This window comes from Rhamphochromis longiceps, linkage group LG18, assembly GCF_057381845.1.
Source record: "Rhamphochromis longiceps isolate RC_006_pf linkage group LG18, R_longiceps_female_GT1.1, whole genome shotgun sequence".
NCBI lineage: Eukaryota > Metazoa > Chordata > Actinopteri > Cichliformes > Cichlidae > Rhamphochromis > Rhamphochromis longiceps.
In genome coordinates, this window is record NC_140574.1 from 1,444,110 (window position 1) to 1,588,288 (window position 144,179).

General features: G+C 40.0%; 4 protein-coding genes across 4 annotated transcripts in view; 2 read left to right on the forward strand and 2 right to left on the reverse strand.

Annotated features, from left to right (window-relative positions):
* The window catches only part of LOC146647359 (uncharacterized), a 10,041-nt gene extending 8,802 nt beyond the window's left edge, over positions 1-1,239 (reverse strand). Inside the window, exon 1 of the mRNA XM_085388898.1 lies at positions 1,041-1,239. Coding sequence (XP_085245024.1) covers positions 1,041-1,212 — 172 coding nt within the window. The 5' untranslated portion in view covers positions 1,213-1,239. The remainder of the gene's footprint in view (positions 1-1,040) is intronic.
* Positions 1,240-10,561: 9,322 nt separating this feature from the next.
* On the reverse strand, positions 10,562-14,681 carry LOC146647360 (uncharacterized). Its single transcript, XM_085388929.1, has 2 exons — positions 14,218-14,681; positions 10,562-12,384 (listed from the first exon to the last, which is right to left on the reverse strand). The coding sequence occupies exons 1-2, from the start codon at positions 14,387-14,389 to the stop codon at positions 11,351-11,353; spliced, it is 1,206 nt and encodes a 401-aa protein (XP_085245055.1). The 5' UTR covers positions 14,390-14,681; the 3' UTR covers positions 10,562-11,350.
* Positions 14,682-35,365: 20,684 nt separating this feature from the next.
* LOC146647361 (T cell receptor alpha chain MC.7.G5) lies at positions 35,366-107,329 on the forward strand. Its single transcript, XM_085388982.1, has 8 exons — positions 35,366-35,530; positions 38,207-38,508; positions 47,552-47,560; positions 63,129-63,183; positions 105,047-105,253; positions 105,628-105,669; positions 105,757-105,864; positions 107,023-107,329. Coding segments are annotated over exons 1-8 (780 nt in total). The 5' UTR covers positions 35,366-35,475; the 3' UTR covers positions 107,025-107,329.
* Positions 54,123-58,592, forward strand: trdc (T-cell receptor delta constant). The gene is made up of 5 exons (XM_085389013.1): positions 54,123-54,299; positions 54,460-54,607; positions 56,541-56,822; positions 57,099-57,125; positions 57,741-58,592. Exons 3-5 carry the CDS (start codon positions 56,672-56,674, stop codon positions 57,848-57,850), a joined length of 288 nt encoding a protein of 95 aa, XP_085245139.1. The 5' UTR covers positions 54,123-54,299; positions 54,460-54,607; positions 56,541-56,671; the 3' UTR covers positions 57,851-58,592.
* Positions 107,330-144,179: the final 36,850 nt, after the last annotated feature.

The following is a 144,179-nucleotide window of genomic DNA, read 5'->3' on the forward strand; positions in this document are numbered from 1 at the left end:
ATCTTCTGTTTTTTCATACTTTTTCCATCTCTGTTTCAGCCAGCTTGTCAACCAATCAGGATTCAGCGTGACCACAGTCAGGCATTAACTGTTGGGTTTTAAAGGGTACAGTAAAGGACTGAAACATGCTGGGTGCTCTGTATGCAGTGCACAAATCCAAGCAACAGTCGGGACCTGTTCCCCGACCCAGAGGCACAGGAAAGTAGTCCTGTGTGGAAACACCCACAGAGGGGATACGAGGGCCACAGAAGGCAAATCCAGGCCAGAGTGCAGCCGTCTCCAGCAGCTTCGTTTTATAACACGAGCTGTGCGTTTTGGCAAGCCCGACTACATCCTGCTGGTATCGCTCGTCCACCAGAGAAGTGGCTTTCCTCACCTCTGTGGCCAGACTGGTCAGAGAGGAAACTGCTCGAGGCACAAAGAACTGAACCCCTAAAGCCCCTCGTGCAGCTTTTTATGGGCTGTGGCCCCCAGACACTCACTCCAGGCCCGGCTCCAGGATAGGGCCTGGTACAGCTACACAAACCCCTCCAGCACCACAAACAGCTGCTGATTCACACACAGACAGAACAGGTGTGTTTAGATGAAGATAAAGTGGAACTGGTTTCAAACAGTCCTCAGCACAGCAGCAGATCACAGCGCTGAGGACGAGCAACAGCCTGCAGATCAGTCACATTAGATATTTTATTATTGCACAGCGACTTCATGTTTCCAACATTTGTTTGCAACTTTCACAAGTGCAACAGGAAACATACATTTATATAAACGTTATATTTATATGTATAAACTCCATCTGGAATAAATAATGTGCTCTGAAGCTCGATTTTTGATGTTTTCCAACTTTGACAGCAAACATAAAGGAACTGATTGAGTGATCCAGGTCAGAGAAAAGCTCAAATCCACCAGCTGCTGTTTGCATGGAGCGCAGCGCAGTCCTGTCCTCTGTTTGCTCTTTGTTAGCTCACATCTCCAAAAAGTCCTCACAATCAGAAACGTCCCGCAGAGCTGTGATCAGGATCCTCCCTCAGAGGGACACTCACCTGTCCTGTGCAGCTTGATTTGGGGTTTCCAGGTGATATCCAGCAGTCTGCGCTGACGGTCGATCTCTTCCTCGTACTGGACGATCGTTTTTTCAAACTCCAAGAATATTTGTTCAGCAGCAGCAGTTAGTCGCTCGTTGATGAACTCTCTCAGATACTGAACTGAAGGCATCGTTGCTGCCGCAGCTCACACACTCAGCTCACACACTCAGCTCACACAACAACACAACAACACTCGGCTCGGTCACATAGGAACAAAGCTAATGCTACTTCCGCATTTGTGCAGTTCACTTCCGTCTACTGTTGCACAAGGGAAGTTCCGCCAAAACAGGACATTTTACTCGTTCCGCCTTGAAAAAAGTTCTTATCATTGAGGTTTTAGTTGGGATATTTTTTCTGGATTTCTTAATAACAAAAATACATCCGAACAGATTCTAAACATGAAACAGTGACGAAAAAGATCGTTCATGAATAAAACACTGTGAATTTCATCTTGCAAACTGTCTCATGATATTCAACTCATGTCTCATCTAATCGTGGATGGAAATCAGTTTTTGTGTTAGTGTGGGCGTACATGAGCAGCGTAAAATAGAAAAAGGGTTTATTCATGTATTTGCTAACAGAAAGAGTGATCAATCCTACTGAATCCAGCCTGTCAGTAATGTTTAATACTTAACATCACTGTATATTTTACTGTTTCACTCACTTCGATGTTGGAGGTTCAAAATCATCCACAGGCCCCGCCCACATACGTCCAGCTCAACCAATGAGATGATTTCTGTCTGGAGAGCAAAAAGTTTGAGGAAATAAAAGCACAACCTGGTGAATCTGCTGCAGTGGAAGAACGTTGTTCATGTGCTGTCTGTCTGTCTTCAGCAGCTCCAAAGACATGTTGCTGCACCTCTTTTTGTTTTCATCTCACTTCATAGGTGAACTTTTGTCTCTTTCTCAGAACGCAACATTTCTTTCTCTGCTCTGAACTCTGCTAGAAATGAATCATTGGTCTGGAGGATTGTAGATTTTTACTTCTGTCCTACTTTTCCTCATTTCCACTGTCTTCTCCTCTCAGCCTCATGGACAATGTTAGTCTGATGGCTTCATTTTCTCTACTTTTTCCAGGACTAACAGCTGGAGACTCAATCACTCCTCAACGAGATAAAGTCACTGCAACAGAAGGAGAATCTGTCAAACTCACATGTAGCTATGAGACAACTTCAAGTTATCCTCTACTTCACTGGTACCGACATCATTCTGACCTTCAGGCTCCTCAGTTTATACTCTGGAAAGGAAGGAGACAGCAGACAGGTGAATATATTCCTGATAAACGTTATAAATCAGAAACATCACCTACAACAACTAATCTGACCATAGCAGCCCTAACCCTGGCAGACACAGCTCTCTACTACTGTGCTCTACAAACACAGTGATACAAAGTGTAGAAGAGGCTGTACAAAAACCTGAACACAGATATCTGACTACTCTTCAAAGAGGAGGGAAGTGGTATTCAAAGCACAGCTTCATATCAGATGGATTCTGCTAATTCCTGTTTTATCAGAGTCACTGTGGTTACAGTTTGACAATTAGTCAGTGATTCAGCAGCCTGATGGATAGAAACTCTTTTTGAGATTGTTCTTCCTTGCTTTCACACTCCTGTAGCGACTGCCAGATAGCAGGAGTGTGAACAGTGTGTGCTGTGGGTGGGGCCTATCCTTGATGATGTTGTGAGTCCTTTGCCGGACCCGAGTGTTGTAAATGTCCTGCAGTGGTGGGAGGGGTACTCCATAGATGAGTCGATTACACGCTGGAGAGCCTTCCTGTCCTGAGTGGTGCTGTTCCCGTACCACACTGTGATGGAGTTTGTCAGGATACTCTCCACTGTGCATTTGTGAAAGTTGCTGAGCAGTTTAGAGGTTAATCCAGATTTTCTCAGCTTCCTTAGGAAGAAGAGTTGTTGTTGAGCCTTGTTGATGATCTACTGTGTGTCATGGGTCCAGGTGAGATGTTCACTGATGTGAGTGCTGAGGAATTTGAAGATCTTCACCCTCTCCACCCGAGTCCTGTTGATGTATAGTGGGGCGTGCTGCTCTCTCCTGATTCTTGGGTCAATAATCATCTCCTTAGTCTTAGCATTTAAGGAGAGATAATTTTCCAGGCACCATGACAGCAGCTGAGCCACCTCTTCCCTGTAAGCAGCCTCCTTTTTACTAGTGATCAGCCCCATGATGGCTGTGTCGCCAATGAACTTAATGATGGAGGTGTTGCTCTGGAAGGGGACACAGTCGTAGCTGAAGAGGACGTACAGGAGTGGACTGAGCACTGGTTCCAAGTGTCTGTCTCCTGTTTCATAATCAGGAGACAGACACTATCTCTACTTTCAAGATTAGGCTTCAAACTTTCCATTTTGCTAAAGCATATAGTTAGGGCTGGACCAGGTGACCCTGAATCCAGGTTTCTCTCTGGCTCCACCCACTGATGCTGAACTCAGCCAATGAGATGGTTTCAGCCAGCCTGATGTTGAGGAGAAGGCTGTGCAGCAGAGAGGCTGCTTAGTCTTTTCATTCTGCTGAACTTTGTTCATCTGCTGTGTGACTTCAGCACCTGAAACATGTTCCTTTACCTGTTTGTACTTTTCTCTCACTGCATAGGTGAGTGTTAGAACACAGAAAAGTCTCATTGTGACAAGATTTGATCAGAGTTATTATTAGCAGAGTTCTTCATCTCATTATGCTCACAAAGGAAGAAAAAGACTGACTGACATGAATCATTCATTTGCAGCTTTGGGCTCCATGAACAGCATAAAGCAGGAACGTGCTGAAGAAGCTGTTGCAGAGCGAGGAAACATCAACCTGACCTGTACATATGATGGTTCTATCTACAATATCCAGTGGTACCGACAATACCAGAGATCCAGACCAGAGTTCCTGCTCTACATCACAGAGGGAGGATCAGTTCATCGAGCTGTGTCGGGATTCAAATTCAAATTCAAATTCAAATTTTATTTGTCACGTACACAGTCATACACAGTACGATATGCAGTGAAATGCTTAGACAACTGCTCGTGACCTAAAGAAAAAAAAGGAAAAGGCTATGAATAAGATAGGAAATAAATATGAAAAATTAAGGTTAAAAATGAAATAACTGTACAACAAAATACACAATATAGAACTATATAAGAATGTATGAAGAAATATAAATAAATAAATAAATATATATATATATACACACACACAATAACAGCACCTGTACAAGTATTAACTGGAAATGAAGAATATAGTGACCAGTGTTGTGCAATCCACATTATGTCTTGTGCAGTGCAAATATGCTTAAAGTGATTTAAGTGATAACAATGTCCAGAAAGTCCAGTGTGTGTGTAAGAACCATATGTGTGGGTCAGTACTGTGTGGTGGTGTGATTGAGAGACCGTATCGGCTGCGGGAAGAAGCTCCTCCTCAGTCTCTTTCACCTGCGACCTTGACAGAACTCCGTCCCATTGATTTGTCTTTATGTCATTTCATATGTAAAATTCAAGCTAAAACAGTCTAAGTAGCTGTATCCATGGTTGCAATCTCCTTCCTAACCCACACAACACATGAACACAACTTCTTGCCTGTGTGACTCCATATGCGACCTTTCAAATGTGAGGATTCTTTGAGTGCCCTCTTGTGGTGAGTCAAATGACAGCTTTGAACCTGTTCCCACATGTTTTACATGGATAAGGCTTCTCACCCACGTGGACTCTGTGATGTTTCTTCATTCTAGACTTTTTCTTACAGGCTTTTCCAAAAATATCAATTTTTAGAGACGTTTTAGTAATATGATGATTGGGACACACATCTGGACATCTATATTCCCACCTTGATAATTCATAATTTCCAGGACTCTTTTGTGCTTTGTTGCCTTCACAGTGGACATTTATGTTCAGGAGTTTCTCAAAGACTCCCTCCACCACCGGACACACCCCAGTCTACATCAACTTCCTGGCTGAATGCAGACAGCTTTCCTGAACTGCTTTAAACAGACCAAAAGGTCTCTCCAAACTATTCTCACACCTCAGCTTTCAAGCCACAGCCCTTCAGTTCCCACCTGCTACCTCAGGAGATCCCTAAGAAAACCCCCCTTCAGTCCTTACCATGACCACCAGCGGGTCTTTAGATTGCTCCCATGACAGGCACCAATACCCTTGTGAACACTGGCCTTAGATTCTCTACTACCAAGTACACTTATGATCCACTTTGAGGTATCTGTTATAGCCAACACATGCCTAATTTAGCAGTGCTTCCCATCAGTGACGTGATGCTGCACATCCTAGAAACCAGTCTGCAGTGCTGAGGATCCACACACTTGAACACGCCTCATGAAGGCTACTTTCCAGACCATACAGCTCCCAGGATCACAGTGATGCATGAGCCTCTCCAGCTAGATATGTAGTGATTCATCGGGGGCAGAATCAATAGCCAACATAATTATGGTTTCGGACAGGAGGAAATCATGATCTAAGTGAAGTTGAAATGACCTGTTACAACATGTTAGCAAAGTAAAAAGAAAGTAAAACGCTGTCAGAAAAATAAATACTTGAGTAAAATACAGATTTCTACAGTAACAAAGTATTTGTACTTCATTACTTCTCACCTCTGCAAATAGATCACATGGACAGCGTGAACACACTCTTTAAGTTTTAGTTTGTCATCTTCCTCTCGCAGTGATGACTACAGTCTCTTCAACTAACACTGGTCTCAGATCAGTACTCGACATATTTACGATGGAGTACCAGGGCCACATTAAGGAAAATATATATTACTGATCATTTTGAGAAAAAGCTGAGATGTGGAGATTGCAGTTGTTGTTTGAAGGCGAACTTCCTGTTTCCTCTGAGTCAGAGAGCTCGTACTTCAGAATCAGCTTTAGTTAAAGGAAGGAAATGATTTGTCTTAAGCTCATAAACACAGAGAGGCGATCAGCACGAGGATGCTGAAGAGATGCTGCAGAAGCTGCGTCTGCTCAACAGGAAGAGTAGGCCCGATTTGTCGAAAATGAAACAGCTGGTCATGGACAGATGTGTCGTCGTCATGGTTACAGCCAGTAAAAAGGATGGATGTTATGTCACAGGACAGCTGATCAGTTTGTTTCACTGACTCGTCGACCGGGCGGGTGGCGGGAGCCCGGAGGGCGGGCACCATGGGGACATGAAAGACATTATGTACCTTCATGCTGCGAGGAAGGGCCAGCCGGACCGTTACAGGATTCAGGACGTCTTGAATGGAAAAGGGTCCCAGGAACCAGGGGGCCAGTTTCTTAGGCATTTTATAGAGAGAACCGCAGCAGGAGCAACAACTGAAACCGGCACATTTAGACTTCATCCTCTAAATGATCAATAATATTTTTCTTAATGTGGTCCTGACACTTCGTCATATTTCGTTCGGTCTCTGCTAACAGGTTATTAATATTTCAGTGAATATTCTCTGTGTCTAAAATATTCTCTAGTTTTACATGAGCCCCATCCCCCCCTCAGAGGGACACTTGTCACACAGTGGAAATTTGTGTTTTTGTGTTTTTATGTTTTATCGATCTGTGTATTGGTACATAGTGTTGATTATATTTGCATGATTTTATTGTGATATTTATATTGCATGTTTGTTTATTGATATTTATACTGCATGGTTTTATCCTCATATTTATATTATGTGTGTTAATGTTGTACCATGTTCCTTTAATCCACTGTGGACTAAACAGACAATTGTAGGCACCTGTGAGGTGGGGGCGTTCCCCAAGGTGGCCTATCAGCCGCCAGGTTGACCTGTTAAAGGGGATAGTGAGCGCAGAGACAAGAAGAAGGAGCGACGCACGAAGGGTGAGCAGGAGAAAAAGGAACGCGTGCAAGCCCGCACGTGTGTGTGGAAGGAACTGCTGCCTGACTGTGGGGTGCCGCGAGTCGTTCGGCGATCCAGTCCCAATGGCGGGAACGGCAACAGTGGGTGGCGATGGCCGCAATTCACAACAGGGCAGGGATGCCCCTCTGCCTGCATCTGACGGTGAGACAAGGGAGGCCGTGTTCAGGTGTGGAGTGGGGCGGGACTGTGCGGCGACGCGCTGTCAGGAGGAGACAGGTCTGCGATAGGAGCCTCCTCCCTGGTCTGCTGCTGGCGAGTTTTACCATACCGGAAGAGAAGTTCCTCTCCTGTCTCTTTCAGATAAGGACCATTCGCCCATGTGTGGCTGGACTGTGGGATTATGGGACTGTGGGAAGGTAATTTTAGCATGTGGAAAATATTTTTTAAGCCTTGTTTTAATAGTGTATAGTTATTTCTGCCGGCAGGGTTTTTAGCGGGTTGCAACACTATTTTTATTGTATACGGGGAATTTTATCTTGTATTTGTGACTCTGGCAGTGTTTTTTTTTTTTTTTTTTTTTTTTTTATCCTGGAAATAAATGGTGTTTGAAGCCAGCTAAGTTTCTGTGCCCTAAGCGCTGACCCGCTCACTCCCCTTCCTCTTGTATGTGAACAGACGTGGTGGTGAAGATTTAGGTCCACCAGTCTTACGGCTACACACTCACCTGTCCTGTGCAGCTTGATTTGGGGTTTACAGGTGATATCCAGCAGTCTGCGCTGACGGTCGATCTCTTCCTCGTACTGGACGATCGTTTTTTCAAACTCCAAGAATATTTGTTCAGCAGCAGCAGTTAGTCGCTCGTTGATGAACTCTCTCAGATACTGAACTGAAGGCATCGTTGCTGCCGCAGCTCACACACTCAGCTCACACACAATAACACTCTCTGCTCTGTCGTCTGGTGTAACATGGTGAAGTTCCAGCACAATTTTGTTTGTGTAAATACGAGATTATCATGAATGAAAAGGTTTGATTTCAGCAGATCTGGGGGATGTAAACTGGATGGCATGACAGACTTCCTCCAAGACACTCATTTTTGGATTTAAATGTTATATTTCTTTTCGTAAGGAAGTAAATTTTCTGTTTTGATCCCATAAAGCATGTAGCTAGTGTGTGTGTGTGTGTGTGTGTGTGTGTGTGTGTGTGTGTGTGTGTGTGTTGCTTTATTTCATGGATGCGTGCCTCCCCTGAGTGAAAACTCTTGCTAAAATATAGTTCCTCAGTTTGTTATACTGAAACACATGAGTGATGAGTAATCGTGTCTTATTAAACCTCCTGTTATTGTTATCGTTAGACACAAACCACAAATAATCTGCAGAAATATCTGACCCTGAATCTCACTTTAAGCATGAGAAGCATTAAGCAGCTCAGTAGGGATGGGTATTGATAAGATTTTCACGATTCCGATTCCATTTTCGATTCTGTTTATCGATTCTTTTTAAAAAAGGAGAACACTAAGGTCGAATAGCTCAGAACTTTGTTTTATATCTTCTCTTTGAACAAGATAGAAATTTAGGAGTAACATGGCCTTACAAACCCAACAGTGAGATCTTAAGAGATCCAGCCTACGGCTCTTCAATGGGGTGTCACAGGGTCCCCAGGAAAAAAATTGTAAATGTAAAATAATAAAATAAATATTCTTCTGTAGCAATAACAAAGTATAACATAAATTATTCTGTAGCAATTACACAAGAATATCCAGTAATGTCCCTGCGTACAATTAAACACATTCACTTACCGAAAATCATCTGCTGTGGCAAATGGGTGCAAGCCTTTGACCACAAACTGAGTCACTGCTCGGTGACGTTCGTCTATCCTGCCTAAAAGGAGACGCTGCCGGCAGACTGCAGCGAGAACTGCCAGCATCTGAGCCAGACTCTGTCTCATCATGGTCACTAAATGCACAGTAATGGCAGGTTTGTAATAAGGCAGATCGCGCTAACATAATATGCACTGTTAGTTGATTATTTACCTGCCGCATTAACGGGAGAGGACGTGCAAACGTTACCGCTGCTGCTGGGTTGAAATTCACGAGTCCAGAATTAAAAACACGACATTCATTTGAGGTCATCGTGTGTTTTGTGAGCAAATGCTTTTGCATATTCGTAGTGTTTCCTCCCTTAAATGAAATATCTACTTTGCAAGTATTGCAAGTTGCCCTGTTGTCATCCGTTCTCGTAAAGTATAACCAAACTTTTGAGCGTTTGAGCTGCTTAGGCGCCGTGTTTCCTGCCAGGTAAATGACGCTTTGCAACGTGGTGACGTCATTCAGGGCGACTGGAATCGATAAGGGAATCATTTGCAAAAATGGCAAACAACTCCAAGGAATTGAAACAGTGGGAACCGGTTCTCAGCAAGAACCGGGTTTCGATACCCATCCCTACAGCTCAGTGATGGAGAACATTTGGCTCGTTGTCCTTGCACACAGTGCAAAGTGCTCCATCCTCCCTCCTCACAGTGATTCAAATGCTGCTAACAGTCTGTGAACCAGGAGGAAGAGGAAGTGAGACTCAAAGAGGAGACAGAGGGCGACATCATCCAGTAGGCGGGGCTCTCCTTCTGCACTGTGTTCAACCATTGTGTCAATAATAAGTGCTGCTGTGAAGAGAACAATTCTCAGACTGAATGTTGAACATCAGCTAGTTTCTCCTGTTGATTTAAACCTTGTTGTACAGATGGAACATTGGCTGTGGATTATTCTTGCTGCTCTTTTCTTTGGTGAGATACAAACATCAACATGTTTCCTCTGTTTAAATAAATGTGTGAGTCTGATTAATGGTGACTTTTTGAGGGCGATCGTGATTCAAGAGTTGGGAGTTTGCCTTGTAATCGGAAGGTTGCCGGTTCGAGCCCCGGCTTGGACAGTCTCGGTCGATGTGTCCTTGGGCAAGACACTTCACCCGTTGCCTACTGGTGGTGGTCAGAGGGCCCGGTGGCACCAGTGTCCGGCAGACTCGCCTCTGTCAGTGCGCCCCAGGGTGGCTGTGGCTACAATGTAGCTGCCATCACCAGTGGAATGGCTGGATATGTAAAGGCCTTTGGGGTCCTTAGGGACTAGTAAAGTGCTATACAAATACAGGCCATTTACCATTTTAACCATGTTTATTGATCCATCTCTGCATGTTCTGTTCTTCCTCAGAGTGTAAAGGAGAAGACAAAGTAATCCAGGAACAAGGAGATGTCATTGCTGCTGAAGGAGACACAGTTACACTTGGATGTAGATATGAAACAACTTCTACATACGCATATTTGTTCTGGTACAAACAGGACGTGAACGACTATCTGAAATATGTTTTACGGCGAGATGCTTCTGGAACTGAAAACGCTCAAGAGTTCCCAAAACACAGATTTGATGCTGAACTCAACAAGACATCAGTTCCTCTGAAGATCCAGAAGCTTCAGCTGTCTGACTCTGCTGTGTACTACTGTGCTCTGCAGCCCACAGTGACAGGAAACAGCAAAACTCTGTACAAAAACCTTTGGAGCAAAGACAACAGAATACTCCACAACATCCACTAGAGGGAGCCACACACTGTTAAACCTCTGATTCTTGTGTCATTGGACTGATGACAAAGACAACAGAGAAATGAAGCAGTAAAGATCAGAGACAGAGACAGAGCTGCTGTGGAAGGAAACTTTATTTATAAAGATCCTTTCACATCGACACGTCAAACAGCTCGTACAGTTTGTTAGTGTCAGCTCTAAAGACGGAAACGTTTAAAAAGATGTGAACTGAAAACAAAGCATGCTTGAAACACAAAGTTCAACATCTGACTTCAATCCAAAAATCACTGAGGACACAAACCAAACATCTTCCACTAAACGTTCAGGTGCAAACAGAGTGATGGAGGTAAAGAAGAAAACCTCGATGCAGGCGGAAGATCAGAGCTGCATCTTTGTCATATTTACACTGTTGCCTCTGATTCTACTGAAGCAGAGACGTCATCGAACATGTTTTCTTCCAGAGTCTCAAAGAAATCCTACAAAACAGCTTTTATAGAAAACAGAACCCAGGAACTGATTTCCACTGATCAGACTTTTTATATCACTGCCAGATTGATACCCAGTAAAACACGTGATCTATGGCTGCAGTCCTGTTTAGCTCTGGTGCTTCTGCCAGTGATCCGTCTAGTTGCTGGTACACAGAGAACCAGACCCAGTTGACTATAGTACTTATGAGCAAAGCAGCGGTTCAGCCTGCAGTTCAGAAACTGCCTTTTTAGACACAAATTGTTGACCGGTGAAATAAGAGGATTCATAGTGTGATGAGTAACAGAGCTGCTAGCCAAGTGAGAGGTTGCTGTTTCAGTTCAGCTGGAGACACAAACCCAGGAAGTGCAAACATGAGCAGCAGCTGGAAGCAGCCATCTCATCCTGTGAAGTTACGCTACAAAGACGCAGACTCTCCAATGGACACTGGAAACATCACGTGTTACAAGGGTAAGGCTTACTATCAGAGTGGTTTCTCATGTGTACAGTCAAATGATACTGAGAGCGAAAATCTTTCCCACACATTTTGCAGGGATACGGCTTCTCACCAGTGTGGATCCTGGTGTGGGAGGACAGCCTGCTGCTCTGACTGAAACTCTTCCCACACGTTTTACAGAAATATGGTTTCTCCCCTGTGTGACTTCTCATGTGGGCCCACAAACTGCTATTCTGACTGAAACGTTTCCCACACGTGTTACACAGATACGGCTTCTCCCCTGTGTGGACCACCTTATGCTGCTTAACCGACGACGGGTCACTAAATCCCTTCCCACAGGTTTTACAAAGGTACGGCTTCTCACCAGTGTGGATCCTGGTGTGGATGGACAACCTGCTGCTCTGACTGAAACGTTTCCCACACGTGTTACACAGATACGGCTTCTCCCCCGTGTGGGTTCTCATGTGGCTCAACAAACTACCACTTTGAGTAAAACCTTTCCCACACGTGGTGCAAGAATACGGCTTCTCCCCTGTGTGGATTCTCTGATGGATCCTCATTTGGTACCCTTTCTTAAAGGCTTTTCCACAAACATCACATGATACATACTTGTTACCTGTGCCAGTGTTACACTGACTCATTGGCAGTGTAGGGTTCTCTGCATTTTCACTGTGATTTCTCTTCTTTGGCTTCACCTCTGCATTCTCAGTTACTCCTAAATCTCTATATTTACTTCCTTCATGATCCTCTGACTCAGCCACAGGAAAGCTGGGAGAGAGGAGCTGCTGCCCGAGGAGTTCTGATTCACTGTCGTCACTTTCCTCATACATACAAGGCACCGTAAAGCTATGAATCTCCTCCTTCAGTCCCAGCTGCTCTCCCTCCTGACTGCTGCACAGTTCCTCCTGTTCCTCTTTAATCTGTGGAGGTTCTGGTTCCTCCTGGTCCACACTGGAGCTCCTCTCCTGGTTCCAGAGCTGCTGCTCAGGGAGAACCTCCTCCTCCTCCTTACAGACAGGCTGCTGTGGGACGTCTGGAGAGACAGAAAATTAAAATTGATGTGATGAAAAAGAGAAAACTGAGTAAATATTCACTGCAGCCATAAGTATGTATAAGAGCAAAAACTAGAATAAAATGAAGCACTTTTCTGTTAAAGAGTGTAATGGGAAAATTCTAGTTTTCACATTTCCACATTTAGATTAGATGAACTGTATGTATGTGTCAGTGTGACCTGGTGAAAACTGTTTAGCTTTGCTTAACGATGTTTCACTAAGTTATCTGCTAACTGTTCGAGTGTACAAGGACAAACCCCCCAAGAAGACCAGTGCCAGGAGCTTCCTGGGAAAAGATAGTGGGAGTTGCTCTCTGCCCAGCAACAGGCTGTGTGACAAAAACCTGTTGTAACTGAAAGATACTGAGAGTTGTGTGTGAGGGTATAAAAGGATAAGAGCTCCCATGACTGTGAACTTTGATATTTGATGTGTGTTGGCTCTCCTGCATGCAGTAAGTAAAATAGCTTGACCACAGCTGACGGTGTTGCAGATTTCATTAACAGAAAATTCCACGACAGATAACCTGCATCACTTGTGCAAGCTCCCACACCCTCCACGCATCACACAAGTCACTGCTGTATGAGAAGACGATGCTACACTACATGCAACTGTCATACTCCAAACCTTTAATCACGGAGCCTGAATGATTCTGGGTTCAATATGGAAACAAAGGTCAGTGATCTGTGCAGAAATGATGAATCGATGTTTTACTCCGAGTGTCTGACGCCCTGCAGAAAATGATGAATTCACAAAAAGTAAATATGAGTGAAAATTCATCTGAAGCCGTGGAAGCTGAACGAGATGTCAAACCGTTCTCCAGCATGAAACGTTACAGCAGTACGAGGCCTGGATTCACTTTACAGATTAGGGCAGCAGAGCAGACAGGAAAAGGGGGAGGGAGCGGGAGCACCCCAGACAGCAAACGGCCCAGGGTGGAGTCCAACCCGTCCTCCTGCAGGAGCACCTCTGAATCCTCACTTTGTCCTGTGGAAACACCCACAGAGGGGATACGAGGGCCACAGAAGGCAAATCCAGGCCAGAGTGCAGCCGTCTCCAGCAGCTTCGTTTTATAACACGAGCTGTGCGTTTTGGCAAGCCCGACTACATCCTGCTGGTATCGCTCGTCCACCAGAGAAGTGGCTTTCCTCACCTCTGTGGCCAGACTGGTCAGAGATGAAACTGCTCGAGGCACAAAGAACTGAACCCCTAAAGCCCCTCGCGCAGCTTTTTATGGGCTGTGGCCCCCAGACACTCACTCCAGGCCCGGCTCCAGGATAGGGCCTGGTACAGCTACACAAACCCCTCCAGCACCACAAACAGCTGCTGATTCACACACAGACAGAACAGGTGTGTTTAGATGAAGATAAAGTGGAACTGGTTTCAAACAGTCCTCAGCACAGCAGCAGATCACAGCGCTGAGGACGAGCAACAGCCTGCAGATCAGTCACATTAGATATTTTATTATTGCACAGCGACTTCATGTTTCCAACATTTGTTTGCAACTTTCACAAGTGCAACAGGAAACATACATTTATATAAACGTTATATTTATATGTATAAACTCCATCTGGAATAAATAATGTGCTCTGAAGCTCGATTTTTGATGTTTTCCAACTTTGACAGCAAACATAAAGAAACTGATTGAGTGATCCAGGTCAGAGAAAAGCTCAAATCCACCAGCTGCTGTTTGAATGCAGCGCAGCGCAGTCCTGTCCTCTGTTTGCTCTTTGTTAGCTCACATCTCCAAAAAGTCCTCACAATCAGAAACGTCCCGCAGAGCTGTGATCAGGATCCTCCCTCAGAGGGACACTCACCTGTCCTGTGCAGCTTGATTTGGGGTTTCCAGGTGATATCCAGCAGTCTGCGCTGACGGTCGATCTCTTCCTCGTACTGGACGATCGTTTTTTCAAACTCCAAGAATATTTGTTCAGCAGCAGCAGTTAGTCGCTCGTTGATGAACTCTCTCAGATACTGAACTGAAGGCATCGTTGCTGCCGCAGCTCACACACTCAGCTCACACAACAACACAAAGCCTCCAAAAGTTCACGCTGGAACAACCATACTGCCGCCTTTTCATTGTTTACTTCCACCGGATGTCCCGCTCTGAAGTTCCGGCAGGAGGAGGATGTTCAAATACTTTGTTCCGCTTGGAATAAACGTCCTTCTTTCTTCCTAAAAACCTATTTAAATGTACCAAACAGAGCCATAAATACATAAACAGCGTGTTACTGCCACAGCTCACACACTCGGCTCACACACAGCACAACACACTTCTGGTTCAGTCCAAGTATTTCGCCGGTGCTTCCACCGGATATGACGCGGCGCTGCCCTCCGGAGACCGTTAACTGCGTCGACCTCTGAGCAGAAAATGAAAGATGAGATAAAAACAAAGAACAGACCAGTAAGAAACAATGATGACTGCTAAAAACAAGCGCGTCCATGCTCACAGGTGTACACACGGGTGATCACACCCACAAACTACACCCTTTTTGGCTCCTACCTCAAAGCACACTGTGTTCTGTTGATCTTATGTGCTGCACAATAATGTTTAACATTTAGTATTTACTGTCATATTCCCATATATCATTGTGATGTTGTTTATTCTATTACTCTTGTTCTCTTCTGCTTGTTTTCCTTTTTCTTTCTCAGCAGGTGATCCAGGTGATTGATATATGCATTTTTTTTCTCTGCCCGTTCTGTTGGTTTTTGTCTTTTGCCCTTCTCCCCCGTCCCTCTTCTCAGCTGTTTCTCTTTCCCTCTTTCTTTCTCCCCTTCTTTCCTCCAGTCAAGTCTGTCCCATATTCAGTAAGTGAAAATAAAATAAACAATAAAAGGTGAATCAAATGGACCATTACGGCAAGGCTGGGATGGTCAGTTTGGTAAAGTAAATCCGTTGGGCATCTTTCTTTGCCTTTAGACAACAATTCTGATGCAAAAGAGCCAAACGGGACAGGCCAAAAAAAAAAAAAGAAACAATGATGACGTCAGAGGGCGAGACAGCTGGAGAGGTTTTTTTAACTTATTTTCAAAATAAAGGTTTAAATATTCAAGACCTTAGTGAAGCTGTAAAGAGAATATAAATCCACGTTCATGTTCACTGTAAGAGAGGCCATTATGAACAAAGCAGTGACACCAGACACACGCAGGAAACAGTTTAATATACACATACACTACAAACATCTGGGCTGCATCACTGGAGACAGCTGCTGAACTGGTTTCTTTCAGTCTGGGAGGAAAACAGCTGGAGGTGAGAGAGGGAGGGTGACCTACTTCCCCTCTGCTGCATCAGCACTCAGGCAGGAGGGATCTACTCTTTGAGAGTGCTACGAGCTGGCTGTTCCAATATCAGAATGCTTTTTGTTTATTTATACCGGTGCTTTACACAGTTTCATTTACATGATGATTTCTCTAATGGTCAGAACAATTACCACCACTGTGTAGATAAGGACCTCTCCCCCACCTTCCATCCACCAAATTACAAGTTTTTGTGAAATAATTTGTGCAAAGTAAAGCAAGCATCCAAAATAAAACCAGGACGTTAAAACTCTTAACAGCACCTGGGACGTCCTTAAACAGCTCAGTTAGAAGGCAGCTGTAGTTTTAGGTTTAGTCACATTAAAAGACAAATATCATCTGATTTGGTTTATTACACAATTTGAAGCATAAAAGAAATAAAAAGGATGCAAAGACAGATAAAATCAGACTGTGTTTATGAACAATCTGCACAGAGTCGTGTGACTGCTGAACGCGCAGCTTTTCCTGTTTCACTGCTTTAAATGAAGCCTTTACTCCATTTCACAGAATAGCGCTCCCATCACTTAACTGTTCTTGAGTTTGAGAGTTTCTGCTGTACGAGCATCTTGTGCTAGGACAGACAGAAAGTTGCCATGGAAACAGTCCACCTTTCACATGGATTTCTCCTTTTTCCGTGTTTCACATGAATCCGGCTTCTCGCCTGTGTGGGCTCTCACGTGGACGCTCAGACAAAATTGAGAGCGAGACAAAATTCACCTGTGTGGATTCTGTCCTTCCCACAACCATCACAGTTTACAGGCTTTTCACCCGTGTCAGAGTTACACCGACTCTCTGATGGGGGGGAACCTCCTGCTGTCACTTCTGTTTCTAATTTTCCCGAGTCTGCACTCCTGCCTCCTTCCAGATGCTGACTCTCAGCTTCAGCAGAGCTGTGACAGAGGAGCTGCTCCTCGTCTCCTCCTGGTTCACTGTGCTCTCCTTCCTCAGCAGCAGTCACCATGAAGGTGTCCGTCTCCTCCTTCAGTCCCAGCTGCTCTCCCTCCTGACTGCTGCACAGTTCCTCCTGTTCCTCTTTAATCTGTGGAGCTTCTGATTCCTCCTGGTCCACACTGGAGCTCCTCTCCTGGTTAGTGAGGGCACACGCTGCTGTGGGACGTCTGGAGGAACAAAGAGAGAGGAGACAAAGGTTACTTATGTAAGCAAAAAATAGATCCAAAAACTCAGAGCAGAGTCCAGTTCTGACACTCAGCCAGTGTGTGTGATTCAGCAGGCTCTCAGTGTTGGGTTAAAGGGTCACTCTTATATATTTACAGTTAAAACCATTATCAGCATTATGAGTTTATAAGCACATTTAAAAACAACACAGGTTGAACAAAGTGCTGCACAAACTAAAGCGAACACACACAAAGAGAACAAAACAGAGTCCCAGTTAGAAGCTGCTGAGTAAAGATGTGTTTCAGACAGAGTTTAAAAATGTGGAGTGTTGGAGAGACGCTAACTGAAGAGGCAGACTGTTCCAAAGTTTAGGCACAGCAATCGTAAAGTCTCGTCTCCTCTGAGGTTCAGGCTGCTGCTAGGAACAATCAGAGGCAACTTATCAGCGGACCTGAGAGTTCTGTTTGGAGTATTTTCAGTTAGAAGATCAGAGAGGGACAAGGAGGCCAATCCATTTAAAAACAAGCAATAAAATCTTAAAATCAATTCTACAACTACAGGAAGCCAGTGTAAACGAGCCAAGACTGGGAAATATGGTCGTTGTTGAGTCTGTGTTTCCACAGGCCCCGCTAGTTTAGAGACTTATTCCTCATGAAGAACAAATCAAAACAGAACATCTTCAACTGGTCTTTAACTCGCTAACGAGGGAAGCCTTGGTCAGAACCAGGCGGTGGAGCATAATGCTCATCACCTGTCTCTAGCCCAAATCCTTCAAAGAGCAGCTCTCCTCGCAGCTATTTATTGACATGACAGTTACAATACACAATAGTTTACACAAGATCCTCTGTTATGGATTCAAATATTGGGGATGGAGACAGGAGGAAAAACCACAATAACAACACTGGTCCGGTCGGGTTCAGTCAAACAATGATTTTAATGATCACACGCGTGGGAGATGGACACTGTATGCAGACAGCCTCAGATCTCAAAATGGTGGAGCATTGCTCAAACTCTTATAGTCTCTAGTAGCCCCCACCTAATCATAAAAGCCTAAACATTCACATTCCTTCTCTCACGGCGCCTAAGCTACGACCTTGGCTCCCTCTTTATCTGCTCTTGCTGAGATGGAGCAGGAAACTCCAGCATGTTCTGTTCTCTGCTAATCAGACAAATAAGACGATGACTTTCTGCGAACAGTATTTCTTATAACTCAGCAGTATAATGCATCATAAAACAACATCATTCATTCACAATAAATCAGCAGTCTAATGTAATGCAAATCAGTCTAACAAATGCAATAGTTATCAGCTTCTTCTAATTCAGGAGAATAATGCAAACTAAAACTACATAATAATTCACAATCTTTAATTAGGCATAAAATAATATTATAATTCAACATTCCCTCTGTTGAGCTCTGGATTCTCCAGAGCTCACCTACACCCTGCAATCCAGTGTGGCCGGGTCCATTTCGACTCACTCCTGAGGCCCTTTGTCCCTCTGTTGGGCGAACCATATGTGAGATGACCTCTGTGTTTGCGCGGTTCAGATGCAAGAAAAACTATTTTTACAACAGTAGCAGGTACAGATGACACTCCCCAGGTCTCCCACAGCTTTATTTTGGTGCTACCTTATACCCTTCAGACGTACTCAGACTAGAACCTCTGTCCAAGGAGCTTTTAGCCTTTATTTTATTGCTGCAGCCACCAGTGTCGTCCAGTTGGGTGGCCCTTTGCTCTTCTTTCTTCAACCTCAGGGGTTAGACAACCCTTCAGTCGTTGCACAGATCAGGGGATTATTCTGCCCCGATTTCAAACAACAATCTGTGTATCCTCCGGTCCGGTGTATCCTCCAGAAAAAGCAACAGGAACGTGTCCCCCTTTTGCCCAAGAGCCTCTCGAACCTCGCTGGTCTGGTGTTCCTGGATTTCCGCCAACCCCTTCATGGTTATCGCTGTGTTTATGGGATCCATCCTTTCAGGTGACCAATCGGAGCCCAAACGCCATGACCCTTGGACCCAGTTGGTATCTCGGCCATCACTGTGTCTGTCTCTGCTGCAAAGGATCCTCGTACATCTGTGACCTCGTCTGGTGTCTGTTCCTTTCTCTGTAAGAGACAGAAAACCAAAACACCTCCCTGCCTAGCCCTAATAATCTAATGTTGTTATCTATTGACCTTCCAGTGATTCAGAATCGGTATAGAACACTGAGAATGTCCCAGGGACTTATTCTAATCATATCCTATGTGTGTGTAAGCGTGTTTGCATTTAGCCCTCTGCACTCAAGGCATTTCCTACACTTTATCAATCCGGACCATCACGCCGAACGAAGCTTATGACCTTCAAAAGACCGAGTGCCAACTCATTATAAGCACATTTGCAAGGTGTGTAAGAAAATTATTAGAACCACTCATTTTAACAAAAGGCATCAAAAACAAATTAGCCATTTTTAATCCCAACATTTGCCCCCCCAAAAAATCTAATTCATTTCAATGATTAACGCTTAACCCTGGAAAAATGATTTATGAAACCTTTAGGGTCACTATTAGCTTAAATTTACCAAACCTAAGTTAGTAAAACACAAATGAAGTCATAGAAATGTTCATATCACCCTTGTTTCATGTTAAAACTCAACTCCCCCCCTTTTTTGACACATTCCCATGTGTCAAATCCACGGAGCTAGAAAATTAAAAGGTTATTGACCTCATATCGTAGAAAGTATGAGACCTTCCCCTATCCAGTGTCATTGCTCCAGTGCTGTCATCCCGTGTTAGGGAATGAAATCAATCTAATTGACATGTTAGATCTGTTTAACTCCTGGCTCCACCCAGAGCCTGCGTCCGCAGAATTACCAAGAAACAAAACCTGCATTAATACGAACTTCACTTGAATATGAACTCATTGACTACTTTTTGACACAGCAAAGGAATATTCTCCTTTTCTCGAGGACAGGCACTGACTCCCCCTCATCTCCTGGAGCCACCTGTCCCTCATGGAGACACAATATTGCAGCTACAAGGCTTTGCAGCTTGTTAAGTTGATCTATGTGTAATGTTCTAAATCAGGTATATAAAAGTAAATGTATGTCATTTAATTAACTGCCACTACTCAACACTTAGCAAAAGATATAACTGAAAAAAGATCACAAAGAATAACATGATATCATTGTTATGTAAGCGCGTGCGGCCTTCTATGCTCGAAGTCTTTCCCCTCCATAGATCAGCCAGACATCGCGCTGACTGTAGCTTTTAACCCTTTGTTAACTTGAGCACAACTCTATAATGAGCAACAAACTGCAATATGTATAAAATGATCATAATTACACCTGCAATGAAAGATCACATTATTCTGACACCTGTAAATAGAAGATTAACCTCAGGTTATAACATTCACTGCAACACAAAAGTTAGTACAATGTCAAAAGCTTCAATAAATCATTAATGCAATGCTTGTTATATGATTGTGATGCAATAATAATGCTGATGCTGAAATCACAGTAGAACCACCCCCTTTATTACCCCTTTTACTTCACATATAACGTATATAAATGTATCTTTACCAGCCTCTTTTAAATTTTATTTCCCCCCCATTTTTCCCTCACTGATCACAGCAGGGGAAACTTAGTTTTGATCCAGCCATGAATACAGCTCACCTGATTCATCCCTGAGCTCCACCGTCACTGGCGCCTGACAGGGTGGCGCTGCATACTCTTCCTTTAATGTCACTATTTTCAATCTGTTAATTAGATTGCTTAAACATGAAGCAGACTGCGTCCACAACAAGTCAAGACAGCTGTAAATGTGGCTAATTATCAATCTATTACTAATCAATAATGAAAAATAGCTTTTATTTTATGCATGCTTTTAGTCAACCACTCACCCAGAGGATCTCCAATCCCAGAAGTTTCCTTCTCTTCATTTAATGAGTCTGTCCTCCTTCCATGCCCTGGTAACTGGTCCATCCAGAGCCATATGATCATGAAACATACTTACAACAAGCCAAACCACACCTTGGTCACACCAACCTTTTTCCGCCCTAAAGATGCTCAACGCCATCTTAGTCTGGACTGTCAAAGGTGACTGTGACGCTGACTGTTCTGACAATCCATTTCATAACATTATCTGGTCAGATTTGCCAACCTCTGCACCAGAGTTTTAATAGTATTGCAATTTTCATTAGTTTATCTTTTTATTTAGCTTCGACTTCAGATGTTCAATGTTATATCCATTTCTAATTAGTTTTTACCAACTATGTGCTAGTTTAGTGTAGTTTTTATTATTTGAAAATCCTCAGTTTCAGTTTAGTTTTAGTTGTGTTTGCAATAATTAAGTGTAACAAAATCCCAGTTTCATCATATCAGTCATGCTCCTCCGCTGCTTACCTTTAGGTATTGAGACTAGGGCTGCCACGATTAGTCGACTAGTCACGATTACGTCGACTATCAAAATCGTCGACGACTGATTTAATAGTCGACGCATCGTTTGAAGCTTTGTAAGATCCCAAAAGAATCAGGAATAAGTAGCAGGATTTAAGAGTGTAATAACGGACTGAAACAGAAGATGGCAGCACTGCATGTACAAGGATGCCAGCTGCCGTTAAACCCCGAAGAAGAAGCTGTGTCCCAGAATTCATAGCGCGGCCCTGCTCAGTTTCCAACAATGGCGGCAGCTAGTTAGTTTTAATGTTACTCTTATTATTCTTTCTGGGTCACAAAATACACGTTTCACATATTTTCAGGCGAGAATGTAGCTGTGTAAACCTCAAATATCTGCTCAGTTTATCAAGACACCACATATTTTCAAAAGCGCTCCGACGTTTTCGGAGACGTCTGTTACCCACTAGCTCGATAGCGAGCCGGGGCTAGGCTCACTAGAGCCGTGAGAACACCAGACTTCCGGCAAATCGTTTTCAAACCCACCGCCGTCTTTCGCTACTCAGGTTAAACATGATATATGAGTCACTTAGATAACTTAAAAATGTTATTGTTTGGCTTTTTTAGTATTTTATTTGTTCCTGAGTAAATCGGTTTGGCTGAGATTAAAGTTATAGTTTTAACACAGCTGAATAAACGTCAAGCAGACAGCTGATTATCAGAAGTGTGAGATGCTCCAGAATTTACTCCGGTGTCCTGTTATATTTTAGAAAGCAAGGAGTTTATTAAACTTCACCGAAACAATCTGCAAATTTCATTAAAATTTAATAAACTATCATCTTTTCTTTATTTTTAGTTAGCACAGACCTTAAACACTTAAAGCTGTAAGCTAATGCTAGTTATATAAGAGCAGATGCTGCTGGTGCAATAAGCTGTACGTTTTACGTCCAATGGATCTGATTAGTCGACTAATCGCAAAAATAATCGGTGACTAGTCGACTATCAAAATAATCGTTTGTGGCAGCCCTAATTGAGACTATTAACTCTTACAGCACCGGGTGTTCCTAATTTGGTTTAAGTGAATTGATAAACTTTGTGAAGGCAGTTGACTCACACCGTTGTGTAGATGTTCCCGTCCTGTTGTCTCGGGATGCATCACGCTGCCTTGTCTGGGGTTAGCTTCTGTTTCTGGGGATGAGGGTTGAGTGGAGGGGAGTGTACTCCCTTACCTATTCAAGGTAAGCTAGGTTAGCCTCCTTGTGTGAGCTTTTCAAGTGCACTTTAAGGTTTGTGGGATTTTTTCCCGTTTTATAAATGTCCCTCATAATTTGTCTCTTTCCACTACAAGACACTTGCTTTAACCAAATAGAATAGAATAGAATTCAACTTTATTGTCATTGCACATGCACAGGTACAGGGCAACGAAATGCAGTTTGCATCCATCCAGAAGTGCTTTAGTGATATAGATATATTACAATATATATTAGCAATAATATAGATATGTGAGTATATTACAGAAATGGGTCTATTATGGTATGTTATAATGTACACGGTATGAAGTATGTTGTGAATATTCTATAACTATAAGTATGTACAGGCTGTAGTGAGTACAAGCTATGTACAGGATATGAACAGGATATAAATATGAAAAACTATACAGAATATGAAATAAATAACTTTACAGAATCTGGGATATACAGCTATACAGAAATGGGAACTATGCAAGTTGTAAACAGTTGTAGGATTAAAGATTATTGAATGTACAGAATGATTATTTACACAGAGCTATACAGTAGTGCAGTTAAGATAAGTGAGGGTGTAGATAGTTTCTACAGAGGCTATATAAAGTGCTAGTGGTTGTGAGTGGTGGTTCAGTCCATGTTATTATTGTGTGTTTGAGGGTACAGTTGTCCATTGTGGGGGTGTGTATGTTCAGTCCATGTGTTAATGTGGGTCAGATGTCAGGAGGCAGAGTTCAGGAGTCTGACAGCTGTGGGGAAGAAGCTGTTCCGGTACCTGGTGGTCTTAGTCCGGAGGCTCCTGTAGCGCCTCCCAGAGGGCAGGAGGGTGAAGAGTCCATGTGATGGGTGACTGGGGTCTTTGATGATTTTCCCAGCCCTTTTCAGACACCGCTTCCTGTAGATGTCTTTTATGGCAGGAAGTGGTGCTCCGGCGATGCGCTGGGCAGTTTTCACGACCCTCTGCAACGCCTTCCGGTCCGAGGCAGAGCAGTTCCTGTACCAGACTGTTGTACAGTTGGTCAGGATGCTCTCGATGGTGCAGCGATAGAAGTTCACCAGGATGTCTGAGGACAGGTGGTTCTTCCTCAGAGTCCTCAAGAAGAAGAGGCGCTGGTGAGCCTTCTTGACCAGCTTGGAGCAGTTGGTCGTCCAGGTGAGATCCTCGGAGATGTGGACTCCCAGGAACTTGAAGCTGCTCACACGCTCCACAGCCGTCCCCTTAATGTGGATGGGTGGATGTGGGTCACAGTCATATTCAAAACACAGTCATATTCAAAATAATCCCAAATTCGATTCTGGTGCTTTCTCCCGACTTTTCCTGACATGATTCTGCACGAGGACGGAGCAGCAACCAGTGTCGCCAACTCCTCAGTAAGGAAAATCGCTATTGGTTGTCCTAAAAGTCGCTAGAAGTCGCCAAAAGTCGCTTAATGACGTCATCGCCTAATTTTGCATAATCTGGTTGTTCAGTCTGACGCCACTAGCCGTGTCTGGGCCTAAACTCCGCTGCAGGTCCATATATCAAACGATCACTATGGCATTACTGAGAGTTGAAAAACTGTCTAAAGTCTTTCATCTTTAATAAAATGATCAGCGTTCTGCTCTACCAGGTGTAACAATTGAGTTTAACATCCAGGCATCCATGAAAACGGAATTTATGACATTTAACGGAGTTAGAAGTTAGCAGGGAGTTAGCTCGCTAGCTTCTATCTAAATACAATATAGCATGTCCTGACTGCGGGGTTTTGGAAACAAATTCAAACGTACAGCTCTGTTATCACTTCCAACATAAATGAAGACAGAAAACTAAACAGCAGTGACATTTGTAGGGTTACTGAAGTTGGGCTAGCTGGTATATAATGATGTGCTACGTGACCGCTAGCGACACAGCTATGTTAGCATAATATAAACAAGATAACTTCTTTTCCACTCGATAAAAGTTAACGTGAGTGTTCTCGGTGGTCAGGAACAAATGTAATCGCATGGCAGGATGCTGTAAAAGGACCAAACTTCAGCCAGGAGAACAACTGAGATAATCCATCCACAATACGAGGTTAGTCATTCATATACAGCTGCATGGGCTGGGCTGTAGTTACATCCTAAGGTTTTAAAAACTGAGCTTAAATAAATGATTAGCGGTAATAAAAGCCGAGGGAGGTCAACAGTGATCGCTGACTGTTTTAGGAGCTTTTTGAGATTAAATAGAAGAAAATACAAAACATTAAACATGTTAACAACACAAAAGCCATATTAAACGCAGACTGCTTTAGGCCCGGAAGTAGGATTCGTCACGTCATCACTGAACAACCGGATTGGTCATGCTAACCTCATTGTAACCTAAGTTGTTCGAGAGAGAAATAACATCGTGGAAGAGACATAAAGTGGGTAAAAAATGTCCTAACTGCATCCACCCTTCTTCTACAGGCAGGGTGAATTGTTTGTGGACGTTTTTACTAACTCTAAAGTCAGTATCGTTTTTGTCTCAGTATCAAGTCAGTTGAAACTTTTAGTCGTCAGTCCATCACAGTCCAGTCACATGCATACTTTCACACACATTCATACCAGTTGTTGCTGATAATCGAGTCTCAACCTATTCGAGCCTCCATCACCAGCAAGATGACGTCATCATTTTAAAGGAAAACATTTCCTTGTTTTTGTACTGGATTGACTCGCTGCAATCCTCTTAGGCTCAGGACTTCTCATGTGATCAATGTCCCATCTAAGTGAACTTTCTCCCAAACCCATTATAATCATGGAGAAAACACTTTGCGACTGCTTTCAGAAAGAATATTTTAAAGCGCTTTAAAGTTCAATCTCTCAGGCCTGGATTAAAGAGCTGATATGTTAAATCAGGAGCTCACAAAATACCAAAATATCACCACCGGTGGACCACACCTCTCAGATGTTCTTATCTCAGTGCACTGTAACAAAAACAAAAACAAACGTAACCAATAAAATACTAATATAGTAACAAATACTGGGGCTCATTGCAAAACACGTCCAAGCATAAACCATCTTTCTCTCTCTTAGAGAAAGAAAACAATCCAAACCTCACTGATAAAATCAACCTAGTGTCAAGCAAAACCCAAAAATCAACCAAAACTTCACCAGAAAGTTTTTCTCCCTCGCGGGACAATACTGTGTAGGAGCACAGATACCGTAACTCCTTTTTTGCGCTGACAAAAACATGTCAGACTTACTCAATTCAATAGAGGACACGGGCTGCACACAAATGTTTTGCTTTGGTAGAAACTTAAACAACTGAGTTAAATCAACACAACCTTCTCATATTCAGTAAACTTGTGCCTTTTGTGTTCATAACACTATTGAAACATATTCCGATAGAGTCAGTTGGACTCTTGGAATATTGTAATCCTTCACAATTCTGTCATTTTATTTCAACACCATTCAACACACTTTATCCAAATACTACTTGGTCACTTAAATACTACATGTGGTCTTCACATTGCATGTGGTTCAACAAAGTCTACATTATGGTTACCATAAAAATTGAAGGGGTCTACAACAACTACTATCCTCCTATCCTGGTTACAGCAGGGCTGGGAAACAACCCTGAAGTGATAGGTTATCAGATAGAAACAAATAACCATTTACACTTACATTCATGTATAATTAAGCCATAAACAGACATCACGCACAGACATTGTTTTCATAACATAACCGCCTTAGACCTTGTCCCCCAAATCTACACAAACGCACTCTGGGTGACATGAAATGCATTTAACCAATAAACAATCAATGGCTTCTTGTTGTTGTAACAGATTCTGTATTCGCATGTTTGTGTGCAGCATTTGTTAGTAAAGCATTCTTCATTGCATCAGCGTGTGTGTATGCGTCATTTCTCACTCAATCAATGAGTGCATATGTGTTCATGTGTGTGTTTCTCTTCGTTCTGAGTCAGTGCATGTAGATGTGTGTGTTTGTGTTCATCACTTTCCTGTTCTGGTGTTCTGGGTAAACCGCGGCCTGAAGCGTGCCCTGGGATCCTGCCCCCCCTCCATCTCAGTCTGTTTGCATCCATTGGTGCTGCTGCTCAAAGTTCTGTCCATACTGGTTCTGGCCCCAATTAAGGCAGTCCATTTCTCCAGTATCCTGCATCTTCTCCTCGTTCCGCTCCTCCTTAACTTGACCCTTTTGCTTCCGTAGCACCTTCAGGGCTGGCTTCATGCTGCTGGCGTTTTTTCCGTCAGGTTTGGTGACCTCCTGCTCCAGCGAGCTCCGGCCTGATTTCAAGTCCTGTTTCTGGGACTCCAAGCCTGACTGATGGGTTCGATCGTCAGCCAGCTCCTCCTGAGCCATGCTCAGTTTCTGCTCCGATGCCTTGAACTCCCACCGAGGGCAGAAACCTCAGTCTTTTCTGTACAAGTCAGATTGAAGTCCATTGATGTTTTCCTTACTTTGCTCCACGGCCTTTTGCGGCTCTGCTGTCCGGCTCTTCTCAGAGGTCAGCTCCTGGCCGAGCCCCGACACCTGTGCCTTCAGCTCATTTTCTCCTTGTGCTTTTGTCCATTCTGAGGTGCCTCCTGACCTCAGTTACTCCTGTCTCTGGCACGCCCTTTTTGCTGCCCGATTATCCGTGTTGGTCCGTCACTGTCCTGCACAGTTTTAATGCAGAGTTGTTAAGGTCAGCATTCCTTTGCTCGGCCTCATTTTTCATCTGGGCTTAGTGGGCGTCTCGTCACAGCTCTGTCAGCTGAAGCTGTCTTTTTCCAAGTGGCAGGAGTGTGAAGAGTGTGTGAGAGGGGTGTGTCCGATCAGCCACAATGCTGGTGGCTTTGCGAATGCCTCGTTTTCCAAATTCAGATTTTTATTTGTCACGTACACGGCCATACACAGTACGATATGCAGTGAGATGCTTAGACAACTGCTCATGACCGTATCGCCTGCGGGAAGAAGCTCCTCCTCAGTGTCTCTGTGTTGGTCTTCAGGGAGCGGAATCGCTTTCCTGACCTCAGCAGAGAGAACAGTCTGTTGTTGGGATGGCTGAGGTCCTTCACCATCTTCCTGGCCTTGGTCCGGCACCGCCTGCTGTAGATTGAGTGCAGGTCAGGGAGCTCGGAGCGGATGGTGCGCTCAGCTGACCGCACAACCCTCTGTAGAGCTCGTCTGTCCTGCATGGTGCTGTTCCCGAACCAGGTTAAGATGTTTCCCGTCAGGATGCTCTCTATGGTGCACGAGTAAAAGTTCCTGAGCACCTTGGAGGGCAGTTGGAAGTCTCTCAAGCGTCTGAGGTGGTAGAGACGCTGACGGGCCTTTTTCACCACGGTGTTGATGTGACAGGACCATGACAGGTCCTGGTGTAGATGTCCTCAATAGAGGGGAGAGAGACCCCGATGATCTTCTCTGCTGTTCCCACTATCCGCTGTAGGGACTTGCGGTCCGATATGGCACAGTTCCCAAACCAGACAGTGATGCAGCTGCTCAGGATGCTCTCGATAGTTCCTCTATAGAAGGTGGTCAGGATCAGTGGTGGAAGCCGGGCCTTTCTCAGTCTTCTCAGAAAGAAGAGACGCTGACGGAAATCTCCCCGTGTAGTGAAACGGGCCTTTGATTTAACTCTCTCCGTCTCCGCTGCATGAGATCGTTTTCCTGCAGCACTGTTGACATTTTCAAGTTGTTGTTGTGGGTCCAGCTGCTGTAGCATTTGGTCAGGGTCACACATCAAAGATGGTAGAGGAGTGAGCAACAAAGGTGGAGGGGAGAGCAGGAGTCCAGGTCAGCCTCGGCTTTCCGGGCCGACAAAGCAGCCTGTAATCAAGCATAAAGAGAAAAAACAAAACAAAAACAAAACAAAAACGGACGAACGGGTGATGTTGTCATGAAATGTTGTATTGGCTGTGTTATTCAGAGAGGGGAGAAACAACGGGGCCAGGCCCTGTGTTAGCCTTCCCCCCCTTTTTTGTTTTTTCTCACCATATAATATAATATATAACATATAATCAACACATAACCCACCAAGCTGACAGGACAACACAGGTTCATGTTAAAATCCTTAAGATCATGTTTAAAACCCCAAAAATGGAGTTTTCTTTCATTCAGTAATCACTTGTATTAATCAATCAGCAGGAAACATGTCACAATTTGACTCTTTTACTTACTAAATTTGTCATGTCTTCACTAGTCGGTCAGACCAGTGTCTTTTTTTTGAAGTTAAGTTGTTGTCCTGCAACCCAGAGAGTTCATTAGTTAGTAGTGGATAACCTTTATCATTTAACAACAGGTGTATGCTAAGTTTCGCTGCTTTAACCTTGGTGGAAAATCTCCACGTGTTCATGAATGTAAGCTGCTTCTTCATTGCGTGTGTGTGTTTTTGTTTCACCTTTTGTTGTGATGCTCCGGGCGCTTTCCCAACCTCCACAAGTCTGTTGGCCCCAATATTATGTGTTAAAAACTTCTCTTAATTTTTCCTTTAATTCTCTACTAGCTGCTGACTTTTCGACAGCTGCTGATTCTTGCTGAGTGTGGTTTCCATTACTATAATTTTGCTTTGGCCGCTGTGCTTGTGGGGGCAGTTGGTCCAGGCCTGTTGCCACCTGTATTAACACACTAAGAGATTTTATTTAATATCATTTTCATCACTGATAAATGGACCAGCAGGCAACACGCCCACCTTTACAGCGCAGACGACACACACACTCCTCTCTCTACTTCAGTTTTAAAACCCAACATACTTCACACCACAAAGCTGAAACAAATCACAGCTGTATTTATCACTCACTCACTCTGCCGACTGAAGTGCCGGTCTTACACATGCACGATTTGTCTCTTCTATATCAAAACCCAGCCGAACATCAGACATTCACCGTAGTCACTCAAAACCTTATTTGTAATATTATAATCAGCAAAATCAGCGTCTTAATTACAGGCATGTATCATTGTTTGCAACTCATAACTATAAAGCTCTATAACACTCTAAACAGGAAGCAAAAGTCGTCTGTGCGCATCACAGCAGCATGTGAACACACAGTCTAAAAATAGCTCTGCAGCGCTGCAGTGCGCTGCGTCACACACAGTCTCACAGCCAGCTCGCCCAAAGCTCTATTATTTTATATTACAACGACGTCTTATATTTACAAACACTGACAGGCCCGACAGCTTTAGCGCCTAACCAATTTCGACAAATTTACCATGACGGGTCCAACCGAAGAAAGCTCCACTTTTTTGCAGTCACTTACCCAGTATCTGTTTCTACAGTCTCTGGCCTAATCTCTAAAGTCCCTAACTCAATTTAACCGTGTCCAAAAAAAGCACAAAACACCGTTTCAGACGGTGAGGACACTCTAACCCCTAGCTTATTTCAGGATGCCCTGTACCCCACAGATAAGCCAAACTGAACTAACCCTGTTCGCCGACAGGTCAAGACCGCGCGTCCACGGCCAGGAGGGAGCGTAACCTCCGGGCTATGTGCTTCTTAGCAGTTTCCGACTGCCGTCCTATAATAATTTATTAACCAACAACATGACCAATTCCCTACCAAACTACTTGAGCCTTTAACTCAATTTCTTAGCAGCCCTTTGCCTGCATTAACTGGACTCAGCAGTCCAACTGCTTTAACTCATGAGATTTTTTCATCAAAATCAAAACAGACCCTCTACCAGCAACTTCAGTGAGTAGACTTTAATTTTGTCATGTCCAATTTGGCACACTTTGGAAATAATTCAACAGGTAGTGCCTTACCTTTGTATAAGCCGGCTTATGCCCACTCACGTCAGACCACTGGCTTGTGCCTGTCTGTTCGACAACCTCGGACCGTCCAAACCTCTAACTGTCACCCCAATACCACAGACGAGCCCCCAGCTGTTATGGATTCAAATATTGGGGATGGAGACAGGAGGAAAAACCAAAATAACAACACTGGTCCGGTCGGGTTGAGTCAAACAATGATTTTAATGATCACACGCGTGGGAGATGGACACCGTATGCAGACAGCATCAGATCTCAAAATGGTGGAGCATTGCTCAAACTCTTATAGACTCTAGTAGCCCCCACCTAATCATAAAAGCCTAAACATTCACATTCTCTCTCTCACGGCGCCTAAGCTACGACCTTGGCTCCCTCTTTATCTGCTCCTGCTGAGATGGAGCAGGAAGCTCCAGCATGTTCTGTTCTCTGCTAATCAGACAAATAAGGCGATGACTTTCTGCGAACAGTATTTCTTATAACTTAGCAGTATAATGCATCATAAAACAATATCATTCATTCACAATAAATCAGCAGTCTAATGTAATGTAAATCAGTCTAACAAATGCAATAGTTATCAGCTTCTTCTAATTCAGGAGAATAATGCAAACTAAAACTACATAATAATTCACAATCTTTAATTAGGGGTCTAACATGGCATAAAATACTATTATAATCCCACACCTCCCACCCTAAAACCCCCAAATGGATCTAGGACAAGGCACTATGTGTGTGTCCTTCTGATCACCAAAAGGATCATAAAAGCAGGAAGCTTACAACACAAGAAAAAGATCTTTCAGATAGAATGTATCTGCAATAAAACCTCCCCCAGCACCGAGTGGCTGGAGAGGTGGTCAGAGACAAAGGAATGTCTTTGATCTTATAGTTTGAACTTAGACAAATTTAAGAAACACAATGACAACATTCAACAATTTGACGTAACAGTCGTGTTTACGAGTGCCTGTGAGGAGTCGAGCTGCAGCATCCTGAACTAGCTGCAGATGAGACAGCAGAGCTGATACCAGAATAAAGACTGTTGCAGCCGTCAAGCCTGGATGAAATGCATGCGTGGATCACTTTCTCAAAGTCAGCTGATGACATGATGTTCATAATTTTTCCAAAGGCCCTGAGCTGGAAGGAGCTGGCTCTTACAACAGAATTTATTTGTTTGTCAAATGAAAAACTGCCATCAAAGAGAGTTCTGGACTTTTCCAGAGCGCCAAGGTCAACCTTAAGAGAAGAACGAGGGTCAGAAGGTCTAAATAGTACGATCTCAGTATTTTGACCGTTTACATTCAAAATATGTAATGCCAACTATGATTTCATGTCATCAAGGCAGTCCAGCAATTTTTAAAGAGTCTGTAGATTTTTTTTAAAAAGGAAAGTAGATTTGAGATTCATCGGCGTAACAGTGAAACGACAGTCAGTCAGTCGGTGCTCTGTCTTTGTGTCGTCACAGTTCACGGTGCTAATGTGGGCTACACGTCTGTGCTTCATGCCTCAGATGGAACTATCACAGTGTAAGAGAGAGATTCTCCGTGCAGTAAATGTAACACATGACTGGGTCCATGACACAACTGTGTTACAGAAGTCGAATGTTAACTTTAACTGGAAACCAGCCTGGAGACCTGAGACCTGCTGTCAGTCTGCTACAAACAGAGTGAACTGAAGACGCTGAGTCACATCAAACATCAGAACGAAGTCAGAGAAACCACATCACTGACTCGTGTGTACAACTCACACTGACACACACTTCAATGCTACAAACACTTTAGAATCAAAGAAATCACATGAAAGTCATCGATGTTGGTGGCAACATGACGGCTGTGTGGTCTGGACTGAGCTCGATAAAAGAAAACTATGAGTATGTAAAACATTTATATTCTACACTAGGGCTGGGCCATATTATACCGTTCACGGTAATACCGGTATAATGTTAGGCAACGATAGGAAAATGAAATATCGCGATAGAATATGAGTAAAACGCGCATGCGCAGTGCCTTTGTTTTCATACGCACATGGCCGATTGTTGAGTGAAACAGATGAACCACAATTGGTTTGTAAAAATGGTGCAACTTGGTGTTTGTCCGTCAGATACACGACAAAGCACATTTTTTTGCAGAACATGCAAGCGGCCGTCGTTATTGTCGTATTTGTCGGACTAAGATGCTCTTAAATCTGGGAGTAATCTGGGTCCTAAACTCTGTATGCTTCAGGTCAAACGAACACTGCAGCATCACTGAGAGTTAAAAACTGTCTAAATTCTTTCATCTTTAATAAAACGATCAGCATTGCTGCTTTACCAGGTGTAACTATGAAGTTTAACTTCCAGGCATCCATGAAAACAAAATTTACACGCTGCATTCGCAAAGCCACCAGCATTGTGGCTGATCAGACACACCCCTCTCACACACTCTTTACACTCCTGCCATCTGGAAAAAGGTACCGAAGCATTCGGGCACGCACATCCAGACTGTGCAACAGCTTTTTTCCACAAGCCATCCGTCTCCTCAGCAAAAAGGGACTGACTGATAAACACGCACACACACACATACACTAACATTATCACTCAGCTTAACTCAAATACCTCAAAACATTGAGACTGGACTGACTAACCAACACAAAGCGCAAACACACTGACCTACACCACCAAACCATCGCACACACCAACCTGTAAATGCTCTTTTGCACAATATTATTACTAGATATATTATATATTATTATTTTTTTTGCACTAACTTGTCTTGTAGCACCTTGGTTCCTGGAGGAACGTTGTTTCGCCTCACTGTGTATTTTTAAACTGTATATGGTTGAAGTGACAATAAAGTTGAACTTGAACTTGAACTTATTACATTTAACGGAGTTAGAAGTTAGCAGGAAGCTAGCGGAAGTTAGCTCGCTAGTTTCGCTAGTTACCTAAGCATGATATAGCATGTTCTGACGGAGAGATTTCTGAAAAAAATCAAACGTACAGCTCTGCTATCACGTCCAACATAAATGAAGACAGGAAACTAAACAGCAGTGACGTTTGTAGGGTTACTGAAGTTGGGCTAGCTGCTATATAATGATGTGCTACGTGATCGCTAGCGACACAGCTACGTTAGCATAACATAAACAGTGAAGCTGGAGGACGAACACTAACACTTTTCCACTTATAAAAGTTAATGTTAAGGTTCCTGATGGTTAGAGACAAATGCAATCGCATGGCAGGATGCTGTAAACGGACCAAACTTCAGTCAGGAGAACAACTGAGATAATCCATCCACAATACGAGGTTAGTCATTAATATACTGCAACAACATGGGAATAGAGCCGCTGTGATAGAATACAGCATTAATGAATCAATGGTACAGAAGTGGAGGAAGCAAGAAGAATGAGTTTAATAAAGTTTGATTTATCTGACTGCTTTGTTTCGCTTAATGTGCCTTATAATCCCGTGCACCTTATGGTCCGAAAAATACGTACTGCACACTGCAGTTTAATGTTGCAAAGCACCTCTTTTTAACTTCAGTGGATATTATACATGGTTATGCTCAGGATATGTCAGCCCATTTCTACTGGAAATGCCTTTTGGTTAAACTTTCAGCAAGGAATTTGCATTTGCACTGTTACATTTTTATAAAGCTTTAATGTACATAAAAACCAGCTTCTTGTTTAAGTGAAAATAAATGGAAGGTTGTCTTTTTGCACTAGTAATGTTGTGGAGTTGTATTTTGTCTCGCATCAATTATATTGTCAGTTATATCGTTATCGCAAATTTTCAAATATATATCGTGATAAATATTTTTGGCCATATCGCCCTGCCCTATTCTACACTTTAATAAATAATATATATGTATTTATAGTTACAAAGTGAGCTTTGTTTTAATGACACTGGCAAAAGCGCTCGTCCAGGATTCTGAATGTTTCACAGTGAGCGAGGAGGCCGTCACACTGGACCTGCTGCAGCCCCTCAGCTCATCCTGAAACATGATGTTTTAGCTCCTTTATCCTTTAATCCAACTTCACTGTGATTGGCCACCTTTTGAAAACAGCAGGTCTGAAGCGCAGGTGGGGCTGCTGTGCACTTTAGACGACCCTATCAGGGCTATCTGCTCGCTCTGATCATGCTGTTCTGATCTGTTCATGCGGAGTTCATTCAAACCAGCAGAGAATCACACACTGCTGCTGCATGCTGGGCGATACCTGTGTGTTCATCGTTGGTGCTGCACTCAAACTCCATGAAGGTATCCGTCTCCTCCTTCAGTCCCAGCTGCTCTCCCTCCTGACTGCTGCACAGTTCCTCTTTAATCTGTGGAGCTTCTGGTTCCTCCTGCTCCACACTGGAGCTCCTCTCCTGGTTCCAGAGCTGCTGCTCAGGGAGAACCTCCTCCTCCGCACAGACACGCTGCTGACAGAAGTACTTATTTTTATTCGAAATAAGTACCACGTGGAACCTTCAGAGGCTCACACACCCTCCGTGCCTTTAAATAAATGTGTGTGTTGAGCAGCTGCTCAGTCTGATTGTAGAGCAGCGTCCACAGAAATGTGCGCTGTTAGCTTACCGATGAACTGTGCGATCACTGCGGAACGTTTCTGTTATTATAGACATTTATGTGAATTTACCTTCAGCTGTGCTGTAAGCTCAGACCTGCTCTGTGAGGCTCCTCATCACCAGAGTCTTCCTCAGACTCCATCATCTCCTCCTCTTCCTCGCTGATAAACTCTCTGAGACGCTGAACAGCAGACATGTTACTCCAACAGCTAGCTGCTAGCAGGAGGAAAGCTAACGGTACTTCTGCTTTTTCTTTGTTTACTTCCGCCCGGTGTCACAGTGAAGTTCCGGCGAAGTAGAACCGTTAACATGAATTTCCGCTGGAAACATTTCCAGGTCGGACTGAATATTTACTCCTGAATCATAAACATGATCATCAATCATCAATGTTCACTTCACTGAGTAAGACACACATTCACACAGTATTTTAAAGTGAAAACAAATTGCAACGATTTAATCTTAATAACTCCAGAACACAGAAAATACTCAATGCTTGACAATAGCCCAACGCCCAGTGGCAGGTTCATGCCACAGCAGCCAGAAAGCATGAATCCAGCTGTGCCAGTCAGTCTTTATTTACTAAGTACAAGACGAAATCCAAAAGTATGAAACACAAAGGAAAAAAACCACTGGAGGTTTCTGAGTTTGTGCTGAAAGCTGTAACATGTGTTGAGGTTTGGTTTTGGTGTTTGTAACATGCAGAGATATGAGAGGAGGAAGAGGCTGAAGGAGGAGCAACACTGTCACAGAGCAGAAAAGGACTCCCACTGTCAGATACATTCAATATGTGAAGCATACAGAACAGATAGTGTGTGGAAGATGCTGTCACTGCATTACTGGCTCATGTTTCCTTTGTTTGTGATCACACTAACAGGTCGGTTAAAGCAGGAAGAAGAAATGTCTTTAAAGGATCTGTTTGCTAGAAATCACTGGAACAGGCGCTCACAGTTTAACATCGTCTTTAACAACATTTATCTCTTCCTTTAGGTGTCAGCTGTGATCAACTCACTGCAGTCAAGGATGAAGAGTCCACTGTAGAAGGAAACACTCTCACTCTGTCCTACAGATTATCCAGAGATATTATAATTAATGATTATTTCTTCTGGTATCGACAATATCCAGGGAAACCGCCAGAGTTCCTGATCCACATATCAGGGATGAATATTTCAAGGCCGTCGGAGTTTCTGAAATCAGCTGCAAGATTCTCCACAAAACTGTCTGGAAAAAAGCGTCTGGACCTTCAGATCTCCTCTGCTGCAGTGTCTGACTCTGCTGTGTACTACTGTGCTCTGCAGCCCACAGTGACAGGAAACAGCAAAACTCTGCACAAAAACCTTTGGAGCAAAGACAACAGAATACTCCACAACATCCACTAGAGGGAGCCACACACTGTTAAACTGCTCTGGATTGTGAGGAAACATAAGAGTCTTTGTAGTTTGAATGAAATTGAAAAATGTTTGAAGGATAAAACAACAGTAAGTCTTTAACATAATCAGTTCTTGTGGCCTCAGCAATAATGTTCTCACCTCGTCCTCTGGTATAATGCATGAACATCAGCCTCTGGTTTAATGTCAGGAGCAGCAGCACCGACACTGCAAAGCAGAGCCGTGAAGGAGCGAAGCAGCAGAGTCCTTACAAACCCACAGTAACACCCACACACACAGACAGCGACTCAGTTTGCACCTCATTTCTGTCACACTGAAGCCCTGCAGACACCTGAAGGCAGCAGGACACATGTTGATGAATGTGTGGACAGAGCGCTCTGACATGACGCATGAACCCCTCTGTGGTTCGCCTCATTAAACCCCTGCAGATGACGCCAGGCTGCTTCAAAGCCCGTCTGCACAAAGAGCAGCAGCTCATCTGTACACAAAGCAAACACACCTGCTGAAGCTCACAGTCTCAGTTATTCTATTTATTTTAATATTTTCTTTAGTCCGTGCTGCACTGCTACACCTGATGTGGGTTCCCCACCTGTAGAGCTGCCAACTGTCCCGTTTAGTGACCTGCAACGTCACATACAGTGCATATTTACACTGTGGTCCTGGGTTGCTGTCTCAGTGTTTTGAGTTTATTGTTATTATTTTCTAGTTTCTTCTGTTTCGAATTAGTTCTTAGGGTTTGAGTCTTTAGTGTTTCTGTCGTCCCTACCTGTGTCCTCTCCGCTGTCCTGTTCGTGTCTCTGAGATTATGTTTGTAAAACAGTCTGTGCATTTCCTGTTTTGCTTTGTTCAGCTGTGCTCCCCTCCTGTGTGTCACTCCCTCATTGCCTTGTGTGTATTTATAGTGTGTCTGCCTCTGTTTGTCGTCGCTCCGTCTGTGTGTTTGGTCCTCGCATCTCTCTGCTCTCCTTTCCCTGCATGGCTTCATGTTTTCAGCTTTGTTTATTAATGTTCCCAGTTTAGGCTTTAGTTGCTCCCTGCTCCTTATTTCCTGTTTTTGTACTTTACTTTCATTACAAATAAACACTCACTCGCACCCCAGCCAGTGCCTGCATTGTGGATCCTTTTCTCATTACACCACACGACTGCAGCCCCAGCTGTGACAAACACTAAGCTCAGCTAGTTGCGTGTTGTGCGTCTGTCCCTTATTTATAAGGGGAGGTTGTGGCTCACGTGGTAGAGCAGATCAGCTACTAGTTCGATATCCTTGGGCAAGATACTAACCCCAAATTGCCCTCCCATGCATCCATTGGAGTGTCAGTGTTTATTAGTTTGCACTTGAGTTTAGAAGTGCTTGTATGAGTGGGTGTGAATGAGGCGTGTTGTATACAGCGCTTTGAGAAAAGCGCTGTATAAGAATCAGTCCATATTTGATGGTTAACCCACCTGCCAAATCTCACTTTATCCCCAGGATAGAATCAGCCACATGTGGCAGCTGGTTTATTAACTCTGAGTCCTGGTGCTGCTATAGACGACTGCTTTAACTTTTATGGTTTACTTTTGTTCTTTTCACTTATTGTTTCACTGCAGCTCCTCTGTTCTTTCTTTGCTCTGTGTTAAAGAAAAATACAGCTTCATAAATCCAAATCATTTAAACCGTGATCAAAGCTTTTCAAGTCTCACTTTAAGCATGAGAAGCATTAATCAGCTCAGTGATGGAGAACATTTGGCTCGTTGTCCTTGCACACAGTGCAAAGTGCTCCATCCTCCCTCCTCACAGTGATTCAAATGCTGCTAACAGTCTGTGAACCAGGAGGAAGAGGAAGTGAGAGAAGTGAGACTCAAAGAGGAGACAGGGCGACATCATCCAGTAGGCGGGGCTCTCCTTCTGCACTGTGTTCAACCATTGTGTCAATAATAAGTGCTGCTGTGAAGAGAACAATTCTCAGACTGAATGTTGAACATCAGCTAGTTTCTCCTGTTGATTTAAACCTTGTTGTACAGATGGAACATTGGCTGTGGATTATTCTTGCTGCTCTTTTCTTTGGTGAGATACAAACATCAACATGTTTCCTCTGCTTAAATAAATGTGTGAGTCTGATTAATGGTGAGTTTTTAATCATGTTTATTGATCCATCTCTTCCTCTGCATGTTCTGTTCTTCCTCAGAATGTAAAGGAGAAGACAAAGTGATCCAGGAACAAGGAGATGTCATTGCTGCTGAAGGAGACACAGTTACACTTGGATGTAGATATGAAACATCTGATCCATTTCCATATTTGTTCTGGTACAAACAAGAAATAAACAACTTTCCAAAGTATGTTTTAAGACGTGACACTACAGGAACAGAAGATAATGATCAGGAGTTTCCAAAAGACAGATTTGATGCTAAAATCAACAAAGCAGAAAAGTCAGCTCCTCTGAAGATCCAGAAGCTTCAGCTGTCTGACTCTGCTGTGTACTACTGTGCTGTGAGGCCCACAGTGACAGGAAACAGCAAAACTCTGTACAAAAACCTTTGGAGCAAAGACAACAGAATACTCCACAACATCCACTAGAGGGAGCCACACACTGTTAAACCTCTGCAGTTTGTTAGGAGACAGTGTAGATTTTTCATCACGAGATACGGCTGTGTTAAATAACACAAGGTTTACACCTGCCCACTGGTAATTTGTAGCCCGTGTGTGGAACATCCACCTCAGTGGGCTCAAAATTAAAACAGTTTTATCTCGGAAACAAATGTTCAGCTGCTCCCATCACAAACCATCAGTTTAATGTGTTGCTGCTTGATCTGTGTTTCAGCAGAGGAGGAAAGAGCCTCAGATAAAATACAATTCTTCTCCTAAATGCAACTTTACATTCCAGCTGTAAATGATGGATGACTTTAAAGATCATTTTCAGTAATAATCATTCATTGTGCCAGCTCACATTGTGGTACTTTATGGTGGGTTTTATGAGTTGGTGTGGAGAAGCTGCTCTCACCTGCTCCCTGATTGAGAAGTGATCCCACAGTCGTTCCACGTGTCTGAGGTTTCATGCCTTTCCTCAGACTGTGGACCTTTTGCTTGTTAGCTAATGTGTAATACATGAAAGTTCACTTTCATCTCCGGCACCTGACATCCAGAGACCTACCAAAAGTTTGATCTTTGCTATGACAGTGGAAGTTATTGTTCTAAAAACCGTTGCAGAGACGTTGGAGAAAAGCTTTCCTGCACGTCTGAACTGTTTCGTTCATTTAAAGTGAGTCCAAACCTGTTAAACCTGCTTTCAGAAACCGCAGCTGCTGTGTCGTCACTCAACTGCCACTAGAGGTCACTGTGTATCTGAAGTTTGACTAACTTGCTCCCGGAGGCTTAACTGAGGTCAGAGGTCACATTTTCATCCATCTTTGTTCAAGAGGAGTGAGGAGCTTCCAGAGGGAGGAGATCCAGCAGGGACAGTTTGGTGCAGAAGTCCAGGAGAAACAATCTGACATGATGCATGTTTGCATTTGAAAGCAGACGTCTCTGCTTGTTCCTAATGTTTGAACACTTTCAGCCATTTTGGGTTTTTTGTGTGAGATCACAGGTTTAGTGTGGAGAGTGATTTCCAACCAAGTGTGTTAACCTAATGTTAGATTGTCATTGATTATTATAGATCTAATTATTAAGTACACAAGTATGTTTTATTCACAATATAGCAGTGAGGACAGTACAAGGTACACTTCTATACATGAACATATAGTTTCACTTTCAGTAAACTATATTCAAATCATTATGGCTGTAATGTTTTCATGTTTCAGGTAAAACAGGACATAATATTTTGTCAAAGTAGATGTTTTTCTCCAAAACACAGTTTTTAAAAATTCTAATAAAAAATCTCCCTGCTCTCTGAAAGATGAATTAAGGATTAATCATCTATTTATAAGGAGATCTGCAGTTTATGATTCAGTGTCAACACTTTCTGTGAGGGAAGTTAAAATATGACTGACTATGACTGTTTTAGGACCAGATATTCATGTGTGATATTAGATATTCACTGAGGTTCAGCAAAATCACCAGAATAAGGAGCCGTGTGATGCACTTATTTAAACTCTTCACAAAAACTCATCTTCACAATTAAAGAATGTAGGTAATAGAAACAGTGAGAAATAAAAACTACAATCGTCACAGTTTTCATACTCATCTTTTTTCAGAGTCACTGTGGGGCCTCACTCGTGCATAAATGATGAACATTATTCGAGTCGGACCATATTTAGGGTAAAGAAACAATAACGAGCAACTAACACGTTTCCTTGTGTTTTTGTTCTGGTTGATTTTAGACTCAAGATGCAAAGATTATGTAATGATTTTTGGTCTTATTTGGAGAATTCTTATAAGTAGTAAGAGACTCATCGGCGATTAGTTGTCATATCCAGTTAATCCCACCAGGTGTCACCATACTAATAGTTATTAGTGAGAGGTTTGAACTAATAAGCAGAACAATACATTTCTATGTAAGTGTATATCCATTACATTTTCTTTGATCTATAAAACACACAACACTCACACACACACGTCAGTCTATTCACACCTACAGGCCAGTGGACACTCTTTCAATGATGAGGATGTAACATCCTGGACAGGGAGGAACGTCTGTTATGTGTAAACACAAATCTTGAGTTCATCCCTTGAATTAAGAACCTTTCTAGTGTTTCACTGAGTCGTGTGGCATCTTTAAGAGGTCTAACAAACAAAGAGCAATTCTCTGAAAATGGTCAGGCCCGAGGACGAGACTGAAAACAAGTGAAAAAGCTGCCGATGTCCAGGGGAAAACTTGAAATTACAACTTTCAGCTCCACTGTTCAGAGCTGTGGAAAAAAAGACTAAAACTGAAGACTAACAGTTTACTTTCACACAAAGTCTGTTGTTAAAATAAATTCAAAAGAAATTTGTGGGACATAAAACATAACATAAATTAATCACAGGAGGTCACTCACCTGATGTCCAAGTTAAGTAAGCTCATTTCTGCCACTCAGGAGCAAGACCTGGGGATACTTAAACGTCTGCACTCTTGGCAGCAACTCTTCGCTGACCTAGAGTGGGCACCCCATCCATTTCCACCTGAGAACCATTGCCCTTCAGACGTCCTCCTTGTTTTGCTTTTTTGTCATGGGACATAAGGGTTGATTAGAAGCCTTTGTTCACTGCTTTGGGCACTGCTTAGCTCTAAGGAAAATAAAATATTCACTCAGTCGATGACTTTAATTTTTCTTAACTAAGTCACTAACATCAAGGATACCTATTAAACGTATCTGTGACTTTGATGAAGTTGAAGGTTGTATAAACATATAAGAAATAAATAATTACTATTTATTGCTTATATGTTTACTTCTGAAATAATTTCCACCGCAGCACGGTGGCACGGTGGTTAGCACTGTTGCCGCACAGAAGGTCATGAGTTCAATTCCACCATCAGGCCAGGGTCTTTCTGTGTGGAGTTTGCGTGTTCTCCCCGTGTTTGCGTGGGTTCCCTCCGGGTACTCCGGCTTCCTCCCACCATCCAAAGACATGCAGTTTGTGGGGATAGGTTAATTGATTAATCCAAATTACCTAACTGTGTGTTAGCCCTGTGACAGACTGGCGACCTGTCCAGGGTGTAACCCGCCTCTCCCCCTATGACAGCTGGGATAGGCTCCAGCACCCCCCGCGACCCTGAAAAGGATAAGCGGAAGCAAATGGATGGATGGATGGATAATTTCCACCACCTGTGTAAAACATTGCTCGCCAGTGTTGCAGAGGTAAGGTTTCCCATTTGCATGAGTTCTCACATTTTGGTAGGACTTTGGGTTTAAATCATTGAGCAATAATGTGATGGTCAAACTATATTTGGTATACACAAATATATCTCCGAATCTTTAAAATCGCTTATGATTCATGTGTTCAGGACTCTTTTCTAGAGAAATCATAAGCAATGTGGAGGGGTCTCATGTCATTAAATCTTTTCTGACCAGTGTTGCAGGGTTAGGGCTTCTCTCCCCTGTGTGTCATGTAGGTGTTTAGCTCATTGCTTTGGCAATAATGTGTCTTTGATATCTTATGTGAATGCTTCACTGTTTTTATGCATTTAAACCTTTTTTCACAGGTGTTCCCAGAGTAAAGTTTCACACATATGAGTGTTAAAATGAATAATCAAATCATCAATCAATGAAACTTTTCCAATTTTTCGCAAGAATGCTGCTTCACACTAATCTTAAATCGTTGAGATCTGATGTTTTGATGCTTTGATACATGTATATTTCTTGTCACTGGTGTGGTATGGAGTTTGCTTTTACAGATTTTCTCTGAGATCTTTCCAGGGGTATGGTTTCTTAGTTGTTCATCCATATGATAAAATCACCAGTTTTCACACATTTTTGGGCTTCGAAGAATCTTTGATGTGTGTCATTTGATGTGCATTTTTTTTTTTTTACAGATTTTACAGATTTTATATTAGTGGAGGTTATTGTAGCTGGCCCTGAAATTCTTGGAAAGATGTTGTCTAGCCAGATTATTACTCTGGAATGAATTACCCTGGCCTCCAGTAACACTGTGAGCAATCTTGGAGTTGTTCTTGAGTAGGATATGTCCATCAATGTGCATATTAAACAAATGTGTAAGACTGCTTTCTCCGTTTGTGCAACATCTCCAAAATTAGAAATATCCTGTCCCAGAGTGACGCTGAAAAACTAGTTCATGTGTTGTGCCCTAAAACCAGGGAATTAGTGAAGGGAGATGAATGAAGACACTGACACGTAGGTCTTGTTTTCAGTCATCTGCATAAAGTATCAGTTTCAAAAGTTTGTTTGTTTGTTTGTTAATTTATTTTGATTATGTAAAAATATACAAAGTTCATTTAATTCAATTCAATTCAATTCAATAAAACTTTATTGATCCTGAAGGCTTTAGCAAAGAAAATAAGAGAAAAAAATGGTATACAACCCCCCCCAATACATTTCAACATTGCTTCACTTGTTCTGATTCAGTTACATATTGAAAAAGAGTTTGAAGGACACGCATATTTAATCCCACCCCTTCACCATAAGTTATCAGTCAGTATTTCATCAGCTTCCTTACTGATATAATCTGCAGTAATATTAACAAACATATTTCTGATATAATATATACAGCACACCATAAAACTTCCTAAACAGAAATATTCGCTGAATTTCATCAATTTCCTTTCATTATAACTCATGAACATCATATCTGTTTAACTCTTTGAGCTGCTTTATGTTTGGACGTTGCTTCGGCTCCAAACTCAAACTGTTCCACAGCTTCGCTCCACTCACAGAAATAAAAAGGCTTTTTCAAAATCCCTTAAATTATAACTTCCTTCTATGCCGACACGTTTTTAGACAGTTTAATAGGATTGTGTGGTCAACACTACCAAATGCTGCACTCAGGTCTAGAAGAATTAAAACGGTACTTTTTCCAGAGTCAGCGGCTAAAAGCACATTATTGAACACCTTCAGTAGAGACTCTGCTGTGGAAGGCTCTGAAACCAGACTGATATTTATCCAGAATATTATGTGTGTCCAAGAATGAGGATAATTGGTGGAGGACAACTTTCTCGAGAACCTTAGACAAAAATGGTAGCTTAGAGATTGGTCTAAAATTGCCAAGAACTGACGGGTCCAAACCAGGTTTTTTTTTTTAGAAGCAGCTGGACAACAGCTTGTTTAAACGAATAAGGAACAGCTCCATTTGAGATGCTTTACAATAGCGCATCTCTGAGAAATGGTGTAGGTAACACATCCAAGGGGCAAGAAGTTGGTTTCATGTGCATTATTATATCAGTAAGATGGGATAATGAGACTGGTTTAAATTCGGAGAAAAAGAAAGAACATGTAGGTGTTTTCGAAGGGTCTTGGGATGGGAGTGGGATATGTGCTCTGATATTATCAATTTTTTCAGTAAAAAACTTTTGAAAATCCTCAGAAGTGTGTGAGGCAGTCTCAGATGGCTGAAGTGGTGGGATGCAGGACAGAGTTGATTGTGTTGAATAGAACTTTAGGATTACCAGAATTCTTAGTAATAACCTTGGAGAAATAAGTTGCTCTTTCTACCTTGATGGCGCGCTGATAGTTAATAAAACAATCTCTAAACACTTGGTAAGAGATGTGGAGCTTGTCTTTCTTCCATTTTCGTTCTGCTTTCCTGCATTCCTTCCTGACGGCACGAGTTGCAAATCTGTACAGCCAGTGATTACATTTTTACTTTTTTCTTGATAGATTTCATAAATAGATAATGTACAGGGATGTTATACATTCCTGTACATTATCAATCACTGTTGTCATCTTATCCACCACATTAAATCTCAATGATTTGTCCACATACACGGCCATTCCTCCTCCACCTTTGTTTTGCAGAGTTATAAATGTGAATTCATAACCCTCCAGTTCAAAGTCTGTTCCTTTTTCCACATTAATCCAAGTTTCAGATAAGTCATTGACACTGAATGAATGTGAAAACTGGTTAAAACATTCTTTGATATGATTAAATATAGCCTATAGGCTTCTACATTTAAAGTGGATAATTACTAATCTCAGTTTTATTCCTCTGATTGTACTCTTCATTTGTAGCAGCAGTCGTCTTTGATACTTTAATTGTTGTCTGAAACTGTTTCATATTCCAAGTCCTGTGTATTGTGATTCACGTGGGCAAATATTTTCTGTTCCATTTGATCCTATTCTGCAGCTGTCTGACTGATGTAGTTGTTTCTTCCAGATATAGCTGAGTTCTTCCTTTCATTGTGTGTCAGAAGTGAGAGTGTGGCTGTTTGTTACCTTGTTTATAGTCCAGATCATGTTGCTCACTGATATTTTTTGAGATCCGCCATGTTTTTAATGGTCAAACATGCATCCCATGTTTTCTCTGCCTGGATAGAATCAATTTGAAGACCACAGTTACCTTTCTTTTCCGTTTTAACTGATAAGACTACTTTGGACAGTGCATTACATGAACTGTAACCTAAAATAACTACATCTCCTTAACTCACGTGCCTCCCCTCTTCTGTGGAACCAGCTTCCAGATTGGATTCAGGAGACAGACACTATCTCTACTTTTAAGATTAGGCTTCAAACTTTCCTTTTTGCTAAAGCATATAGTTAGGGCTGGACCAGGTGACCCTGAATCCTCCCTTAGTTATACTGCAATAGATGTAGGCTGCCGGGGATTCCCATGATGCACTGAGTGTTTCTTCTTCACTCACTATGTTTTTGTACACCTGTATATGTGCACATGCCTTTAAATATTTTCTCACCGGTGTTGCAGGGGTAAAGTCTCTCCGTGTGAGTCTTCATATGAAGTGTAAAATCACCACTTTGAAAAATGTTCTCCACTTTTTTGGCATGGATATTGCTTTGAATCTGTGAGTCATTTGATTGGACATTGTGTTGTTTGTATACATTTTAACTTTATTCATGTTGTTGCACAGCCAAGCCTTCCTACCTGTGATTTCCTAATATTGACAATGAACTGATTCTTTTCCCAAAAGTCTAGCAAGAATGCATCTTCTAGGCTCTTACAGCCTTCCTCAAAGGTTCAGAGGTATGGTTTCAGGGTTCAGGGATAATTCATATACTGTTTATAAATATTACAAATATATTGTTGAAAAAATAATGAAACAACAGGAAAAATAAATCAGCTCAGAAAACAAAAAGAAAAAATTAAACACAGAGCATAACTAAAAGCAAAATTTGTCATGAAACGCAGAAGGAAGAGAACCGAAACACATGAAACAGGTAAGTGCAAAAACTTTTATTTCAGCAAAGTCTAAGAAAACAATCCAAAGACAACTACATTGAGATTCTTCAAATGAAGCCAAAAAAACACACACACAGGATCAAATATGAGAAAGTCACATAGAAGGGAGACAAACAGCCACTCTGACAAGGAACAATTGGAAACTAAGACTATAAATAATACCTAATTCTGCTAGAACAGGATCTTGGATCTCCCAGATTTGGAGCAGAGCCTATGTTATGAAATCTGGCAGCTCGTGTCAGTAAAGTTAGCATCCACACTGGCTCAAATGTCTGTGTACATTTTATACAGATACACGAAACAACAACAAAAACAAAGGCGTTCACAGAGATGCATGTAGGCTTTCAGAACCATGGACAGAGCTCTTTGTGTGGCAGTGCTATTACTTGATTGTGAAATGAAATGAGAGAGCAAGAAACATATCCACACAACATTAATTCAGTTCAGTTAAATTTTATTTATATAGCACCAAATCACATTAAAACACAATAATACAGAGAAACTCAACAATTGAGCAAACACTTTGGCAACAGTGGGAAGGAAAAAGTCCCTTTAACATTAGGAGGATTTTGAGCATCACACAATGAATTAGCTGCATTTTGATGATAAAGTTATATGCATTAATTTCTACACTTTTTAGCATTTTATGGAAATATTTCTATTTTTATAAAAGAAAACATGACAGTTTAACACAATGAAAATAGTCAAAAAGCTACAAAAAGAAAACATTTGTGTTAATCTGAGTGCAAACATGTCAAATGTTTGAATTCACCTTTAAAATAACTTTTTTTGACTGATGTTCAGTTGCATCAGATAAAAATCCTCCTTTCTTCAAACAAGCCACACAGGCTGATAAGAAGAAACCTCAACCCACGTTCAGCTGCTTGTGCGACTCTCCCATAGAGAAACAGTTCAACAGTTTTTGTACGAGTGTTTTTCACCGTGTCGACGTACCACAGTGACTGAAGTCAGTGTGACACCTTTACAAAAACTCCCAACAAGCTTTTCTTTATATCTGAGCACTGTTCCTGAGATCACATGAGTTATGTGTGAAGTTTCTAACCTCAGCTTTTATGTTGTAGATATCTCCTGATGCTAAACGAGACTTTCCCTCGTTTGAGTCGTGACTTGCTGGCTGCTAATGAAACCTGCTGCTTAACTGCAAAACACTGGTGTGGTCACTCCAGTAAAAGATAAAAAACAGAGATAGTAAATGTAACTCTATGCAAAAAGGAAGAACAATATTAAAAATAAGGCCCTTATTGTGCAATATTCTACATTAAATCTTACAGATCAAATAATATTGTGCACAGTATAAACAGATTTATCGGTCTCCTGAGGTGAAACTGAGATTTAGCATAAAAAAAGAATTCAGAAGATGACAGCGATGTGATCCTGTGGATAGCAGCTGGTACTTCAGTGAAGAAGGTCAGGAGGCTCTTTGTTATTCCTATGATGCTCAGCCTGTTCAGAACACACCACTTAAATATAATTACAATAGTAATTTTGCTCAGCATGGCAGTAAAACCTCTGAAGCCCCTTTTTTAGACTGATGCTCAGCTCCATCAGATAAGAGCATCTGCTGTCTTCAAACAAGCCACAGAGAAGAAACCTCAAGCCGTGTTCAGCTGCTTCTGCACGTCTGCCATAGAGAAACAGTTCAACAGTTTTTGTACGAGTGTTTTTCACCGTGGATACGGGGCACAGTGACTGAAGTCAGCCTGACACCCTTACAAAAACCCATCCACAGCTTTTCCAGGTCTGAACGCTGCTCATGCAGAGCAGAAGAATAAAGTCCACAGGAAGGCCTCTGTTCAGTCAGCAGGTTCATACATATTTTGTTTGTTTTTAGGTTCTTTGGAGACTTTTTTAACCATCAAAATAAAAACTTTATTAAAAAAGACTTTAAAAGAAGCTCATGGAACAGCAAGTTTCATCCTTCAAACAAACCTTACATGTTTTTTCATGTTTAAGTCTTTGCTAATATGTTTGTTGTTAGATTGTTCAGACCAGTTTCTTACTTCCACTTTTTGTTTTTAATTGTAAATGATGTCAAACAGCTTGAATCTACTGGATTCATTTTTAAACGTTTGCATTGTCTGATTTGTGGTTTGATGTATAAACTTTACCTCGAGAGGAACTTAGCACTAAGATTGACTAAATAGAGATGAAGTTCAAAAACGTCAATTTTTACTCCAAACAAAAAATGTGGAGGTGAATCCAGGGAGGTAGGGGGGGGGGGGGGGGGGGGGGGGGGGGTTCTTGCAGGTCTGAGGGAAAGAAATCCACTAGAGACTGGAGACCAGTGTTAAATCCAAAGTGCTGTAATGGTGAGTGAGAACAGAAGGTGTGTAGGGATTTACTTTGAAAGGAACAGGATGCTGGTTGAAATCCAGGTAAGTTTTAGCATTGCAGGTTTGAGCTGGCAGGTGGAGAAGTTGAGGGAGGTGACTGAGGTTGGTTTGATGTGTCACCCAAAGTATACCAGCAAAATGCACAAACGACCAAACAATAATACAGGACAATAACATCAGTTTGTATTAAATGCAGTTAAAGCTTAGTTTTGATGTATTACTATATCATGACCCCAGGGACTGGTGTCCACATTTACTTTATGTCTGTTATATTGATTGGCCTTATCAGTTCACATTTCCTTGTATTTATTTTGTGTATATTATTTATATAATGTACTAATTTTGCTCTACTTGTACAATGACAGTAAAGATATTCCCGTCTTGTATGTGTGGGTCTTAAACAGCACAGTGAGGTCCGTGTATATTTGGACACAAGATCTGTTTATTTGCATGTTCACTGAAACATATTGTAGTTATAATTACATATTGGACATGGACTTAATGTAAGTAAGTCCACTTCTCTAACTACTCCTTGACGGTCACCTCAGCAGCTCACCTTCCTGCTCCAACCGCTCCTTCCTTTGTGGTAACACAGATCAGTGGACCTCCCTGACTTCCTCTCCAGCTTTTCCTCTGAAAGGCAGAAAGTAAGCACCGTGGCTCAAGCCTTTTTTTATTTCTCTGTGCAATCTTCTGGAAAAGATTATTCCTAACTGGTCTCTGCCCTCTACCCTGCACCTCCTCTGTGCGGCTCCCAGTCAGTCCTGCCAATGCAACATACAAACTTCTATTAACTTTGTTAATAAAAGACTTTTAAGCACAACCATTCCCCGTCTCCCTGTTTGGGTTTTGCTCTTGACTTGGTTTTACCACCAGTGTAGCCAGTTCATGACAGCTAAGTCTCTTTTCTGCTGCTGGAACTGCAGCTGCAAGAACACAACAAGAAATCCTGTTCAGTCGATCCATTTCACTTTGATCTCCAAACAAACTGAAGTGATTCCCGCATCTCCTCTAAGGCTGTGGGACAGTAAGCTTGAATATTGAAGGTCAGACGTGCAGGCATCGCATTAGAAACAGCAGCACTGAGAGCACACGCTCCCTCAGTTACAAAAGAATTAACTAGAATTAAAAAGCTTATTTTACCGCTATGTGCACTAAATGACCAGAATGCAGATTCTCTGCAGCAGATTGTCTTATTTGCAACAGTGTTACATTTTATTATATTTTTAAATGTTCTTTACAGATTTCAACTTTTATTTATATTCTATCATCATCATCATCATCATCTGTATTTCATTTTATTAGGCAGCACTCATAGGGATCATTTTAGGAGTCAAATGAACTACAACATGATCTTGCACATTGACAGCTGATGACCTCTGTTGTGATATCTGTTATGTCTGAGTGTAGTTTTAGTTTTGTGGAGCCAATGAATCCAAAGAAAACCTGTGTTGAACTTCATTTAACTGTCGATCGAAGACGCTGAAGATATTTACCTATTTGGAACCATGGTAACAGGGTTCTTGCTGATCGGAGCTGGCTTGGCCCTGACTTATCGAAGAATTAAGAAAGTGGAACCGGCTGTTCAAACCCCCACAAGGCTGCCCGCTGGGATTGAAACGATGGGACGAGGCGTGAGCTCTCAAAATGGGCTCATTGAGTGTTATTCTGAGTGTTCACGGCAGCTTAAAGCTGAGATTTCTAATAACACTCAGAATAACACTCAGAATAACACCTCTGAGCGAAAGTTGGATCACATCTTGGAGAAGCTCTCGGCGGTCGTGAGTTCTCAGAATCAGCTCTTTGAGCACAAGAATGACAACATCACAGAGCATAAGTTTGATAACATCATGGAGAAGCTCGCTGCTCTCCAACGGGAGATTGAGAGAACTTTGAAATTCTCATGAGTTGTTCGCACTAAAGAAAAAACCACCATCATAATGCGGCTATCCCTTCGGCGCCAGCTGTGGTCTCAAGGCTGGAGCTGAACAAAACACCCTGATAACAACTGTGTGATGACTGTTCTTCCCATTCCATGCAAGGCCACCTGGGTTGGCTGGAAGACTGTTTACTTAGCCTGGCAGGGCGAAGGACACTGTCTCAGCTGAACTCTGGACACACACACACATTTCACTGCAGGGCAACCTGCACGTGGCGAATAAAGCCCTGATTGATTGATTGATTGATTGATTGATTTGTAGTGTAGCTCTCTGTGCTAATTTGTAGATCTCTAATTTAGTAAGCCATTGTCGCAGCTTCGAGGTTTCCTATCATGATGCAAAATAACTGATAGATAAGAGATTTTCACCTCACTGACTGCAGGGAGCTTTGGCTGGTTTAACATCTGAGGTTTGCACTAAAAAACAAGTTCAGTATCCTTCAAACATCAGAACACAAAGGAAACTGTAACTGATAAAACAGAAAAATCTAAGCCCACTGAGGTGATTCAGCTGTCTGACTAGATGCTTCCTCAGTGCTCAGTGAGTGTTCACTGCTCCAGCCTGGTCCTGCAGTGTCCGCCCACTCTGGCTGGAGCCCGGAGTCCACACCTGCCTGGTCCACCTGTTCTTCATTGCTGGCAATCAGTAGGAGGAGCATTTAAGATCAGCATCTCCACCAACTCTCCTCCAGTCCATTAACTACCTTATGGTTTTTGTTGTGTTCAAATTTTTCAGACCGAACTTCAGGAGAAAGTTCTGTCTTTGAAAAAGATTTAATTTGCTTTGGCAGTTGAAATGAGAAGTTTACAGAGAGCCGTGGACCTCTGTGTGAACCAGCAGCCTGCTTTATAAGAAGGATAACCCTCAACGGGTTGTACAACTTTGTAGTGAGACAAAAACAAAGATTACTAGGCTATCTTGCTCCCACACGGAAGAGGCAGCCTTGCTGTCTTCCTGCAAGTCCTCCCCGTCCATGTCTGACCTCGTCTGGTATTCATTTCAATTCAGTTCAATTCAATTTTATTTATACAGCGCCAAATCACAACAGCAGTCGCCTCAAGGCGCTTTCTATTGTACAGTAGATCCTACAATAATAGATACAGAGAAAAGCCCAACAATCATATGACCCCCTATGAGCAGCACTTTGGCGACAGTGGGAAGGAAAAACTCCCTTTTAACAGGAAGAAACCTCCAGCAGAACCAGGCTCAGGGAGGGGCGGGGCCATCTGCTGTGATTGGTTGGGGTGAGAGAAGGAAGACAGGATAAAGACATGCTGTGGAAGAGAGACAGAGGTTAATAACAGATATGATTCAATGCAGAGAGGTCTGTTAACACATAGTGAGTGAGAAAGGTGACTGGAAAGGAAAAACTCAATGCATCATGGGAATCCCCCGGCAGCCTACGTCTATTGCAGCATAACTAAGGGAGGATTCAGGGTCACCTGGTCCAGCCCTAACTATATGCTTTAGCAAAAAGGAAAGTTTGAAGCCTAATCTTGAAAGTAGAGATAGTGTCTGTCTCCTGAATCCAAACTGGAAGCTGGTTCCACAGAAGAGGGGCCTGAAAACTGAAGGCTCTGCCTCCCATTCTACTTTTAAATACTCTAGGAACAACAAGTAGGCCTGCAGAGCGAGAGCCAAGTGCTCTAATAGGGTGATATGGTACTACAAGGTCATTAAGATAAGATGGGGCCTGATTATTTAAGACCTTGTATGTGAGGAGCAGGATTTTGAATTCTGGATTTAACAGGAAGCCAAAACAGGAGAAATCTGCTCTCTCTTTCTAGTCCCTGTCAGGACTCTTGCTGCAGCATTTTGGATCAGCTGAAGGCTTTTCAGGGAGTTTTTTGGACATCCTGATAATAATGAATTACAGTCGTCCAGCCTGGAAGTAATAAATGCATGAACTAGTTTTTCAGCGTCACTCTGAGACAGGATATTTCTAATTTTAGAGATGTTGCACAAATGGAAGAAAGCAGTCTTACATATTTGTTTAATATGTGCGTTGAAGGACATGTCCTGGTCAAAAATGACTCCAAGGTTCCTCACAGTGTTACTGGAGGCCAAGGTAATGCCATCCAGAGTAAGAATCTGCTTAGATACCATATTTCTAAGATTTTCAGGGCCGAGTACAATAACCTCAGTTTGATCTGAATTAAGAAGCAGAAAGTTAGCGGCCATCCAGGTCTTTATGTCTTTAAGACATTCCTGCAGTTTAACTCTTTGGTGTGTGTTATCTGGCTTCATGGACAGATAGAGCTGGGTGTCATCTGCATAGCAGTGAAAATGTATGCTATGTCTTCTAATGATGCTGCCTAAGGGAAGTATAATGTCTGGTATCTCCTCCTCCTCTGTCACAGAAAAGCACAATGTTATTATCCATTGTTCTACTGATTCTAAGTTCTGGTTCAGGACATCTTGTACGGACGCTCTAACCCAGAGACTTATTCTAACCATCTTCTGTGTGTGTGTGTTACGAACAACCCTCTGCAATACAGTTCCTACAATATCAGTTCGGACAGTCACGCCGAACGACGCTTTCGACCTTCAAAAGACGGATCGCCAACTCATTGAGCACATTTGCAGTGTGTATATAAACATAAATAAAACAGTTTTATTTATACTAACAAAACAAAGGTTTTCAATCCTAACATCATCACCAGGCCAAGAAGAAATTCTCTGCATGTTTTTGATTGAAACTAACTTGTATCTCTTCTCATGCTGAGTTACTCGCCTCCTTGGCTGCTGGAATACTGGAAACAGCTTGGAAGTTGCTTTCTCCTGATTCCCTCCCCTCACGTCTACTCACCTGCAGATTCAAGTTAGCCCCTCACCTCACCTGTGTTACTGAGATTTCTGATTTTCTCCCCTCCGATCATCAACTCTTCTCTCCTCTGTTGCAGTGTCTTTTCCTCGGAGACTCGTTGTCCCTTGTGCAGCAGAAACAGAGATCCTTCACACTACATCACATCACCATAACTTGTAAATGCATAATAAACTAGTGAAAACCAAACTTGCCTCTGCACTGTCTTTGGGTCCACGCTCTCTCTCCACCTGGCTTTAGCACTATGTTGCACAAAGATGATCCTTGAATTGATCAACTGGATTTTTCACAAGAACTGGTCTGCTATTGGTCAAAAAGAATGAATGGGTGCAATGACAAACTCTAACTTAAACTAAAGGTAACTACAAGAAAATCAAACTGAAGCAAAGGAAAACCAAGATGGCCACCTTCTATAAACTCCAAAGCAGGTGATACAATTTGTTTTAATAGTTGAGGAAGTCGGCGAGCAACGGCAGGTCCAACAAACAGCATCTCGACAAATATCATAAACTGTTTGTGTGCATGTCTGCTAGCTAAAGAGAGAACTGCGGTTTTTCTTAGCAAAGATAAATATAACCTAGTGTTTGCCGAATTCATTCTCAGGGATTTCAAACAAAATAAGAGGAAACTGGAAGAAGATGATGGACGGTTCAGCAGCCTTGTGCCACACACACACTGTGTTGTTGCCCTTCCAGTATTTCCCATCCATCTATACCTGTGCTCATCTATCAGCCTGCACAGGATAGACCTGCCTCGCACTCCTTGTACTACAAATAATCAATTTTTAGCACATTTACCAGCGTTTTTGTTTCTCCTGGTGTTTAATCTTTAATTTTGTTCATCTTTTTCCGTGTTCTGTATTTTCCTGCTCTTTCTGATTTCCTTGATGACTTTTCTGTGTATCACCTGTACCTGGACGGCCTCTCATGTCCTTCATTTAGCTCCTCTTCCTCAGTGTGCTTCAAGTTTCCTTAAAATCCCTCCTCTCCCTACGCAGCACTTTGCAAGTGAAGATATTTGTTAAATCAAATACAGTGAAGTGCAATAAGGTCGTGAAAGGTATTTGAAACTTTGATTTATGTGTTTGCAGCATTTATTTCCTAACATGCAGAAATGAAGTAAAGCCGTCAGTAAAAGACAGAGTCACAGAGAAACAGTCACAGTGAGTTTTTGTTCATGTGGCAGCGACTCCCATCTGCTTCCTCCTGCTGCTGTGACAGGTTTTTGTACGAGGGTTTTTCACTGTGTTGGGGTGGTCCACAGTGATTGAACATCCACACAGAGCTGAACAAAAACCCTGCAGCTTCATCTGAACCGTCTTTAAAACATGGAATCGGCCAAAGTTCAGAAAAACATCAAGAAACAAAACATCTGCTTCAGGTGAGTCTTCGGCAGCTCGAATTCTACATGGAAATGAACATTTCTTCACTTTTCTGACCCTCACGCCTCTGCTCTATGTGCAGGTAGACGGTTTTATATTTGTACTTTAACCTGATGAAAACTTACAAATGACTTTCTGATTGTTCCTCTGGTGTAACAGCTCAGTGTCTGTCCTGTGGAAGTGGATTTTTGAACGTGTTTGAGCTGCTCTGAGGACTTCTGACAGCCGAGAGGTTTTTGTACGGGGCTGTAACACTGTGATGCACTAACATTTGGAGATCCGATCCGTCTCACCGTCACCCCTAAAGGTAAGAAAAATCCCTTTTTCTTGGCTGATACAGTGAGAAATAATTTCCTTTCAAAGGTCTGTTTAGTCCAAAACAGAGTTTTTATGTTTTAAAGCTTGAACTTGATGGATCAGTAGTGGAGCGATGTGACGACGAGCTGCTGTGAGACAGAGCTGCTCTGCCTGACACAGGATGTCCTGAAAATGCCTTAAATCCTGTTTTCTGTTCATTCAAAGTGTGAAAGTGTCCAAAATAGAGTCAAGTCAGCTGCAACATGTAGCTGGTGTGTTGTAACTCTGCAAATAATGACAGAGCAAAGCCAAAAGTAAAACAAAGGAGAATAATCGGCAGTAAAAAAGAAAAAAAAGATGAACATTAGCTACAGAAACATGTCAACGAACCAACAAACTGTCAGATTTAAAAATCTGAAATTCTGTTTTTAAAATCGAGTTTTGAAAATATAAAATCAAACAAAGTCGGCCTGAATTCTCTGAAACGTCTTTGTTTTGATGAGTCTGGTGAAAATATTATTGAGTACAAATAGTAAAGATATATTTAATGTCTGTTCAAACAAACAACAAAACAAAATGTAACAGAAAGCTGCTGATAAGGACTGTAAAGCACAAAAAAGGCAGAAGAGTTATATATGCGTACAGTTTTAGTGACGTAAATAAAAGAAAATGCATCATGTTCATGAAGCTGCTTTTGCAAATTGGCACAGAGAAAAGAAAATCCTGGATAAATAAATAAATACTACACAGGACAGAAGTTCAGGTTTTGGCAGTTGAACACTTGACTCTTCAACATGAGCTCACAGTGACTTTCTGATTGTTACTGTCTGAACTGAAAATTAAGGTAAAAGCTGTAAGAAAAGTTCAGTTGTCGTCAAAAACATCAAATTAAAGCACTGAAGGTTCGGCACAGATAATACCTGTTTTGATATCCAAGCTTTCAAGGAAACACTCACATGTGATTATGTCATAAATTATGTGTAAAGCATAAAAAAGCAGAACTGAACAGTTTGGCCGAACGTACGTCGGCAAGTGATGATATATAGTGTGGACGCTGCATTAAACAAAGATAAGTGCATCTGAAAATAAAGTTTATACAACAGAAATAAAGAAGTTTAATATTTACTCAAACATTCAACCTCTGATTTTCATTTATTGGCTGTTTGGACCAAAATCATTTTATTTTATTTTTGTCGGACTGAAATTTGACTCTCAGGTCAAAGAACTCATCGTTAGTTATGTGAAATACAAACGAACATGATGGCTGGGTGTTATTGGCTCAATGTCACGGTGTTTGTGTCAAACTCTTAAATCCTAAAATAAAATGATTAAAGTGTTCGGAGCGGAGCGAGCAGCGTCTCAGTTCACTGTCGGCTTCCTCTCAGTTTGACTGTTAGTTTGTGTCCACAGGAGCTTCGTGTCAAACAGTCGGCTTATAAAAAACACACAAACTTAATAACTAATGTCAGAGCAGGCGACTAAACAGCTGATCTGCAGCCGGCTGTATGTACAAAGAACAACTAAAACTATTTTGTTATCCTTGAAGTTTAATGTACAAATTTTATACAACATGAATTTGGGGAAAGACTTTTGTGTGTCTTCTCCATCGCACAGTCTTTACTAACATTTAGACACCCTGGACACGAGCGCACTGTTCTTAGCTGCAAACTGCAACACAAACGCACAACAATTAAAGTCTAAACGTAACAGAACTGAAATATCGATCACAGCACTTCTAAATGTAGAATCAAGGATTCAGGGTCACCTGAGTCATCATGTTTGGAGTTATAGTGTTTCATAAGATTTCATTTAGAAATGTCAGATAAATGAACCTGTTTTAAAGCTGAAACATTAACGTTTGTCTTGTGGACACTGAAACTTGGTTATTTTCTACTTTATAACTTTGTCTGTGTGGTTTTGGTTTGTCCTGCTTTGCTGTGTAGATCGACCTAAAACGACCCCGTCCCTTCACGTTCTGAGCCCTCTGGCACCTTCTGCTTATCCACCGCTGCCCGCTGATGCTCTGGGCCCAGAGGTCTGTCTGGCCACTGATTTTTATCCAAAGGAAGGAGAAATGATTATGAATGTCAGGGGGGGCCCAGTCAGCGTGAACATCAGCAACGCCGTTCTGTCCACAAAGACTAAAAGCTACTACTTTGTTGGATTCAGCAACGAGACCATCCACTCCTGCGAGCTGTTAGGAGTCTCCACCAATAACGAAGCTGGTATGAGAACAAACTCACTGAAACAATAAGTAACGTCAGTGTGAGACTCATAAACTTTAAACTTCAGCTGTGTTTGTGTCAGACACTTTTAATCTTTTATTTTTAACACAAACATGTAAATATGGTCATTAATAAAAAAAAGATCAATAAAATGATTTCATGTCATAGACGGTTGAGACTTTGTTTGACATTTGAAATTTAAACCCTTCTTATATTATTTCGGGTAACAGTTCATCGAGCGTGTTTGTGATTAATGCACTTCATATTTCCACACAGATGACGCCTGCAGCAGCGTCTACCCAGGTGAGCGTGCAAACACACCTGCACACGTTCAGCTTCTCCACAGTCACATGAAGGAGATCGTCATCACTAACAGCATCACTGCTGTCGGGAAGATTTAGAATTCATTCACACAATGAAAGATTATTGTGTAACCTCAAATATTATATATAATATATAATGTCAGTCACACAAACACAAAACATGCAGTTCATATCAGAGAGCAGCAGAAAAACATCTGTTTGCTTTTTACTCAAAGTTTCATTTCCAAAAAAACAAACAACAACAAAAAAACAAAAGAAAAGAGAATAAAAGTAAAAAATAACTAAAGTGTAAATATGATAAAACATCAGTTCAGCCTCGGTCTCATGTGTGGGTGCTGATGCATCCGTGCAGAGAACAACACACTGATGTGTTCACGTTAACAAACAACATACAGGAACATAAATATAAAGAGTTGTGTTTATTAATTAAACTGCAGTCGTGAAAATGAATTTCTTCTGTGTCCTTTGTCTCTGTGTCGATCTGTGGTGACGATCGACACAGGAAACCTTTTTCATCTCTTTTACCTTCCTGTTGAAGTCGTGTTGGTGTCAAAGATTCAGTCCGAGCTAACGCGTCTGTCTCTCTTCTGTGTAGAAAAAGCAAAGCTCAACTTCTACCTGCTGGTGATGAACGGAGTCAGAGTGCTGTTCACCAAGACTTTGGCCTTCAACACCATCCTGACCATCAGAGGTCTGCTGGTCTGAGTCCATCAGCAGGTCGGCGACATCGGATCAGAGCTTCAGCTTCAGTTTCTTTCTCCTGTTTTTGATAAAAGCACAAACGTTCAGGAAGTCTCCTGTAAATTCACACTTATAGCACAAACATTTTTGGGTCTGATTTTAGGATCGTTTGCCTTCATATAAGAGCAACGTTTCAAATTCCAACAAAATCTAAAAGTAAACACAGAAATTTGAACCCAAAAGGAAAAACATGGAAACTCCTGAAACACATTTTTATCATTTTGTTGTAAATACATGCAAAAAACATTAAACCAGAAACATAAAATCTGTTAAATGTTTCAAATTATTTATACAAAATACAGCAAAGACTTGACGTCAGCGTGCAGCGTGGCTGTGCTGAGCTCGCTGACGTCGCCATCTGGAGCTAAACTTTCATTTAAACATTAGTTTGAAAGAACAAAGACTAATTAATGAATCCAGTCAACTGATTCAACATGAAAGGCCCTGATGGTCTCAACAAGAAGAACCATGTCGTGTGTTAAATCTGCTGATGTGTGAAAGTGTGAGGCGAGCTGTGCTGACAGCTTCGTCTTCACTCTGCTTCGTCCTGCTGTAAATACAACCTGTCAGCTGTTTGTACAAACATTACGTTTAGTTTTACTTCCTGTCGTTTGTAACAACATCGTTTGTATCTGATTTTTGTCTGTACGTTTTACTCTCCGCTCTCACTGAAACGTCGTTTGCTTCTAATACAAAATAAACTTGCTTGTGTTTGAATCGTCTCTTCCATTTCTGATACTGATTGAAACTTGGGCAGCATCATCAGTCACTGCAGGTCTTTGGTGGCTGCACCCTCACAGAGCATGTGAGCTGCCACAGGGTTAAATAAAGGATTGCTCTTTGATTAAAAGCTTCCCTCCAATCGGATCATTTACAGTTTAAGTTTGCTCACAGGTGAAGTCTCCGTCTTGTTGGACCTGTGACGTCGTCATCAGTTGACCCCGTTTGCCTCATCGTGCTTCACTGAGTCTTCCTGCTTTCAGTTGAAACCACAGTTCAACTGAAAGCTGAACAGTCAGACGTGAAGCTGCAGATAAAATCAGACAGAAACCAACAAGAAGCTCAGTTTCACATCGACAGGAAGCTGTGAGCAGCTCGTTTCCTCGCACGCTTTGTGCAACACTTTCACAGCGAGTTACGCGTTACAGCATCACACTGATCATTGAAGGGAAAACATGCAATTCTCTTGTTTTATTGTTAATTAACTTTGACTTTTAGCACACACTAAAATCAGATACAACAAACAGAAAAACATGTTTAAAACACTTTCGTGAGACAAATGTCCTGTTTTGATGGTTGTAAGAATTTCAGCGCTCGGCTCTGTAAAAGCTGCCGGAGGTTTCTCCTCTTCAAGCTCACAGATGCATAAATGATAAACTGTTCGATGCAGGAATCTTTGATTTCCATGTAAATCTTAAACCTCGTTATCGTGCTGCTTTATGGACATTTGGTATTGATCTGTGTACATGCTCCCACAAATAAAACATCAACCAAACACTGGAGCAGCTTCACCCTGAAAACTCAAACCTGTCAGAGTTGTTTCTAAAAACAGAAGTGACAGCAGCACAAACGCAGCTGCCACAGAGAGACTCTGCCCCCCAGAGGACGGGACAGGGAGAGCATCAGGTATGCTGGGCCCTGCACACCTGCCCACGTTTACAGCATTGTGGCCTGATGATGTTGGCTGAGTCTGACTGCCACAGGCCCGCCTAATGTGAGTCAGATGAATTAGGTTAGCAGTGCTGTGACTGAACTGTACTTAGCAAACATGGAAACTTGGATTAAGCTCAAATTATTCTGCAAACTGGGTCAGAGCCCAAAATACTCACTAACAGCCGGATCTTTTATTCACACTGTTTTTAGGCCACAGGTGAAGTTTGTCTGAGAAACAGGTCACATCAGCTCTGCTTCCTGCGTCTCACACAAACTATAAATGTAGTCCTGGATGAGTCTGTGTGTGAGAGAAGGAAGCAGAGGAGGCGTTCGTCCAGAGATCCAAGAGACGCTTCAGTCAGGCTTCCTGCAAACACACTGTGAGTTTATGTGTAACACACACACACACACACACACACACACACACACACACACACACACACACACACACACACACACACACACACACACACACACTTCAAACTGTTTGTCAGTCATCTTGTTTTAAACTTTCAGCTCATTTTTCTTTTACTTTTACACTAATGACTCATTTTTGACTGAATCATTTCCATCACATTAGCCTCCATCACTCTCTGCCGTGCATCCGTCTGACTGTGGGCACCTCCTCCTGTTATCCAGACAAACTCTCAACAGGAAGTGACATCATAGTTTACCTGCTGGGCAGCCTGTTATCAGGTTATCATGACTACAGAGTGGATTATCACCAAATATTAATCAGGTGATAGCTAAAAGCTAACGCAGATACTAGTTTGTACAACATCTAAATAAAAGCTCTGTTAGTGCCAGTAGCCGCTCAGCGAGCTGTATTATTGGTCGCTGGTTATTATTGGTCATTAAAAAGGCTCCAACAGCACAAACAGGGTCCAGAGGTCCAGTTCAGGGACTCTAATTAACTGAGGTGAAGCCGAGCAGACCACCTGTGCCACCATCCACCTGTCAGTCAAAGAGGCCACGCCCCCAATAATGCAAACATTAAGCTTAAAATCAGCTGTTATGAAGATCGAGGCTGTAAACATGTTTACGTCTGATGTGATGTGAACACGTAAGTGTTGCAGGACTGACTCACTTTTAGAGGAAGTTTGAGGAAGTTTGATGTTTGACAACAACTCCAACGATCAGCTGAACTGAACTTCAGTTCTAGTCTTAAACTGTAACACAGCTAAACTTCACTGATGGCCACAGGAGCTGGAGATCGTTTATACAGAATAATCCTTTCATGCAACGCTGATTATTTCTGCACCGCACTGTGACCTGTGTGAGCTCTTAAAAGCTTTAAAAAACAAGTAAATTTGAACTTTTGTAATCTGGGTTTTAGGCCACACCCCTCTGACAGAGGTGGCACTCGTGGGAATAACTGGATCAGGGGACACAGGTGAGCTGTGCAAACACAGATGCTTCATCCAGAGGAACACAGACAGCGTGTTTGGTTAGACTCAGTCTGAAGGATTAAGGTGGATATCTGAAAACGAGCACAGTGACTCTTCCACATCGTCTCGGGTAAGTTTCAGTTTACATGATTTTAATTTGAACAAACAGTGTTAAATTTTTTTTTTATTTCTACGTAAAAACAAACAAACAAAACAGGATAAACAAAGTCTCGTACAAATAAAATGGAACGACACAGAAAACAGTGAAAGACACAATCTTTGTGGAGGAAAGATCCGTTTTACTCTTTGATAGCAAAGCTTCTTTTAATGAATGTGTAATTATCTAAATGTTTCACACTGTCATCAGAGAAACGACCAGTTCATGCAAGAAAAGCAAACAAATGCAAACTGTGAAGGTGACAGGAGGAATAAAAACACTGATCACGGACAGAAAATCTGAATATTTGACATCCACACGAGTCCGTGAGTATTCGTCACAGTGTGAGTCACAGTGTGACGAATCAGAGGACAGACAAACTTTATTTTGGCAACGGAACCAAACTCACTGTAGAGTCAGGTAAGAGTTTTCTTTGCTTAAATGATTTTAGACTTTAAAAATAACTTTCATTTGTATTTTTTTTAGTTTATTACTTTTTGTAGATTCTAACTAGTGCAAACTGAGATGGTTTCATGCAGTCTCAGTGAGAAACATCAGCTCACAGTGTGAAGCTTCAGCTCAGCACAAAATGTGAAACATTCAGAGAAGAAGAAACAAACACTGAATGAAAACAGCGCAGAAAGTGTCAATACAGAACCTGCAGTCAGGAGTTTTATTCGCTTTCAATTTTGTCTGATTCGTTCGGATTGAGTGAAAAAAACATCAAAAACAGTAAAAACTGCGACACAAGTTTGAATATCTGAGACAAATAATTAAAATAACACATAAACAGATGTCCTGAAGATTAACGAAGAGACACAACAACAGCAGGAACAGAGCGCAGCAGTATTTGTCACAGTGTGTGTTACTGTGTGACTGGAGGGAACGACAAAATTTACTTTGGCAAAGGAACCAAACTGACTGTAGAAACAGGTAGGAGGACGTTTGCTTTCTTTAGTGTTTCGTTTTTGTGCGTCTATAGAGAGTTTATGTGTGTGTTGCATTTGTGTATTTATAGAACTGGACAGATTTTGATTGATAGAAATAATCAGGCTGTGAGCAACACAGACAAACACATGCAAATAAAATAAGAGTTTAAAATGAATTCAGATTTGTTGATTAAACGATTAAATGTTCAACAGCGTGAATAAAAATATGACTCATGCTACTGTAAAACAATGAGATCAGTTAATAAATGAACCCAACAGAAGCACAAACAGATGCAAATTTGTCCATAAACACCATAAAAATATGAAATAAGTTAAATTTCCAGTGAAAACATCAAATGTAAGCTGTGAAAGACAAAAGTGGTATTTGTCACAGTGTGTGTTAGAGTGTGAATCAGGGAGGAAACAGCAGACTTTATTTTGGCAAAGGAATTAAAGTGACAGTAGAGGCTGGTAAGATGATTATATTTCTTCATTTTTATGACTAACACTGTGAAACGAGCGACTCGGTTAAATGTTTTAATATTTTACTGAAACCATCCAGACTCTGCAGACAGTAACCATGGATACACGAGCACCGTGTGTTAGACGGATTAATGAAAGAAATAAGCACGACATGAAAGTGAGTGAAAATCTAAAGCTGACCTGAAACATGGTGCAGCAGTTTTTGTCACAGCGTTTGCTGCAGTGTGACGAGAGGAAACGACAAGCTTGTCTTTGGCAGCGGCGCCAAACTGAGCGTAGAGACGGGTAAGATTTAACGTGGAGTCGGGTTTACGATTTTATGATCAGCTCAGAGTCTGCAATCACTGTTTGCATTTATTGAATATTACATATTTGAAAGGTTTTCGCTCAGTTTGATGGGCTGACACTGCAGGCTGACGACTGTCTGGGAAAATAACGCAGTTAAAAACACGATTGGTGATCCTGAGTTTAAATGTTGGGATGAAACGACTAAACTGGTTTAAACAGATGAAAACAACACAGAATGAGACTGAGTGCAACATTATAAATGACACAGAATAAATAAACAGAAACATCTGGAGAATAACGGGAGCAGCAGTATTTGTCACAGTGTGTGTTAGTGTGTGACTCAGGGAGGAAACTACAGGCTTTATTTTGGTAAAGGAACCAAACTGATCGTACAAACTGGTAAGAAGAAGATTTCTTTATTATTTCATGATTTACATTTTTGTCTCATTGAAGTTGAATTTAGGCTGCAGATCGTGAAGTAAAACATATGAACACATTTATAAAATGATTTCCAAACAGAAACAACCAAGTAAACCAAAAGATAAAAATCATCAAAAAGACGTCAGCATGAAATCTGGAAACAAATACAGATTCATGCAAAAACAACAAGATGAATAAAAACCAAAAGGTTTCAGTGAAAATCAAATAGAAGCTTAGTCCTCATACAAACAAGGTATTTGTCACAGTGTGTGTTACTGTGTGAATAACCAGGGAGGCAAAATGACTTTTGGGAGAGGAACCAAACTGATCGTACAAACTGGTAAGATTAAAAAAAATACTTTTATTGGTCTTAGTGTTGATGGTTTTATTGGTGCAAACTGGTTGCAAATGGAAATAAATAACATTTGTTTATTTTATGTGACTTTTAACGTAAAAAACAAACCAAACACTGAGACTCTACAAAGACCTGATGTGAAACGTGATTAATAACTAACAGATACATAAAGTAGGACAGATGGGAGATAAAAACTGTGCAGCAGTATTTGTCTCAGTGTTTGTTACTGTGTGAATAATCAGGGATCAACCGGCAGACTTTATTTTGGCAAAGGGACCAAACTGACTGTAGAAGCTGGTAAGACTCAGATTTCTTTTAATGATTTCACACTTTGCAGATGCAAACAGCTGCAGACAGTAATCCTGTCAGAAAGGAAAGAACAGTTTATTCTGTGGCATTAAAATGAACAAATATCAGCTCTGCTTTCATCAAAAAAATCTGACAAAAAAAACATTCAAAAGATGAAAAATAAATAAAACGAAATCAAGAGAATAACAAATCTTGATACAAATAGAGACGAACATAAGAAACAACAACACTGTAGCAGAAATGTGAAACGAGCTCAGCCCTGTCAGTATTTGTTGGCGTGTGTGTGACAGTGTGACTGATCAGGGAGCAAGGAAACTTTATTTTGGCAAAGGGACCAAACTGACTGTGGAAGCTGGTAAGATGCTGATTTTCATGAAATTACTTCAAGTCGTTTTGTTTTCGCTGTAATTTTAAAATGAGTTTATTAGAGCTTTATTTGGAGCGAATAAGAAACAAGAAGAAAATTCAAATCAAACTGAGGAAACGTGTCCAAACCTGCAGCTGACGACAGACAATGATCACAAACAGGTTCAGAAACGTTTTCAGATCCACAGAAACAAAATAAACGACTCTTATAATTAGATGAACATGAAGAACCGTGGAGTAGAAACAGACGTGAACACAGACACAGAGCAGCTGGCACACAGCAGTTTTTGCCGGTGTGTGTGTTACTGTGTGAATCAGGGAGCAGGCAAAATGACTTTTGGGAGAGGAACCAAACTGATCGTACAAACTGGTAAGATTAAAAAAATACTTTTATTGGTTTTAGTGTTTTATTGGTGCAAACTGGCTGCAAAAGGAAATAAATAACATTTGTATATTTTATGTGACTTTTAACGTAAAAAACAAACCAAAAACTGAGACTCTACAAAGACCTGATGTGAAACGTGATTAATAACTAACAGATACATAAAGTAGGACAGATGGGAGATAAAAACTGTGCAGCAGTATTTGTCTCAGTGTTTGTTACTGTGTGAATAATCAGGGATCAACCGGCAGACTTTATTTTGGCAAAGGGACCAAACTGACTGTAGAAGCTGGTGAGACTCAGATTTCTTTTAATGATTTCACACTTTGCAGATGCAAACAGCTGCAGACAGTAATCCTGTCAGAAAGGAAAGAACAGTTTATTCTGTGGCATTAAAATGAAGAACAAATATCAGCTCTGCTTTTTCCAGTTTATTAAAAAAACTGATGAGAAATTCAAAAGATGAAAACAAAGAAAGTCAAAATGAGTTTAAGCGGAACTTAAAAAAGAGACATTTGCAGTGAAATCCATCAACAAATAAATGAACCGTGTCAAAAACTGCAGCCGAGGACAGAAAATGATGACAAACAGGTTCAGAAACGTTTTCAGATTCACAGAAATATCATCAATTACTGCTGAAATTAGCTCAGAATGAAGAACCATGGAGTAAACATAGATATGGATAAAAAGACATAGATATGCTGGCACACAGCAGTTTTTGCCGGTGTGTGTGTTACTGTGTGAATCAAGCAGGAACCAAAATGACTTTTGGGAGAGGAACCAAACTGATCGTACAAACTGGTAAGATTAAAAAAATACTTTTGTTAGTCTTAGTGTTGATGGTTTTATTGGTGCAAACTGACTGCAAATGGAAATAAATAACATTTGTTCATTTTATGTGACTTTTAACGTAAAAACAAACCAAACACTGAGACTCTACAAAGACCTGATGTGAAACGTGATTAATAACTAACAGATGGGAGATAAAAACTGTGCAGCAGTATTTGTCTCAGTGTTTGTTACTGTGTGAATAATCAGGGAGCGAACAGAGTTTTCTTTGGCAGTGGAGCCACACTGATGGTAGAAAGCGGTAAGACTTTTTTATTTTCATGATTTTACACATGTTTCATTAAAGAAGCTTCAGTTTTAGTTGATGCAGACTGTATGTGCAAGCAAAGTTAAGTAAAATGAGTTTTAGGAGGTGAGCAAATCCAAGATGGAGTAAAAAGAAAAAGTAGGGAAAGAAAATAATTTAAACTAAATAAATTAGAAAAATGACAATAAATAAAAAGGAAAACATTCTGAAAAGAAATGCTGAACAAAAAGTCTTAACGTTATAAAAACTGATAAACTGAGACTCCTGTTGGTGAAAGTGAGGTTTGTGAGTTTTACAGTTTTTTACATTTGTAGGGCTAAGGAGGAAAAATGAGAGGTGACGAGCAGACGTTAAAGTTTTGTATTATTCTGACTCAGATGGGAGAAAACTGAGCAGTTAAACTGGTCCCAGTGCAGGCAGCGGTTTTTGCTGAGCGCTGTATCTTAGTGTGACTGGTCAGGGAGGCTACAGGACCGTGTTTGGACCAGGAGTAAAACTCAGTGTAGAGTCCAGTAAGTCACTTTAAACGATGTAAAACATGAACTGAAGCTGCAGATCACAGAAAATGTTAAATACTGTGATCATCCAGGATTATGTGTTTGATGCACACGAATCTCAATGAAAGCCTGATTTTTACAGATCTGTCAGTAACACATGAACTTAAACAACATTTAACCCAAGTTATTTAAAGTTTCTGCAAAACACTGAATATTTTCACTTATTTAAGTAGCAGAAGCTGAAAACTAAGTCAAACAGAAAACTGTTAAATAATGATTCTGCTGAAAGTCGAATGTTTGTTTGAACTTTAAAATGAGGACAAACGTGCGTGATAGCTGTTTATAAGTGACTATGATGCAGCTGTAATTAGACCTGATTACATGTTGGACGGTTCAACATTAACTTTGTCTTTCTGTCCACACGGCTGCCTCCAGCTGTTCACTGCCATAATATTAAACACATGTTTCTGTCATTTGAAACCAGTCAGTGGATTAAAAACGAATCATCAGGAACCTTTCACTAAAAGATGAATGTGAGGTTTTTATCACACTGTTTGTCAGTGTGTGAGAGGAACTACAGACAAACTGATCTTTGGCCGAGGAACTCGACTGAGCGTTGAATCGGGTAAGATTTTATCGATTTTATAGATTTTATAGACTTAAAACATAAAATCAGAGGAGACAATACTTTAATCCAACACAGAGTTCAGTTTTTAATGATTTATATTTAGTCATTAAGGTTTCTTTAAAAAGGTAAATCCCTGTTTTAGTGCAATGAAAATATTTCAATCATCAAATCCTGAAACAATTCAAAGTTAAGACTGAAACATGAGTTTGAACTTTGGGAGGTTTTTATTCAGCGATCAGTCACAGTGTGAAAGGAAATGCACAGAAAATGATTTTTGGCCGAGGAACTCGACTGACTGTCAACTCCGGTGAGCTTAAATATATATTTAACAAATATGTAGGACATTATGTGCAGAACAACATGATTTTATTTTTAGAGCTCAAAGTCCAGTTCAACACGTGTGAAGGTTTCGCCATCAGAACGAGTCAAAGTGAAACTGTTGTAATGCAGAAACGATGGTTAGGTCCTGAACCTGTCACAGATTCTTTTCTATGAGAGACGTGAAGTTTTCATTCAGAAAAAAAGTTCATTTCAGTGTAAAAAGTAAAATATTCTCCTGAACGAGGACTGGAAATAAAAACTCTAATCAAAGAAGATCTGTAACTACAATCTCCCGTCATGTTATCTGTCAGTGCGGTTCAGTCATGCTGCACCGCTGTCAAGTTCACAGCCTGTTAACCAGTTTAATTTTGACAGGACTTCATGGTAGAAGCAGGCAAAATGTTTTAAACTGAGTCTCCACGTCAGACATTTTACTCCTCGTCTGCTCGGTGAGATGAAGGTGGTTCTTCAAAAACAAACAATCTCAGCATTGCTGCCATTTCTGTCTATAATAATGTCTCAGTGAATATTTCTTAATGATTGTGTTTACACCAAAACAAAAGTAGAAAGACTGTGAGAGGATTTGAGTCAGCTGTCAGTCACTGTGTGAGAGGAAGTGCAGAGAAACTCATCTTTGGTGGAGGAACTCGGCTGATGGTCGAATCAGGTCAGTTTAGACTGAAAGTTTCATTAATCTGCTGATAAAGACAAAAATCACGACAGGATAAAAGAAAATATGAAATCATTTAATGACTTAAACATTTATTCTAAAGAGAGAGAAATGTAACTGTAACTTGTTTCAACAGTAAAAGTTACATTTGTTTCATGAAGAGAATATTATGAAAACAAAACAAACATAACAGCAAAAGTTATTTCTTAATCTGGAACAAATGTTTTCATGTACTGGCAGCACAGAAGTAAAGAAAGAAGAAATCTTTGAAACACTTGGATTCAGTTTAGTAACAAACAGACAATTAAAGGCTTAAAACTGTGTCATGGTTTAGTCGACGGTGTGGATACTGGAAGCACAGCACTGGTGTTTGGATCAGCGCAGACTAAATGTCCACGTCTGTGAGTTTAACACTAGAATCAGTCACAAGACTGAATTTCTATTTCTCATATTCTAATAGTGGAAGCACGGCGTCAACGCAGATACTTTACAGTCAGTGTGAAAATCACCTTCAGCTCAGGAACGTTTCTGCCAGCAAAGAATTTAATAGAACAGAAGGAACGACACAGAAGCAGAACCAGGTTTTTGTTTCGTCGTGTGTCATGGTGTGAATACTGGGGGCGGTTATGGCAAACTGGTGTTTGGATCGGGCACCAGACTGAACGTCCAGAGCCGTAAGTTTCAATTCAATTATTAAAGCTGCTGGAATGTAGTTTTCTTCTTCTACTAAACGTATTCAGCAGAATCATGACACTCGTTTAATCAGCCTTTCCCTCGATTTGTGATGATGTAACAGTCACACCTGACATAGAGAATGAGCTTATGTGTTCAGTTAAACTTGTTGGAAATGAACTAAACTGATGGCAGCGTCCATTAATCCAAACAAACAGATACAGATAAACATAAAAAATATTTAGTATTTAATAATCTTTTCTTTCTTTTTGGCAGAGTGAAAATAATATCAGAACCATAAGAAATCATGATAACTGTCCACAATCTAACAACTGCATTAAACTTAAAAAGCTTTAAGAAAATAAACATCATGAACATATTATTCTGGAGCTCAGCAGCTGCTGCAGGCTGCTGGTTTTTGCTGAGCCCGTTTGTGCTGTGTGAAGACTGGAGGAGGACAGAAGATGATGTTTGGTAAAGGAACTCTGCTGACTGTGGAAGCAAGTAAGACGTTTCTAACTAACAGACAATAATAATAAAATTTTGTCAGCTTGAATTAGTGACTCAAGCTCTTTGTCTAATGTTTGATGTTCAGTGAGTCATTAAATAAAAGTCCAAATAAATAGTCTGCAGTTGTTAGAAAGGTGAGTTTGCCACATTCAGCTTGGTGATGTTTCAGTAACAGCTGTGAGTTTGTGTGAAACAGATGAAATCGAGCTGAAGTCTGAGCAGTTTCAAGCATCTCGTTGATGTTTCAGCTTGTTGTGTTCTGGTCTGAATACTCAGTGATTTTCTCAGCGATGCTGTTAAATCCTGAGAACATCAGAGAAGAACGAGTGTGTTGGTGTAGTTGTGCTTTTTGTCAGGCAGTGTGTTGCTGTGTGAAGAGCTCTGGTCTCGATAAAATCGTGTTTGGAACAGGAACTAAAGTGATTGTTGAAACCTGTAAGTCTGCTCATCTTTATCTCTTTATTCTCATTGAAGCTCATTTACTTACAGTAAACCTGCAGGCTGCTGTTGGTGCACATTTAATCAGAAGGTTTCTGCATCAGTCTCTGACTGTGATCATAAATAAACACTTAAAAACTAAAGTTCATCAGAGACGTTCAGCTGTGTGGTGACAGGACTGCTGTGCATTCAAAATTCATTTCTTATCTTCAGTTCAAAGACCAAACTCAGAAAACATGACAGTATATTAAGATTATTATATCAGTCTCACACAGACTGAAGTGATGTTTTTGCACCGACATCTGCTGCTGTGTGAAAACTGGAAGCTACCAGAAACTGGTCTTTGGTTCTGGGATCAGAGTGACGGTCGAGTCCAGTAAGTTTTATCTCCTGTATGTTTTGCTTGGACACAGTCAGGTATTTGTAAAGTATTTAAAGCTAAGCCTCCCCTCTACATACAGTGAAACAGAGAATATATAGGTTTGTGTAAAAGACGATAAAATGTTCATTTGAGCCTTTTCGAGCTGAGTGATGTGGAGCTGATCTGCACTGTGATTAAGTGTGTGATCAGTAACACTGTGTGAGTACGTCTTCCACCGGAGGATGGAAAACTGTGTTTGGGGAAGGAACCACACTGATCATCAGCAGCAGTGAGTGTGTGAAGGTCAGAGTTGATCAAAGCAAAAGTAGAAACTGACAAAACATTTTAAGTAAAGAAATTTAAAAAAATTACATGTATTTTTAAATTTGCATAAAATCACACAATCTGTGATTTCTTGTAAAATGTGCAGTTACAAAAATACAGTAATTACTTCAACTAACAAAGGATTACTCACGGACACCAATACTATATGCAGTACAGTTACTGTAGATATAAATATTTCTACGACAGTTCTGATTAATAATTATAAAATAACATAGTTAAAAGTCAAAAGTAGTTAAAAAAGTCAGAAATCACGTCTAAGATGAGCTTTTGTTCAGTTGCTAAGTTTGTGCTATGAGGCTTCGTGTTGTGTGAATACTGGGTATAAGATGTTTTTTGGAAGTGGAACCAGGTTAATCATTCAAACCAGTAAGTGCTGAAAATGTTTATTGTTTATTCCTTTTTTTAATGGCAAACAAGAAAAATCAGGTTCGATTTGTGAAAATCACATTTAAATGAGGACCAGTGTTTACAGCTGAGGGACATTAAATCAACATGTTTTGACCCCTCAAAGGTCAGAAGATCAGCGAGAAATGTGAAATTATCTCTAAATTACAAATATCTCTGTGACATTTATACAGATAAATAAACACAGATAAAGAATAAAAGGAGAAAATACATCACCTGAACAAACTTGTGATAAAACACTTTGTTCTTCACTGTAGTGAAAATAGCTGAGCTTATGTTTATCATATATGTTAAACTTCTGTGTTTTTAAATGTAAAGATCAAACACAGAGTTTGGTTCGGCTGATCCTGTCCTGACTTTGTGTTATTGGGCTTCATGTTGTGTGAATGTTGGCTCAGAAAAAATTAACTTTGGACGAGGAATCAGATTAACCGTTGAGCCGAGTAAGTACTGATACACTTCCATATATAAGTGGCAGCAACAGTCATAGTTTTAAGTTGACTGCAGTAATGCAAACAGAGGTGAAACATCTGCAGTGTGTTAAATATGAATGGATTTGAATTTGGGCCACAAAGCAACACCAAATGTTTAAACGCTGGAATATGAAGCAAACTGAGCATTAAAATAAAACGCTGCTTTTACAGGTACAATTAGAATAACAATGAAGAGTAAAAACATTCATCAAACATACAGGACTCGTCAAACATATCCACTCTGGGTCACTTTCAACGATTTCCATGATCTACAGGAAAATGTCAGAATTTACATTTTGTTTTATTCAGAAAACCATCAGAGCAAATAGAAAGAGGTCAGAAAACTCCAGTTAGATTATTTACTGTTGGCCCAGAAAGTGACTGCAGAGCCGTGAAATGTTCATATGTGAAGTAAAGTCTGTTTGCTCTGAAGCCAACGATCCATCTGTTTAATACTTCAGATAAACCACGATCACAACAAAAACATTAACTCGTAATAAACACAACTGACCAACGTGATCGACTTTAGAAGTTTGTTCATGTTCATTCATAAAAAAGTCAAAGACGTTGATGAAGGTACGCTGTGCTGAGTTTGTGTTATGGAGCTTCGTGTTGTGTGAATGTTGGGCAAAAGATCATCTTTGGAGCAGGAAGCAGGTTAATCATTGAAGCCAGTAAGTGCTGTCACGTCTTTATTTCACTTCTGTTATGGATTCAATCAAAACTTCAAAACAAAGATCAGAATAAATATAATGAAGAGATCAAAGGATCAAAAACTGATCACTTAAAATAATTTTTTCTGTAAATAAATGAGGAAAAACAAAAATTTACATCAATTGTACATCATATTGATAATGTCCGAGGTTTACAAGTTTGATTTAGTGGAGTTAAACATTTGCTGAGCCCTTTTATAAATTAAAATGGGATGAGTCTGTGTGAAGGCTGTGCTGCTGAGCTCAGCGTTCGTTTTGTCCTGGTTCACATCGCGGTGTGAAGACCGGCTCTCACGGGCGACTGCTGTTTGGATCAGCAGTAAGTTCAACACCAACAACAGTCACGAGATTTCAGATGTTTGTTTTCAGATTCTAACTGTGAGGACAGATTCTGACCCACAACATACTGCAGCATGTTTCTAGTCCAGGACAGTTTATTAAAGCGAGACACAGAAGCAGCCAGGAAGCCGTTTTTGTCACGCTGCCTCTCATGGTGTGAGTACTGATTATAACAAGCTGCTGTTTGGATCGGGCACCAGACTGAACGTCCACAGCAGTAAGTTTAATTTTTAAGTTAAAGCTACAGGTAACGAACATTAAACACGTTTTCATGAGGACGTTCGGACTGAAGGTGAAAAGCTACAGTTTAACTGTCTTTGAGTTTTGAGCTGTTTTTAGTGAGTGTGAACAGTAAAGGCGAAACGCTGCTGTTTGGTTATTGGTGCTGAACACTGAGTTAGAAACATGTTATCTGCAAACAGCGAGAAACACAGCAGCTGGTGTTGTTTAAAAAAATCAGATTACGTGTTAGTCCTAACATCAGGACATCAAACTGTTCCTGACAAATAGTTTTAAGAAAATAAACATCATGAACATATTATTCTGGAGCTCAGCAGCTGCTGCAGGCTGCTGGTTTTTGCTGAGCCCGTTTGTGCTGTGTGAAGACTGGAGGAGCACAGAAGATGATGTTTGGTAAAGGAACTCTGCTGACTGTGGAAGCAAGTAAGATGTTTCTAACTAACAGACAATAATAATAAAATTTTGTCTGCTTGAATTAGTGACTCAAGCTCTTTGTCTAATGTTTGATGTTCAGTGAGTCATTAAATAAAAGTCCAAATAAATAGTCTGTAGTTGTTAGAAAGGTGAGTTTGCCACATTCAGCTTGGTGATGTTTCAGTAACAGCTGTGAGTTTGTGTGAAACAGATGAAATCGAGCTGAAGTCTGAGCAGTTTCAAGCGTCTCGTTGATGTTTCAGCTTGTTGTGTTCTGGTCTGAATACTCAGTGATTTTCTCAGCGATGCTGTTAAATCCTGAGAACATCAGAGAAGAACGAGTGTGTTGGTGTAGTTGTGCTTTTTGTCAGGCAGTGTGTTGCTGTGTGAAGAGCTCTGGTGTCGGTAAAATCGTGTTTGGAACAGGAACTAAAGTGATCGTTGAAACCTGTAAGTCTGCTCATCTTTATCTCTTTATTCTCATTGAAGCTCATTTACTTACAGTAAACCTGCAGGCTGCTGTTGGTGCACATTTAATTTTCTGCATCAGTCTCTGACTGTGATCATATAACCGCACATTCTGTTGCAAGCTGTGACAAAGACTACTAAACCCCCCAAAGTTTCCTAAATCAGTGGAAATGTTTATATGTTTGTGTAAAAGATAAAAAAAAATGTTAATTTGAGGCTCTTTGAGCTGAACGCTGTGGAGGTGATGTGGCTCAGATTAAGTGTTAGGTCATAAATACTGTGTGACTACATCCTCTGGTGGAGGATGGAAGATTGTGTTTGGGGAAGGAACCACACTGATAGTCAACAGCAGTGAGTGTCTGTTAAGAGTTTCTAGCATTCATTCACATTCATTCCACAAAGTGGATCTAAGATTGTTTCTGGAAGTGGAGCCAGGTTAGTTACTGATGCCCGAGGGACAGAAGTGTGTTTCTGGAATTACAACATGTGATCTTACATATCTGAATGTTATCCAGTGTTTCACAGCCGAGTCACTAACAGGCAGAAGAGAGACAAAAGCCAGATGCTGTTCATGTGCTGTTTCTGAATAATAACAGTAAAAGCATAGAACTGAACACATTTATAACCCAAGTAAAAATAGAGCTTACATTTATCATACATGTAAAACAGCTGTTTTTAATGAAAACAAGCTCATTAACCGAGAGCTGAATATTCATGTGTCCAGATGGTGTTTGGTTCAAAACGACACTCAAAGATAAAATAATTTCTGACAAATGATAATTATAATAATTATGACACTTCAACTTACAACAACTGTCAGCTTTAAACATCAATAAATATTTTTCAATGATGATTTTACCTAAAGATATAAACAGATTTGAATCCAGTGGATCAGGTTGAGTTTATGTTCAGGAGCTTCATGTTGTGTGAATACGCAAAAGATCATCTTTGGTAGAGGAAGCAGGCTGATCATTGAACCCCGTGAGTGTTGACAGAGATCAGTTATTTATTTATTTACTTGTGTTCTGCATCTATAAACAATTTAAAAGAAAAATGTGTCTGAAAAATTGTGATTGTAACAAAACTGATTAGCACCAAAATAATTTGGCTTTTTTGAAACAAATGAGAAAAACAAACAAACACAATTACATTCAATGTTTGACAAATCACAACCTTAAACAATCATGTGTAAGGTTGTCAGTTTGATCCAGTCAACCACCTGCTCAGTTTGTGTGCTGGAGCTTCATGCTGTGTGAACGCTGCAGGTGGAAATAAGATCATATTTGGAAAAGGAACCAAATTAATCATTCAACCCAGTAAGTGCTTGTTATACAACATGAATATTAATTTTTAGACAACAATAATGAAGCTAAAGGAAAAACAGGTGAAACTGTCAAACCGACATGTGTGTTGCACTTTTACTGTACGTTAAACTGTAGATTCAGAATAATCCAAAATAAAATTTAGACACTACATAAATATATCAGATAGTCATAAAAACCTTATAAATCAAGACCATAATGAACACAGATGAAAATGTCCATCTCTAAAATATTTCTTTACAATTTGCATTTGATCTATAAACTGTCATCATGTAACTATCAGCTGATTTTCAGTTATAAAAACAACTGTAGTTGTAAACACGATTGTCTTTAGAAGCTGGCCAATCACTGACTGCAGTGTAGATGTGATTTTGTAATATTATTATATGTTTTTAACAAAGGAAAACAAAAGCACAGAGACTGTAAAGAAGCATGTTAAAAACAAACCAAACTGCTACAGTTTAAATTACAGCGTTAGCTGGTTGTGCGTGACAACATGGGTTTGTGTGCTGGAGCTTCATGCTGTGTGAATACTGGAGGTTTCAATAAGATCATCTTTGGCAGAGGAACCAGATTACTCATTGAAGCCAGTAAGTGCTGATACTGAACACAAATATGACTGAAAATCAGAAAAATGTAACTATGTGTAAACTGTCAGCTAAACTGGTCACTGAAGGGAAGTTAGTTCAGGTTTCAAACAATATTTACAGCCATTTATGAAATTTATAACTAAAAAAAGTCTTATCTAATAATAATAATAATAAAAAGGAACATATAAAAACTGAGCTTATACCATACTCAATAACATTGTGATAAACAGCTGTTTTTCAGTGTTTTAATATAAAAAAACAACCTGATAAGTTCTGACACATATTCAAATATTATTTATATTGAAGTTTTTTTAAAGGAACTTGTAACAGTAGGTGAAATATTTAGAAAATGACACATATTAGTTTTTCAGTATGATTTTAGTGATTAGACAGAAGACTTTCAAACATTTTAAGATGCTGTTCATTTTAATGTATTTGAACAAAATCATAGTGCAAATCTTAGAGTTAGATCTCCAAACTTTGTATTATTTTCTGGAGTTATGATGCACGTCTGAATACGTCTATATAGCTGTTGATTTTTGCACTGAGGCTGGACACTGTGTGACATCTGGATATGGTGCTAACAAGATGATCTTTGGCAGCGGCACTAAGCTTTTCATTAATGACAGTAAGTTCAGTTATTTCGTTTTAGTCGTGAACAATTCAGTAAATGGAACAAAATACTTTAATTATTCATTAAAAATCCTACAAAGTGCAAAAACAAGTTAACATCAGCATCTTAAATGCAGCATTTTCATGTAAAGTATCAAATGTGTGAATGGAGCCTGGTTCAGTTTGTCACTGGTTTTGGTCCCAGTGCTTCATGCTGTGTGAACACCGGTACAAATAAGATCACCTTTGGAAGCGGCACCAGCCTGATGATTGAACCCAGTAAGTGCATGAAAGGATCACCCAGAAACATTGTTATTACTGCTAATCTTTGGACTTTAATGCATTGTTATTGAAAGATACACATTTATAACGTCACTGTAATGTAAACAGCAGCACTGCCCTCCAGAAGTTTGTTCATTTGGAAATCTTTGAGAGCAAAGTAGAGACAGATTTTATCTTTATTGATTAACTGAAATGTTTTTGTTAAAACAAAAGATTTAGCGCTTAAAAGGTCACAATGACACTTTCAGTTTGCTGCAGTCAGTCCGGTTTGTGTGCTGCAGCTTTAGACTGTGTGACTTACAACACAGATAAGCTCATCTTTGGACGCGGCACCAAACTGTATGTCAGTGACAGTAAGTAAAATCCTGACCTCATAAAAAAAGATTTAAAATTCAATAAATAAAACTCAATACAAACAAATCAAAGTAGTTATTAAAAGTATAAAGTTTTAATGTATAAACAGCAGCCTTTTGGTTTTCCAGTGTCATGTCAGATGAATAATGTGTTTTCTTTTGTTTGTCTGACAAAAGAAGTTTATAAAACAAAGTAAATATTGTTTTATCTTCAGATATAAAAATAAGATGCAGATCTGAAAACATGGCAGTCATATACTGGGAGGTAACTGGTTATTCTGGAGTTAATTTTTACCACATAGCTGATTGAATAGAACCATCTGAACTTTAAAGTGGACGGTCTCAGTTGTTAAAATGATGTTTTCTTAAATGGCTGGGTTCAGACAGCCACTGCTGAGTTTTTGTTGTGTAGCATCACATTGTGTGTCTACTGGAAACCAGCGTAAGCTCATTTTTGGAAGTGGAACCAGATTACTGATTGAACCCAGTAAGTGCAGCCGCCAATTTAAACATAATGAAGTAAATTAGTTTTTGAGTACATTTTACCATACAAAGTAACAATAATGAAATAATAAAAATGAAATATTGTTTTTCAGGATTTGTCATTATAAAACATTTATAGCAGTCGTTAATGTTAAATGTTTATTAATAATATGATTAATATTAATCTTATTTGACCGTAATATTCTGCAACAGTCTCCAATGTAAACACACAAGCGTGGTCCAGTTGCTGTCTCTGAGTTTGTGTTATGGAGTTTCATGTTGTGTGTATTCTGGGCAAAAGCTGTTGTTTGCAGCAGGAACCAGATTAACCGTTGAACCTGGTAAGTTCTGATACAACTTAAAATATTATTTATATGCAAGGTTTTTAAAGGAACTTGTAACAAAACAAATGTAATGTTTTCAACACAGTGATTTTTCAGTATGATGTTTATTACTAAAGACAGATCGGATTAAACTGTTGTTGCTGTTCCTTTCAGTGCATTTAGGCAAAGTTTTTACTGCAAACGTTTTTGTGATATAAAAGTACAATAAAGTACTTTTATAAAGTAGTTAATAATTGCAGAGAATGGCTTATCTCCAAAATTATTATTGTTATTTGGAGTTAAGGTGCAGGTTTGAATACGTCTATAGTTCTATATTTTTGCACTGAGGCTGGACACTGTGTGACATCTGGCTCTGCTGTTAACAAGATCATCTTTGGCAGCGGCACTAAATTATTCATTAATGACAGTAAGTTTAATTCTGTTCTTTCAGTGGTGAAAAACTGAGTACATGGAACAAAATACTTAAATTAATTATTCAGAGTATTAAAAATCCTACAAAGTGCAAAAATATTTTAACATCAGCATCTTAAATGCAGCATTTTCATGTAAAGTATCAAATGTAAAAACACAGTTGTGTGAATGGAGCCTGGTTTAGTTTGTCACTGGTTTTGGTCTCAGTGCTTTATGCTGTGTGAATACTGGAGGTGTAGCTAAGATCATCTTTGGCAGAGGAACCAGTTTACTCATTGAACCCAGTAAGTGAAAAATGTAATTACATGTATTATTGTAAACGGTCAGCTAAACTGGTCTTCCACCGGACCACTTTAAGTGAAGTTAGTTCCAGTTAAAAAAAAATAAATTTATATTTACAGCCATTTGTGAAGCTTATGAATGAAAAAAAAAACCATCTAATCTTCTTCTAATAATAATAGCAATAAAAAGGAAAACAAAAAATAAAAAGGAGATTATACAATAGATTAAAGATTCAAAGTGTTTATTGTCATGTGCACAGAGGAAATAGTATTTCTCTGTGCAATGAAATTCTTCCTTTGTTGTCCAAACATAAATGCCAAGTTAGGTTGAAGGACCAAGATAAATAAGGATAAAAATAATTAAAGATAAATAAATGAGTGCAAAAATAAGTAAGTGAAGACAAGCGAGGTATGCAGATGTTGATGTAGATGGATGTACAAAGGAGCTTAATGTGCAAAATGAACTTAATGTGCAACAACATACTCAATAAAGTGGAAAATAACAGACTTATCTCCAAAATAATATTATTTCTGGAGTTATGGTGCAGGTTTGAATACGTCTATAGTTCTAGATTTTTGCAGTGAGGGTTGACACTGTGTGACATCTGGCACTAATTTTAACAAGATCATCTTTGGCAGCGGCACTAAATTATTCATTAACGACAGTAAGTTTAATTCTGTTCTTTCAGTGGTGAAAAACTCAGTACATGAAAAAACAACAACTTTGTTTATTCATTCAGAGTATTACGAATTCTACAAAACGCAAAACACCAAAGAAATATTATGATTACTGCTAATATTTAAATGTAACTTTAATGCTTTGTATTAAAATATACAAACGTTCAACTTCACTGTAATTTAAAAAGCAGCACTGCCCAGAAGGATTGTAGATAATAACAGATGAGAATGGCTCATCTCCCAAATTATTATTATTATTGTTGTCATTGTTGTTGTTATTGGATTACAGTGCAGGTTTGAGTCGGTCTGTGTAGTTGTAGATTTTTGCACTGAGGCTTGACACTGTGTGACATCTGGCTCTGGTTTAAACAAGCTCATCTTTGGACGTGGCACTAAGCTTTTCATTAACGACAGTAAGTTCAGTTCAGAAACGAGTTTTCTTACTTACACATGTACAAGCAGACATGATGTTTGGGTTATCTTGTATATTTGATGTGCACGCACAGCTGCTCCTTGTTTTATATCCAGACTTATTATCTCAGTGAGGAATACAAACAAAAAGAATGTAAATCACCTCAGTGATGCAGAACCAAAGTAACAGAGTAATATAGTAACTATTAGGGTAACATTGTAGTCACATTATATTCAGACTCTTTGCATCCATTTGAATGGGATTAACGGTATTTTAGGCTGTATTTGTAAGTAAGTCAGGTTAATGTGCTGAGGCTGGACACTGTGTGACATACGGCTCTGGTGTTAACAAGATCATCTTTGGCAGTGGCACTCAATTATTCATTAATGACAGTAAGTTCAATTCTTTGGTTTTAGTGGTGAAAAACATGGCTGTGTGAATGGAGCCTGGTTTAGTTTGTCACTGGTTTTGGTCCCAGTGCTTCATGCTGTGTGAATACTGGAGGTGCAGCTAAGATCATCTTTGGCAGAGGAACCAGTTTACTCATTGAACCCAGTAAGTGAAAAATGTAGTTACATGTATTATTGTAAACGGTCAGGTAAACTGGTCATTTGAAGTGAAGTTAGTTCAGGTTAAAAACAACATTTACAGCCATTTATGGAGTTTATAAATGAAAACAAAAAACAAAACATCTAATCTTCCAATAATACAAACACCAGCAATAAAAAAAGGAAAACACAAAAGGAGCTTATGCCATACTCAATAACATTAAAATAAACAGCTGTTGAAACATATTTGCAGTGTTTTAATGTTAAATATATTTATACATACATCTATATATTTCCTAAATGCTTGGCTCAGTTGATGCTGGGTTTGTGTTCTGGAGTTTCATGATGTGTGAATTCTGGGCAAAAGCTGTTGTTTGCAGCAGGAACCAGGTTAACCGTTGAACCTGGTAAGTTCTGATACAACTTAAAATATTATTTATATGGAAGTTTTTTTAAAGCAACTTTAGGTGAAATATTTAGAAAATGACACACAGCAGTTTTTCAGTATGATTTTAGTGATTAGACAGATGACCTTCAAACATTTTTAAGATGCTGTTCCTTTCACTGCATTTAAACAAAATCTTAGTGCATACTTTGGCTTTTTATGAGATAGCTCAATAAAGTAGATAATAATAGACTTATCTCGAAACTTTTATTATTTTTTTAAGTTACGGTGCAGGTTTGAGTAGATCTGTGTAGTTGTAGACTTTTGCACTGAGGCTTGACACTGTGTGACATCTGGTTTAAACAAGCTCATCTTTGGACGTGGCACTAAGCTTTTCATTAACGACAGTAAGTTCAGTTCAGAAACGAGTTTTCTTACTTACACATGTACAAGCAGACATGATGTTTGGGTTATCTTGTATATTTGATGTGCACGCACAGCTGCTCCTTGTTTTATATCCAGACTTATTATCTCAGTGAGGAATACAAACAACATCACGGTGAATGTAAATCACCTCTGTGATGCAGAACCAAAGTAACAGAGTAATATAGTAACTATTAGGGTAACATTGTAGTCACATTATATTCAGACTCTTTGTAGCCATTTGAATGGGATTAACAGTATTTTAGGCTGTATTTGTAAGTAAGTCAGGTTAATGTGCTGAGGCTGCAGACTGTGGGACATACGGCAGTGGGAACTACAGGGTGATCTTTGGCAGTGGCGCTCAATTATTCATTAATGACAGTAAGTTCAATTCTTTTGGTTTAGTGGTGAAACACTGAGTGTGTGAAAAAACAACTTTAATTATTCATTAAAAATCCTACAAAGTGCAAAAACAAGTTAACATCAGCATCTTAAATGCAGCATTTTCATGTAAAGTATCAAATGTGTGAATGGAGCCTGGTTCAGTTTGTCACTGGTTTTGGTCCCAGTGCTTCATGCTGTGTGAACACTGGTACATATAAGATCACCTTTGGAAGCGGCACCAGCCTGATGATTGAACCCAGTAAGTGCATGAAAGGATCACCCAGAAACATTGTTATTACTGCTAATCTTTGGACTTTAATGCATTGTTATTGAAAGATACACATTTATAACGTCACTGTAATGTAAACAGCAGCACTGCCCTCCAGAAGTTTGTTCATTTGGAAATCTTTGAGAGCAAAGTAGAAACAGATTTTATCGGCTTTATTGATTAACTGAAAGTGAAACTTGTTAAAATGTAGCTTTAAAAAGGTCATGATGACATTGATGTTTCCACTTCAACTTTGAAGTTGATGTTTTTGGTTATTTTTTGGTTATTTTGGAAACACTGAGTGCGTCAGGTTTATGCGCTGCAGCTTCATACTGTGTGACATACAGCAGTGGTAGCAACAAGATTATCTTTGGACGTGGGACTAAACTCTACGTTACTGACAGTAAGTTCAGTTCAGTTCTTTTAGTGATGGAAACCCAAGTACATGAAGTATGAAGTGATATACATCATCAATGCACCTTAACTGACGATTACTCACATGTGGATCATAAAACAAATGTTCAAAAGTTTTTAAAATCAATATTTTAATGGTGTATAATAACTAAACAGCAGGTCAAAGGTCACATAATGCAGTTTGGATGAGTTTATCACTGTGTTTTGGCTCTGCTGCTTCATGCTGTGTGAATACTGGAAGCAGGTTCATCTTTGCAAAGGGAACCAGATTAAATGTTGAGCCCAGTAAGTAAATCTAACATTCATCATTTAATATATCAATACTTGCATACATACATATGTATGTGCAAACTCACTTTAAATGTAGTGAAACTTTTAAAGACATCCACTAAACCAAATGAGAAACTAGTTTATTTGAAAACATTAAAATAAGCTGAATCTGTGCATGTTGAATGTGCATTAAACAAAGACACATCAGTGCAGTACAAACACGTCCAACTTACATCTACTGCATATTTCAGCAAATAATGTGTTTATTAGTTTCATTAAATGTAATTATTTAGACAAAAGGATTCAATATAAAGCTAAAACAGTATTAATGAATAAACACTGTCAGTGTGCTGCAGTCAGTCAGGTTAATGTGCTGAGGCTGCAGACTGTGGGACAAACACTGGTGGGAACTACAGGGTGATCTTTGGCAGTGGCACTCAATTATTCATTAATGACAGTAAGTTCAACTCTTTGGTTTTAGTGGTGAAACACTGAGTGCATGAAAAGAAAAAAGACAAATTTTATTATACAATCAAAGTATAAAAATCATTCAAAGTGCAAAAAAAAAAAAAGTCAAATCAACATCTTAAATGAAATTTAAAGTTACAATTTACAGACAGGATTTTCCTGTAAAGTATCAAATGTAAAAACATGCTTGTGTGAATGGTTTAGTTTTGGTCTCAGTGCTTCATGCTGTGTGAATACTGGTACATATAAGATCACCTTTGGAAGCGGCACCAGCCTGATGATTGAACCCAGTAAGTGCATGAAAGGATTACTAAAAATTATTTTCATTACTGCAAACACTTTGATTAACGTTAATGCTTTTTATTGATGGATAATATAAACAGCAGCACTGCCCTCCAGAAGTTTGTTATTTTGGAAATCTTTGAGAGCAAAGAAGAGACACATTTTATCTCCTTAACATAAACTTAACCTGACTCGATCTTGTTAAAGATTTAGCTTTAAAAAGGTGATGATGACACTGATGTTTCCACTTTGTTTGGGAAACTTTAAAGTTGATGTTTTCGGTTATTTTTGAAACCCTCTATATTTCACCAAGAATTTGCTTGTTAGTATAAATAAATGTAATTATTTAAACAAAAAGATTTAATATAAAATGAAACAGTATTAATGATTTTCATAAACACTGTCAGTTTGCTGCAGTCAGTCAGGTTAATGTGCTGAGGCTGCAGACTGTGGGACATACAGCGGGAGTGCAAACAAGCTTATCTTTGGACGCGGCACCGAACTATATGTTAATGACAGTAAGTCAGTTTGTGTTTCTGCATAATAAATATGTTCAAAGTGTTAAAACTCAACGCAAATACATCTTGTAAGTAATGTAAAGTTTATATTTATAATATACAAGCAATAGTAGGAAGAACTCACTGCAGGTTTTTCTATGGACACATAACAAGATTACTTTGATTGAAACTTAAATCCAGTTCCCTTCAGTAGAACATCAGACAGCAGAATAATATTTTACCTTTTGTTTGTGAGTTAAAGAAGTTTATGAAACCAAAGTTGTTTTCCTTCATATTGTAAATAAGATGCAGATCTTGAACAATGACAATTACACAATGAGAGCTAACTGTTGTGTTACAAAGTTGTTCTGAGTAGTAAAGGGCCACTGCTGGGTTTTTGTTGTGTAGCATCACATTGTGTGTCTACTGGGAATCAGTTTAAACTCCTTTTTGGAACTGGAACCAGATTACTGATTGAACCCAGTAAGTACTGCTATTGATAAATAACAATAAGCAAATACAGTTTGTTAAGGAAAGGTTGCTATAAAAATACAAACAAATAAAACCTTATTTCAAACTTATATTAGCTGAATATTCTTCACCAGTCTCACATGTGAACGGCTTTGAGTTTGTGCAACAGAGTTTCACTGTGTGTGACTCAAAATACAAACAAGCTCATCTTTGGACGTGGAACCAGATTAACCATCCAAACCTGTAAGTTTATTGTTCATGTATATGAGTGCAAGTAAACCAATAATAATCTAATAAGCAACAAAAGGATAGCTGCAAACTCTCTGACCTCCAATTGTTTCGTAGAAACTGAAAAGTGATTAAAATGTAAAACTAATGTTTAAGTTTAAGTTTGCACTAAATGGAAAAATTATACACCAATTTGACAGAAAAACCAAACACTCGTACAAAAAGCTCATCAGAGTCGAATTTATTCTCTGAATGGAGTTTGATTCAGTTTGTGTGAGGGAGCGTCATGCTGTGTGAATGCTGGCTTACAGAAACTTACCTTTGGAAGAGGAACCAGACTAAATATTGAACAAAGTAAGTAAAAAGTAAACATTTAGAATCATATTTTTAATACAAAAGCAGGTTACGCAGGAAATTCCCTAAAGATGAAGCAGATGTGTCAGTGTCAGTGGCTGACATGCTGAAATTTGAACATTTGTCAATTTAAAAAGAAATCTTACCCAAAGCACATTTACTTTGAAATACAAAAATAAGACACAAAGATACAAAATAAAAGTGGATGTTATGACTTTACACAGTATTTCTACTAAATATAGATGCATAATATATAATATAATATAATATAAATACAGTTTTGACATATCCTCACTCTGAGAGGAGAAAAAGCATTTCTAAAGGCGTCTGATGTTACAGCACAGTTTATGTGCTGGAGCATCATGTTGTGTGAAAACTGGAGGTGGTTATAAGATCATTTTTGGAAGTGGAACCAGATTAACCACTGAACCCAGTAAGTGCTGATATATGTTTTAATGGTTTAGCATGGAATGTGCTTAGAAATTGTTTTTACCTTTAAACAAACAACAAACAAACAAACAAACAAACAAACAAACAAACAAACAAACAAACAAACAAAAAACAGTAGCCCAGTTTGTGTGTAGTTGCGGTATTATAATAATCATTTTTAAAAGTTACAATTTGAAGTAACTTGAGTGGAATTGATTTAAAAAAATATAATGTTTGAAAATCATTTTAGAAATAATTGAGTAAACAAGTCAGCCGTGTGTTTAAAGAAGGATGAGTTAGAAGACAAATAAGTAAAGTTAGTTGAGTCTTTTCATTCAAATTGTTTTAACTGTTGTTGGCTCCTGTCAGTTACTGGTTTGTGTGCTGGTGTGTCATGTTGTGTGACTAATTCAAACCAGAATAAGCTGATCTTTGGAAGAGGGATCAGATTAACAGCTGAGCCCAGTAAGTGCTTTGACATCGATTATAATTATTATTTATATTATCATAGAGATGCCTCTGACAGCAGCACTGAGTGCAGTTTATCTGTAATAAATTCAAACCACTGTTAACATCAGTTAAGTACATTTACCTTTACTGTAGAAACACTTTAGTACAATTGCTTTTCATGAAACTGTAAAATGTTACTGGTTTCTATGTGTTTGGTTCAGTTCCTTACTGGGACTTTGTGTAATGGGGGTTCATGCTGTGTGACAACTGGTGCAAATCAGTATAAGATATTCTTTGGCAGTGGAACCCAGCTAAACACTGAAGCCAGTAAGTTTTCATATTAATAATAATAATAGTAAAACCATATAACCAGTAACATAACACTGTTGTGGAAAACACAATGTCATCGTATTTGCAGGATAAAGTATAGTCACTCATATATATATTATAAAGGTTTTACTCAATGAATTTGCATTAATCTTTGGATTAAAAAACTAAATAAATATATGAAATTATTATTTTCTAAATAACACTAAAATAGATCCACAGCTAATTTATTTGATGGAGTTCATGTTGGGTTACTACTATAAATACAATTATTTTTTGTGTGAATCACACACTTCATGATACAAAATCTAAAAAAGCTCACATCTTAATATGAAAAATTAAATTTTCTATATTCTGCAAATACGGATCACAGAGTTTATGTTCTGAAGCTTCATGCTGTGTGAATGCTGGCAATGCTTATAGGATCTTGTTTGGGAGTGGGACCAGATTAATCATTGAAACCAGTAAGTAATTATATGCAGTGGAACATGATTTTATTTATGTATTTATATTTAAACACAGTGCATGCTGATGGACTGATTGATTAAAACCTAATTATACGTGAATCATGACCAGCATCACCAGTGCAACCATGTGAGGTCAAAGAACAGAGCAAAATGTAAAAACATGTGAGAGGATCTCGATGATTTAATCGCGTCTGAATATGAATGTTTAGAGTTCACGTCTCAGTTCTGATCTTTAGCTCTGCTGAGTTTGTGTTATGGAGCTTCTTGTTGTGTGACTGCTACAAATCAGAATAAGATCTTCTTTGGGAGAGGAATCACACTGACTGTTGAATCCAGTGAGTAAAAGAAACATTTCACATAAATCATAAACTATATCACACCTTATTCTGACTGAACATAGGGTTCATGCTAAAGCTTTAAAGTCTCATCTGAGTTTCATCAAAAGTACAATAAAAACAATCGTTTGTTATCTTTATCACATTATCAACAAAGAATTCACTGATATGGAAATAAATGTTCTTCATGTCAGCTGTACACCAACAATCCAAATTTGCAGATTATTAATGTTTCTCACACGGTCGTTCTTTGCTTGTTTTGTTAAAGTAAACTATGCAGCTAATGAAACATGAGCATCATGATCCATTAGCTGGTTTGTGTTATGGAGCTTCATGCTGTGTGAATGTTGGTGCGACTAAGATGATATTTGGACGAGGAAGCAGATTATTGGTTGAACCCAGTGAGTACTGTTATTGATTATAAATACAAAATACTTTTAAAGCACAACTTAACTGTATTTAACAAATCAACATGATTAATTTGGTAAATGTTGAGAAATAATTCGTAACATTTATATCAACATGCAAGAGCATAAATTCAGTAAGAGATATTTTTGAGTTGAGTCAAAGTCAGTGGTGAGTTTGTGTTGTGGGTCTTTATGTTGTGTGACATCTAGCAGTGGATACAAGCTTATCTTTGGAAGTGGAACCAGATTAACTGTTGAACCAAGTAAGTAACTTGACTCAGGTCCATGAAGGAAAATCAGGAAATATTAAGCTGAGAAACTGAAAATGTCAGTAAATTAGAATATATGGTTTTGTGTTTGCTAAAAGTCAGGATAAGATCTTCTTTGGAAGCGGAACTAAAACTATCATTGAAACCATTTGAATTCTGATATTTATGAAAATCAGGGTTAATATATCTCTCACCAAACCAGAAATATATAACACTGTTGTCAAGCGGAAAACTTCAAAACATCAAATTTTCACAAATTAAGAGTTTTTGTTTGATCTACATGATGCTGTGGTGTAATAACAGCTCACAGAGCTAATAAAGGTTTAAGTTGATTAAGAAGTAGTAATCTATTAATAACAGGGGGAAACTCAAATGAGCGTTCTTTAGAAATAATCTGAAATACAAAAGTGAATAAAGCTCAAATCTTAATATTAGAAATTTGATTTCCTTTATTTTACAAAGATATAAGTGGATCACAGTTGGTCACATGCAGAGTTTGTGTTATGGAGCTTCATGCTGTGTGAATACTGGCAATGCTAATAAGATCTTCTTTGGCAGTGGGACCAGATTAACCATTGAAACCAGTAAGTAATTATATGCAGTGGAGCATGATTTTATTTATATTTATATTTAAACACAGTGCATGCTGATGAACTGATTCATTAAAACCTAATATATGTGAATCATGACCAGCATCACCAGTATAATCATTTTACTTTAATGCACATTATCATGTGAGGACAAATCACACAGCAAAGTGTAAAAACATGTGAGGTGATGATTAAATCAAATCTCAATATGAATGTTTAGAATTAAGATCTCAGCAGCTCAGTCCATCCCTTTGCTCAGTTTGTGTTATGGAGCTTCTTGTTGTGTGACTGGTACAAGTCCGTACAAGATCATCTTTGGGAGAGGAATCACACTGACTGTTGAATCCCGTGAGTACAAAAGTGTTTAATATAAATCATAACTCATACCTTACTTTTTTTAGAGTTACATACTAAATCAGAAACACTAAAAATAGACTTTTAATGCTTCAGTAAATGTGAATAACATATTTAACACTGACTGAACATAAAAATCATCAGTATACCAGTAATACCAGTTAGGTAAATATATATGCAATAATGATGGCAGTATTTCTAATAAACAAATGTCTTAAATGAGACAAAATCGCTGTTGATAAATGAAGTTCACCAGTGCTCAGTTTGTGTTGCGGAGCTTCGTGCTGTGTGAATGGAGCTGGAAATAAGATGATATTTGGGAGGGGGACCAGATTAATTGTTGAACCCAGTAAGTACACACCAAAATATTCTAAGTAATTAAATTTGTGATTTTATATGCACAAAACATCATGTTGTGTAATAAAAGACCAAAATCTGTAGACAGTGAAATTAAGTAATTAAGTAATTATATGCAGTGGAACATATTGTTTGTATTTATATTTGAATCGAATCATCTTTAAACACAGTGCATGCTGATGGACTGATTGATTAAAACCTAATTATACGTGAATCATGACCAGCATCACCAGTGCAACCATGTGAGGTCAAAGAACAGAGCAACATGTAAAAACATGTGAGAGGATCTCGATGATTTAATCGCGTCTGAATATGAATGTTTAGAGTTCACGTCTCAGTTCTGATCTTTAGCTCTGCTGAGTTTGTGTTATGGAGCTTCTTGTTGTGTGACTGGTGCAAATCAGAATAAGATCTTCTTTGGGAGAGGAATCACACTGACTGTTGAATCCAGTGAGTAAAAGAAACATTTCATATAAATCATAAACTATATCACACCTTATTCTGACTGAACATAGGGTTCATGCTAAAGCTTTAAAGTCTCATCTGAGTTTCATCAAAAGTACAATAAAAACAATCGTTTGTTATCTTTATCACATTATCAACAAAGAATTCACTGATATGGAAATAAATGTTCTTCATGTCAGCTGTACACCAACAATCCAAATTTGCAGATTATTAATGTTTCTCACACGGTCGTTCTTTGCTTGTTTTGTTAAAGTAAACTATGCAGCTAATGAAACATGAGCATCATGATCCATTAGCTGGTTTGTGTTACTGAGCTTCATGCTGTGTGAAAACTGGTGCAACTAAGATGATATTTGGACGAGGAAGCAGATTATTGGTTGAACCCAGTGAGTACTGTTATTGATTATAAATACAAAATACTTTTAAAGCACAACTTAACTGTATTTAACAAATCAACATGATTAATTTGGTAAATGTTGAGAAATAATTCGTAACATTTATATCAACATGCAAGAGCATAAATTCTGTAAGAGATATTCTTTATGATCTTCCTGAGCTGAGTCAAAGTCAGTGGTGAGTTTGTGTTGTGGGTCTTTATGTTGTGTGACGAGTGGCAGTGGATACAAGCTTATCTTTGGAAGTGGAACCAGATTAACTGTTGAACCAAGTAAGTAACTTGACTCAGGTCCATGAAGGAAAATCAGGAAATATCAAGCTGAGAGACTAAATTTGTTTTGGAAATGGGAGCAAATTAGAACGCAGGCTTCCTGATTTTGTGTTTGTCTTCATGTTGTGTGACTATTTGTGGTCCTGTAACGACACACTGTTTGGACAGAGGTCCAGGTGTAACAGTTTAAATCACATCACACGTATATTAACAGAAGGTTGCTGAGTTTGTGTTGAAGGCCTTCGTGCTGTGTGAATGATGGCAGTCGAACAAAGCTAATGTTTGGAAGTGGAACCAGTTTAACCATTGAACCCAGTGAGTATTATGATGATGTGTTTTACTTAAAAACAAAAACCCAAGAACAGTAAGAATAAAATGAACAAATCTAGAAAAATCCCGTCAGAAACATTTAAAAAGACCAAATTTAAGAATTAAAATATATTTGTTGCTTAAAAAACAAGATGAATAATAATTATCAGCTGTAAAAAATGTGCTTTTAAAGTGCAGTTTAGCTCCGTTATTCAATGCTGAGTTTGTGTACTGGGGCTTCTCATTGTGTGAATGCTGCTAATAAGATCGTCTTTGGACGCGGAACCAGATTAACTATTAATCCAAGTAAGTCTTAGTATTTTATGTTATGCTAGATGTTGATGAGAAAAGGTTTAAATTAACTTCAGAAACACACTGATTGAAAATCTGTGATTATGAATATTAGAGGATTCAGTCTCAACATGTTTGTCAAATCAACAGCAAATGAACAAAAACGAAAAAGAAAACATGAAACAGTTCAGTGCAGCGCTGCCACCTGATGACAGAATAGTCATAGAATAGTCTTTATGGTTACTGAAAGACTTTTTACTTTTAAAAACAACCCTCAAATCACACATCTGCATAATGTGTGTGTTTGAACAACCACAGCAGAAGAACTGACTGTTATAAAATAAAATAAAATTAAGATTAAGTGAAGATAAATTATGCTGGGACGTTAGAAACCTGCATCTCTAAAATAGAAGCAGAAACCTTTTAAAAAATAGACACTAATTAAGAATGAATGTATATCTGTGTCTTAGAAAAGAGCATCGAACAGTGTGATTATTAATGGTGAAAAATTCAGTTACCCAGTGTTTGTGTTAGTTTGTGTTAGTTTGTGTTAGTTTGTGTTAGTTTGTGTTATGGGGCTTCATGCTGTGTGAATGTTGCTAATAAGATCATCTTTGGACGGGGAACCAGATTAACCGTTAATCCAAGTAAGTGTTTAAATAAAGGTCATATAAGGCAACAGTAGCAGCAAATATTGTTGTTCACATTAATTTAATTAATGTGTGATGAACAGTGATGAAAATGAGGAACAGGATTATAAAACTGACAAATAAAAGAAACACAAACAGACAGAATAGACTGAATATGTGAATACTGATAAAATATGGCTGTTTGACAGAAATCAGGGGAAACGATGTAACTACTGCTATGTTGTCTTTGTCATTCAAAGACATTAACTAAGAATTCCTGTATTCAGTATGGAAAACAACACAGTGTTGCATATCAGATTTACACTAAACATCAGAATTTATATGTTAATAACTGTTCTGGTTAGTTTGGCGATGCTGGCTTGTGTCTTCGTGTTTTCCTGATAGTTTGTTTGAGATGATCACAGCTGAGGTTTGTGGCATGGAGCTGTGTGCTGTGTGACTGTTAGTGGTGGGAATAAGATCACCTTTGGAAGTGGAACCAGATTAATTGTTGAATCCTGTAAGTATTAAAAGCAATATAAGACATTAAATGTGTGAATTTAAATGGACAATGGCAGTGATGCTCTATTGCCTCATCTGAGTCTCATTAAACCATCATAGAGTGAAGAAATATTCAGTAATACTTTTAATTTCATCACATAGATACCTGTACGAAGGATGAATCAATGCCATGTTAATACTATGAAAATAACATAGCAGATCATTTTTCTCATAAAATAGTTATTTAAAGAGAAAATTGTCAAATACGAAATTCATGTTTTCCAAAGTTCAGCACGACTCAGTGTCAGGTTGGTGTTATGGAGTTTCATGCTGTGTGACTTTTGCTGCAGCTAAGGTGACATTTGGAAGTGGAAGCAGATTAACCATTGAACCCAGTGAGTAATGATATTAATTATGATCAGTGTTGAAATGAGAACGAAATATTTTTAAACAGCTGGAAACCAAAGAAAAACACAGCTCAGAGTAAAACTTGCATATAAACAGCATATATAGTATTTAATGGGTCATTTTCTTAAGAAATTAATCATTTTAATAATTTTAATTTTAACTATTAATTAATATTTAATAATTATACAAACATATGTTGCCAATGTTATCAATTTATTCTGAATGAAAACAAATCACTCAGTCATAAAGGAAATAATACAAAACATGTTGATTAACCATTGAACCCAGTCGGTGCTGAGTTTGTGTTGTGGGTCTTCCTGTTGTGTGAAGGATGCTGCTGGGTTTAAGCTTATATTTGGAACTGGAACCAAACTAACTGTGGAACCCAGTAAGTACAGAGCACACTGTTGTTTTCATATGAAAAACGTGCGTATGTGGAACTGATGCAGATCATTTATCATTTGAAAGCCAATGATATGCAGACAGTAGATCAAAGTGGCATAAAATAAGAATAAGTTAAGAAGAATGGTGTGTAGCCAGAAACCTGCAATCCTGCCAAACAGTGATTTAATCTTTCAACATGAATCATTGGAGACGTTTGTGTTATGAAGTTCTTCATTGTGTGACTGGAGGAGGTGGATATAAGCTAATGTTTGGAAAGGGAACCAGATTAACCATTGAAACCAGTAAGTAATATAAGTAAAGTTGTTTTTTATCAAATCATCACTATATTAGGATACAAACGAACAATGAAATAATAAAACAGACTCTGAGAAACGTCAGGCTGAAGTTCGACCTTTGCTGTTTCACACAAAACAACCAGAAAAAGTCAAATGTGATTTAGTCTGAACTCCAGGTTCAGCTTTTGGCTCCTGGCTCTGGTTCACTGGTCACAGTACGAACTGTGTGTGACACCATGGTTGCTGTGGAGCTTCAGTCTGTTTGGTTTTCACTGATTCTCTAAATTTTGGAGCGTAAAAGTTTAAAAAGACTTTTTTACAGTTCAGTTTTTCTGAAAATGCTTCCATAATAATTACACACAGGAACTTCATAATGAACTTTCTGCCTTAAATTACATTATTTTACAATATCAACAACTGTGTTATTTATTCAGATGAGTCAGATGAATTAATAATATGAGCGGCAGCACTGTTAGTTGTGTAGAGTTTGTGTAGAGGTGTTTCCTGTTGTGTGTATACTGGAAACAAGCTCATCTTTGGGTCGGGAACTAGGCTGAACGTTGAAGCCAGTAAGTCCAGTTTGAATTCAAAATGAACTAAAACGAAATATTCAAACATGTGATTATTCACGCAGCAGCTTCCTGTTTTCTAGTAATAAGTTCGGAGGACGACACAAAATAGGAGCCATGTTTCTATCGCCCTGTTCTCTCATTTATTACTGCTTGTTTCACCTCTCATTGGATATTTCGAATTCAGACTTAAATATCTACTAACACAAATGCAAATTGAAATCCTGAAATGAAACCGTGTCAGAGTTATTGTTGAGGGGAGCTGCACTGTGTGACTGGAAACCAAAGAATACTTTTTGCTGAGGGAACTCGGCTTTCTGTTGATTTGTGTGAGTATGATTCACTGTAATCCTCTAGTTTCATTATCCAGGACCCGTCTGACTGTACGTCACACATTTATAACTGATTAATAATACATTTTAATTCAATATATATGTATATTTCTTCTAGATTTAAACATGCATGCTTTTATAGCTCCAGTTATTGTTGAGATGATTTGAACTGTGTGACTACTTCCTCAAACTGGAAAATCATGTTTGGAAAGGGAGTCGAGCTGACTGTGGAGAGCAGTGAGTATCAAACAAAGATCGACTCGTGTCAGCAAGTCACAAATGCAAGACGTAAAGAGCTCTTAGAAAAAAAACAAAAACATTTCCAGTTATTTGGTCTCAATATTAATAATCAATTAAGGCTCAATAATCAATTGTTAACATAAAAAACACAACCAGCTTGTAATCACATCAATTATATGAGTTTTTATCTTTCTGAGAGGACTCAGAGTCGGTGCTGAGTTTGTGTTGTGGGTCTTCCTGTTGTGTGAAGGACGGTGGTGGAGTTAAGCTTATATTTGGAACTGGAACCAAACTAACTGTGGAACCCAGTAAGTACAGAGCACACTGTTGTTTTCATATGAAAGACGTGCGTATGTGGAACTGATTCAGTAAATGTCAGGCTTATGTACTACTTTTATTTTGAAAATCGTCAGTCTTTAGATACGTGTGGAAACAAAAGATCCTAAAAACGAGAATTTTAACTCTTTTAGTTCTACAGAAATAAACAGATTAAACATTGACATCAGTAAATACGAGCACAGCACTTTAATATTAGACCAGCCTGACAGAAACACTGAAGAAGTAAAACCATAACTAATAAACAGCAGTGCTGAGTTTGTGTTGAGGGTCGACATGTTGTGTGAAGGATGGTGGATTTAAGCTAATGTTTGGAAAGGGAACCAGATTAACCATTGAAACCAGTAAGTTCTCTGATCCAGGTTTGTGCTGTGAAGCTTCATGTTGTGTGAATGCTGGATATAAGATGTTGTTTGGAGGAGGAACCAGATTAGTCGTTGAAACCTGTAAGTAATGATATGAATTCAAATCAATATTCAGGGGCTGAAAAATGGTACAAAGAAAGTCAGACCGCAATTCAGCTTTTCTGTGGAACCAAAGAAAAGTCCAGTTCGTTTATCAGTAACATCGTTACCATGGGGATTCTTTTAAAGAAGCACAGACAATGATTAACATGATGATTTAATGAGAGTTGATTGAAATATTTGAAAAATATATTTGTGCTTCAGGGGTCCATCTCAGCAGCGTTTCTGCACTGGCGCTTTGAACTGTGTGAATGTTAATAGGATGATTTTTGGAGGAGGCACAAAGCTACATGTTGCTGCCAGTAAGTTGAATTCATTTTAATCTTAAGGTTACTTGGTATCATTAGTGTCCATATGATTAAATATATCACATATATAAATGTTTACAGTAGGAGGAAAGTCAGCTTTTGTGAAACTCCGTCACTGAAAAAGAAATCCTGAGGATTCAGACAAACAGAAACTTAATACAAACGATGTTTAAATGGTTTGAGCTCCAAACATGTTCGCTGCATGTGAATGAGAACAATGATGGATGTCTTTGTTCTGTGGGTCAAACACGTGAGTCTGACCGGCCAAACTCCATCAGCCACACATAATATACACGTTATTCAACACATATCACTTTAATATTTCAGTAGTTCATTTATTATTAAGTGAAATGAAATCTTCAGAGTTCTGTTCTTTTTTAACAGTTAAGTCTTTTATTAGAAATGCAAAACCTTCAACTGCAGATTTGCAAAGATATAAAAAGATCCATCATGAAATTCAAAGGTTTAACGTATATTTTCTATTTATTTATTATGTTATCTGGTGTGCTGGATGACAGCAGCTCTGTCACTGTGAGTTTGTGTTTCTTATTGTGTGGAAAACAGAAACAACAAGCTCGTCTTTGGAGCAGGGATCAGACTGAACACTGAAACCAGTAAGACCAGTACAATAAACCATGATCAGAATAAACTGAATATAATGACGATGCGCTTTACGCTGATAAAAATCAAATAATGAAACAACAATTTTTATAAATGTTAATCGCAGTGACTTTAACGTCCAATCCTAATGATTTAAACTTCTATAACAAAATCAACGTTCTGTGAAGGACACAATGAAAGTTTTATATTTTACTTTTTATCATTTTTATTACCTGAATTTTCACTGGTAAATTTTAACAAGTAAAATTGTTCAGTCTGTCAGTAAAGTTTTAAAGTCTATATGTCGATATATGTTACACAGACAACTGTGGCTCTGTTTGAGCCGTCTCTGCGTGGAGTTGTGCTGATATCTTTCACTGTGCGTCTCTGACTGGAAGCTACAAACTGGTCTTTGGCACAGGAACCAAACTAATGGTAGAAACGAGTGAGTATCTCTGTGTGGTAAACAGCTGCTGTGTCAAACATTTAGAATTAACGTGACAATCAGCTGCTGCAGTGTTTCATGTTAACAAACTGTTTGATCATTCAGTGAATAATTATTTGTGAGAGTCCAAATATCAACTAAATGTATCAGACATCAGGGGAAACACACACACGTGTCCTGACACATGAAACTGTGAGCTCGTAGTTGTTGTTGAGCGTCGGCGCACTGTGTGACTGGAAGTGGAAACAGAAAAATAGTTTTTGGCGAGGGAACTCGGCTGACTGTTGAAATGTGTGAGTATCATTTCTGTTATACATCAAGTGCATAAAATCAAATAATAAACCCTCCAACAGTGTTGCTCAGTCTGACTGTAAAGCAGTCACAGTCACTCTGAAAAGACAATCAGGTGGGAAAATCTCATCGTTCCTTCTTTGTACAGACAAACTTCATCATGTTCAACTGTTTTTATTTTGCATCTTTAGATTTAAAATAATTAAAGCTCCTATAAAACCAATATTTTCCTCTAAAATATGGTTATTGAAAGAACAGTTCAAGTAAAAACTCAAATTTATAGTTGAGTAAATTCATTTTGCATTCCAACAGATAATCAGCATGTCCTGTATAAGTGGACATCACAAGTCTTTGTTCACATTTACTTTTAGAAAAACCACGTATAGATTAGCTGTTGTTGTGTTGTCACACACATGTGAGCAGTGGCAGCCAGTTTGTGTTGAGCTCAGATCCACTGTGTGACTTCTGGATCAGGAAACTTCAAATTGATCTTTGGAGAAGGAACCAAAGTTTCTCTACAAAGCAGTGAGTGTCAGTTTGTACTTTGACACTGTGTGAAATATGAGATAATAACATGCTAAACGAGCTCCCTGTGAGTCAGCCCTTTGATACATTCAGCTGTTTTTAACCGTTGCGTCCACACAAAGATGTCGTTTCTGTTTGGGCTTTTCAGCAGAGCTCAAAGTGCTTTTATAGTAAATGACAGATTATAAAAGTGTAAGTTTGGATTAGAGCAGTGGTGCACGTACAGCCTGGAGCACATCCTCTCTGACTGCTGCTCACAAACCTAAAAACTGACATTTGGGAAAAACACATTTATTATCTGAGCATTGGATACGTGATACTGGTGCACTTACACTGGTATCTTTTGTACTGGTGATGTTGTGCGTCCATGTTGAGCTTTTCCATATATGCAGCTCACAGATCACGACTTCAGTGTTCATCACTGTCGATCACTTATTTGTGTGAGAGGAGCGACTGTGTGACTGCTACTGGAGCAAGCTGGAGGTTATTCTTTGGGGCTGGTGTTAAATTAATCACTGAAGCCAGTGAGTATCCAAATAATTCAAATAATATATAAACAATATATTTACTGTTTCCTGTAACATGCGTACTGTACATTTGTTAAAGTGATGAAACTGTGAAATCCTGAGAAGGAGAGCTCAGTGCAGGACTGAAACACTGCCCACAGCAGTTACAGCTACTTGTTGATTTGTGAATAAAAACAGCTTTTTGATTTAATACCAATACTTAACATGAAGTCCTTAATCAGAGCACTAATGACCATTACATCACCTTCAGCTATGACACCACAGTTAGAAAAGCAGAGCAGTTTAGATGTTTCAATCATTATCTGGAAGAACTGCAGCCCAACTCAAAACGGACCCGTGTTAAAGTTTTAATCATTTTCAAATACTGGAAATATTTTCAGATTCAGAAACATGCTGCACGTGTTCACTACCTGTTGCTCTTCCATGTGTCAGCTATGAGTTTATGTGGTAGCATTTCTCCAAGTGTGACTGGAGGCGTCAGACTCCTGTTTGGTTCTGGCATTAAACTGTCCGTCAGTTCCAGTAAGTGCAGTTTAAATTTTTGCTGTTCTGTTAGTTTGATTAAACAAATTTGCTAAATAGTTGTTTGAGAAGCAGCAATAAAACAACAATATATAAAATACACACATGACGTCCAGACAAAGTTTTCACTTGTCTGCCCATCGTTGCTGTGGGTAAACGTTCATGTTGCCTCCACTGTGTGAGCTGGAGGGACGACCAAAGTAACCATAGTAACCAGTGAGTAACTTTAGTAAATATTAAGTATCGGACTTAAAAATAATTTTCATGTACTTTAGTTACCTAAGTAGTTACACGTGTTGCAACAACTAAACACCAAGTGAGTCCTTTATGTGGCGTTTTCGACAATGACTTTAAATCAACTGATTTTACTCATTTTGCAGTTCGATTAATCAAGACGTTCATGATTTATTTAAACACCTTTAAAGGTGAAGACGTTCACTCACGCTCACCTGCAGCTCTGGGTTTAAGTGCTGACAGCGGTCACAGTGTGACGTTCTCTGGATCATCCAAACTCAGCTTTGGTTCTGGCATTACACTGACAGTTAGCTCCAGTAAGTCCTTTTTCACATCCCAAACAATGTTACACTATTATTATTATTATTAGTCACAAACACAGTTCTTGTAATGATTCAATTTTCAATTCAGTTTTATTTATACAGCATCAAATCACAACTACAGTCACCTCAGGGTGCTTCATACTGTAAGGCAGACCCTACAATCACACACAGAGAGAAACCCAGCAGGCACATGGCTGTAATACTGTAACTGTTCACATCTGTGCAAACACAGTTCAGCCTCTGTATGTGTTTGCAGTTTAATGATATTCTTCATGTTATAATTAGTTATGTTGAGGTTTTTAACTATAAAGATAAAAAACATAACACATAAATTACCACAAACCAATAATCTAATAATCTAGCAGTTCTTTACTGATTAGCGCACAGCTTCTTACAGACGACGACCTTCTCAGGTCGTTTTTGCTGAGCGCACACACACTGTGTGACTGGGACGGGGAGCTGGAAAATAGTTTTCGGGAACGGCATAAAAATGACGGTGATGGACAGTAAGTGGAATTATTACCAGCAGTTCGTTAAATCAAACCACAGTTAGTAATAAAAACCAGGTTAGTCCAAACATGGAAAATTATTGCTGCATTTTGGATTATTCCACATTTCATCAGCACTAATTTTAGTTTCTGTGTCAGAGCTTATCTCTTAGGTTTATGTCACTGTTAGTGTTACTGTGTGAAGAACTATGGAAACAAGCTGGTCTTTGGTTCTGGTAGTAAACTCATAGTTCAGTCGGGTGAGTGTTTGTAAACATCTGAGTTTGTCTTTTACTTATTTGGACAGAAACTTTAAACTTTCAGTTCTGTAATTATCACTTATGTTGTTAATGTTTACCTGACATACACGTCATCACACTCTGACCTGCATATAACTGTCACGTGTAGATTTTGGCTACTCTTATATTTTTATATATATTAATATTTCATTTTAAGCCAAATTTGGTAAAAAAATAAAATAAAAAGTAAAATATTATTAGCCAAAGATGTTTTATGAATAAGTTAATATGTTGTTTGTGGGCATGTGCACTCAGGAAATGCATTTAACTGAAGTCAGTTTGTGTGATTGTGTTTTTTGTTGTGTGACTGGCTACGGAAACTCCAGAGTCGTCTTTGGTTTGGGCACAAAAGTTAGAACTGAATCAAGTAAGTTGTTTTTATTTAGGGAACAGAAATGATACAGCGGACGTTTCTCAGCTAACTATCCCCATTTATACCAGCAGTCCACAGATATCTGTGAAGTAAAAGTAGACACAAAGTCTGTTTCTAGAACATCTGCATGTTGTTACTCTTCACTGTCTCACAGATAAAAAAACTTACTAAAAGTAACAAAGTGTTCAAAACGCCAAAGTTGTCCCATCATCAGTGATTTGATTCTGACTCCAGTTAATGCTGAGATCAGCTCTACAGTGCGACTGCCTCAGGAGCAAACTGGAAACTTCTCTTTGGAAAAGGAACTAAGCTGACTGTAAACAGCAGTGAGTCGGATTCAAATATTCCAGATATATAATACAGTTTATTGATGACAGCGTTGGAGTTTGATTCAGTTGGAAAAGAATGATTTATAAAAGTCACGTGTAGTTTTAACGTGCCACACGTCAGAACATTTAAACAGCTGTTAACAGAATCAGTTTAACTCTGAGATTTAAAAACAAAAACATTTTAATAAAAAACAGTTTTTTTATTAATTGACTCCAAAACACATTGAGTCAAGCGTGTAAGACGAACCAGTCTGTTTGTTTGGAGAAAGAAGACTTAAAATAAATCCTAATTTCTTTCGCTGTTCTCCTGCTGAGCCATCAAAACAACTAAAATGAAATCATGTAAAAATAAAAGGAATAACTTTATGTTTTTTTATGAAGTCTGACCTCATCATGGTCAGATGGTGTTCTCACAGGAGAATAAATATCACATAATATAATTCAAAAACATGATGAACTAAATCACTATGACTGACATCAGAAACATGTCTCTGTGGTTATTCTTCACCGGGCCCCTACATGTATCACACTTCATGGTGCTGTTTCAGTCTCTGAGTGTGTGACTGACTCTGGGCTTTAGAAACTCACCTGTGGTGAAGGCTTCAGTAAGTCCATCTGTTTAACCAAAGGAGTTGACTATGGAGACTGTACCTTTGGTAACCTTGGTAATTACAGTTACATTGTGTCTGCCACGTCTACCTTATGGTAACAATATGTGTTTTTTATTTCCAGTCGCTTTAAATCCTTTATAAACACAGGAACAAAAGTCCAGCCTTAAACTGGTTTCATGTATTTCGCCCCTCGCTGAGTCCTCACTGGTTTTTGCTGAGTCTGTTCTCAGTGTGTGAATGACGGCGTTAAGCTCCTGTTCAGCACTGGAACAACTCTGCATGTAGAAACCAGTAAGTCTGAACTGTAGATGGGGCTGAAGGTAGTTTTACTACATTAACCTTCAGCCTTAAATAAAAGTGAGGTCAGCTGTTATTGTAACGTCAGCTGGTGAATTATTGTCATCAGATGCAGATGTGATTTACTTTGTTGGGGTTTTGTTTTCTTAAACCAAACTCACAGTTGATGCCTGTAAGCTCGTTTTATTCATAATCCAAAGATGGTGTATAGAAGTTATCAGTCACAACATTACAGCGGAACAATCATTCAGATTAACTCTACAACATTACACACAAAAACATGCTTTAAACTCCAACCATTGAAAAAAGTCATAATTCAGCAGTAAATGTAAAGTGCCTGCAGTTACTTAAAAGAAACATTACAATAGTTTCATGTGTTCAAGAAAGTTGTTGGACAAAATTTCATAATTTCATGACTGAATGCATGAAACTTGAGTTTATATGTAAGAAACACTTCACTGAGTTATCAGCAGTTATTGTCACAAACAAACCGTTTACACCAAATGCAGTTTTGTAGTTCAGGTTTTTGGTTTGCAGCAGCGTGCAGTGTGACTGACTCTGGAGGCAGAAAACTCCGCTTTGGAGGTGGAACCAGGCTGGTTATTCAAACTCGTGAGCCATTTATCATTTATTAATCATGACTCAGAACTAAATGGTCCTTTCTGTCTTTGAAACCGTTTTTCTTTTGTCCTGACGTCTTCTTGAACATCATTACACTTTAATACGTCTGTTACAGAGCCACAGTTTGTCAGCACAACACGGAGTAATTGTATTTATTGTATTCTTAAGAGATTTTACAAGTTAATATTTCAACAACCCAAAATAATCTTGAAACGATCAGCTTCATCTGCAAACCAAAGTTGATGAATAAGATTATGATCACTGAGTTTCAGTCTTTTAGGTTAAATTTGAGGTAAATACACGACTGATCCTACGTGCTTAGCTGTTAATATCATTACTCTTGTAATTATATATGTTATTAGTTACTGTGAAGATGTCAGCTGATTACTGAGTTTAAGTTAAGAAGTGTTTCACTGTGTGAACGATGGGACGGGAAAACTCGTGTTTGGAGACGGAACCGAGCTGAAAATAGAGAAAAGTAGGTTTATGAAACAAACAAACATCACTGAACACTTCTCATTTTACATTTGGAATATGATTTTTAGTAAATAATCATTTTTAAATAAGATCATTTATCTAAAAACATGCAAAGAGAAAAATGACACTGAACACAAACGTCCTGTAAGGTGTAGATAAGTTACTGATCAGTCTTCTCATCAGCTGATGAAAAACTACAGTTTGGATCTGGAATGAAACTCATCCTCTCTGACAGTGAGTGAGTCGTGTTTACTGCAAGAGAAGAAGAAAAACGAGGCGTTATTAGAAGTTATTAGTTATTAATTTGATTTTAATTTGATAGTTATTGTTCATTCTAAGAGTCCAAACACTGTATATCTATATAATCATTTAGGTTACAAAGTGCAGCTTTAAGGGTGCGAGGTATGAGTGAGTGAACTAATGTCCTTAAATAATGCTTTTCATTCACATGACAGCTTAATGTTTGGTTTTAAGGTTTAAGCAGGCCAGAGACACTGGTTCTGACTACTTCTGCACTTAAATGTCCTCGATCCATAAACAGCAGGTGACACTTTGACCTGTTCAGTTTCTGTGATGAAGTAAGTCAGTGTGTGAATGATGGGACACGAAAGCTGATCTTTGGACGAGGAACTGAGCTGAAAATACATCAGAGTAAGAGTTTCCCTTCATTAAAACTGCACATCAACGTTCGATGTTTAGTAAATCTCACACTGTTAGAATTATAAATAATCACGACTTCACCAATCTCACATGTTTGACAGAAGAGACGTTATCAGCATCTGCAACTTTAAAAATGTAAATATTATTATTCTGTCCGGCTTTTAATGTTAGATTTAAATGACATGAGCAAAAACATCCTATAATTTCCTAAAGATAATTCTGTTATCACATTTAGTGACACACACACACACACACACACACACACACACACACACACACACACACAGACACACAGACACACACACACACACACACACACACACACACACACACACACACAGACACACAGACACACACACACACACACACACACACACACACACACACACAAAAATCTGTGAATGTAATGAAAAATAAGTCTTTGAAAACAAATATAACTCAGATGAACAGAGTCAACCTGCTGGGATTTTCTTACATGGTCGAGACTTTTAATGTTATTTATTATTTCATGTTTTTTATTACACAAATACATTTAACCTCAGTTAAGCTTCGTTCAGCTTCACCTTATTCACAGTTTCATTTGGCTGATTTTTCCTTCTTTCTTTTAAACACTGGATACTTTACCTGAAACCTCAAAGGATCTTTTACCCAATTAGATTAATTAAATATATAATTAACAAAAGGAAATTGTAGAGATTATGGGGAAAAGGGAAAAAGTAAACACATGATCAGTGACTCAGTTAATATCAGTTTGTTGTCTGTTGGGCTCCACTGCTGCTGCTGCTGCATGTGAATCGCAGGTTTTTGTTGCTGGATTGTTCATAGTGTGAAGAGTAATAATTGGAAACTGATTTTTGGTTCAGGAAGTCGTCTGAGAGTTCAAACAAGTGAGTGAAAAAGTGTTATTCAGAAAAAAGCTTCTACAGCAACAAAATAAAGTAGTGATGTGGAGAAAAAGAGGAAACTTCAGCTCTGACTCCCAAACAGTCCAGACTGAGTCTTTTTAACTTGAATGAATTTGATGGGACCTGAGTGATTTTAATGAGCGATGATGGAACAACAGGAGCAGCAGTCTTTGTTTGGACAGATGATGTTACTTAAATCAAACAAACTCTTCCAGGTCAGCAAAACACAAACTGTAAACCAAACTATTGTTTCTGAATTTCTGATTTAGGTTGTAATGATGGAAAACATTTTATATAACACAGAAAAATGTGTTTATTTATTTAGCAAAAGAACCAGAAGCTGAGTGAAACACGGAGTGTTTGAGTTTTTGAATGCCACTGATTCACTGTGTGAACAGTAATAACAACAAGCTGGTTTTTGGTTCTGGGGTCAGAGTTACTGTACAGTCACGTAAGTGCGTTTACGTATAATCTGTCTGCAGTGTTTAGGGTGGTCGTATCAGTGCGGTTGTTAAATGTAAATTAGTTTCCATCAGTAAATTATTTTTCTGTTCACACATGTTCAGCATTTTTGAACATCCTAAAATATTAGAACTCAGTAAACAAACGTAAATCCTGATTCATCACGAAAGAGTAAGTTTCAAACATGAACATTTGTTATCGTTGCATGTCCCAAACATGCTCTGTTGGTGACGTCTTGTTTAGAGGAAGCAAGTAAAATATCCAGCTCGAGCTCCATGTAGGGTCTGAAATTAAACGTACTGTTATTATACTTGGTGAGACGTTTAAGCGCACGTTAGTTTATACTTTAACTTAATGATGTGACTCTGATGGTTACAGAAGCAACATACTAGATCCAAACACTCTTTAAATCAAATGTTTTCACACCCATCAAATGACAGTGTTGATGTTGAACTTATATTTCTTACCTTTTTCCTCTGTCACATTTCAAAAGTCTTACACTAAATTAAACACAGTGATCTTATAATCATGATTCATATTTAAAGAATAAATAAACTGTATGTGGTGAAGAGCAGTAATTGTCCAACACCACAACAATGTGTGAAGCAATCTGAAGCCTCTAAACTCATATTTGGTGATGGAACCAAATTTTTGGTCAAACAAAGTGAGTCAGCGAGATGATTTTAAACATTGTCTCAGTTGTTTTTCCTGACGTGCACCTCAGAGGCAAACACAATCTCTGAATCATTAACTTTATGTTAGGTTGCTTTTTATTACCAGAATTGTATCCTGTTAGCAATTAACAAAAACTCAAACATGCTTGTAATGTTACTGATATATTACAGTAAAGTAAAACAATATGACAGACATTTACTAAACTAGTATTATTTACATATACATGGTTAAGAGCTGCACTGGTTTTTGTAACTGGTTTAGCTGCAGTGTGAATAACAATAATTACAAAGTCATATTTGGATCAGGAATCACACTAATTTCATCCTCAAGTAAGTGGATCGTCTGCATAACCTGAAATATAACTGAAATTATTAAATGTTTTTCATTTCCCTGAATTCAGAAGTGAGTTAAATATATGATCTCAATAGGAAATACTTTGCACTTAATGTAATATAAAGTAATATCTGACCATTATTTCACCTCACTGTATAAAATATTTTTGAAACTAAATAAACTTTTGTATAAATACATAGCAAGCAGGCGCTCATAACTAAAAAGCTCCAATTTAATATTTTAATTGAGTACAGTATTTGTGGACAGATTTATATTTATTTGATACTAAATACTACAACACAGACAAATAACTTGTTTTTATGAAGCTACTGCACCAAACACCATGAATGCACTTTAAACAAGTTACTTTAAAACAAAAGACTGATTCACGTAGCATGTTTTATAACGCTGGTAAAAAATATATATTTAACTTAAAATATTAGATAAATAATTTCAACATATATATGTCCACTCGTGTGAGTCACAACAGCTGCTTCCTGAAGTTGTAATTGTGTTGTGATGAAGTAGTAAATTCCTGCTGTGGACCAAATGAAGAGAAATCCACATGAGAAACCTCCTGTGGAAAGGCCATTAAGTGAAAGTGTTCTCGTGTTAATAACATGGAAAACTGTACAAATACCATCAGCAGAGTTTTACTAAGTTTAGAAACCGTGTTTTACACAGTGCAGCATCATTCTGATTATCCTTTTGATGAGTTTGATCTTGGCAGCTCAGATGTTTTTGACCATGTCTGGATCACAGTGTGTCTGTGAGTGAACTCGTCTCTTTGGATTAAACCTCGTTTCTTTGGTCAACAAGTGATCAGAGGTTTTGAGACGAATGCAGATAATTCCACGTTATTCCAGTTTGTTCATGAGTTGTTCGTTTGTGTTTTTCAGGGACAGAGTACAAGCCATCCTATTTCAGAGTGGGAGAAGGCGACAATACGGCGTGCCTGGCAACTGGGTTCAGCAGACACAATGCAACATCACATCATTTGAATTATAGCTCGGAATTCAATGAGACAAAAGCTGTGGCAATATCACCAAACTTGGATCTGTACAACCAGGTGGTTTTTCCAGGCGGAAATGCAGAGAAATGTGAATGTAAGTATCAAGAAATTCATACAAATTCTTTTCATCATATAATTAATGACATAATTGGGAAAAAAAAACAAAACATTGATACTTCAGAAAAGTGTCATCAATCAAAAGCTTGATATTCACATTTGGATTTAAGTAGCAGATTGTTTTGATATGTAATTCCCCAATCCACTGAATCTACTTTTGCATAAGAACATTTTATGTATCGTGTGTACATAACACATTAATCTTAACAGAAACCTACATATATGTATTTTACTGTCAGACTACATTTTGTTGTTTCTGCTATAAGTGTGAAATTTGAAATTCCTGCTCAAAAGGAAGATTTACTTTGAAATGAAGCTAATTACCACTTTTATCTGTTTGATTTTCTTCAGCTCCAGGTGATCCCAGCCCATGTGTTGATGTTTTGGAGCCAGGTATGTATTAGATCTGATTAAACAGGTGGATTGAAAGAAGCTGTTTGTGTTTGTTGGCTGACATTTTTCTGATTGTGCTGTTTGCAGATCCAAAGGTGAACCTCATGTCTCTGACCATCCTGGCTCTCAGAGTGATCTTCATCAAGACCATCATCTTTAACATCATAATGACTCTGCGGCTGTGGATTAGTCAGTGTGAGTACAAAACAAATGTAACGTGTTTGTGTTTGTGGCCTGGTGACTGCGGAGATGTTCGACTGTTATCTCCATCACACACAGACAGACAAACATGTTTTCTGAGCTTTATTGAACCTTTTTGTTCATTTTCCAATGAGAAGAAAACGTTTTAGTACACAGACCACTGACAGTTAATATGCAGCCTGCATTTGGGAAACTTTTACCTGCATTTGCCAATTTTCCACATTTGAGGACTGCAGAATAACCCAGGATCAGTCAAGCTGTGATATAAACTGAGAGCATGTTAGAAATGGAAATCTGCTTTATGTCCATTGGGAGTTGGAATATCAAAGCTCTGGATCAGAGTTCATAGTCCACATCCTGTCACGTTGAGGCAATAAAATCATTTTGGTAACGGTTTGGACTTCTTAAACAAAAAAAAATAATTTCAAATATTTAAACATGAAAATTTGATTAAATATTTTTAACTGACCAAAAAAAAATCCTAAAAAATGATAAATACGGTCCATGGAAATGTGTTGCCTCAGTGGAAATGATACAAGACGACACACGAAGATCCAGTTTATACATCGACCTCGAGATAGAAAACAAGTTGTTTTTTCCCTGATCGTCTAATCCAGGGATGTGGATAAAACCAAGGTGAATGTCAAACTTCCTAAACTCTGTCTCATGAACGTTGGGTGATCTTATAAAATCTTTTGTTTTGCCTTTGAGATTATCAGAGTTAAAAATTCCCTGTGGGAAGCAGCAGAGGATATTACAGAGTCCTCACCTGTGACTCGCGTGGTTCAGTAACAGTGCATGGGTTTCTCTTTGATACTCTTTAAAGCTCTGTCTGTATGAAAAGCTGCTCTTTTATTTCTTCTACATGCAACAGAAACTGTTACATTTGAAAATGATTCTCTTGGTGTTGGTTTGGTCAACAAAGTCCTGAAAACTCTCTCACAGGACCAGGTTAAAGAAAGGAGAGCTACCTGACGTCTTAATCAACAGTTACATTTTATTTTAAAACAGCAGGAATATTTTTGGTCAGTTTGTGACAATAACACACGTCAGGTTTCAAACCACCAGCATGTGACGTTTGTTTTTACTGTTTGTATTAAAGCAGCTTCAATTCACATGAATCAAATTTCTTTTTTATGTTTTGTCTTTCAGAAACTTCACAGAAATCCCAAGAGGACAACTTTCTGTGTGACTGGATGAAACTTGAAGTTCACTGAGCTTCAGCGTGTATATCATGTATAAATATCATATTACCTGTTTATCATACCATCTGTTAATAACTCTCTATAGAAGTTATCCTTTAATACATTGTTGATTGATCCAAAAAGTTTGATTTTATGTTATCTTTACATATTGTCACTGATGTTTTTTATGAATGAATTAAACTCTGTCTCGCTTGATGATGTAAATGTCACAGTTATGTTTAACAGATTGTCCTTTCAATCATTTCTTTGTGTGATGTGGTAATAAAAGCTAAAAAAAACACAGTGAGATTGTTTTTATTCTGAATTAATTGCATTTATATAGCACGATTCTATTTTTACTGACCACAGCACGTCAGACTGTAGGTCACATGTTTAACCATAATTTTAGAGAAGACTTTCCAAAGAACCTACCGAACTGAACAAAAGTCTGGAGCTCTCCCTCATTTCCTCATTACTTCTGATTTCTAAAGTGACCCTGAGCAATATTTCTCAGCTCTCTGAAGGTCTTTCAACGTTTTCTTTGGACGTTTGCTGCCTTTTCACTCAGTCAGTCTAGTTCTTGCCCCCGAAAGTTTCAGAGGAATAAGCTTTTTGTTTGGTTGGTTGTTTAGTTGCTTACGTCACTTCACAGTGACCTGTTAAACATTTAGGCAGAAAATAGACACAGAGCCTGAGAGCTGCATCAGAAGCGTCATCAGATGTAATCTTAGTGGAAGGGTGACTGTCAAAGCCTCTCTTAATGAAGATAAATGGGATATAAAAGGCTGGGATGTGTCAAATTACACAGGAACAGCTCTAAATCAGTGTCAACAGGTCTGATGGAGTGAAAAATTTAAATCTTTATCACTATGTAAGAAGCGTTCTTGAGAGAGGTACAACAGTAATACAACAATCTGTCAGGTTTAGGCCGTGTCATGGTGTCGGGCTGCGAGTAGTTTTGAGGACCTTGTCAAACTTGATGAAGTTATGAACAGTACTGTCAGATTTTGATCAAGCAAGTCAATTATTGACAAACTATAAGTGTCCAGCAGAACCAGGAGAGGGAGGAGTGACCATCTGCTGTCGCCGTCTAAGGGTCAGGGGAGGAAGACTGGACAAAGACTCACTATAGAAGAGAGCCAGAGATGAATAATATCATTCAGGGTCACCTGGTCCAGCCCTAACTATATGCTTTAGCAAAAAGGAAAGTTTGAAGCCTAATCTTAAAAGTAGAGATAGTGTCTGTCTCCTGAATCCAAACTGGAAGCTGGTTCCACAGAAGAGGGGCCTGAAAACTGAAGGCTCTGCCTCCCATTCTACTTTTAAATACTCTAGGAACAACAAGTAGGCCTGCAGAGCGAGAGCGAAGTGCTCTAATAGGGTGATATGGTACTACAAGGTCATTAAGATAAGATGGGGCCTGATTATTTAAGACCTTGTATGTGAGGAGCAGGATTTTGAATTCTGGATTTAACAGGAAGCCAATGAAGGGAAGCCAAAACAGGAGAAATATGCTCTCTCTTTCTAGTCCCTGTCAGGACTCTTGCTGCAGCATTTTGGATTAGCTGAAGGCTTTTCAGGGAGTTTTTAGGACTTCCTGATAATAATGAATTACAGTCGTCCAGCCTGGAAGTAATAAATGCATGAACTAGTTTTTCAGCGTCACTCTGAGACAGGATATTTCTAACTTTAGAGATGTTGCATAAATGGAAGAAAGCAGTCTTACATATTTGTTTAATATGTGCGTTGAAGGACATGTCCTGGTCAAAAATGACTCCAAGGTTCCTCACAGCGTTACTGGAGGCCAAGGTAATGCCATCCAGGGTAAGAATCTGGTTAGATACCATATTTCTAAGCTTTTCAGGGCCGAGTACAATAACCTCAGTTTGATCTGAATTAAGAAGCAGAAAGTTAGCGGCCATCCAGGTCTTTATGTCTTTAAGACATTCCTGCAGTTTAACTCATTGGTGTGTGTTATCTGGCTTCATGGACAGATAGAGCTGGGTGTCATCTGCATAGCAGTGTAAATGTATGCTATGTCTTCTAATGATGCTGCCTAAGGGAAGCATGTATAGTGTAAACAGAATTGGTCCTAGCACTGAACCCTGTGGAACTCCATAATTAACCTCAGTGTGTGAAGAGGACTCTCCATTTACATGCACAAATTGGAGTCTATTAGATAGATATGATACAAACCACTGCAGTGCAGTACCTGTAATACCTACAGCATGTTCTAATCGCTCTAATAGGATATTATGGTCGACAGTATCGAACGCTGCACTGAGGTCTAGCAGGACAAGCACAGAGATGAGTCCACTGTCAGAGGCCATAAGAAGATCATTTGTAACCTTCACTAAAGCTGTTTCTGTGCTGTGATGAGCTCTGAAACCTGACTGAAACTCTTCAAATAAGCCATTCCTCTGCAGATGATCTGTTAGCTGTTTGACAACTACTCTTTCAAGGATGTTTGATATGAAAGGAAGGTTGGAGATTGGCCTGTAATTAGCTAAGACTGCTGGGTCTAGAGATGCTTTTTGAGTAAAGGTTTAACTACAGCCAGCTTGAAGGCCTGTGGTACATAGCCGATCATTAGAGATAGGTTGATCATATTTAAGATCGAAGCATTAATTAATGGCAGGACTTCTTTGAGCAGTTTTGTAGGAATGGGGTCTAAAAGACACGTTGATGGTTTGGAGGAAGTAATTATTGAAGTTAACTCAGAAAGATCAATTTGAGAAAAAGAGTCTAACTTAACATCAATGGTACTAAGAGTAGCTGTAGATAATATTACATCTGTGGGATGATTACTGGTAATTTTTTCTCTAATGATAAAAAAATTATTTGTGAAGAAGTTCATGAAGTCATTACTAGTTAACGTTAAAGGGATGGTTGGCTCAAAAGAGCTCTGACTGTTTGTCAGCCTGGCTACAGTGCTGAAGAGAAACCTGGGGTTGTTCTTATTTTCTTCAATCAGTGATGAATAGTAAGATGTTCTGGCTTTGCGGAGGGCTTTCTTATAAAGCAGCAAACTATTTCTCCAGGCTAAATGATGATCCTCTAAATTTGTGACACGCCATTTCCTCTCCAGATTACGAGTCATCTGCTTTAGGCTACGTGTTTGAGAATTATACCACGGAGTCAGGTACTTCTGATTAGAGACCTTAGTTTTCACAGGAGCTACAGTATCCAGAGTCGTACGTAGTGAGGAGGTGAAATTATTAACAAGATAATCGACCTCTGTTGGGGTAGCGTTCAGATAGCTGCTCTGCTCTGTGTTGGTACAGGGCATTGAAGATGATAACAGTGGGTGGATTATATTCTTAAACTTAGTTACAGCGCTTTCAGAAAGACATCTACTGTGATAAACGTCTACTCTCCACTGCTGTGTAATCAATTATTGTAAATGTAAATGTTATCAGGAAATGATCAGACAGGAGAGGGTTTTCAGGAAACACTGTTAAATGTTCAGTTTCTATGCCATATGTTAAAACAAGATCTAGAGTGTGATTAAAGTGGTGGGTGGGTTCTTTTACATTTTGAGAGAAACCAATTGAGTCTAATAACAGATTAAATGCCATGTTGAGGCTGTCATTTTTAGCATCTACATGGATGTTAAAATCACCCACAATAATTATTTTTTTAACTTTTATTTAACTTTATTTAACCAGGATGTGGCATGAATAAGACACGGCGGGACCACGGAGCGACGTTCAGAGCCAACTTTATTTGATTCACGTCACACCACACCACCACCAACCCCTGAGTCCCCGTGTTTTAACACGGCGGGCGTGATTGCGGATGCCGTGCAGGTGCGTCCGCACGGCCCCGCAGACCACGCCCCACCACATACCCCCATCGCCCGATTGAGGCCGGGGAGCAATCTGGCCGAACCTACTCCCCCCCCCCCAAACTGGGGCGAGACTCGGCCCAAAACATCGGCGCACCAGCCCAAGCGACGGGGAAGCGTCCATTCTGGTGGCCGCCCGCGCATCCAGCGGCAACGGCGAAGTTGGTCCGGAGGTCGGCCGCGTAGCAAGCGGACACGGCCCCACAGGCATGGCCGTGAGCTCCTGTACCCAGGCGGCTGGGCAGACGTCAGGCGCGCAGAATCGACTGGTGGCAGCGAGGCTGGACTAGCCAGCCCGCCGACCCCCAGCTTAGCGGGGCTGTCCCGCTCCTCTGCCTCCAACTCCGGCTGCGCAGGCTGCCCTGGAGCAGGGACCTCCGTCTCCTCGCACAGCTGCTCCGCCACCGCCTCCGCCACTCCCGTTTGGAGCGGCTCCCCGCACTGCGCCTCCGCCTCCAGCAGGCACAGCCCCTCGTCCACCTCTGGGTGGAGCGACTCCTCTTCCTCCGGCAGGTGTAGACCCTCGCCCGCCTCGTCCTCCGCCTCCGATTGGAGCGGCTCCTCCACCGCTCCCGGCAGGAGCAGCCCTTCACCCGGCTGCTCCTCCTCCTCCGGCAGGCTCGGACCCCCGCGTGACTCGTCCACCACCTCCGGCTGCCGAGGTGCCCCACACGGCTCCTCCACCGCTTCACTGTCCTCGGGACACACTTGTGGGGGTGGCGCCCAGGCCCAGAGCAGCGCTGCCAGCTCTGCCATCTTCCCCAGGTGGCGTTCGCTCTCCTTCCGCAGCTCTTCCTGTTGGCGACGCACCTCCGCCGCCTGCTTCCGCTGGGTGGCCGCTATTTCGGCCGCCCTCTCGGCCAGCTCTTTCCTTTCCTGGCTCTGGTAGGTACCCGCCATGCCGCCTCCTGGGTTTCGGCACCAATGTGGCATGAATAAGACACGGCGGGACCACGGAGCGACGTTCAGAGCCAACTTTATTTGATTCACGTCACACCACACCACCACCAACCCCTGAGTCCCCGTGTTTTAACACGGCGGGCGTGATTGCGGATGCCGTGCAGGTGCGTCCGCACGGCCCCGCAGACCACGCCCCACCACACAGGACGATCCCATTGAGATTAAAAACCTCTTTTTCAAGGGAGACCTTGATAGGCTGCTGCCTATCTTGGCCAGGTCTCACAGTTACAGAAATTTCTCAATCAAACACAGGCAGCAACAACACACATGCAACAATAAATGAAACAATACAAATAAAATAAAATAAAATTCAATAAAGTTCAAATAAAAATAAAAAGTTAGTTAAAATGACAATCAATCTAATTGAAACAGTTGCATGTTATGGACATAAAGACCTGGATGGCCTCTTCCATTTGTGCAACATCTCTAAAGTTAGAAATATCCTGTCTCAGAGTGACGCTGAAAAACTAGTTCATGCATTTATTACTTCCAGGCTGGACGACTGTAATTCATTATTATCAGGAAGTCCTAAAACCTCCCTGAAAAGCCTTCAGCTGATCCAAAATGCTGCAGCAAGAGTCCTGACAGGGACCAGAAAGAGAGAGCAGATTTCTCCTGTTTTGGCTTCCTGTTAAATCCAGAATTCAAAATCCTGCTCCTCACATACACCGTCCCTGAGCCTGGTTCTGCTGGAGGTTTCTTTCTGTTAAAAGGGAGCTTTTTTTCCCACTGTCACCAAAGTGCATGGAGAGTCATCTGATTGTTGGGTTTTTCTCTGTATTAATAGAATCGTTACCTTACAATATCAAGTTCAATTCAAAAAAGTTGAATTGATCTGAAGACTTTTTTTTTTGAAAATGAATCAATAAATTAAAACAATTGAAATGTTGCCCCCAATTCACACTGAACACACTGAAGAAGTATTAATAATATTTCAGTTGTATTATGTATCAGTGTGAAATGTTTACCCTCTGTACTACACACAGAATGTAAAAAGAGAGAATAATGTTACTTTGCAACCCACAGCATTTAGTATTGATTAAACAAATTTGAGTATTTAAACAAATAACAGGACATTATAGGTAATTCAACTGGTTTTGTTTTGTTTTTTGCATTGAAACGTGATGGACTTTGAGAAATTCCAGCTGCCACAGGATTAAAGGCAGCGTGTACCATACACAGCTTACAGGGTAAACACACAGGGATAGTCACTCCAAACATCATCGATTTAAACTCATGACCTTCTTGCTGAGTCAACAGCATTGTTCACTGCACCATTTTTACATTTTAATTAATTTAAATTTGTATTTTCAATCATGACTCCTAAGATGTCTGTAACATGCAGCTGATTCTAAAGATAATTCTTTCATGCAGAAAACAGTAATCAGTGTTTGAGATCAGCAGAGCTGCTTAAACTGGAGCGAGCTGGGATCCTCTCTGTGGTTTGTTGTGTTTCCTGTTTGCGCAAAATACAACAACAATACAAAGATAACTGTGTGTGTGTGTGTGTGTGTGTGCTCTTATCTTCATGTGAGTACATTTTAACATAAACTTAAATAAATAATGTAGAAAGTCACTCATTGGTGCAAAGTGGACATGAGGCTGTGTGTCACCAGCAAACAAAGAAAATATGTTAACTTTTTTCAGATTTGTTTCATTTCAAAGAGATATAAATCATGAAAGCTGATAAAGTGTATATTAATTACAGTCTCAATTTTCCTTAAAAAATATCTCACTTCCAAAACAAAGTCTTGTCTTCCTGAAGCAGTAAAACAAGTGTTAATTAAAACTGCTGATTTAAAGTTAAAAAAAAAAAAAGTATACAAATACTGGAGAATTTAAGGTTTCTTCACTTTATGGAAGGTGTGGAAGCTGGAATGGAAGAAACAGAATCTGGGCCAGATGTGCTTTATAACAGGTAGAGATGAGTATCAGTAACTGACAGATTGACTGTAATCTGTGGGAGTCAGATTTCTGTCAGTGACATAAAGAACATGCAAATTCATGCAAACTTTTAAGTAATGTGTTTTTTTCTGGAACTGCACTGCAGCAGTTTACAGCCGAGTGTGAAGCAGTGCGAATGAAAATCAGCACCTCCAAGTCTGAGGCTTGGGTCCTCAGCCGGAAAAGGGTGGAGTGCCCACTCTGGGTCAGGTTCTTGCCCCAAGTGGAGGAGTTTAAATATCTCACGAGTGTTCACGAATGACGGGAGAAGGGAGCATCACTGCATCACTGCAGCCGCTGCACCAGTCTGAGAGCTGAGTGTAAAAACTAAGCTCTCGATTTCCCGGTTAATCTACGTCCCCACCCTCCCCCATGGTCACGAGCTGTGGGTAGTGACCGAAAGAACGAGATCGCGAATACAAGCGGCAGAAATGGGCTTCCTCCGAAGGGTGGCTGGCCTCTCCTGCAGATTAAGATTTTACTTTACCTTTACGAAATGTGATGAAACGATCTAAATGATTTTCAAAACAAATAAAACCCCTAAAAATTAATTAATTATAATAGGATTTATTTTGGCAAATCTAATAAATAATTTGGAAAATAAATGAAAGATTAACAACTTTTTCAAGAAATGACTTGTTCACTGTTTCTGCTGTTGCAGGATGGAGACAAAGATTTTTCCCGTGGGACAGAAAAGTATGAGGACTACCCAGAGTTCTCCTGGGTCCTGGTATAAGATAAGATACCTTTATTAGTCCCACAAGGGGAAATTTCATGTTAAGGCGCCATCTTACCCTCCGACCATACATACATTACACAAAAACATCATATGGGGAAGACGGGTCAGAGAGCTATAACAATGGAAATGCACCACATGAGGAAAGACAAGGAGAAAAAAGGAGAAAAAATAACTCCCCCCAGACTGAGCTCCAACAGGGAGATCAGTTTGAGAACAGAAAAAGTTCGAGTTGTATCAAGTCAAAGTCTAGTATCATGATAACCCTGATTTATAGTTGTCAGTGTCATTAGTTTGATTATTTGTGCTTTGAAGTTTCTAACAGGTTGGATGAACCTTACATGTGCATACACAGCATAACATTTCATAATGATACAGAGGACGTGTTTACCATCACGGTCCAATCACACATTTCTCGTCATTGGGATGTTTTGCTGTGAGATATAAAGTTCATTTGTTTACTGATCTGAGTGCAGATCATCAGATCTGTGAGGATGAATCATGTCGGTCTGACACTTCCAGGTTACACAACCACACTCAGTGGAAACAGTGTGTGTGTGTGTGTGTGTGTGTGTGTGTGTGTGTGTGTGTGTGTGTGTGTGTGTGTGTGTGTGTGTGTGAGAGAGAGACATCCACACCACTTCCACTGCACCTGTTTTCCACGGGCAGAGAGGATCCGTCTGTGTTTATTCTTTAGATTCTTTTCTGTCTTTAATGTAACAACATGCAGATTAAACGCTCAGACTGCAGCTGACAAACTTTGTTTTTAAATGAAGTAACCTTCTGCTAGGTCAGTTTATCCAGTTCATCACTCTGAATGCATGACCTCTGACCTCTGTATTGTACACATACTGTATGCAAACTTGTGTTCTGGAATAGAATAGAATAGAATAGAATAGAATAGAATAGAATAGAATAATCCTTTAATTGTCCGACAAGGGGAAATTTGGTTGTAACAGCAGCCAAAAAGACAAATATACAAACAAACAGCACACAGGACAGAAACATACACAAGTTTTACATATTTACATCAAGGATGATGGTTACTATATACAGAGTACTGTACAGTTATTAAATAAAATAAAAATGACTACAGATAAGATATAATATACATATATAAGTTAATAAATACATACATATATACACATAAACACACTCATTATTGCTATATACTGTGTGTTTTAATATAATATGTACAGATGAAGACATTTTAGCTGCAAACTGTAACCTTCTGTCTTTGTAAGTTTTATATCTTTGAAAAAATTAGAAATGCTTCAAATTTTCAAATAAATATTTAACCTGTGAAACATCCTGTTTGTCTGAGCGCACTGACTCTGTGCTCGAAGTGCACGAGCAGTCCCGTCCACATATTCTAATGATGCTTAATCTTAATCCTGCAGCACGCAGTGATCGTTAAGAACAGTTTCCACTCAGTCAGTGTTTGTTAGATGATGTTAATTAGCGATTTAAAGACACTGAAGAAGTTGACTTGTGATCAAGGCTTCATGAGGTAACATCAGTTGTCACAGTAACTGGGAGATGAATCCCATAATAAACCATACGACGTATCTGGGTAGAACGACCTGCTGTCCAAAAACTTTTGGTTATCAAGATTGAAGAATGGAAGCATTTGCTCACAGAACGACTGCACGCGTGTCTCGGTTTTGTTAAACTGCAGCCGTCTGCAGGCTCAAAACTCTCCGTCCATTTTCTTCTGTGCGAGTTTGAGTCGCAGGAGCAGCAGGCGATGCAAAGCTATGCGACTTTTCTCCTTAAAGTCAAATTTGTGTGATTTTGTTTGTGTGACATTTTCATCTAAGATGTGCGTAACAAGCCCGTGCATGTCTGATCAGATGCTGCCCTCAGCTCGGTCGCATTCTTGTCCCAAAGCCAACTTTCTACTTGTGTTTGAGGCTCATTTAAAGGATGATTTACAAAGAAAACTTTTAGAAAATTGGACTGTTTTCTGCAGTTTTTCTTTTTCAGAAATGTTGTGACAGAAGTTTTTCATTTGCAGGCACATTTACATCCAACAACTGAATGCATATGATTATCAAAAGCATCTCATTCTAATCTGCTTTATCTCAGTGTGAAAGTTGACACATTTTCTGTAGTGTGAGAGATTCGCTGTCATTCTGCGGAGGTGTTTGTATCTGCGATCTGATTGGCTGCTGCTGCTGCTGCTGGAAAATCTTCTGCCTCACTGTTTCCACAGGATGTGGTCGCCCGATGTGATCGAGCTGCAGCGTGATGGCTGCGTCACAGACGAAGGCGGCTGCGGTTTCTGCCTCAAAGCCTGCTGGGACAGGAAGCGTGTCAGTGGGGGTGGGCGGGGAAATCGAGGTCAGGCGGTGCTGGAGGTAAGGATGTACGATCAGGTGTGGCCTCACGGTCGGTGTGAGAAAACAGATTAGACGCCTAAATATGAAACGTGTGCAGCCGGTGGCACCGCCGCAGTTTCCACGTCACAGAGATGAGGCCAAAAATCCGACCTCAGGTGCGTCTGCAGGTGGACACGCCAGCAGCTGCAGCAGGAGACCCAAATGCATCTGTGCACGTGTTACAGAAAATATTAACGATCAAAGAAACCTGTTTCATATTACACGACTCTGTTTTTCACCAAGCTTTCATCTCTGAGACGTGAACAGAAAGAAGGACTCCGTGATCGTGGGCTGTTCCTGTTAGTGTGGAGCAGCTCAAACTGTTAAATATCTGCAGTTATTTTTATTTATGTCTGATAATATCTTTACTGTCATGGCTGAATTTCACTGATTTCTGCAGATTCTGAAGCATCATTGAACGTCCAGCTCGAAGGGTCGAGAGACATGACAGGAGGATGAAAACAGACTTTGGCTCTTCTGTTGTTGTGATGTCAGAACCTTCTCAGGATGTCACAGCATCAGAAACAATTATTGTTTCTTTTTTAAATTTCTTTTTCAAACACATGACGAAGCTGCTCCGATGAAGCCCGACCTTCTCTCAGTTCAGTATTCAGTGAAATGCACACGAGTACAGATAATTACTGTGAGCACACGTGTATGTTTATGATGATGTTAGAACATGTAGAATAAATAAAGAATGCAGTCTTGTGGATTTGCAGGGTTTGCTGTACCAGGTTAGGTCAGAACTCAAACAGGAAACACTTTTCAGGCCAAAGTAAAAGTTTTGCTCCCAAATCTTCACTAAAGTCCAAACGTTTCAGTAAAATGTTGCATAAACGAAGCTGTTTGTCTTACTTGGATACTTTTCTTTCTTCCTGTGTTTTGGCAGCAAATGTTTCAGTGTTGAAAACTGGAGCAGCTTTAATAATCACAGCTTACCTTTGATGTTAGAAGCTCCACTTTATATTATAATAGACACTTTATTAGAAAGTAAATAAACATAATTCATGTTTAAAAACACCTCAATTATGGTCATAAATAGAAAATCTATATAGTTTCAGTTTCTAATCCTTTTACTGAGTAATTATGGACTTTTATAACTCAGAAGCGAAACCGAACCTTGGCTGGGCCTTTAAGATGCATCATCTAAAAACACAGTTTAGTGTTACAGTCGAGTCAACTTTAACGACTTTACAAAGTTTTATTTTTAATAAAATCTGCTTGTTTTATTTCTTTAATGTACAAATATGTCAGTTAGTCTGATGAGAAGATTCATTTACTAGGACACGAGTTCAGTTTATTTGTATTTGTTTCTGTAATTATCTGAAATTATTTCATCACTTCCTTGACTTTGTGTTCCAATGGTGAATTTTCCTGATTCTGCACATGTAGCTTTGAAATTAAAATGAATTTTGATAATGCTTCAAAAAACAAACAAACTGCTACATTAGCCTCCATATGCATCTGAAGAAGGCTGACACGCTGTGAGATTTCTGTGTTATGTGCAGCAGCAGTCAGATCAGTGTTGAACTGTTTGATGTCTCGACCAACAGACACAGAAAAAGGCTTCAGGGATTATTTTAGTGTTACTTTGTGTATTTTATTAGGACTGTTTCATCGTGTGTTACACACTGCAGCGATGTTCCCTTATTGATATTATGAACACAATCAGAGCCGTCTGCTGGAATCTGACCTGCTTCATGTTTTCTGTGTTTGAGTTTGAAGAAACACAACTTGATTTGGTAAAAAGCTCCACACAGGAAAATAAACCAACAAATGTTTCAGACTGGAAGAACTGGTCCCAGACGCCACCCTGGGTGCTGCTGCTGGAGGCCCTGCATGTTTGGAGACCTCGTTCACTCTGGTGTTTCTCTTTCGTCCACTGTCATCACACATCTTTCAGTTTCACTCATCATTTCATCATTTCATCATTTCATCATTGCATTTGTCCAGTGTGACATCACTGTCCTTGTGTGTCCTTTGCTTTGTTCTAGAGTCCCTGCAGATGTTTACAGATGTCACCATCATCATCCTCATTATGAAGAGTGCGACCTTGTTTTTGTGTGAGTGTCAGAGACGTGGCTGTAACCACACAAACATCACCGTGTCTGTTTGTTGGTGGGTTTTATTTGTTGTTTTTGCAGCTTCACCGCTGACAGGAAGCCAGCAGCAGCAGGGCAGAGCGAGGAAGCGGCGCTGCAGCGGTGGGAGGCTCTGAGGTCGCCTCACAACCTGACAAACATCCGGCAGCAGATGCGGAAGAAGAAAAACCCGACCTCAGAATGTTTCCAACACACGTGGTGGAAAAAAGCTGCAGCTGAAGCAGCCTGCACACTTTCAGGAACTTTGTGCCTCTCAAGAAATAAAAATATGGCCATTTAAAGTCATTATAATACAGGCAAATATGCTTTATATATAATACATTAGAATACAGCAACATCACTTTCTTCAGTGTAGCAGCAGAGCTAAAGTCTTTTGCAGACACATGGGAAATGCAGCTGTGCTCTGATCTGTGCATCACATGTTTATCTGCTGCATATAAACACTAAAGGAGACAAACAGTAACAACATGTTAGTAACTGGATTCAAAAACGCAGCAGACGAGACTGAAAGAAACAGATAATGTTTGCAGACTGACAGCTGAGCATGCGTGTAAAACGTGATCCTCAAACACTGAATCTGCTGCACAGATCAGACTGAGGAGCCTCACTGAGCTCCAGCACTGTTATTTCCCCTGATCTGGACCTCAGCTGGTGTTGGGCTGAGTCTGTGTGCAGACCAGAGAGAACAGCATCAAGCAAACCAGGGAACACAGGAACGAGCCAGAGGTCATGCTGTCATCTTTATTATTATTATGTTATTTTCATATTTGGACTTTACATGCAGAATGTAGCGACCAATCAGGTGCGACTCTCATCGCTGATGGAAGCGGAGCAGGAAGCTCTGAGAGGGACACAACATGTGATTGCAGACGCTCAGAGTTCTTCCACATCAAACTGGAAAAGTGTGTCTTTGTTCACGTCTTTATTAGTGCCGAGTGTGTGTGAACTTCACACTGTTGTGCGCAGGAACAAACACAGACCGATGTGTGTGTCTGTCAGTGACCGCTCAATGCTGCGGCGCATGTTCACCTCAAACTGTCACAGTCAGCAAAACTATTACAGAAGTTATTGAGAAGCAGTGCAGCCTGGAAATGTTCCCACTGATTAAACCGTCCACAGACAGCTTCACCAGAACATGCAGTGGGCCGACTCGGGGCCTCTGGCCTTATGTTTGACACCACACATTAGATGCATTTATGACGCCTGAACCGTGAAATAAATGACTGAAAACTGAACATTTCATTTATTTAATTAATCTTCTCACGTAGAGAAAATATATATAAATATATGACAGACGAGGCATGATGGTTAAACATGAAATAAATAGACTTCAGTATTTATAGTTGATATTTATGCAGCACTTATTATTTTTTAGAGATTCAAAAACAAAAAGATGATACATTATGACACATCCATGTATCCGTTCATTACAAATAACTGAAGGAGTGTGCGTCTGTACGGACTGGCTTGCTGTGATGGAGCTGTGGGGATTTTTGGGTGGAGGCTTTAAGGTCATGTTTTTGTTGCTTAATGTGAGAAACAGCCAAACACCAACGTGGGAGACCAACAGTAAAGACTCACAGTTTAAAGATTAGTCATGGTTGGATTATGGCGGCACAGACGAGCAAACATGGTTTCAGTCTGAGCTTCTTTTTCATTCTGACTGAAAGAGTCAGAAGTGAAACTGTCTCTGTGGAACAAACTCTGTGAAACAAACTCTGTGGAACAAACTCCGTTACAACGAGTGTGTAACAATCTAGTGTTAGACGTGATTCAAAGTAACAGCTTGTTCTTGGTCTGAATGTCGGACATCAGAGAACTGATGATTGATTAGAATTAGTTTATGATCATGTCAACATTACAGCATCATTATCCTGTAAACCTTACACAGTACAGCTGTTTATTGCAGCATAGATCTAATATCATATTTCTTCACATGATTTTGCACCGAGAGCCTGACAGTCTACAGCAGGGGTGTCCAACTCCAGGCCTCGGGGGCCGGTGTCCTGCATGTTTTAGATCTCACCCTGGGTCAACACACCTGAATCACATGACTAGTTCATTTTCAGGTCTCTGGAGAACTTCAGGACAGGTTGAGGAGGTCATTCAGCCATTTAAATCAGCTGTGATGGATCAAGGACACATCTGAAACCTGCAGGACACCGGCCCTCGAGGCCTGGAGTTGGACACCTCTGGTCTACACTGCAGCTGCAGCAGTGCTGTGAGGGTCCTGTAGGTGGCGCAGTGCTTTGCCTGTTGGGTGGAGCACCAGCACCATCATGTGGCTCTTTTATAAACTGCAACAAGCCGGCTCTGAACAAACGTTCTTTGCATTCAGCAGTAACTAGACGGGGACATGTTGAGAGACACATTTGTCAGCTTTGTCTCACAGCTTGGATCAAAGACACGACGCCTTTAAAGTCATTTCAGTATTAAAGCTGCTTCTTCCAACGATGACTCCCAGTTTCATTTCCAGGTGTGTTTTTATTTATTTTTAAAAAATGAAATTATGAGACACAGTTTCAAAGTCCATCAAAGCGTTCTGAGTTTGGACATGAAGACAGGACACAGACTCAATGATAACAGCGCACACACGTCCTACAGTTCCTGCAGCCGCACAGATCTCACTGTGCTCTGCTGGAGTCTAACACCGGATGCATTTACAAGGACAACAGCATCCTGCCTAAAATAAACGTGACAAATAAACAATCTTGAAACTAGAATTTTTGTTGTCATGTTCTGTTTCCATCGTTTCCTTTCTGTTGTTGTTGGTCTTCTTCCCTTGTTGTCAGCCGCTCCCTCACTCTGGACACTCACCAGTTTCCTCCTGTCTCTGCTCTTTGTTCTCACACAGGTCGTGATGTCCACTGTGGCGTCTTCCCAGTGATTTTGTAGTGTAAGTTTGTGTTTGCTGTCCTGATGCATGTTCAATCGTTTCTGTTCATGTGGACGTAGAGAAACTTTTCATCACTTATCCAAGTGACTCCTTCAGTCTGCAGGTTGGATGTTACATATTTATGATCGTGAAACTGACCTGACTGTTAGGCAGAGGTGCTTGTGTCAGTCCTGATGTGAATGTGAGGTTAATGAGGCTGGAAAGCTGCAGCTGAGGCTGAAGTTGGATGAAGGAGGAAACGTTGGTTCATCCAGACGAACAGAATCAAATTTCTGGAGTTTGTGTTCGATCGTTTCTGTTTTTCCGTTGTTTCGATTGTTGCTAGTTTATTCTCTTTGTTGCTGAACTTTGCCTGATTTTTCTTTTATGTCTTTATTTGCAATAAACATTTGTGGGGTTTGATCTTGAGTTACTTTGAGTTAATGCCTAACAGGAGTAAATGTACTTTCTGTGGTACGTTTTACACTAAATTTGAAGCGTTATTGTCATTCAGCTATTTGACCTGATGTGAATGTAAGACAGTTTGTAGGTCCTGGTATTTGCAGCCTGCCACGAATCAACGGGTCAAACAGCTGAATTAAGTAGAATAAATATAAAAATTAATATTAAAAACAGAGTACAGACATATATCCATTTAAATAACAGACGTGTGCTGTGTGACAGTCTGGGTGGTGTTGCATTAATGTAGTGCAGCCTCCTCCTGGAGAGTAAACAGTACATGTGCAGGGTGGGGGAGGAGGTAGGCTACAGGTGGCCCTTTCTCTGCACCTGACGGTGTAGATGTCCCTGATGGACGTTCAGCTGCACCTGATAGTCCTCTGCAGACTTTACGAACCCCCTCAGTGAGCTGTAGAAGAACCCGAGGACACCAACATCCAGTCCAGCGCTGTTCAGCCTCCTCAGGAAACAGGTTTTATAAGAGTCGTGATGTTGATGCAGGTGATGGTGTTGGTCAGATGAACTCGAGGTTCCTGACAGAGGAGCTGCTCTATGTCGAGAGGAGGATTATACACTATAACATTATAATGAAACACTTCTTTAAATGAAGACTTTTACAAACATGGTGCATCTAATCAAAACGCTCTGAGCCTCAAAGAATCTGTGACTCTAACAAGCACCTGAGCTCTGAGTGCATGCACTGAACTGTGAGATAACTCTGACCTTTACTCGTGCAGACTGAGTCGCATCAGAGCAGGAACACTGTGATCTGTGTGAGTGCAGATGAGATGAGCTCCTTCGAGTCTTAAATCAGACAACACTGCTGTGTTCATAACAGCAGAGGGGAGAGGTCAGAGGTCAGGCTGATTATGACTGAAGTGCTCTCAGCACCACTCACAGCAGCCAGACTTGACTCTGTTAGTGAAGAAGTCTGAGGCAGCAGCGGTAAACGGACTGGTTCTCATGCAGCTCTTTTCAGCACTCAAAGCACTTTATACAACGATTTCATTCAGCCACTCACACTCATTCACTTCTTCTAAGCTCTTAACTGCTCTGTCTAACATTCATGACCGGTGTGTCAATGTGTGTGTGAATGGGTGGATGACTGGATGTGTAAAGCACTTTACAAATAACACAAATACAGCCCATTTACCATTTACCACACACATTCACACTCCGATGGATGCATCAGAGAGCAACATGGGGTCAGTATCTTGCCCAAGGATATTTGACATGCAGCCTGGAGGAGCCTGGGATCGACCCACCAACCTGGTACGTGGCTGACCTGCCCTGACAGGTCTGAGCTACACCCCAGGCACATTTCTGCTGGGCTGATTGATCAGAACACAAAGTACAAAGTCAACATACATTTATAGATGCAACCTGCCTCCAGCCCGCCTCCAGAGGATCCCAGTCACCAGAACTGGATCCAGTAGAAACTCTGGCATGTGATGTTGGGCTGAATTTCACTGGTTTTATAGGAACGTTTCCATCAATCCAGACATGAAGTGTTTGCTGACTTTTACTGACACACGACTGACTCAGTGCAGCGTCTTCACGTGTTGGATTCATGTCTTTGTCACCTTATCTCATGCAGGTTACACACAGCCATCAGCTCATATCTGCTGTCTGTAGTTCTGCTGTCGCGGACATGAAACGTGGCCAGTAGGTGGAGAACTGCAAGCGCCTCATGAGTTTTTTCATGTGGCACTAGCACCACCTTGTGGTATTTATTTCCAACTGCACATATGTGATGTAAGAGGGCTGCTGGATACAACCATATGAATGTGAGTGTCATTGAGTATTATAGAGACAAAGAAACGAGTTTCTACATGAAAACAGTATAAACAGAGTAAAAACCAGAGGTTTCCTCACAAACACAAGTTTCTGTTTTGGAAACTGTACAACATCCAACCAGCGTGGACACGTGTGACCGAGAAGATAAAAGTTTATCGAATCAAAAGATCTTTAGTTCATCATTTCACACATTTATGTGACTGTTGTAGCTGAAATAGTTTTTCTGCCTCTCCTGAAGCTCATGTGTACAAATGCATCCTGAATATGACAAAAACCAGATTCATTAGAGATGTGTTGATATTTGTATAATCTGTCACTGTGGATGAAACTACACTGGTACATGACACACTCAGCCAGTAAAACACTGACTTTATTAATTCTTCTTTAAATACCTCCAAGCTTGATGCAATTAAAAGTGATTTAGTTTCTTTTCAGTGTATGTGTACATTGATAATAATTTATTTATTCTTAATGATATTATAGTAATTGCATTCACTGGACACAAAGAATTAACAGGTTTATTAATAACTGCAGGTAAGAATGATGAACATGTTTTTATAATGGAGGAAAGGCTGAGTGGGAACAGGCTGGTCTTTTTTATCAAGTTAAACTTCTTACAAGTACAGTCACACATATCCATGTTTCAGTTTCAACATTTTACAGTTCAACTTGTATTAAACTCTCATCAAAGAAGAGAACTAAAAAAACACATTCGGACAATAAGAAAAAATATTGTTGGGTCTGTGTTTCCACATCCCGCTGCTTTAGAGACTTATTCCTCATGATGAGCGAAATCAAGACAGAACATCTTCAACTGGTCTTTAACTCACTAACGAGGGAAGCTTTGGTCAAGAACCAGCTCTTAGTCTCCATCCTTCAAAGAGCAGCTTCCTCGTAGCCTTTTCATTGACATGCAGTTACAGTACACATCACCGCACAAGCACCGCCCTCCATAAAACCCCTTTGCTTAGAAAGACAAGGAACTATTGATTGATTGGGTTAAGGCTGCCAGCCGTGCCAGCACCATCTAACACTGTGTGTGTGTGTGTGTGTGTGTGTGTGTGTGTGTGTGTGTGTGTGTGTGTGTGTGTGTGTGTGTGTGTGTCTCTGTGTGCATGACTTCCAACTGTTTCTAACATCATCCTTGGTCATAAAGAGGTAATCCCCCCCACACCCAGTATGTTTACACTTCCACCCAGTATCTGGTTCAGTTCCTGTATTGGTTCATCATGCTCAGCACAGTGAAGCCATGCAAAGAGCAGGAAGCCAAAACCAAACATCAAACAGAATCTTGTGTGTCTGTGATCAAACCTCCTCAGCACAGAGCGGCTGCAGACGTGCTCAGAGACAAAGGAGTGTCTCGATCCTCCTGCTTGAACTAAGACTTTACACATTTAAGAAACACAATGACAACATTCAACAATTAGACTTAACAAATATTTTTAAAGTATTTTAAGTTGTAAAAAGTTCTGTAGTTTATGGGATAATCACTTTGACCTCTGACCTATAAATGCCGTTATTATTTTGACCTTTGACCCATTTGATCTGAGATATTATGCAAACAGTTTCTTTATAATTTACTGCGTAACCTCCAGTTACTGTTGTAGGCTGTCCTGGATGACACACTGTACAATGTTGGGTGGAGACTTTGGACTGGCACTAAGAATGACCACAGAATGGGCTCCAACTACAGGAGGATCACACTCATCGACACTACAGCATGGGAGTTGGATGAGAGTTCGCCCAAGCAGTCTGCACGTTTTGTGGACTTGGAGAAAGCGTTCGACCATGTGCCTCTGAGTATGTGGGAGGAGCTTTGGGAGTCTGAGGTGTTCTTTGTTTGAGGTGTTCATTCAAGAGCTCGATCACATAAGAAATGCCAGGGCTGCCCTTTTATCATTTTAAGGACACAGTTTCTAGGCGGAGCCAGGTGGCTGAACACTTCCAGCTGGGTGGTCTCAGAATCTCATCTCTGCTTTTTGTGGATGATGTGGTTCTGTTGGCTTCATCAGCTGATGGCCTCCAGTTCTCCCTGACTCTTCCATCGTGTCCAAGCCCACAGACACTGAAGATAATAATAATAATAATAATAATAATAATAATTGCATTTATATAGCGCTTTTCTGGGTCCTCAAAGCGCTTTACAATGCCACTATTCATTCACTCTCACATCCACACACTGGTGGAGGCAGCTACAGGTGTAGCCACAGCTGTTCTGGGGCAGACTGACAGAGGCGAGGCTGCCATATCACACAAACTGCAAGTTGGTTTGGCTCCACACTGGAAGAGTTCATGATTTATACTGAAAGCCTCTTTCTGTCAATCATAAGTTATTCATGTTTGCATGTTTCAATAAATGCAACAACGACTCTGATTGGTTATTGATTTTCAAACAAAACAAGAATAAATATGATTCAGCACTTTTCTAATTCAATTCAATTTCATTTATTTTTCACCAAATCACAACAAAACTTTCATCACGGTGCTTTTCCACACAGCTTACATTCTGCTCATGATGGAAACAGGACATAAATAAACTGGCTGCTTTGCTCTTATGAGCAGATGAGCACGAAACATCTCTGCTCTTCTGTCTGAGCCATCAAGCAATAATCAGATATTTTCCCCTGTTGGCGACGCTGATGCTTCCAAAGATGGATGGAAATGTACTAAAGTTTGTGATTTTTATTTCATTCTCTGATACCAACGTCTTTACAAACTCTGTGAGTCATCAGTTCTCTGTAAATTAATCAAATAAACTTCTGGACAAATGTCTAAACATGCAGATTGTATTTAAGCATCATCAGAGTTTTCTTCCAGCATCATGCAAAGCTGGAAGAATCCACTTGATGGCGGTGTTGTCTAAGAGAACAGAGGAGCTGAAGTGTGAGCGCTCTTTGCTGAGATGATGGGTTTTTGTACAGGGACTCGGGGTTTCCTGTCACTGTGGGCTTCACGGCGCAGAAGTAAACAGCAGAATCTGCCACTGTGGCAGAGGAGATGTTCATCTGGATCAGTTTTTCCTCCACTTGGACCTTCAGTCCCGGGACTGGATCATTTAGCACAGATCCTGATGCTGAGTGTGAGATGAGAAACTGAGGTGGTTTTCCTGGATGTTGCCGATACCAGAAGAAATAATCTGTAGTTACGAGTTTGGGGTAGTTGTAGGACAGAGACACGGTGTTGCCTTCCACAGAGAGCTGATTGTGCTCACTGTGGACTGGACTGAGCTCCTCACAGCTCACATCTACAGGGGGAAAAGGTATTTAAGTTATTGTGGTCCGAGTCTGAACAGCAGATATAACAGATTCTTTGTAAATGTGAGTTACCAGTGAAGACGCAGAGGAGCAGCGCCGGCACCAAAATCATCCTGTTGGACAGAAACGAAGCTTCTACACATAAAAAGTCTGCATGTGGCTCAGAGCGACGCTCGAGTGTTCCTCACATGCACGGGAAGCCCCTCCCCCTCGTGATGTCACTGTGACGGTCGTACCACAGATGTGAACGGGTCGTCATCTCTTTCTTATGCTCGTGTAATGTTGTGTAATAAGCTCATATTTTAACATCGCAGCTTGTGTTCAGCAGCAGTGTCGACGGTGTTTTGTAGTCAGGCTGTGTTTGTGTTTTGGTGTTTGTGTCAGCCTCTGTTAGCTGCAGGAGTCACATGGACTTCTTCTGTGCACTGAGAGGCCCCCTCCTGCTGCCATGGTAACACTTCCTGTATCTGGTCAGAATGGAAATGCTGATGTTGTGATGTTTTTGACAGATTCATATTTTTGGTGAGGATAAAGCAAACAGCCTGGACGTGAGAGACCTACAAATACCCGGGCCTCTGGTTTCCTGATTTTAGTGTCGTGAGGTGACTGTTGTGATTTGATGCTATAAACATAAATCTGAATTCAACTGAAGTTTAAAATCCAAATGAACTCTGAGCTCATGCTGAGGAGAGAGAGAGAGAGGGCTGAGAGGAAATCCAAATCTTCTCGATTCTTTCTCAAAGTCCAAAACTATGAAACTATGTGCAGGTTCACAGGTTGTGCAGCGGTCATCGGATCACCCACAACTCATCATCTCTCTTTATCGATTTGACTTTCTCCACATGCAGAAAAGAAAACATTGAAAGAACTGAATTGAAAGCCTTTATCGCCATTATACACAGAATAACGACAGTATAAAACTGGGAACAGCTCTATAAAAGTGCACATGTGCTTACAGCACATTATAAAACTATACAATAACAAAAGTGTACACTACTATAAATATAAATACACAGTACAGTTCTGACAGAGACAGACGGGCAGAGAACTGATGATATTTCAGTGCAGATTACTTTTGTACAAGTTTGAGTTGAGTGTGGTGATGGCGTTGGGGAAGAAGCTGTCCCTGAGTCTCTTTGTTCTGGCCCTTATGGATCCGTAGCGCCTGCCAGAGGGCAGTAGGTTGAAAAGATGGTAGCCGGGGTGGGTAGTGTCCTTTAAAAGGTTTCTGGCCCTGCTAAGACAGCAGGAGTTGTGGACGGCAGACAAGGAGGGCAGGGGGCGGCGGATGAGTTTTTGTGCCGCGTTCACCACCCTCTGCAGTCTCTTCCCGTGTGCCTCCGTGCAGCTGGCGTGCCACACTGTCGCTGCACAGGTCAGCAGGCTCTCGACGGTGGATCTGGTCACCAGCGGCGGGGAGTTTGCTCCTTCCTGAGCACCCTGCTGGGTTTTCAAACAGAATTTAAACTTTCCTTCATTACATTTTCTTCTTCTCTGTAACACAGAAACCTTCATCACATTCAAATATTCACTCACATGAGATTATATTTCACTTCATGTTTCATTATATTTCATTACAGAATGACATTTTCTCAAGAACACTCATTTTAGTATACTGCTGTTAACCCAGTCATACACAAATACTTTTTACTTTTACTCTTTAAACCTATTTGTCAGTCACAGTTTACTCGACCCACTGACACCAAGATCAGTGGCTCCCTTCATACTCATCATTAAACATTAGCCATAATTAAACAGCCTGTAGCCAACACCAAAGCTCCAGTCTCCCCTCACAGCTTTAATTCCTGGTCATAAAAGGATCATCTCCCCTCAGCCCTGTATGTGGCTCAACTCCTTTAACAGTCCACAATATACAAGCACAGGTGAGCCTGTAGGGCTTTGGAGTGTGATGTCACTGGAGGGGGTGTGACCGCCGAGGCACCAAACAAAGGGCTGAAAGAGTGTTTGAGAGCGCAGGACCTGAAACACAGTTAATTTAAAGACAAGAACTTCAATGAGCCAAAGCCGACACAAATGTTTTATCTACTTTCAAACCCATTTATCATCAATGTAACAAACAAAGTGTTTAGCACATACATGAATGTTTTTTTCTTTTTATGTATCCATCTATAGAACGCTGCATGTTATATTAATCTGCCTGTTCTCTTTTTAATCTGCGTGCAAAACAATGAACCTACAGTAAGTAATGTAAGGATGTTCACTTCAAGATGCAGAAAGCATGAAGCTCAACTTTTATGAATTACTTAAAATGATATAGAGACTCTGCAGGTCATTAATCGATGTATAAAACTAAAATAAAATGTATTTTTAGTGACACAGGACACAAACAATGAAGCAATGTGTATAATTAGGATTATTTATAATAAAAATGAATTAATTAGTGCAATTTCCTTAACCGTAGAGAATAACTAAATCCTTCAGGACAAATCAGTGCACTATGTTATCCCTCTAACAACCTCCACATGTTCTCACTGTCATTTCCCCTCATGAATGAATTTATGCTGCACTGATCTGAATGTTCAGAGGAAATTCAAATGCATTTTAATCGCAGTGCTCGGGCTGACGTACCTTTGTTTGAATGACGACGAATTCACGATGTGCAGGCTTAAAAATAGCCAAATCTTGTACCCAGTCCTTGGTAGGGATGGTTACTGGTATCCTGTCCCATTATGGCACCGGTTCTGACCTTAACGGTAGTAACCAGACCGAAAAACACTGGATGTGTGTTACTGAGTATTTATAATATTAAAATTATGACTAAATGGGACACCTGTGTTAATTTAGCTGCCTAAGAATAGAAAATTAAACTTCATATCTTGCTTTGAACATTTACGATGTGATCGTGGCTCAAAGAGTTGGCAGGTTGCCGGTTCAAGCCCTGGCTCGGACAGTCTCAGTCATTGTGTCCTTGGGCAAGACACTTCACCTGCCGCCTACTGGTGATGGCCAGAGGGGCCAATGGCAGCCTCGCGCCTGTCAGTCTGCCCCAGGGCAGCTGTGTGAGAGAGCTGTGTCCTGACTGCAGCTGATTCCTGGAGCTGTTACATGATGACTGGAACAAAGAAATCTAACCATCAGTTTAATCAGGCTTTTGTTAATTCTGATTATTTTTGTTGAGGACGGTGTGCTCAGAGAGGAGATGTAGGTTAAGAGTAAGACGCTCTTTGTCTTACCTGCAAGTTATTTTCAGGTTATTTCCAGCAGTCCATCCTAAAATAGCAGATTAGATCAGATCAAGAGGCCTCTCAAAGAGCATCAATCACTCATGTGGGAAGTGCTTAAGGAGGGAATTTAACTCTTATTTTGAAACATGAACGTCAGGCCTGTAGTCTGCTGCTGTTGTGGGACTCATACTGCTCTGAATCCTCCCACAGTTTCTCCTAAGCAGCTGTGACCACAGTGAATCTGATAAAAAACAGGAATTAGCAGAATCCATCTGATATGAAGCTGTGCTTTGAATACCACTTCCCTCCTCTTTGAAGAGTAGTCAGATATCTGTGTTCGGGTTTTTGTACAGCCTCTTCTACACTTTGTATCACTGTGTTTGTAGAGCACAGTAGTAGAGAGCTGTGTCTGCCAGGGTTAGGGCTGCTATGGTCAGATTAGTTGATGTAGGTGATGTTTCTGATCGATATCGATTATCAGGAATATATTCAGATGTCCCCCCCTTTCCTCTTTTCCAGAGTATAAACTGAGGAGCCTGAAGGTCAGAATCATGTCTGTACCAGTAAAGGTAAGCACTGGTTGCAGGTGTATGATAGTCACATGTGAGTGTGACAGATTCTCCTTCTGTTTCAGTGACTTCAGGTTGTTGAGGAGTGATTGAGTCTCCAGCTGTTAGTCCTGGAAAAAGAAAGAAGAAAAGTAGTGAAATGCAGTCTGTATATCTGCTTAATGCAGCAGCTTCAACTAAACTTTAATCCCTGTTCTTAAACTCACCTATAATGTGAGATAGAAGCAAAAAGAGGTGCAGCAACATGTCTTTGGAGTTATTAAAGCCAGACAGACAGCACATGAACAATGTTCTTCCACTGCAGCACAATGACCAACAAATAATGTCATTGGATGAGCTCAACTTCAGTGGGCGGGGCCAGTGTAATAGCTCAGCCAATCAAATAGTTTTGTGCTTCCACAGCAGCTCTGTCTCTGTCTCTGATCTTTACTGCTTCATTTCTCTGTTGTCTTTGTCATCAGTCCAATGACACAAGAATCAGAGGTGTAACAGTGTGTGGCTCCCTCTAGTGGATGTTGTGGAGTATTCTGTTGTCTTTGCTCCAAAGGTTTTTGTACAGAGTTTTGCTGTTTCCTGTCACTGTGGGCTGCAGAGCACAGTAGTACACAGCAGAGTCAGACACTGCAGCAGAGGAGATCTCCAGATCTGCACGTTTCTCTGTTTTGTCAATGTGAGCTGAGAATCCCGACACAGCTCGATGAACTGATCCTCCCTCTGTGATGTAGAGCAGGAACTCTGGTCTGGATCTCTGGTATTGTCGGTACCACTGGATATTGTAGATAGAACCATCATATGTACAGGTCAGGTTGATGTTTCCTCGCTCTGCAACGGCTTCTTCAGCACGTTCCTGCTTTATGCTGTTCATGGAGCCCAAAGCTGCAAATGAATGATTCATGTCAGTCAGTCTTTTTCTTCCTTTGTGAGCATAATGAGATGAAGAAATCTGCTAATAATAACTCTGATCAAATCTTGTCACCATGAGACTTTTCTGTGTTCTAACACTCACCTATGCAGTGAGAGAAAAGTACCAACAGGTAAAGGAACATGTTTCAGGTGCTGAAGTCACACAGCAGATGAACAAAGTTCAGCAGAATGAAAAGACTAAGCAGCCTCTCTGCTGCACAGCCTTCTCCTCAACATCAGGCTGGAGTTCTGCAGGAAGAGACCATCTCATTGGCTGAGTTCAGCATCAGTGGGTGGAGCCAGAGAGAAACCTGTTTAGAGTCTTTATGAACAGCAAAACATCTGCAAAGATAAGGTCAAAGGGCAAAAACATAAAGAAAAGCGACAGCCAAAAGAAAAACGTACAATATGTGAAATCCAGTAAAGAGTGAGTGTTCTGTGATCCTCAGGGGCACTGTTATTACCCCATATTAATAAAAGTCAGGTTAATACAGCTAAACAAATAATGACAAACAATTAAAATGTTTTCAGCTGAGAGTGTTCGCTGAGCTTTCACTGGCTCTGCTCAGGTCCCAACACGAGGCACTCCTTTCACTTCAGTAAGCTCACATTTGGAGATTTCCTTACAAAGCTGAATATGAAATCCTTCACATCCACTTCTGAACGCTTCTGACTCCCTCACTGCTGCAGCGCTGTCTGCAGGAAGTCTGGCAGGATTAAAACATTGCTGAATAATCAGTTTCCTCTGAACTACCAAAGTTTCCTCAGGAAGCCTCGCAGCGACAAACTCGAATCACCCCGGGTTTATTAAAGCTCTCCTAATTCTAAGGGAAGGAAAACTCACCTGAACAAATCTGTAAACTGTGAAAAATGAAAACGCTGCATCCTACAAACGAGCTCTGTGTCGTGATCAATAAAATCGAAATTAAAGTTCTCGTTTCTTACACGTTCTGACCTTTCTCCTTGTCCTGGTCAGTGACTCAGTGTTTTCTGTATTATTATTATTATTATTATTATTATTATTATTATATGATTTCATCATGGTTTATCACCGGGTCAGTCCTCCCCACAACACTGACCAGGCTGTAGAGCGCAGCGTGCTGGCCCACCTGGCTAGATCAACTAAGCCTGCTGTCAGACATGGTAACTCCAGCATCAGCTTCGGTCTGTTAAACGTCCGCTCTGTCACTGGTGAGGGGCATCTCGTCCAGGATCTCCTCTCCGATCGTAAGTTGTTGATTTTCTTTGCCTGACTGAAACGTGGCAACAGCCCAATGATTGTTTCATTTAGTGACTCCACTCAATCTGAGTTTACACCTGTGGACCTCACAACTCGGGGAGGGGCGGGGGTCACGCGATAATTCACCGGAAGCACTGGAAAGTTCTCCCTGTCTCTGCCCCTCCCTCCCATTCTTTTAAAAACATTGCATTACAGCTCCCTGGATCTACCCCCACCATTGTATGTACTGTTTATCGGCCACCTGAGCCAAATAAGGAGTTTTTAAATGATTTTTCTGCACTTCTCACTCATTTCTCTGAACTTTCTCCAGATTTGATAATTGTTGGTGACAATGACAAAATCCCTCTTTCCAGAGATCCTCCTGCCTGGAAGGTTTTGGGCTTCTATAGTACATACAATGTTCTACTCATTCCAAAGTCACCGAGGACTTCTCCTGGACCCTCACACAGACATTGCTATCAGGAAAGCTCACCAGCGGCTTTACTTCCTGAGGAGGCTGAGGAAGTTTGGCATGAACATGAACATCACCTCACATTTCTACAGGTGTACGATCGAGAGCTTGCTGACGAGCTGCATCACAGTTTGGTACGAAGCTGCTCTGCCAGCAGCCGGAAATCACTACAGAGGGTGGTGAAGGCAGCAGAGCACATCACTGGCACGAGGCTTCCTGCCATTCAGGACATTTATCTCCAGCGATGCCTCCGTAAAGCTCACAGCATCATCAGGGACCACAGCCACCCAGCACATCAGCTCTTCTTGTTACCACCTGGCAGACGTTACAGGTTCTGTCTGCTCCGACTACAAGACTCAAAAACAGTTTCTACCATCAAGCCATACGACACCTCAACCACAACACACACACACTCCACAGGACGCACTCAGAAGCTGTCCTACAGTTTCACAGGTACACTCTGCACTGGTCACTTCACTCTTATCAGTATTTAAATGAATTAAAACCTTACTCCGTGCAATAACTGCCACTCAAAATGTTGTACTGTTCAGTTTGTACTGCTGCTCACTCATGTGCACTATCCCCCCAACTACATGTCAACGGTCACATTCCTATTTAAGATTTCCTTTATCTATTCACAAGTGTGTACATATATATTCAGCCTCTTAACTTTTTTCTTTTTACTATATATTTACTATTTTTTACTTACTATACTGCTGAGTGTCTGCTGCTCGTCAAAAACATTTCATTGCTATGTTGAGCCTGTGCTAACTTGCATATGACAAATAAAAACTGAAAACTACAGGACATATCTTGGATGTGGTCTGTTGTTGTGGCATTACCCCCACACATTGTAAAGCCACATTCTTTCCCCAGTCTGATCATGTGTTTATTTCTTTTACTGCAAACATAACAACTTCCATCTATTCAGAGCCCCTCAACCCCTCATCAACTTGTTTCTCATTATAATGTCAACCTCCATAACCTTCTTAACATGTTTGCTCCCCTTAAACATCGAACTGTCTCATTTTCCCGTTCAGCTCCATGGTTTACCCCCGACCTGCGTCGCCTTAAAGCTAAAGGACGCCAACTCGAACGCCTATTCAAGAAAGCTGGACTCACTATACATAAAGAAAACTGTATACTGATCATGTTTTGTGCTATAAGGACTGCATTGCCTCAGTCAAATCTTACTGCTCTGGTTCAATCAGTTCTAATGAAGGTAACTCCAGGTCTCTCTTTTCTTTGTTCAGTAAAATTACAAAACCCCCTCCCACATGTACTCTGCAGACTTTTGTAATTCTCTTATCTCTTTTTTTCACTCATAAAATCCCAGATATCCGCCATCAATTTAACTCTGTTGGAGCTTAAGACTGAAGTAGACTTCCTGTTTCCCACACTGTTTTCCTGTCACTTATTTTCAAGCTTTACTCTTCCCTCCATAACTGACGTATCTAATCTTTTTTTTTTTTTTGTGTGTCCCGTTTGGATCTTTAGCCATCAGAATTGTTGTCTTAAGGCCAAGAAAGATGCCAAGCAGATTTATTTTATCAAGTGGATCATCATGGCCTTGCCATATTGGTCCATTTGATTGACCTTTATTATAATTATGAATTTATTTTATTTTCAGTTGCTACAAACGAGACAGACATGACTGGGGGATAGGACAGGGAGAAAGAATGAAAGAAAGAGAGGGAGAGAAAGAAAACCAAAGGGGAGAAGAGACGGTGAGAAGGGGGGAAGAAAGGAAAAAAACAAACAAACAAACAAAACACCTGGGTCACCTGTATGGAGAAAAAAAACAGAAGAGAAAGCAAACAACAAAGAGCAACATAATAAAAAAAAACAGCACCATCACAATAAACTAGCTAGCAGTAGATATCAGTAGATACTAAATAATAAACGATATTGTGCAGCACGCAAGATAGACAGCGCACAATGTGCTTTGAGGCAGCAGCCAAGAAAGCTGTAGTCCGCGTCTGTGAATACCCGTGTGTACACCTGTGTGCATACCTGTGTGGATCAGGTATCTAACTGTGTGACGTATCTAATCTTATTATGAAATCTAAATCATCCACCTGTCACCTTGACCCTCTCCCCACTGTCTACCCTCGTTAGCTCCTCTCATAACCAGTATTATCCATTCCTCCCTGAATACGGGAATCGTTCCTTCATCTCTGAAAAAGGCTTCTGTTATTCCAACTGTCAAACAGTCTGGTGCAGATCCCAATAACTTTGGGGGTTAGAGAGGTAGCTGTGTATATTTTTGGTTTAGATTGAGTGAAACCTGGAATTATTGTGTTTTTATTGCTTTACTTTTTAATTTAATATTTGACAAAACTTGTGATTATGAATGAAACGTTGATTCTATGAGTGAGAATAAACCTTAATTCCTGGATGTAAAACCCTCAGTTTTTTAATCAATTCTCATTTCTTTAAATCAGAGAGATTTTATTTCCTACTGTCAGCAAAGCACCTTGAGGGAACTGTTGCTGTGATTTGGTGCTGTGTAAATAAAACTGAATTTAACTGAATTGTTATTGTGGTTTTTATTATTTCTTCATGTCTGAACGTTCCTGCAGTTGGTTTGTGGTTGATGTGGATTTGCTGCTCATGTGAATCCTCCCACAGTGTTTCATTAGCAGCTGTAACCACAGTGACTCTGATAAAACAGGAATTAGCAGAATCCATCTGATATGAAGCTGTGCTTTGAATACCACTTCCCTCCTCTTTGAAGAGTAGTCAGATATCTGTGTTCAGGTTTTTGTACAGCCTCTTCTACACTTTGTATCACTGTGTTTGTAGAGCACAGTAGTAGAGAGCTGTGTCTGCCAGGGTTAGGGCTGCTATGGTCAGATTAGTTTATGTAGAAGATGTTTCTGAGTCATATCGATTATCAGGAATATATTCATAACCACTGCTGTCCTTTGCTCCTTTCCTTAGTATAAACTGAGGAGCCTGAAGGTCAGAATGATGTTTGTACCAGTGAAGCCAAGCATTACTATAACCTGTCTGATATTTACATGTGAGTTTGACAGATTCTCCTTCTGTTGCAGTGACTTTATCTCGTTGAGGAGTGATTGAGTCTCCAGCTGTTAGTCCTGGAAAAAGTAGAAGAAATGAAGCCATCAGACTAACATTGTCCATGAGGCTGAGAGGAGAAGACAGTGGAAATGAGGAAAAGTAGGACAGAAGTAAAAATCTAAAATCCTCCAGACCAATGATTCATTTCTAGCAGAGTTCAGAGCAGAGAAAGAAATGTTGCGTTCTGAGAAAGAGACAAAAGTTCACCTATGAAGTGAGATGAAAACAAAAAGAGGTGCAGCAACATGTCTTTGGAGCTGCTGAAGACAGACAGACAGCACATGAACAATGTTCTTCCACTGCAGCAGATTCACCAGGTTGTGCTTTTATATCTTGAAACTTTTTGCTCTGCAGACAGAAATCATCTCATTGGTTGAACTTGACTTTTGTGGACAGGGCCCACAAAATAGAGAAGTCAGTGGAAGAGAAAAATATACAGAACTGAAAAAGTAAAAAGAGGTTTAACAGTGTGTGGCTCCCTCTAGTGGATGTTGTGGAGTATTCTGTTGTCTTTGCTCCAAAGGTTTTTGTACAGAGTTTTGCTGTTTCCTGTCACTGTGGGCTGCAGAGCACAGTAGTACACAGCAGAGTCAGACAGCTGAAGCTTCTGGATCTTCAGAGGAACTGATCTGATGCTGGAATCCAGTGTGGATGAAAATCTGTCTCCAGCCTCGTTTTCCCCCTCACCAACTTTAAAGCGACTCAGGATGAATTTGGGGCTGTTGTTTCCATCCTGTTTGTACCAGAAGAGATAATCATTTGATAAACTGCTGGTGTTATAGAGACAGTCAAGTGTTACTGTGCCTCCTGCAGCAGCAGTCTCTTCTCCTTTTGCTTGCAGCACGTTGTCTTTTTGTGCTCTGCATTCTGTAAAACACCAACAAACAGTATCAGTGTGCTGTTAAAGAATCACGTCAATGTTGATATCAAAGAAACAGAGTTGTGTTCATACCGAGGCACATAGCAGCCAGCAGCACTGAGATGAACAGAGGCGTCATATCTGCAGTGTAGAGTAACTGTGAGCTACAGCAAGTATAAAGAAGCTGTGATCTCTCTGTTTAGTCTTCATCAACACTAAGTTGGTGGATTAGAAGGAGGAGCCTGATCACAGTGACAGGACTCATTCACAGCCCTGTGTTATTCCCCCTGCTGACAGCTTCACACTCAGCACGTCTTTCTGCTGCTTTCAGTGGATATTTGCTCCTATTGCAGGAAGCAGGTTTAACAGACTGAACTGTGAGTCGAGAAAGAAAGAAATCATCAATGGAGCTCTGATACAGGGTTTACCATGGCAACGGGTAAACAAAGAGCAGAGCCTCCATTTTATGAATTTATGGATTTGATCAACTGGTCCCTGAATGCAACTGACACCCTCTTCTCGACGAGAAGCCTGGGTTCGGGAGAGCCCGTGTGTCCTGGAGGGATGTTCCCTGCCAGATACACAATGGATGGGTGGAAGGGCTGGAGGGTCGTGTGTCTAGCGGGACTGTCGATCGAGGACATTGAAGACATCAACCTTTTTGGAACCAAGATAACAGGGTTCTTGCTGCTCGGCGCTGGCTTGGCCCGGGCTAATTGAAGAACAAACCTGGGCCCCGCGAGATGGACCGGACTGTCGACCGCAACGTGCTGGCCCACCTGGCTAGATCAACTAAGCCTACTGTCAGACATGGTAACTCCAGCATCAACTTTGGTCTATTAAACATCCGCACTATCACTGGTGAGGGACATCTCGTCCAGGATCTTCTCTCCGATTGGAAGTTGTTGGATTTTCTTTGCTTGACTGAAACGTGGCACCAGCCCAATGATTTTGTTTCTTTGTGACTCCAAATCTGATAAGTGTTGGTGATTCAATATCCATATGGACAATGACAAAATCCCTCTTTCCAGAGATTTTACCTCCTGCCTGGAAAGTTTTTTCCAGTTCAGCTCCATGGTTTACCCCCAACCTGCGTCATCTTAAATCTAAAGGACGCCAACTCGGACGTCTATTCAAGAAAACTGGACTCACTATACATAAAGAAATGTTTCCCCCACTGTTTTCCTGTCACTTATTTTCAAGCTTTACTCCTCCCTCCATAACTGACGTATCTAATCTTATTATGAAATCTAAATCATCCACCTGTCACCTTGACCCTCTCCCCACTGTCTTCCCTCGTTAACTCCTCTCATAACCAGTATTATCCATTCCTCCCTGAACACTGGGATTGTTCCTGAAGCACGGAAAAAGGCTTCTGTTATTCTAACTCTCAAAAGCCTTTTGCAGACCCCAATAACTTTCATAATCTTCACCCTATATCAAATCTCCCCTTTATTTCAAAAATTCTTGAAAAAGTTGTCGCCTCTCAGCTTCACTTACACCTCAATAACCATAATCTCTATGAACAATTTCAATCTGGTTTCCGCCCCAATCATAGCACAGAAACTGCTCTGTTGAGGATTACAGGATGTGACAAATAAAGGCTTTCTTGACTTTAATCCAGTGAATCAAAGAATGTGAATCTCTGTGTCGTAAGGCAGCGATGGTTTGAATAAGTGTTATATAAAGTTATATAGTGTAGTATTAAGTGGACACGGCCCTGAATAATATCATCATCATCATCGTTTATTTATATAGCACTTTAAAAACACACCTGGTAGACCAAAGTGCTGAACAATACAACTATAAATAATAACAATATAAAAACTCAAAAGAATAAAATTAATAAAAATTACTAAAAATATCAGTTACCCACAGAGTTAAAAGCCAGAGAATAAAAACTGGTCTTAAAAACTGGTACTGATGTAGCCTGTCTAATGTGAAGAGGAAGATTGTTCCAAAGCAAGGGGGCCACAGCAGAGGACGCCCGGTCCCCTGAGTTTCAGCCATGACTTAGGGACTGAAAGCAGCAGCTGCTCAGCTGACCGGAGGGAACGAGTGGGAACATGAGGCTTCAACAAATCGGACAAATAAGCGGGTGCCAAACCATTTAAAGATTTAAAAACCATTAAAGAACGGATCCTAAATTTGATTGGAAGCCAATGTAGAGAGGCCAAAACTGGAGTGATGTGGTCGAATTTCCTTCTACCAGTTAAAAATCGAGCCACAGCCTTTTGCACTAATTGTAAGCGGGTTCTCTGCCCGGCCCCTATTAAAATGGAATTACAGTAATCCAGGCGTGAAGTAATACAAGCATGAATTACAGTTTCTAAGTTACGTTTGGAGAGAAAGGGCTTGACCTTCGATAGACGTCTGAGGTGGTAGAATGCTGATTTTACGTTCACGTGGTCATCAAAGGTAAGTGCAGAATCGATCTTTACTCCAAGATTTGTGATCGAACTCTTCAAATGAGAGGTCAAAACAGCAAAATCAACATCTGGAGGGTTGGAAAATCGATTTGGGCCAAATAAAATTGCTTCAGTTTTAAAATCATTAAAATGTTAAAAAAAAAAAAAAAAAAAAAAAAATATTGCCATCCATGACTTAACATCACTAAGACAGTCAAGGAGAGGTTGAATTGGAAAGGTATCCGCATGACTAAAAGGTAAATAAAGCTGGCAGTCATCAGCATATGAATGAAATTACACTTTGTGTTTTCGGAAAATCGCACCAAGTGGGAGAAGATATAACGAAAATAAAAGTGGCCCAAGAATAGATCCCTGTTGCACTCCCCCAAACCACAGAGGATGAAGCCGACCACAACATAATGCGAAAACTCTTGTTAGACAAGGGATGTATAACCGCGTGCTTAAACTCACTAGGTACTTGACCAGACAGGAGACTTGTGTTAATAATGTTCAGAATGGGAGGTCCAATATTAGGAGAAAGCGGGGAGCAACCACATCATTCAGAGAACCACACAGTTTAGCGTTCAACACCGGTTTCTCTAAATCAGGCAGAACAATTAGCAGGAAGGCAGAAAGCAAACATGAGCAGGAAACATGCTTAGAAGGATCAGGTATAGAAAGAGTTGAAGGTCTTAGGCTAGCAACCTTGTCCACAAAGAAATGAATAAACTTATTGCACAAAGTCTCACAGGACAGCAAGAATCAGTTAACCAGGGACTAGCCTTGGACTTGCACTTCCTGAGTCTTAAAGGAGCAACAACTTCGAGAACACATTTACAAGCAGAATCAAAATAGGAAAGTAAAAACTCAGGAGGATAGGACATGACTTGATCAAACAGTAAGGAAAACCACTCGGCAGAATCTGAGACCAAAGCACGATGATAACGAACATGAACAGCCTGTTTAACAATAGAATAAGAACGTGCTGAAGAAGAAAGTCACATAAAATGGGCATGTGGTCAGAGAATACAGGTACATTACAAATACTTAGACTGTACGATAAAACCAAGTCCAATGTGTTACCACGTTTTTGAGTAGCACCTTTGACAGATTGAACAAAATTAAGAATTCACTACGTCCAGAAAGTCCTTGGCCAAGGGCTTTCCAGGGTAGCAAACATGTATATTAAAATCACCAAGCAGAAGAATCTGATCATAGCCTGATGCACAGTCAGCAAGAAACTCTGAAAACTCAGCTAAGAACTCCTTATTATATTTAGGGGCAAACTTCCAAAGCAGTAGCATCTAGATCCATCGGTCGAAGGTTAGTCTGGTCCACTCCGCGCCAACGCAGATGCCGAAAAGAAGGGGATTTGGCAGGACTCCTCTCAAAAGTTCCAACAACAGGAACCAGCTAGGGTGCACCGGGTTAGTGCCGTCAACCTGATGACATATGTGGTACTTTGTTAATAGTCTTTTATTTAATCAAGTCTTAATTTTCCTGTTTTTATTGTAAAGCACTTTGGCGTACCACTGTTTTTTTAAATGTGCTATACAAATGAAGTTGTATTATTGTATTTAAAGCCTTTCACAGTACCGCAACTGCACTCTTAAAAGTTCTTAACGACCTTTTTTTTTAGCCACTGACTCAGGTGACTCGGCTGTGCTTGTGCTCTTAGACTTGACTGCTGCCTTTGATACCGCATCACAGCATCTGGATCTCCCGACTGGAGCACTGCGGTATCAAAGACACTCCATTGGACTGGTTCAGGCCATGCGTCTCCGACAGGACTTTTTCTGTGAGCCTCAGAGATTTTATCTCTTCTTCAGCTGCCTTTACTTGCGGTTTTCCACAGGGATCTGTATTAGGCCCAATTCTGTTGTCTACCTATATGTTGCCACTAGGCTTAATCTTCAGGAAACATAACATCTGTTTTCATTGTTATACCGACGACACTCAGATATATCTGTGGATAAAGAGTAACACCTCCACTTTGCTGGAATCTTCGTTTCAGTGTCTCTGCGAAGAGAAGACCTGGATGGCCTAAAACAAATTTTTATTTTAATGAGGAAAAAAACTGACGTGATCATCTTTGGACCAAGCTGCCATTCTAGTACCCAGATCTTGACCTGCACAGTTTAGCACCTTTTGTTAAACCGCATGCAAAATATTTGAGGGTTATACAGGATAGTAAATTTACCTTTGAAAAACAGATTAACTCTGTAGTACAGCTGCCTTTTTAAAAATCATACTTACCTTTTAAAAACCTGGAAAGGGCAATTCACCATTTTATTCACACTGTGGACTACTGCAATTCATTACATGTAGGTGTTAGCCTTGCTAGCTCTTGTCTAGCACGGCTCCAGCTGGTCCAGAACACTGCAGCTCGTCTCCTGACACACATGAAGAGAGATGAACGTATTTCCCCGGGTCTTGTCTCACTTTGCTGGCTCCCACTCCACTTTAGAATTATATACAAAATGTTATTGATGGCTTATAAAGGGCTGAACAGTCAGGCTATCTGTCTGACTTAGTCATTGGCTTTCTACACAGCGTGAGAGTGATCTATTTATCCATATACGCGTCAGCTACCAGGTATTTGTTATTTGTTCCTGTGTAATTTTTTTTTTTTTTTTTATCTTTGTACAGCACTTTAGCCAACATTTTGTTGTTATTAAATGTGCTATATAAATAAAGTAAAAACACCAGCCACTCACCCAGACAGTGACCATCTGCTTCTGCACAATCTTATGACAAGAAACACACTCAGTGGAAAGAGAGAACAAGCATGAGAGGACAGGAAGGTAACTTGAGAGCTGCTGTCAACACAGGGACTGACTCTCTGTCTCTGATCTTTACTGCTTCATATCTCTGTTGTCTTTGTCATCAGTCCAATGACACAAGAATCAGAGGTTTAACAGTGTGTGGCTCCCTCTAGTGGATGTTGTGGAGTATTCTGTTGTCTTTGCTCCAAAGGTTTTTGTACAGAGTTTTGCTGTTTCCTGTCACTGTGGGCTGCAGAGCACAGTAGTACACAGCAGAGTCAGACACTGCAGCAGAGGAGATGCTCATCTTGATTTCTTTTCCCTCCACATGAATCTTCAGTCCACGAATTTTTTCTTCTCCTACTGATCCTGAAGGTGAGTGTGAGATGAGGAGCTCTGGAGGTTTTCCTGGATGTTGTCGATACCAGAAGAAATAATTAGCACCTGTGGTGTATTTGTAGGTCAGAGTAACTGTGCTGCCTTCTACACTGGACTCTTCATCTTTGACTGGAGTGAGGTCTTCACATGTGACACCTGAAGGAAGAAATGTTGAATAGTTTCAGTGGATAATCGACATTCATATAAAGATTGAATTGAACATAGTTTCCTGTGTAGGTGAGCAGACCTGTGAGAGTGAGAAGAATCAGAGGAAACACACAGTGATGTAATGACAGCATGTTGAGGAACATAAAGTTTGTTTTGTGTTGAACTCTGTTGAATGTGGAGGTTTTTCTCTCTTCTATAGTTCAGTAACAGCTCAGCTCCTCCCTGAATCTCTGCTCCTCCTCTCTGCTCTCAGTCACTCCTCCTCCTGTGCTTCACACACTTTATAACCAAAATGATTTAAGGGAGCCGTGTGACACATCACACAAGCAGAAGTCACATTAACGATGTAGACAGAGTCAGAGAGTCGCTGATACTCACAGTTAAAAAGTCTGAAACTTGAGACATTTGGAGAAAAATGTGTAAGAAGTCCTGAATTCAAGAAACATCTCAGAATAGTTTGTGTATGTTGGGAAGGATTTTTGTTCACAACTGTTTGTTCAAATGAAGCATCATCTTATTTGATTTGATCTTCAAACACAAACCTGAGAGACGTCATGTCTGTGGACACGACATGCAGGAGTGTTGTGGTGCAGCAGCAGTCCCAGTTACAGCTGACACTGTTGGACACAACATCTGTTTTACTTTGTGGCTCTTTGGTCAGTTTGATGGTGTGTGATCCTACAGGAAATATTTACTTTAAGTTACTTTACAGTTTATTTAAATGCTTCACTTATATTAAAGTATATTGTTGATAAAGCAT

Bases quoted from the DNA above. Each gene is read 5' to 3' on its own strand.
- trdc (XM_085389013.1), top strand. From the start codon at position 56,672: ATGATTATGAATGTCAGGGGGGGCCCAGTCAGCGTGAACATCAGCAAC. The intron at 56,823-57,098 runs GTATGAGAACAA...ATTTCCACACAG, and splicing joins CTCCACCAATAACGAAGCTG to ATGACGCCTGCAGCAGCGTC. The intron at 57,126-57,740 runs GTGAGCGTGCAA...TCTTCTGTGTAG, and splicing joins CTGCAGCAGCGTCTACCCAG to AAAAAGCAAAGCTCAACTTC.
- LOC146647361 (XM_085388982.1), top strand. From the start codon at position 35,476: ATGCTGTCACTGCATTACTGGCTCATGTTTCCTTTGTTTGTGATCACA. The intron at 63,184-105,046 runs GTAAGAAGAAGA...TGTGTTTTTCAG, and splicing joins CAAACTGATCGTACAAACTG to GGACAGAGTACAAGCCATCC. The intron at 105,254-105,627 runs GTAAGTATCAAG...GATTTTCTTCAG, and splicing joins AAATGCAGAGAAATGTGAAT to CTCCAGGTGATCCCAGCCCA.
- LOC146647360 (XM_085388929.1), bottom strand. From the start codon at position 14,389: ATGCCTTCAGTTCAGTATCTGAGAGAGTTCATCAACGAGCGACTAACT. The intron at 12,385-14,217 runs GTGAGTGTCCCT...CTGTCTCTCCAG, and splicing joins AATCAAGCTGCACAGGACAG to ACGTCCCACAGCAGCCTGTC.